Source organism: Symphalangus syndactylus, chromosome 9 (assembly GCF_028878055.3).
Source record: "Symphalangus syndactylus isolate Jambi chromosome 9, NHGRI_mSymSyn1-v2.1_pri, whole genome shotgun sequence".
Lineage (NCBI taxonomy): Eukaryota > Metazoa > Chordata > Mammalia > Primates > Hylobatidae > Symphalangus > Symphalangus syndactylus.
Genome location: NC_072431.2, coordinates 111,301,167 through 111,402,305, shown reverse-complemented (window position 1 = coordinate 111,402,305; position 101,139 = coordinate 111,301,167). Strand labels below are relative to the sequence as shown.

Genomic DNA, 101,139 nt, shown 5'->3' with positions numbered 1-101,139 from the left:
CAGGGCGCTGTGAAAGGCTGATGCTCTGAGGTTCCCTTGGGGTCAGCCTCAGGCCAGAATTTGGTCACCAGAACTAGGTCACCTGAGACTCTTGGGACAAGTTTCGTGTTTTACTTTTTAAGCTGAACTTTGTGTCTTTGCGGCTTTGGTCCAGGGGTAAAGGCCAGCTGAAGAAGGAAAAGCAGTAGAGCCTTCCAGCAAAACAGGCAGCCGAGGCCTAGCTCCCTTTGGCCTCTTGGCCATGCCCTGGGGGATCCCTCGGAACTACCGGGGGCTGCCCTTCCTCCATTCCTCCCTTCCCTAGTTTCCTGGATTGACAAAGTAGACCTTTGTTTCTGGCTTTGAGACCTTGAGGGAGGATGGGAGTCCTGTCTTTAGCACCCTAGCAGTAACTATAATCAGGCTGAAGAGTTTTCTTAGAAATACAAAATGGCAGCTTTGAAAGGCCCTCACAGCCTCCTGACCCCGTTTCCAGATGGGGACTAGAGAGATGATCTTATTACAGGAAAGGGATCCCAATCCAGACCCCAAGAAAGGGTTCTTGGATCTCTTGCAAGAAAGAATTTGGGGCAAGTCCATAGAGTAAAATGAAAGCAAGTTTATTAAGAAAGCAAAAGAATAAAAGAACGGCTACTCCACTGGCAGAACAGTGGTGTGGGCTGCTTGACTGAGCATACTTATAGTTATTTCTTGATTATATGCTAAACAAGAGGTGAATTATTCATGAGTTTTCTGGGAAAGGGGTGGGGATTTCCCCAGAAATGAGGGTTCCTCCCCTTTTTAGACCAGATAGGGTAACTTCCAGACATTGCCATGGCATTTTTAAACTGTCATGGCACTGATGGGAATGGGAATGTCTTTTAGCATGCTAATGCATTATAATTAGCTATAGTGAGTGGTGAGGACACCAGAGGTCACTTTCATTGCCATCTTGGTTTTGGTTGGTTTCTTTACGGTATCCTGTTTTATCAGTAAGGTCTTTGTGACCTATATCTTTTTTTTTTTTTTTTTAGATGGAGTTTCACTCTTGTTGCCCAGGCTGGAGTGCAATGGTGTGATCTCGGCTCACTGCAACCTCCGCCTCCCAGGTTCAAGTGATTCTCCTGTCTCAGCCTCCCGAGCAGCTGGGATTACAGGTGCCCACCACCATGCCTGGCTAATTTTTGTATTTTTAGTAAAGATGGCATTTCGCCATGTTGGCCAGACCAGTCTCAAACTCCTAACCTCCGGTGATCTGCCCGCCTCACCCTCCCAAAGTGCTGCGATTACAGGTGTGAGCCACCACGCCAGGTCTGTGACCTGTATCCTATGCCAACCTTCAGTCTCATCCTGTGACTAAGAATGCCTAACCTTCTGGGAATGCAGCCCAGTAGGTTTCAGCCTTATTTCACCCAGCCCCAATTCAAGATGGAGTCGCTGTGGTTCAAACGCCTTTGACATTCTGGCCTTGGTCACCCAGGAGTCAACCCTAGGCTCCCAGTACAGCACTTCCTCAGTTCCCTCAACTAATTGCACTCCCCCAAATTGAGGCATTCCCAGCAGTATGCTAGGATGTGTACTGACATCAGGGTTGGAGAGGGGCCAGGGAAAGGCCTGGCAGGCCTTGTCTCCCACAAAGAAAACCCTTGGAACAGTCTCCTGAATGTTGTGGGCAGTGAACCTGCATAATAGGGTAGACCCAAGACAGGAAGAGTGCCCATGGACCCTAGGAGCCAGCAGGGCCAAGATCTGCCAGCCAAACTCACAGAGGCCACCAAGCCCAGCACCCTGGAGACACACACAGCATCTGAGTCAGACACAGAGCATTCCAAGCTGGTGGGAATGGCCCAAGCTGACATATGAGATTTCTTGCCCGACAGACAAATTGTTCATGGGGGAGATTTCTCCTGTCCTCAGCATGCAATTCTTCTCTCCCCGTTCCATAGTCTCATTGTCACTAGGTCAGCGTCTATCCAGAGCAAACCGCAGGAAACACAAATCATTGAGGCTTGGAGTCGATGAAGTTAAACCCAACAGCCTGCTTTTTAGCAGTCTTGATTCAGCTTGTCATCAAAACAAACCACAGCCCCTGGCTTCGCTTAGGAAAATGCCTTTGGCTGAGAACTTACAGGGGGTCTTGGAATAGTGTGGCAATTGCCCTCCTTTGGGAAGAGGGTGTACAGTCGGGGAGGAAAGGTGCCCAGAAGAGAAAGGGAGAACTGAGCAGGCATCTAGGCCTTATTGGGGAATCCTAGGTCTCCACCTGGCCTTCTGGGTCCCCGCAGTCTTGAGACAGACACTGTGCTGAGCCCTCCTGAGCACCAGGTGTTGGCCCAGGCAGGGCAGGTCCAGGAGGATTAAGAAGCTGTGTTGTCCATGAAGCAGGAACTGGTTGTTGCTGCCCAGAGTGATGCTTCAGAGGCAGAAAGCCCCACGTCTTCAGGTCCACTTGCATCCCCAGCCCTCAGGAGTCTCCCTTCCTCCCTCTTCCCCACGCCTCAGGCCTCCTTGCGTCCTCATGGATTGTTTCAGTGTTAACCATTCCTGTACATCCACCAGAAGGTGGTGACACCGATGCCCCTGGTATACGGAACTGTCGCTGTCAAGTTTACTAGGTTCCTAAGTCCTCTAAAACAGTAAAGGGAAAACAAAACAAAACGCAAACCATCTCATCCCAAAGGTGCTCTTGGCTCCAGCCCTGGATCCAGGCTGTACTTCTCTCGGCAGTGCTGCTGAGGCCACAACTTCCCTGGCTGGGGCAAGGCACCTCACAGCCTCCATCCCCCCGCTCCTACACTATGTGGATGAGGAGCTGGGTCATGGTCCAGTGGCCAGAGCCCTAGCCTGGGACTCAGGAGATCTGTGTCAGACCCAAACTCTGTGTGACCTTGTGCAAGTCATGTGAGCTCCCTGAGCCTAAGTTTCCCATGCTGGGATTATTGTAAGGAGCAACACGCGGTACGTGGGAAAGCGCCCAGTGTGCTCATGGAGGGTGAACACGGGTGAGGGGTTCACGAGTCCACCTGCACCCTCCCTGCCCCACAGGCCCGCCTTGGAGGAAGGTGGGAACTAAGAGCTGGGCCATGGAGCTGGCCTTTCTCCTGTGCTTCTGTCATCGGGGGATACCAAAGTCACTGTGGCCACCGCAACAGGACACAGGGAGCACTCCAAAGGCCCCGGCGACGTTTGATTGTCCAGCATTCCACATCTGTCCCAGAAATGAGTTTCCAACAGCTCCAGGCTCAGGTCTGTGTCAAAATCCAGATGTCAGGGCCTCCCTCTGCAACGGGGCTCCTAGATTCTGGAGTCAAAGATCTACTAGAAAAGGGGTCCCCCTTGTCAAGCTCTGATCAGGCACAAGAGGCGAATCTCGCCCCTCCAAGCCAAGACAGTGTTCCTCTCCTACCGCATTCTTTCCATTCTTTAGTGTCTTGGGCTTGACAGTTCAATTGCACTCACAAAAGAGTGGCAAGAAATGTCGTAACGATTTTTCTAAACCTGAGAGAATTGCCAGAAGCCCCCCCAGCCTGTGTTGAGCTCCTGTTCTGCCTTCTCAGACCTTCCTACAGCCATGCCATATCCCACCACCTGTGAAGAGGGTTCAGGCCTCCACCATTCCCCCAGGGCAGGAACCCTGCATCGCCTTCCAAGACTGGGGGATTTGTGGGGAATGCAACTCCTCCCAGAGGACAAGCCAGCATGTCCTCTCAACAGGGCCAACATTCTGAACAAAGGCCTCAGCCCAGGGTGGGGCAGGGATGCTCAGAACAGGGGCCTGGCCCCAGGCTATGTAGAGGAGGAAAATCATCTTCAATTTTTTGCCTGTGCATCTGCTCCCACAAACAATTACAGAGTAATTTCTGCACTAAATTATTCACACATTTCCCTGCCTCATATGGAAAGACCACTCTGTAGTTTCCTTTGTTTCCTTAGGCCTCTTTCCAATCGATAAATACAGATCCACTTCATCATTCTCAATGGTTGCATAGTACTTGATTGTTTGGATGTACTTCATTTTACTTAGCACAGTCCCCTGTTGATGGTGGCTTCTCATTTTCCAGAGCTACAAACAGCACTAGGGCGAACACTGATGCACATACATCTTGGGGTGTGACTTTGTTTTCTTAGGATGAATTCCTAGAAGTTGACTTGTGAGGTCAAAAGATAGGTCCACTTTTAAGATTTATTTTTCTATAGTCCACTCCCAGAATGGGTGTGGTAGTACCCTCGCCAGTACCAAGTCCTGTCTCTTCCAAATGTCCTGCCCACTCTCCAATCCAGGGTCTAACACGGAGTTCAGGCTCTCCTTCCTGACACCAGGGGACCCTCCTCTCCCTCAAGACATAACCTATCTAGCTGACTCCATTTTCACCCCCAGGGATAATCCAGCCCCCAGCTTGTCATTTCTTCCACTAAAAAGCCTCCAGCTCAGCCCCTAGTTTCCACCAACAGTCAGTGGGAACCAAGTCGGCACCCTGGGAGTAAGGGGCTCCTTGCTCTCAGCCCTGAGATCTTGACTGAGTCCAGGCTTCAACTTCTCCACCTAAGCCCCACCTGGCAAAAGGACGGTTGTACCTATGTCATAGCTTTGCCACACAGCCTAGACTCCTTAGGGGAGGACAGCATTTGTCTTGAGAATAGGTAGCCGCTGAAAAGCCAGTCACTGGGGGCAAGGTCCCCAGCTGGATTCAGCAACCAGGCTGAGTCCCTGTGACTGGCCAATCCTCCTCAGGTGGCACAGCCCGCGTGGCCAGCACGTCTCACGCTCAAATCTCCAGGAGGATGCTGGGGCTAACCACCATGCTCTGCCACCTCCAGAGCAGAACAGTCCGGGCGAAGCCTTCACCACAGGGAGCCTTCTTATTTTTTCATACTGTGGTAAAATACACATAACATAAAATGCATCATTTTACCTTTTTTTTTTTTTTTTTTGAGACAGTCTCACTCTGTTGCCCAGGCTGGAGTGCAGTGAGGTGCTAAGTAAATGAAATGCAACTTCCACCTCTTGGGTTCAAGCAATTCTCCTGCCTCAGCCTCCTGCGTGCCTGGGATTAAAGGCATGTGCCGCCACGCCTAGCTAATTTTTGTATTTTTAGTAGAGATGGGGTTTCACCGTGTTGGCCAGGCTGGTCTCAAACTCCTGACCTCAAGTGATCCGCCCACCTTGGCCTCCCAAAGTGCTGGGATTACTGGCGTGAGCCACTCACTGCGCCCAGCCTCTACATTTTAACCTTATTTATTTATTTATTTATTTATTTTTTTTGAGACAGAGTTTCACTCTTGTTGCCCAGGCTGGAATGCAATGGCCCAATCTCGGCTCACCACAACCTCCGCCTTCCAGGTTCAAGCGATTCTCCTGCCTCAGCCTCCCGAGTAGCTGGGATTACAGGCATGCACCACCATGCCTGGCTAATTTTGTATTTTTAGTAGAGACAGGGTTTCTCCGTGTTGGTCAGGCTGGTCTCGAACTCCCAACCTCAGGTGATCCTCCTGCCTCAGCCTCCCAAAGTGCTAGGATTACAGACATGAGCCACCATGCCGGCCCATTTTAACCATTTTTAAATGGGAACAGGTAGCAACTGAAAAGCCAGTCATCGGGGGCAGAGTGCCAATGTAAAGTTCTGTGGCATTAAGTACATTCATATTGTTGCACTACCACCATCCATTTCCAGAACTTTTTCATCTTCGCCAACTGAAACTCTGTACTCATTAAACAATAACTCCCCATTCCCCTTCCCTCCCCCTGCCCCTGACAACCACCATTCTGCCTTCTGTCTCTGTGAATTTGACTATTTTAGCTAACTCGTCTAAGTGCAATCATATGATATTTGTCCTTTTGTGACTGACTTATTTCGGTTAGCATCGTATCTTCAAGATTCATCCGAGTTGTAGTCTATGTCAGAATTTCCTCCCCTTTTAAGGCTGACCGATATTCCATTGTATGTATATACCGCCTTTTGTTTATCCATCAATGGACTCGTAGGTTTTTTTTTTTTTTTTTGGCTACTGTGAATAATAGTGCTAGAATTAGTATCTGCTCAGGCTCCTGTTTTTATTTCTTTTGGGTATATAGCTAAAAATGGACTTGTTGGATTCTATGGTAATTCCATGTTTAATTTTTAGAGGAATTTCCATACCATTTTCCATAGGGGTTCCACCATTTTACAATCCTACCAGCAAGGCACAAGTATTCCAATTTCTTCTTTTTTTCTTTTACCCTGAATCAACAATGGCTAACATTCCAATTTCTGCATATCTTTGCCAACACTTATTTTGTGTTTCTGGTTTTTAAAATAATAACCATCCAAATGAGCGTATCTCTTTGTGGTTTTTATTTGCATTTCCACTGGGAGCCTTCTTAAGGTCAGGAAATCCTAGATCCCTTTGTCAAAGGACAGATGGCCCAGCTGAAAGGAATCTGGGGAGGGAGTTGGCTTCTACACTCCTCTTAACCCCATCTCTTACTCCTGGGAGCTGAGCAGAGGCACAGCTGCCCTGTCCGCATCCCTGTGCTTCTCCCTCAGGCCCCTGTGTATTCTTGACCCTGCTGAGCTTGGTAGGGAATGATCAGGACGCCTGAGTTTTGCAAAGTTAAGGAGGAGCAGGTGAGAGGAAGGATGGAAACAAAGAAGCACTTTTGAGGGACAACAATGGAGCGTGGATGGCATTGGGCAGAAGAGGGAGATGTCTCCAACACCATACCAGCCCTCCCTCACCAGGTAGAACTTTAACAGCTTACCCCATGATGCTCCAGAAAGCCCTGGGAGGGAGGGAGGGAGGGAGGAGAGCAGGAAGGGGTGATCCTGCTGTTTTTACAAATGATGACCCAGAAATAAATGGACTTCCCTCAAGAAGACAGAGGTTAGTCACAGGGCAAGAGGAAAAGTCAACAGCAGGGCACTTCCTACTGGAGGAAGGGCAGACCTGTGGGGAGACCAAGCGTGGATTCTGAGAGCAAGTCATAAAACAAAAGAGCAGAGACACAGAGAGGGGAACCGACTTGCCCAGCATCGCACAGCAAGTGGGGAGTCAGAGACAGCCACAAGTAATGGTCATTGTATGGCTTCCTCCTGGTTTGTCTTTCCAGGCTCCCTGCCTGGTGACCTGGCACTCACTCTCCCCAAATACACCGTGACATCATTGTGCCCTGTCTCTACTCTTGGTGACCCTGGCACACATCTCGCTGCAGGGCAAATGTCCTTGGGGTGCCATGTTCCTCTGGTTTCCAGTCTATTGACCCTATCACTCATAACAACCTCCTCTGCACCTGGGGTTCCTCTGCCTCACACCCTGGGTACAGGTCCTGAAGCCCAGAAAAAGGCAGTAGCCACGTTCCCTGCCTGGGGACACTGCCAAAGACGGAAATGAGGCTTGCCTGCCATGACTGGCTCAGCCAGACAAACCTCATTTCCTTTCTGACATGGTAAGAAGTTCCAGTTCTAAGAAGAAACCAGCCCTTAGGAATGTCTGAAATCCCATCTCCTGGAAGAAACAACAGGGAAGGAGCCTGGATACGTGGCAGAAACTTGGTAACCCTCAGAATGTGGTCAATGTGATCATCCTCATTCCCTCCCCTCTCCCCCCACCACCCCCACACAGCTGGCCTCAGTCGAGAGCAGCAAACATGTCTCGCCCAGGGAGGCACCACTCATTCACCCCCAGGGGCAGCCGCCTCCTTGGGCCCCTTGTCTCTGCCTCCAAAGAACAGCCATAGGCCAGTGATTTGGCACCTGGGCCACATTCTGCCATGGAAAAGAGGTGGTATGTGGGGGATCTGGTGATTACTCTCATGATTATGGGGCTCTGCTTGGCTCAGACTTGGTTCTTCTGGGTCCTGTGTGAGACTAGAAACAGAGCATTTCTCGAGGAAATGGTTGAGCCTAGGATCCTGTCCTTGGCCCTCTTCCTCCTACCTCCCTCCCTGGTCCCTTGGAGCCCATGGGGAGGGGGTTCAGCCTCTCTCCCTCCCCAAGGCTGCCATCCTAAACACCTTCACTCAGGTGGGGCGTGGAAGGGGGAGGGAAACACTGTTGGTGAGGTCCTGGGTGTCTCCAGAATAGCAGCAGTCACTCGCCCTGAGGTTTACTCACCCAGCTGCCATATAGCAAAGTTTAAGATGTTGTGCCCTAGAAGAGGAAAAGGGAAGATCCCCAGCACCTGAGTGTGTGCTATGTATATCTGTGCAATATGTCTGTATATGTCAACACATATGCCCACGTGCATTTCAATTAAACAAGCATAACACTGGTCGTGCCTATTATGAGCCAGGCATGTTCTAAGTGCTTCATAAGTATGGTATTAACTCACTTAATCTTCATAACAGCCCTATGAAATAGGTTCTAACTCCCATTACACAGAACCAGAAACTGAGGCAGGATTGCTTAAGCCCAGGAGTTTGAATCCAGCCTGGGCAACATAGTGAGATCCCTGTCTCTAAAAAACAAACAAATAATAGAAAAACTAGGGGCCAGGTGCAGTGGCTCACACCTGCAATCCCAGCACTTTGGGAGACTGAGGCAAGAGGATTGCTTGAAGCCGAGAGTTTGAGACCAGCCTGGTCAACATATTGAAACTGTCTCTAAAAAAAAAAAAAAAAAAAAAAAATTCTGAAAGGCATTTTGTGAGAAACTGAGGCACAGAGAGGCCAAGTCATTTGCTCATGGTCACAGAATAAGAGGCAGTGGCAGGATTTGAATCCAGGTATTCTGACCTCTCATAGGCACGTCAGGTGTGTTATGCATGTTAGTGTGTAGGCATGTGTGGAGGTGTGTGGGTAGATGCATGTGTCTGGGTGGATGTGTGCGTCTCTGTGTGTCTGTGTAGATATGTGTCTCAGTGAAGTGGAGCACACCAGTGAAAGGGTGAACTTAACCTTTCACTGTGTGCTCCACTTCACTCAGACCTTACAGCTTGCAAAGTCCTGTGTGGCACTGTGATATAATAAAAATATATATTTGGCCTCTGCGCTGGGTTCCTGGTACAGAGCCCCTAAAACTCTTATAATTTCCTGAGCAATAGGGTGCTAGGACAATCTTTTGTTCTAATACTTGGTGCTTGACCCTGGTTCCTGACAGAGCTTCTAATCCCTTGGAATTTCCCGGGTGACAGGAACGTCTTTTGTTTTAATGAAATGATTCTCAGTGAACTCCTGGATGGGGACTGGTCACCAGAAAGACCAAGCCATGATGAGAAGGTTGGCACTTTCAGTCCCACTCCCATCCTTCAGGAAGGGGAGAGGGGCTGAAGGTTTAGCTGACTGGCAATGGCCGATGATATAATCTATCAGGCCTATGTGATGAAACTTCCATAAAAACCAGAAGGACAGGGTCAGATGAGCTTCCAGATAGCTGAACACGTGGAGGTGTCTGGAGGGTGGAGCCCCGGAGAGGGCATGGAAGCTTCTCTCCCCCTCCCCTATGCCTTGCCCTATGCATCTCTCCATCCAGTTCTTCATCGGTATCCTTTCTAATATCACTTATAATAAGACCAGTAAATGTTAAGTGTTACACTGAGTTCTGTAAGCTGTCCTAGCAAATTAAACCCAAGAAGAGGCTCATGGGAACCCCAATTTATAGCTGGTTGGTCAGAAGTATAGGTCACAACTATAGCTGGGTGAGTAGTATAAGCCTGCAGCTCAGCTACTTCTACTTGGTAAGTTGTGGTGGGAGGATTGCGTGAGCCCAGGAGTTTGAGGCCAGCCTGGGTGACACAGCAAGGCCCTGTATCCAAAAAACATTTTTTTAAAGCATAGGTCACAACCAACTACTTGTGACTGGCATCTGCAGTGGAGGCAGTCTTGTGAGACTGAGCCCTCAACCTGTGGGATCCGATGCTATCTCCAGGCAGACAGTGTCAGAATTGAGTTAAATTGTAGGACACCTAGCTAGTGTCCACTGGAAAACTGTTTGTTGGTGGGGAGAAATCCCCACATATCTGGGGCAGAACTGAAGTGTTGTGAGTGGTGGTGTGTGAGAAGGAAAGAAACAGGTTTTTGTTTTTTTTTTTTAATTTTGTCAGACCCTCTAAGGCAGCATTTTGTCCAAAGGACCAGAGTTGTCCTGTTTGAAGGCCAGATCTGAACCCCAGGCCACCTTTGCACAGGCCTGAGATCACCAGAGATCCCTCCAGCAGTGACATGGATAGATGGAGACAGCCAGATGGCCCTGGAGTGGCTACAAGAGGCTGCCCTTTCTGCTCCTGTTTCCTAGCTGATGCCCCACATTCACAGCTTTGTCCTGGCAGGGCCTGCAGCTCCCTGCCAGGGGTGGCTCTCCTGCTCACTGGTTTCCTGCGGCCCTTCTTCAGGAGTGCCAATTCAATCCAACCAGCCTGACCCAGGGCCACCAAGGAGGAGGCACCTGGGTAACAACTAAGACCCTTTAGAGCTTATGGTTACATTTCCTGAGACTGACAAGAAACCTCATTTTGGATAATTCCCTTCAAGTTACACTGTGAGCACCTGGTGCAAATGGCCCTGAGATCTACATCTGAACGATCCTGGTATCTGTTGAAAATAGCAGGATGTGGCCCAAGAACTGCTAGGGGAAAAAATTCTACTTTGAAATGGCACTAGCTACTATGTAGTGAGTACTTGTGAGGCATTAGTCATTGTTTTAGATATATCGCCACTTTTAAGCCTCAAAAAAGTCCCTGTGTGTTATTATTCCCATTTTACAGATAAGAGAATGAAGTTCAGATGGGGAAATGTCTGATTCCAGTGAGGCATGTGTATTTGTGTGGGTCACAGACCAGGGAATGACCCTGTCCCCACCCCATCCCACAGCCATGACACCCCTTACACCTGGCAAACAGAAACCACCTGCAGTTACAAAGATAGGGTCATTTATTCACGTTATATTATTGAATTTTAAAGGCAAAAATACAGTTCTGTTTTGAACACCAAGGTCAGACACAGCCCCCTACACAATGGTAAATACACACACTTGCATACACAGGAAATCAAAATACACAGCACAACGGTTTCTGGGACATGACAGCCGTCATCCTAGCTATGCAGAGCCCCCGCCCCTGGCAGTCAGCGGAGACCCTGTCTGGGCTGAAGGCCAGCACAGCATCTCCTCTACCCTCCTGTGCCACCTCTGCCCTCTCCGATCTTTCCTGAAGGCCGGTTCACACAGGGTCACCAGCAATAGGATACACAGAAACAGAGAAGGGCATGGCACATGACAATTTCACGGTCATAACTCTCAGGAGAAGGAAATGCTCCCTGAACCCCCAGCCCTGGAATCCCCAGTAAGGAAACAGGACCCGCGGCATCTCACGGACCAGGCAAACATCCAAGCCTAACTGTGCCCTGGCTGTGCCTTGGGCCCAGGTGAGCCCATGAGAGCACTACGTCAGCAAATGGGGGAAACAGTATTTCCCTTGGTTCTAAGAATGAACCATATACTTGACATGAATGAGAAGGTAACAAAAAAAAAAGAAAAGGTAGAGTTTGGTTTTAAGAGTAAAATAACACAGAAGTTACCACTCAGAGCATTTGTCTGATTTCTTTAAAGGCACTTTGGAAAAGTCAGGATCTGCGGACAGAAAGAGAGGCCTTCATTCTTTTTATTTCCCAAAACTCCCTCTCAATGCAGTCATTTCTAGTTTTAATAATATCCTTGGTATAGAGTGGGGAACTGACAGAGAAATACTTTTTGCATAGTCCAGCTGCTTCTGCAATGGAAAATAATTTTTAACCAATACAAAGGCTTCTGGAAAAAGAACCAAGTTAGCATCTGAGATGCGCAAAGCAGTAAAGGCACAGCTAAGACTGGGCCCAGGCACCAGCTCGGCCTCCACACTGAGGGCTGGTACCCAGGAGGGCAGTGGTTTGGGGCCCGCCATGAGCACAAGGCTAAACCCTGGGATTAGGCAGCTGAGTCCCGGAACCTGAGCCCAGGCTGGACCTGCCAAAGGCGCTCAGTGGTAGGAAGTGCGTTGTGCCATCTCATCCCAGGCGGCTCAATAGCTCCCAACAGAGGTGGGTTTGTGACAGACAGCCCTGTGGGTGGGAGCCTCAACTGGGGTGGGAGCACCTGTGAAAACCTGAGGTGGAACAGGAGGCTTTAGGCACCGAAGTTCTTGGGAGGGTGTCGGGGTGTGGGTTCGGCTGAACTTCTTTCTAGATCACTAATTAAAAGGCACATTCATGCTGGGGAATGGATAGTCTGTTTGACCCTGAGTGCCACAGTCAAGTTTTAGGGGACAGGCAAGAGGCAAAGGAACAAAAAGGGAGAGGAAGGAAGGAATGAGAAAGGCAGGGGAAAAGAGGAAGGAGGAAGAAGGAGAACTGGTAACATAGGGTGGGCCAGGGAGTATGGCTAGCAGACCCTCTGAGGGAGGCGGCCCGCACCAGAACAGAGGCTCCCTCTGCCTGGGGAGGTGCAAAGGGCTGGTGAACAACCTGACTGCTGTTATTTACAACCCCCTAGCCTAGGGGCCTGAGGGGTCAGTCTAAGGAGGCTGAGGCTCCCTCCGCCCTGCCCACCTGGGGAGGGTTGGGGAAGTGGGGAGTTCTGCACAGTAGGTGCAGAGGCTTCTGTCTCCCAGGTATCCTCCCCGAGGTCTGGCAGGATAATGCTGACAGGGAGGCCTTACCTGCCAAGGGGCCAGAGGGTGATTTTGCTCTTGAGAAAACCTGGCCTGCCAGCTAAATCATAGGCCTATTTGTGGCCACTACAGCATGTATTTATTTTTTTCCCTAAAAAATGCTCAATACCCCTCCCCATATTTAAAACACCACAATAAAAATACATAGGAAATTCAAGTTTACACAGCATGCCAAGAAAAATAAATTGTCATGACTTAACATTAAACAGCTATGCAAATTTGGATCAACATAAAATCAAGCTAGAGCATAATTAGAACTCGATCTGTTCTTTAAAAAACTACAAACTACTATTTAAAAAAAAAAAACAACAACCTTACATTCAGAAATCAGACAATCTGGAGATAGGCCACTGAATGTGAGAACACCCAAGGCTTTTGCTCTGATGCTAGAGTTGCCCTGGAATCCACACATTAGTAGGACAAAAGGTCCAGGGCTCAAGTTTTAAAATGCTTTTGCTAAGAAAAGACATATGCACAGTGATTGTAGTAGTTGCATACCACTGAAAGAAGGGGGTGGGGGGAGGACGTAACATTAAGAATGGTTGAAATTTTGTGTTTTTCTGTTAAATTACAACTACCAAAAAGATCACACCAATCCAATTTTAGCAGCACTCTCCAAATTTTCACGAATAAGAAAACCATAATTTAAAGAAAAATTCTAACCTATTTCACAACAATTTAGCAATTCTATCACCAGGAATGTGTTCCACGGCCACCAAATTTTGGGATGTGTACAGTTCTGACTCTGGGGTGACACTGCGAACACATCAAGAAACCCGCAAAGGCATAAACACCTTGCAGAGCTAAGAAGTCACATGCCGAGCCAAGTTGGGGGCAAGATATCCCACTCGTCCTAGTCATCTGGAAAGCCATCTGAATGATGAGCGAAGGGGACCTGTCACTCAGACTGGTAAAAATGAGAGGGACCAGCCCAGCAGATTGACAGAGACACACAGCAGAGGTCCCTGGCTAATTTCAGGTCTTTTATCCGTGTACCAAAACGCTAGCTCGGTGTCCCGATGTCCACTGTGATTTGGGTATACAATGGGTATCTCTGTATGTCCAGCACCTGGTAGGTGAGTGAGTTCAAACCATCAGAGAGCATTGTCTCCTTTGTGTGCGCAATTCGGTCAAACCTACAAGGAAAAGAGCACAAGGAGATTGTCTTAAAACAAAAATCTTAACAAGAAATCATTACACGTACTTCCTCCTCCCTCTCCACTGTAACCTGACCACCTCAATTTCCCTCTAGGCCCAGAGCCCTCTGCAGAGCCTCGGACCTGCAGCCTACCTCATCCTAAAGGGGGAAGGAGTATGAATAAACAAAGAATGCACCTCTGAGGATTGGGTTCATTTTTCTTGTCTCTTGAGTGGCGGATCATGCGACACCTCCCGACCACAGCATTTGGGCGAGATATAGACATGCCTCTGAAAACTAATCTGCAAAGAGTAAAGGGAAACTCATTATCACAGAGCTGCCATACACTTGGCCTGAGAGCCCCGGCTGCAAGACTGTTGCTCCATCCACCATCATCCTTGCTGTTCTCACTCAGCCCACAACCCAGCATCATGCCAGAACTCAGCCCAGCATGACCCTGGTTAAAACTCACATTCCTACTCCATGTCCTTTTACAACTGGTACTGCAGTTTGTGGTGCTGACTATCATGTGCCAGACACTGGGGGCGTCTGCCCCACAGAATATACAGTGTGAATGCTTCAAACGTAGGGCCTTCAGGGGCAGGATGGAGGTGAGAAGAGGAAGATGAGGTTGGAGACACAGAGGAAGAAGCACAGAGTTTGTAACCTCTGCTGGAGCAAGCCTAGGCAGAGCCTAGTTGAGGATGAACAGGTATCTGCCAGAGCATTTTGGGCAGCCAGGATGGCACAGGCAAAGGTATGGAAGTGAGAGCAAGCCTAGTGCCCTCAGGGAGCAACATAAGCTCCTGGGGACTGGTGACAAGGGTCTGGGATAGGACGTGGCAGGTGATGGGCTGAAAACGGCAAGGCTAAGTCACAGAGGCCTTCTCAGAGCATCCCACAAACGGTTGCCAGTATCTGAAAGGGGCCTAATATACAGTATTTCCAAAATGCTTTTAGCTTTTATACTGTCTGGAAAGTAGTATAAGAATGGAGGGCTTCAGAACATGTGGGAAAAGGCAGAAAAAAACAAATGGAGGGCTGAGAACAAGACTAGAGGCAGCCAGAACAGGGTGGAGGATTCTGTGTTGGTCCAAGGAAAAAGAATGAGGACCAAAATGAAAGCCTGGAGAGCAGGATAGAGCAAAGTTAGTTAAGAGGCAGAACTGGCTGATCCCAGACCACTTAAACATTCCTGGCCTTGCCTGGCACACGGTAAGTGGTGCATAGTAAGTGTTAGGTCCTTTATCTTTCAAGAAAGTTGCTCCACACACCACCCATCCCTCTAGTGCCACCGCCTTAGCATGGGACTAGATGCCTGCGGATGCTCCCTCTCTCCGCAGCTGTTCTGACCATTCAGACCTGTGGTGTCCTGTCAGCCCTGCACACTGTCGTATTGGCCCAGAGTGTCTGCCCAGGAGTGCCTCTATGGAAGCAGGCTTGCTTCTGTCTGGACCCTATGTCCAGGTTTCCAGTGTCCTGGGCCTGCCTGGCACAGTGCTCTGCATGCAGCAGATGTTCAATATGCACACACTTGATAGCCCACCTACATACTAAAACTGGAGTTTTCTTCAAGGCTTATATTGAAGACTCGGGTCTCTGTTAAATTTGCACACAATGGTAACTTGAATGACTTGGGTGTTGCTCTGACAGACACCTTCTGTTAACTGGTACTGCAATTCAGAAAGGCTGCACCAGGTTGTATTCCGATATTAAACTCAGTAATCAGTTCAGACTGGCTCCTGGAGGGAGAAGGTGCTCATCAGTGGCTGGTGGGGTTGAAGCCTCTACGGCCAGAAGACTGAGCAGAATGTTCTTTCAAATGCTACTGATAGATGTTTTTTTACCACTGTAAATGACAAGCCACATCATAAAGATTTACCAGCTTAAAAAGAGCCCCAGGATGTGGATGGGACAGAACTGACCATGCCATAATGGTTGCTGGGGCCGGATAGGTCCTCAAAGGTTTATTATACTACAGTATCTCTTTTGTATATGTGAAAAATACTCCAAAATAAAAATGTAACACAAAGCTTCTGTGAAGACAGTTAGGATTCTGCTCAAGGAAACTTGTTTCACAGTGAAAGGGACCATAATGAAATGAGGGATTTTTACAAAGGACATTGGTTTACTCCTTGAGTACAAAACGGCATGTGGCAAGTCAAAGTAAACTTGCCCTGTCACTTGGTTCCCATTTGACATTTTTCCAGGCCGATACAAAAATCTCAGAAACTCATTTTCCTACAGATCCCTTTTAGCACCTACAGGACCTGTAGGAAGCCACACCTAAGAATGTGGGCTGACTAGGGGTGCATCCCATCTGAGGGTCAGTCCTTGGGGAACAGCCAAGCATTGGTTAAAAAACTGGAAGTGAAGGTTGACAGAGGAGAAAGATATCTAAGTTATGACCATTACCTGTTAAAAATGTCATCATCTTCTCCTCCCCAGCCCCAATAATTATTAGGAAATCCATTGATGGTTAGAAACTGTTGTTTACTTAGAGCAGAGACACCTCCAAAATACTGAACATAAGGTAGGCTGGAGGAAAAACATACACACAGAAGGAGCAGTGGTTAGTTAAGTTCTGACATCCCCAAAATAAAGCTTGCTGAGAACATAAACACTTTTAAAGTTATTCTTTTTGCTTCTCTAGAGTTTTTATTTTATTTTATTTTTGAGACGGAGTCTTGCTCTGTTGCCAGGCTGGAGTGCAGGGGCGCGATCTAGGCTCACTGCAACTTCCACCTCCCGGGTTCAAGCGATTCTCCTGCCTCAGCCTCCTGAGGAGCTGGGACTACAGGTGCCTGCCACCACGCCCAGCTAATTTTTAGTAGAGACAGAGTTTCACCATGTTGGTCAGGATGGTCTTGATCTCTTAACCTCGTGATCCACCTGCCTTGGCCTCCCAAAGTGCTGGGATTACAGTTGTGAGACACCAAGCCGGGTCTTTTTTTTTTTTTTGAAAGGGAGTCTCGCTCTGTAGCCGAGGCTGGAGTACAATGGCGTGATCTCGGCTCACTGCAACTTCCACCTCCCAGGTTTTCAAGCAATTCTCCTGTCTCAGCCTCCCAACTAGCTGGGACTACAGGTGTGCACCACCACGCCTGGCTAATTTTTGTATTTTTAGTACAGATGGGGTTTCACCGTATTGGTCAGGCTGGTCTCGAACTCCTGACCTCAGGTGATCCACCCACCTTAGCCTCCCAAAGTGCTGGGATCACAGGCAAGAGCCACCATGTCTAGCCTCTCTAGAGCTTTTTTGATGGTGGGTGGGGTGGGAGGGAGCAGTTACGAGAGTTTTGTCTGTTTTGCTTTTGTATCAGGGCTCAGATGACCTTAGACACAGATACCAAAAGTATGATCTTCCTCTTTCCACAACACAGCGCTGTTTCTGTGGTTATGTAGAAAGCCAGTCAGTGACAAGAGAAGGCCTAAGTCCAGTTCTTCTTGAGTGGCTCAGGAATCTGCTTCCTCTGTGCTCTGTTCCTGCACATGAAGTCCTTATCCAGGAGCTCCTGGAATCTGAGATTGTTTTAGAGCCTCTCTGTACCCACCCAGTCATGACCCCCCTTCCACACCCATCCTATCGACCAATCTAGCTTTCATGCTTCCAAAGGCATACTGACTAGAATAGTGACCCTAACAGTTGAGGCAGAGTTTCTGGAAGTTTGCTAAAATAAAACTTCTTTGAAACTTCAGACTTTATCCTGGTTTAGCAAAATGTATAATGATGAACTTATGTTTTAACATATTTTCAAGTAGTAGAGCATCTGGGCTCTCATCCTTCCAAAACTTTTTGTATTTTAATATTTCAGTGGTTATGAATTGTGAACTCCTAAGGGATACAAAGTCAGCACTGATGAGAAATGTCAAGAATCAGGACATGCCCCAAAGCCTTCCTGTGGGTTCTCTAAAGGCTGTGGTTTTGTGTGACTCTGAGTGCAGCTCCAAACCACACCCAGCTCTTTCTGGAATCCAAAAAGACCAAACCCATCACATAAATTAAGGAAAACTCTAACTCAGACTTTGAGGGGGAAGTCAGCCAAACCATACATAACATATGAAAATAAAGATGCAATTATTATTTTCAAATATATTCAGGAATTCTGACTGCAAGGATCCTCAAGCAAAGGTCCCCAGGGGGTCTGCTTTAATGAACCTATTCGTAATGAGGTGTCATCACTTAGGTGCCGAGTCATCCACCTTTGGCACACCTCATACTACTGTCCACATTATTAATGTGAGGGTTTGAACCAAAGGTGGCCAGGCCAATAAGATTTTTTGATAATCAGTGCTTTTACAGAAATGGATTCTTAGCTATTTCAGGGGGAAGTACATGCCAAGCTGACATGATTTGGTTTTGCTGTCTCTGCTGCTTTCTCTTCCCTATGTGCCCCAAGCCCAAACCTGCCAGGCTCCTTGTGAAACAAACACGGTGCTGTGGCAAAGAATTAGGGCATCACGGGCCCCTTCCTTGTTCACCACTGTGCTTCAAGGGAGGAATCAAGAGGGGTCAGGGTATAAACCTGTGTGTTTCAAGAGAAGAAGATACACACACGGAGAGGGAGGAAGGGTGAAAGCGGGGATGGAAGGGTATAGAAGGATTTCTGGAGAATCTAAAAGTAAGGTTACATTCAAATTTTCCTCCCTTTAAGACAAGAAGTTAGGATCTTTGATCTGGGAGAAGGACTTCATACATTCCTATATTCCCATCACAGCTCTCATGCTCCCAGCAAAGGAGGACAGGAAGAAATGATGAGAATAAAATGAGTCTGACAGAAAGCTGTTGCATCTCAGCAGGTGCAGTAGTTCATGCCTGTCATCCCAGCACTTTGGGAGGTCAAAGCAGGAGGATTGCTTGAGCCCCCAGGAGTGCAAGACCAGCCTGGGTAACATAGTGAGACATCTCTAAAAAAAATTTTTTTTTTTTAATCAGCCAGGGGTGCTGGCCCACACCTGTGGTCCCAGCTACTAGGAAAGCTGAAGTGAGAGGATCACTTGAGCCAGGGAGTTTAAGGCTATAGTGAGCCATGATCACGCCACTGCACTCCAGCCTGGGTGACAAGCAAGACTCTGTCTCAAAAAAAAAAATAAAAGAAAAAGAAAAAAAGTTGTATCTAAAATAAAGGGTCTGCTGTCTACATGAGCCAACCACATTGTACTAGTCAGCGTAAACCAGGGGTACCCAACATAGAGGGTACCTGCAGCACAGCTCCTGGATCTTCAAATTCACTTAAAGCAAGGAAGGAAAGGGTTTTGTTATTCAACTGATAGGTTTTTTTTTTTTCTTCTCTGAGACAGAGTCTTGCTCCGTTGCCCAGGTTGGAGTTCAATGGCACGATCTCAACTCACTGCAACCTCTGCCTCCCGGGTTCAAGCAATTCTCCTGCCTCAGCTTCCCAAGTAGCTGGGATTACAGGCACCTGCCACCACACCTGGCTAATTTTTGTATTTTTAGTAAAGACAGGGTTTCACCATGCTGGCCAGGCTGGTCTCGAACTCCTGACCTCAGGTGATCTGCCTGCCTCAGCCTCCCAAAGTGCTGGGATTACAGGTGTGAGCCACTGCGCCTGGCCACTGACAGGTAATTTAAAACACTTTTATGTTAATATAAACACGGAATTAGGAAACAATATACAAGTTTATTTATATATTTATTTTTAAGACAAAACAATGGACTATAAGGCCATTTTCCACCAATGACAATATGCTTTGGATAATACCCTAGTCAGGCATCTGAGCTGGCCTCTTCACTAGGGGCATTTTGGTGGAAACATTTGGGCTTTGTATTTAAGCAGAAGTTTGTGCCCTGCTGGAAAACAGAATCACGTTCCTTCTTATAGGGCCAAGGGCGGGAGCAGTGGTTCACACCTGTAATCCCAACGCTTTGGAAGGCTGAGGTGGGAGGATCACTTGAGTCCAAGAGTTCAAGCCCAGCTTGGGCAACATAGCCAGACCTCATCTCCACTAAAAATAAAAAATTAGCGGAACATGCTGGCTCATGCCTGTAGTCCCAACTACTCAGGAGGCTGAGGCTGCAGGATGGATTGAGCCCAGGCAGTCAAGGCTGCAGTGAGCCATGATTGTGTCACTGCACTCCAGCCTGGGTGACAGAGCAAGACCCTGTCTCAAAAACAAAACAAAACAGGCCAAGGCACATCTGCTGAGGTATACAAGCTAAATAATTCAGTGGGGAAAAACTATTCCAATTTACTTTCCAAAACTTGTGGGGCAAGAGAAAGAAAAAAGCAAGAAAATACAGTATTGTTTGGAGCTTAAAGATGAGAGCCCCTCCCAAATGCTAAAAACTGTTCTTAGGCCAGGCATGGTGCCACATGCCTATAATCCAGCACTTCGAGAGGCCAAGGCAGATGGATTGCTTGAGCTCAGGAGTTCGAGACCAGACTGGGCAATATAGCAAAACCCCATCTCTACAAAATATACAAAAATTAGCTGGGCATGGTGGCAAGTGTTTGTAGTCCCAGCTACTCGGGAGGCTGAGGTGACAGGATGGCTTGAACCCGGGAGGCAGAGGTTGCAGTGAGCCAAGATCATGCCACTGCATTCCAGCCTGGGGTGACAGAGCCAGACCCTGTCTCAAAAAAAAAAAGAGAGACAGAAAATTTGTTCTTGTCTGGATGTGCAAAGACTACAGGCATTTCTGGTCTCTTCTTTCCATCTCAACTAATACAAAGCACCCATTTCTCAGAGGAGGCATTCTGCTCCAGAGCTTAAAGAGGCACTCCTGGGCTGCCAGGACTGCATTTCCTAGTCAACACGTGAGAGAGAAACATGTTTACCACAGACTCCGACTGAGTATCTCTTACCTGAATCCAAACTTATCCATTGCAACGGAAATGTGCCGTGGCTGTGAAAAGCACCTGTACGCATTATGGTCATTCATTGGAATGAGGTCCACATCACTAAACACAAAGCAGGTGTAGTCATAGTCCTTCAAGGCTTCTTGAAAGCCAACATTGAGGAGCTTAGCACGATTGAACATAGTGTCTCCCGCCTGGTGCAGAAACAAAAACAGTGATATCAAATGCCTTAAAGCCTTTGGGCCAAACACTCACAGGGACTGGTGACTTGTCCACTATACATGGTCACTAGGAAACTCTTGGGCCTCACTTTTCTGCCCTCACTCTACAATCAACACAGAGTACCAAAACCTCTGAGTCAGCAACTCCCCTCTAGGAATATATTCTGCAGAAGGACTTGCATGTGTGTGAATGACTATGAACAGCATTGTCACTGTGGAATGCTCATCATAACAAAAGACTGCAAAAAAACAGAATCAGTAGGGAACTCGTTCAATAAATCATAGTACATCCATACAATGGAGTGGAACTGTTAAAAAGAGGCAGCTCTAAAAGGAAAGGTGAAAAAGGCATTTAAACACATACATCATTTATTTATACACACTATAAATAAACTCCAGGAAAGGTATCCAGGAAACTGGTGACATTAGTTGGGTACCTATGGGACTTTTCACTTCTACCTTCCTTATATGGTTGACAGAGGTTTGATGACCACATTGTGTGCCTTCCATCTACCTGTCAAGCACAAACCTAGGCACCCGAGAAATACAGCAAACCCAACTCAACCTCTGCCCTCACAGTGCTCACCATGGAGGGTAGGAGGCCATGCCATACACACCAGGATAGAAGCAAGGTGCGCAGGACAGAAGGACACCTGCTTCAGGGTGCCAACCACGAGGTCCCCAGGCACCAAGTGTGCTGGTGCAAAGGGACTGCATATTTTTATTTTTATTTTTTATTTTTGAGATGGAGTCTTGCTTTGTCACTGAGGCTGGAATATAATGGTATGATCTTGGGTCACTGCAACCTCCGCCCCCAGGATTCAAGCAATTCTCCTGCCTTAGCCTCCTGAGTAGCTGGGATTACAGGCACGTGCCACCATGCCCGGCTTTTTTTTTTTTTTTTTTTTTTTTTTGAGACGGAGTCTCGCTCTGTCGCCCAGGCTGGAGTGCAGTGGCGCGATCTCGGCTCACTGCAAGCTCCGCCTCCCGGGTTCACGCCATTCTCCTGCCTCAGCCTCTCCGAGTAGCTGGGACTACAGGCGCCCGCCACCGCGCCCGGCTAATTTTTTGTATTTTTAGTAGAGACGGGGTTTCACCGTGGTCTCGATCTCCTGACCTCGTGATCCGCCCGCCTCGGCCTCCCAAAGTGCTGGGATTACAAGCGTGAGCCACCGCGCCCGGCCTTTTTTTTTTTTAAATTTTCAGTAGAGATGGGGTTTCACGTTGGCCAGGCTGGTTTCAAATTCCTGACCGCAAGTGATCCGCCTGCCTCAGCCTCCCAAAGTGCTGGGATTACATGTATGTTTTATTTGTTTTCTTTCAGTAAGAATGTAAGCTCAATGAAGGTTAGGATGTTTTGTTTTTTTATTCACCCAGTTCCTTGAATACTGCTTCTCACACAATAAGAGCTCAATAAATAGTTGCTGGTTGGCTGAATGAATGAATGAATGAATGGGGTTCAACATACAATGGCAGATGGTAATCCCTTCTGGGAAGCTCAACCAAAGAACCCTGTGAGGGGTCACCACAGGGATCACATTGTGGGGTAGAGTTGGGAATCTGGTCTTATCAATTCCCATGGCCCCACGTTAGTAAGGACAGACCTAGCACTGATATTACCACTCCTCACTCTCAGCAGTTCACAAAGCCGCCTGCACACATGCTGTCATCCTAACTGGAATCCTCACAACACCAACATGAGGAAACGAACTAAGGCCCAATACTTTGGAATCCTCATTCAATGCTCTTTCCCATCTCTCTTGGGATCAACACAATCAGAGCCCTCTACTTTGGGGAAAAAGTGTGTCATAGGGGCTTGCGATTGGTACACAATCTCAAAAGCGGGATGCTCAAAGTCTTCTCTCCATGCCCTCAAAAGATGACCTGGGCTGGGCATGGTGGCTCACACCTGTAATCCTAACACTTGGGAGGCCAAGGTGGGCAGATCACTTGAGTCTAGGAGCTCGAGACCAGCCTGAGCAACATGGTGAGACTCTGCCTCTACAAAAAATTACAAAAATTAGCCAGGCATGCTGGTGCACACCCGTAGTCCCTAGTACTCTGGAGGCTGAGGTAGGAGGCTCACCTGATCCCAGGGAGGTTGAGGTTGCAGGGAGCCATGACGGCACCACTGCACTCCAGCCTGGGCGGCAGAGTGAGACCCCCATCTCAAAAACAACAACAACAACAACAACAAAAAACAAAATAAAACCAAGACCTGGAAACTGGCACTCCAAAAGGCTGCCTGTGTGGGTACAGAATGCACAGATGTGCCACAGCCACCCAGCCTCAGGTGGGGAACTCGGGGAAGCAAACCACTTAGAGAAAGAGAGGCACCAGGAAGAGAATCAAGGGAACATTTTACACACAAGAGCTCCTTTTTTAAAGCCCCTGACAAAGTTTTCTAACCCCACGTGGTGAGTGAAGGAGCCCAAAGGCACACTGTGTTTTTTGGCTGTCCCACAGGCTGAGGTGATTTGGAATTCTTCGTTCAGCTAATTCTGTGTAAGTCATGGGTTCAAAGAGATTCAAAGTTTAGGCTGGGCGTGGTGGCTCACGCCTGTAATCCCAGCACTTAGGGAGGCCGAGGCGGGCAGATCACTTGAGGTCAGGAGTTCGAGACCAGCCTGGCCAACATGGTGAAACACCATCTCTACTAAAAATAAAAAAAAAACTGCCAGGCACAGTGGCTCACGTATGTAATCCCAGCACTTTGGAAGACCAAGGTGGTGGATCACCTCAGGTCAGGAGTTTGAGACCAGCCTGGCCAACATGGCGAAATCCCGTCTCTACTAAAAATACAAAAATTAGCTGGGCGTGGTGGCGGGTGCCTGGAATCCCAGCTACTCAGGAGGCTGAGGCAGGAGAATCACTTGAAGCCGGGAGGTGGAGGTTGCGGTGAGCCGAGATTGCGCCACTGCACTCCAGACTGGGCAACAGAGCAAGACACTGTCTCAAAAACAAAAAAAAAAGTTCAAAGTTTAAAAATTGCATATGAAAATTATGACGTCGTTGGATTATAATATAGTGTGAATATTCACTGGTGGGGATACTGTACACAAGGCATGGATAAGTGTTTCAAATGGCATTTCATTTAATCATCTTGACAATCTTGTAACAACCCTCACCCCAACCCAGACTTACACTGTCAAACACAATTCAGCCCCATGGAGCACTTTCCAACAAGCAAAGGGAGGTATACCAACAGAGCCTTTCTACATCTGTGCACTAGACCCCCAGGGCTGCCCAGCCCAGGACAATGCTCCCTTCTCTTGGTACACTCCCCAACAACTGGGGCAGAGGGCTCTTTGAGGCCATGTCTCTACCATAGGACTGGGCCTACTGGCCTTGGCTGTTTGATCTAAGCAGAGGCCTGAGACTGAACTAAGCATTTTTCCTCTCCCAGGAATTGGAATTTTGGAACCATGAATGAGCACCTCTAGAGCCAAGGCCCATGAACAATGGCACCCTGGAGGAGAAGCCCAAGAAGCAGAGCTGGTTCCAGCCCCTTTCACTGCAGGGGGTGCCACGGCCCTTTCAACGCAGTGAGATGCCCCAGTGTCCGGCCCAGACTTAAAACTGGTCAGGCAGTTTTCCAAAATAACCTGAACTATATATCCCTCCCTTTCTCCCTCATCCCAGCCTGGCCTCATCTGTGGGATGCAGTGAGACGGAAGGGCATGGTGCACTTTAGCAGGTGCTATCACCTATCAGGGCCGTGGGAACACCAGGCCAGCAGAATGGTGGAGGAGAAAAGTGTCCTCCCCCAGAATGACAAAAAAGTCAAGCATTTTCTAGGCTTCTTTGGGTGAAATGCTGTAACACCGGGGCACACACCTTCTTTGATAAGAAAGACAGGCCCTGGCAAGCTCACCAAGCCCCACCACTCACAAGAGGTGGGAAGATGCCCAGCTTCACTCCTGCCCTCCTCACTGAGCACACTCATCCGATGCTTCTGCCACTCCATTTGCTCAAGTAAACATCGATCAAGCACCAAATACACCACGGTGACAGACACATGCATTTTTAATCCCAGGAATGCTGGCTTCTTTACTTATTAGCTATGTGACTTGGGGCACATCACACCTCCATGCCTCAGTTTCCTCTTTTGTGTTATGGGGAGAGCATGTGCATTGTATTGAACGGGACAACATTGTCTACCAACATAAGATTAGGTCCACTCTTTAAAAGCTGGGTTTTTCAGAATTAAGAAGACCGAGCCCGGGGAGGCTGAGGTTGCAGTGAGCCATGACAGGACCACCGCACTCCAGCCTGGGTGACAGAGACCCCACCTCAAAAATGGGGCCCCACTGCCTGACAGCAAATGTTGGCTACTATCATTACAGAAAGAGGCTTTCCCATCCATCTTGAACAGCCAGACCATTCCAAATGTCTCTTAGATATGTTACCTGGAGACTCTGCCTTCTGTAGTGTTTGCTTCAAAATTCCTCCCAAATCCTGCTTCTCTGATGAAGGGGAAATTACTAAAAACATTTAAGGCTCAAGGGAATTAGCCTGTGGCTTACATGATTAGAGTTTCTCACAGCAGAAGAGAGTCAGGGGGACCTCTGGAAGCCTGTGAAATGCGTAGGAAGTCACGCTTGGTGAAGAGAAGCCAGCATGCTGGGTGCAGGTGTCCCTTTCAAAGACCCAGCTTTTAAAGGGTGGGCCTAATCTTATGTTGGTAGACAAGAGTTACAGTTATCCCTTCCTTCTAGGTCAACTGCCTGCTTTTAGAGGGAGAAGACAGGCCCCCTAAAGAAAGGCCAGAAAACATATAAAATCCCCAAATGATTGGGCAGAGACTGCTACAGGACGGGGACTGGAGACAGCAGACAGAATCGACCAGACATAGACTCTGGAGGTGGTGCTGAGAGAGAAGGCATCTGTAGGAGCAGAGGAAAGCATGCATGGTGAGAGCATTTGTAAAGGCGGTAAGCAAAAGAGACCAGTCAAGGAACTACAAGAAATTCCGAATGAGTGAAGCCAGAATGAAACATGAAGGCAGAGATGAGCCAAATCACAGAGGCTGGGGAGAAGGGTTAGGTGCTTGTTAAGATATTTAAGCTTTATCTTTATTTAGGCCACAGGGAGCCTTAAACCATGGTTTGTATGTCAAGGAGGGATTTGTGCCCCAGTCCAACTGAAGGCAAGGAGACCAGTTAGGAAGCTGTTGTATGATTCCTATGAGGCAACAACTGTGGGTAAGCAGACAGTGCCTCCCCCAAGGGCTAAAGGCAGGGGCTCCACTTCCACTTCCACGCCTCACCTGCTTCCTGTGTATGTGCACTACACTTGCAGGCAGCCTTTGTAGGGGCGGGGCGAGAGGTTCAGGACAGGTGCTAGAATCTGGTCTAATCCCCAAGAAAATCCTAACTGTGGTTAAGGAAGGCAAGCGTGGCCTTCCCCTGATTGCAACAGGGGACAGATGACCAACTACAGAAAGCCACGGGCCACTCTTGTCCAAGTCCCAACAGTTTCTGGAAGAACTGTTCTGTCCAATCACCCTGGCTTCCTTGGATGTCAGGTCCATGTGTGTATATCAGCAGACACATCCCTTATCCATAATGGCTTAAGGAACAACTGTGCCCAGCCTCTCCTGCACCAAAAGACACAGCAGCAACATGGCTGGAACCATCAACCCAAAGCCAAGACCCGCAATGAGTCAGAATTTCTACGTGATAAGAGAGACACTGTTGCTCCCATACACATGCCCTGGCTCATCACAGAGCCACACCCCTCCCCACCACGCAAGAACGCAGCACTAAGCTCTCAACACGACAGATCCGGGGGCAGGTCTGCAGCCAGTGGCAATGTTTGCTGAAACACCCTCTGTATGCTTTTCTGTGCCCACTGAGACAGTAAGAGGAAGGAACTAGGCCGAGTCGGTTGCATGAAACAGTAACAGATCAGCGGCAGCAGCAGCTCTGACTGGGCATTCCTATAGGCCTAAGTGTGGATCCTGGAACACAGTGGACAGGCTGGGAGGTGATCCCCAGAGAATTACTGGAAAGAGCCTGGGATTATACAAATGCTGAGTTTGTGGAGGGCTAATAATATCTACTCAGCCATGAGTTCACAGCAGTCGGGCTCTAGTTTTGCTTTTGTTGTTGTTGTTTTTTTGCAGGGGAGACAGGGTCTCGCCACGTTGCCTAGCCTGGCCTTGAGCTCCTGGGCTCCAGCAATCTTCTCACCTCAGCCTCTTGAGAAGCTGGGACTGTCAGCACACGCCACCACGCCCAGGTGGGCTCTAGTTGTTAACCATAACAATATGGTAGCTCAGAGCTCTCAACAAAACTTGGATCTGAGATTTAAACTCTTCACCCCAGTGAGTGAGAGAGATGGACCTTCAAGGGTTAGGGACCAGGCTATGGGAGTGGTTCTTGGTCAACCAAAGTCACCACTCTCAAGAGTGAGCATACCCTTGACCCCTGCCACACAGGAACACAGACTGGACTGAGGCTATAAAGTTGCTTTCAGAGAGAACTAAGCTCCTTGAAGAGCCCAACAGGGATTCTGGGTGAAGTGAGCACAGAAGAGACAGTTTTGTTTTTTCTGTTTTTTTGTTTTGTTTTGTTTTGTTTTTAAAATGGAGTCTCGCTCTGTCACCCAGGCTGGAGTGCAGTGGCGCGATCTCAGCTCACTGCAAGCTCCGCCTCCCGGGTTCATGCCATTCTCCTGCCTCAGCCTCCCAAGTAGCTGGGACTTTTCAAGTGCCCGCCACCACACCCAGCTAATTTTTTGTATTTTTAGTAGAGACGGGGTTTCACTGTGTTAGCCAGGATGGTCTCGATCTGCTGACCTAGTGATCCGCCCACCTCAGCCTCCCAAAGTACTGGGATTACAGGTGTGAGCCACCACGCCCAGCCAGAGGAGACAATTTTAAATCCAGCTCCAAGGAGCCAGCATAGGATGCCTGCCTCTCCCAGGGCCCGACACACTGAAAAGTGGAGACGTGGCTTTCTACAGATACATCAAGACAGTGGTGCTAAGCACGTTCAGGATGTTTAAGATACAAGTTGGAGAAAAATACTTAAGAAAAGCTTGTCTTTCAGAAAGCAATTTGGCCATCTGTATTAAGAACTATAAAAATGTGTAAACCATATCTGAACCCATAATCCCACATCTGAAAATCTAGCCTGGGAAAATGATCCTAAATGTGGAACAAACCAACATAGAATAAACTTCAGACTCCAAGATGTTCATTATGGTATTATTTACACTCACGGAAAATTGGACATTATCTAAAGGACGTCTAAGAGAGAAAAGACAAGTTAATCATGATGGAATTCTACGATCAACTACTATGAAGGTATGGAAAGTGATGATGATGCAGACTATGAAATAACATGGTTAGATGCTGATGATAAAGAATTTAAGGAAAAAGCAGGATACAAAAGTTTATACACACACAGCATGAGCTCAACTGTGGTTTAATTTAAAAGAAGTTAAACTCTCAGACCCTGTACGACGGGCTGGCTTCCAGCAACCTCAGCATTTCCGAGAGCTCACAGAGGCCCTGGTCTTGCCTAGGAGACCCCAGGGCCTGAGGACGGCACACTCATGGGATTATTTACATAGCCTCCCCCTGACCAGCAGGGCCCTGGCTCTGGGTTGATTTGAGGACATGTGAACATTACCAGGGAGGTGGTGGCAGCGGTGGTGGCAGCAGCAGTGGCAGCAGTAGTTAGGTCGGCATTCCTCTCTCTCTCTCTAGGAGGCGGAGAGTATAGAAGAGAAGGTAGGTGGAGAATAGGAAGCAGATCAGAGAGGAACTCCTCCTTCCACTTGCTCTGCTACAAACAGGATTAACAAGTAAAGGCAAAAGGCCCCTGCTAGAAGGAAAACAAAAAAGAAGAAAAAGAGAAAAGGGTGGATGCAAGGGAGAGAGGTAAGGAAAAGAGAGGCAAATGTCAAAGCTGCAAGGGAAAAGGGGCCCATTCTGATGACCACTGTTCCAATGCAAAAACAAATTCCTAATAAGCTGTCATTCCTTGTCACAGAGTCATGAGTGAGCAGAAAAAATGGCGTTTCCCAGAACAATGTCCATGGAAGCAATTCACCAGCAAATCGAGTCCCCAGGAGAACAGAGAGACACACAGACTAGGTGGGGCACACAGCAAAGGGGCAACACTCAAACAGTGATGGCGCAGAGACCCTCCCTGGCCTTCCCACTCCCACTCCCCATCCCGGCAGGCTCCAAAGGGTCCAAGTGCCCGAAGGAAGGGGAGGCTACAGGACAGGACCAGCCCTACCCCAGTCCTCCCGAGCTCCGTTCTCACACACATCAATCTGCGCACTGACAGCTGAGGTAGAAAATGGAAGGCAGGGATGGGGGGATGGTAGAGATGATCAAGACAGAAACCAAACCAATGGGGCCATAAGCCCAGGCAGCTGTCCTCACTAATGGGATAGACCCAGGAGTCTGCTTCTCCCCAGTTGATCTTGACCTTGTGTAGGAACCAGCTGCTTGGACCAGTGACAGAGACAACTGCTGAGGTAGGGTGACAGATGCTCTTGCTCACTGAGGGTACAAAGGACCGTCTCCAAATCCATCCTCAACCAGCCTGGAACTATCACCCCATCATCCTAAAACAGTGCACAGAAGAAAAGGAAACAGGAGAAAACTTCAAAGCCAGACAGAGTCCTCAGGGCAGCCCTCCCTCCATTTCTCCACAGCCTTTCAGGCAGGCTCCAGCTCTGCTTCCCGGCCATCATGTGCTTACCTTTGGAGGCTTCCCTCCGCAGGAACAATCAGAAGACCATTTGCCTCACTCTGGGGGGTGGGGGGGAGGTGGGAGGGTCAAAATTCAAAGTGAGATCATAAAGGTGCTGAGTCCAAAGGACCCTAAAAGAGTTTTGTGACCATGAACAACCACAAGGCTAAGGTATTAATAGGTTTTCTGCATTTTTACCTGATAAGGGAGATCACCCCAAGGACTGTCACAGGCAGCCTGTGCTCTGGTCAGCATTGAGCTGGAAGCTTCGGGGAGAGGCCTAAGGGAGGGGTCCTGTAAGTTCCCAAGGGTCATGACCTGGCCCCACTGAGAACGGAGGCTTCACTTCCAAGAGGCACAGATCTAGGCAGAAGACCAGGAGTAGGGAGTCCTGAGACTAGGGATAAACAAAGGGGCAGGAATCCCAGGGAGAAGCCCCGTGCTCCACTCACTGACTGCATCTGTACTGACTATGCACCAGCTGTGTCGTCAGAGAGAAAGAAGGGAGGCAGACATGAGGGACTGGGAGTCCGGGGGCTGGGGTGAGGCTGGAACTCAGATAATCATCCCTTTCCAGAAAGTTCTGAGCAGCCTGAGAGCTGCAGGGAGGGAGAAGTCAGCTCTATTCCAGGGGCTCCACAGAACTAATGAGGTTGGGGAGGGAAGCTTAAAAGATAGCCAGAGACACACTAGGAACAGAGGGGACAGCATAAGCAAAGGCACACAGAGGGGAGAACAGAGGTGTCTGGGTGGAGATGGGGAGTCCAGTGAAGTAGAGAGGAGGAGGAAGTGGCTGGAGGTAGGTCAGGGTCTCAGATGCTAAGCTTGGGCCTTCCGACCATTTAGACCCTTGCCTGTGGGCAGTCGTGAAATGTTAACAGGTTTTAAAGAGGAAGTAACATGGTCAGAACCAGAAAAATCCTGGGCAGCTGAGGGAGAGGAACAGAGGTGCCAGAAGATATGCAATCGGAATTGGAGAGACCAGTTCTGTGTATTGGCTGTGGGGCAAAGGGCTGCCATGGTTGTGACAAACCCACCTGGCCAGCTGTGCCTGTATTCCTTACTCATTTCGTAATTTTTATGACGGGCAATCCCACAAACATTCTGCATTCCTTAATTTAGGGCTAGTGCTACCAGGTGGTGACCTGCCCTCCCTTCACCTTGAGTGAAGTCTCGTTTCCGGGTTCGAGTATTAGGAAATACAGCATGCATCCCTGTTTGCTATGATATCTGCTCCTTCTGCTGCTTCTTTTCTTGCTGCCGTTGAAGTGGGAATGCTACATCTTGGCATCCACGTCTCAGAGTACAAGGAGCCAAATAGTATTCTCCCATGCTGGTGAGCTAAGGTCAGGGGTGGGAGGAGAGACCTTAAGGAAAAAGAGCAACTCTTGTTCTTCTATATCTCAACCAGGAAAGCCTCTCCCGGCTCATTCCTTCAATATCCTTATTTTAAGATATAAGTTAGTACAGTAATCACAGAGGCATAAGCCAAATGGGAGTGGTTAACAGCTTACTATAGACAGAGTATGAGTCATAACAACTTGTGAAAGTTCACTCCTGTGTGTGCAGCTTGATACGTGGCCCTACTCTGAAGAGGCTTACAGGCCCGGGATGGCCTCTGAGATTCTGCCACCTAGCTCACTCCACTATCCATTACCCTCTGACTCCAAGGAGTCCAAACCAATAAGAGGAAGGGTCCTGATGCGGGCCCTGAGTGGGGGTGCAGCGGGAGGCGGTGGGAGCCATGAAGAATTCACCACCACAGAAGCAGGCAGAGAAAGCAGGCAGAGGAAACAGGCAGGATGAATGGAGAGTGCAGAGGCAGGAGTGGACCATCCCAGTAACGGCTGGTATTTACTGAAGGTTTACCATGAGAAGGACGCCTCACAGCCCTCCCCACCAAGGAGGAAACTGAGGCCTGCAGAGCTTAAGTAACCTGCCTGAGGTCACTGACTGGAAAGTGGCAGTGCCAGGACTGAACCCAGGCAGTCTGAGCACACAGCACACTCTCAGCCCTGGGTACGAGACTGTGAGCAACACTGGGGGCACCCTGGCCGTGAGGAGCATCACTGATGCCCTGAAAAGGCACTAAACCTGGAGTCAGACGCTGGGGTTTGAGCCGCAGCCCTGCTGTTGTCTATGTGACTTTCGGAGCGTGTCCCTCTCTGAGACTGTTTCCTCACCTGTGACATGGAGCAGAAGTTTCTACATTGTCTGGCCTCAGGGGTCTAGGCAAATCCTAGCAGAGACTGAATGGGAAGCTAAGGAAATGGAAATGGGACACGGCCCCTACTTCAAGTAGAATGAAACCCTTGTGACCTGCTATAAGCAGAAGGTTGTGTAGCATTTCAATGGGGCAGAAAGAAATCTGATACTGAAAAGCCTGTTTGGGAACCCTTGGACTAAATGTCTCAGAAGCCACTCCTATTTTGAGCATTATTTCTGTCTAATCTTAAATGGTATATGTGTGTGTGTGCATGTGTATGTGTGTGTGTGAATGAAGAGTCAAAATGACAGCAGGGTGTCTGGGCCAGGGAGAAGCTGAGAGGCTATAAAGAGGGCTAACAGCCCATAAGGTTTATTTGCTCAACAAACAGTGCAGAAAGGTCAAAACCAGGTGCTACAAAATCCCTTTCTTCTTCTTCTAGAATATAACCATAAAACAGATAACGCAGGCAGTTCCTAATTTGTAGACAGGATGTGCTCCAAATGCTTCTCCTTTTGCCTCTTTTTTTTCAGGATTCAGGTTTCCCATTACCATTTTATTATTTATTAGGTAATATTCTTTACTGGAAAGATATGGCAGAGTTTAAGCATTTCTCAACTTAGTTATCTGGACTCTGACCATATTTTCCCAAAAAGATCAATTAGGGTGAGATTGGAGCAGATGATAAGAGAGTAGCTGGGGAAGTGGGAGAAAAAGAGGAAAAGATTCTCCTAAGGTGGAAAGTTAACCCTTGGAGGAGAAGGAAAGGAGGAAGAGAAAAAAAAGTATGAGGAAAAGCAAAGAAAAAAAAAGATGATGTTGACAAGATAAGAAAAAAGGAGGTATGTATGTTTGAAAAACCAAAACTAAAGTATTCCTGATGCTAAGTTGTGAAGTGGGAAGAGGAGGGAGGGAGGGAGGATGGGCAGTTCCTAGTGTTCCAGGGAAAGCACGGAGGCAGTTGGGAGGAGACGCTAACTTAGGCCCGCTTTCCCCAAAGTGTGACTTACAAAACACTTATCACTTGAGATGGTTCTTGGAAAAGTTCTCTCATCAGGCAAGCTCAGGAAACACTTCTGGGGTTACAGTGTACACCGGGGTACCAAAGGCTCTGCGGGAATGAGACCTGCTTTACGTGGTTCAACCCAGCATTCCTCAAGCGTATTTGGCTCCATCTGGGGAAGCACACTTTTAGAGGAGCACTCTCTTAGGTGGTGCCCAGTGTTAGCCAGCACAGCTGTGCCACCGGTCTGAGCTGGCTTGGTTAGTTGTTCTGTCTACTCGGATTCAGGTGGGCAGGAGCATGTAGCTGGCAGAGGACATTCAGAAATCTACTGTGTTGAGCCTGGGGAGTGTGTAAATTTTATCATAGGAATATAAGCTGGTGGCTAGATTTTACTGGTCCAATATTTGACTTCAAAACAGGGAAGTCTCACATTCACCTAAACTGCAACATATCTAGATGTAGCATCCCACCCTCCAGTCTTCCTTGAAAAGAGCCACCTCAGTTCAAAAATTCAGCATCATCACTAACTCTCTTTTACACTCTTTACCCAAGTATATATTTTATTTATTTATTTATTTTATTTTTTTGAGACGGAGTCTCACTCTGTTGCCCAGGCTGGAGTGCAGTGGCATGATCTCGGCTCACTGCAACCTCTGCCTCCTGGGTTCAAGAGATTCTCCTGCCTCAGCCTCCTGAGTAGATGGGATTACAGCCGCCCACCACTATGTCCAGCTAATTTTTGTATTTTTAGTAGAGACGGGGTTTCGCCATGTTGGCCAGGCTGGTATTGAACTCCTGACTTCAAGTGATCCGCCTGCCTTGGCCTCCCAAAGTGCTGGGATTACAGGCATGAGCCACTGTGCCTAGGCCCAAATATATATTTTAATCTACCTATATGGCACCCAGACCACAGCTGCCTGTCTTCTACTCAGGCAGATTTGTGGGATGCTGTCAGATGCCCTGCTGAATAAGATATGACAGCATTGTATCCACAGTACATCCCTCATCTACTGGCATAGCAACTGTCAAGACAGAAACGAGATGCAGCTGGCACGGCTTGTTATTAGTCATCCCTGCTGGCTCCTGGTGATGGTGGCCGCCTCTTCCAGGTGCTCGCTGCCACTGCTTTAATAACAGGCTCCTGAATCTTGCCATCATTGGTATGTGCTAACTGGCATCAGACAAATGTTTCTCAATCACAGAGCTTTTCTTAAACGAATACTTGTTGGGTTAAAGTAACCTGCACTTTGCAAGACATTTACCTGTTCTCTCTTGCATTCTCCAATATTCTTCCAAGGTGACCCACAACTGCGTGGCTGTCTTGCCTGCAGGTGTTCATAGGGCCCTGGTCTGTACCTCACTTGGCCAAAGAATTCAAACAGCCTCAAGGGGTTTGCCCATCACCTGCTCTCCTGCTTCAGTTTCCTTGTAACAGGGCATGTTCTGCTCTCTCCTGCATCACAGGCTTAGCTCTGACACCTGGCCCCAGGGCTTCTGGTGCTTTCCTACCCCAGTGGGTATCTCAATTTCCAGGAACATGCAAGGCTCCTTTCTGCCTTGAGGTCCCTGCTCACTGGCCCCAGCTGAGAAGCCCATCTCCCTGCAGACTTTAGAACCTAGTTTATATCCTGTTTCTTCCAAGCCATTGCTCTCTCTCCTTCCTCTGAGCTTCCAAAGCATTTGGCAGCCACCATCCAATCACCGGATATTTGGGTCTGTTAACAAATTGTTCCCTGGGAGGGTCCCACTTGCCAGAAGTGGGTTGGAAGCTTCGGGACAGGGCAGGACTGAGACCTTACACTTCTTCAGAATCTCCCTGCAGCAAGTGATGCAGCACAATGCCACAGCAGTCCTCAAGTGCTTCCCCTGGGGTCCCAGGGAAGGTGCACAGAGTCCCTTGACTTTGATGGAAGCCGCAAACTGCCAACAATCCTCCTACCTAAAGCAGAGTTTATCTCGAAATGAAATGGACATTGGGCCTTGTAGAAATGGGCGTACTCAGACTCTTCAAATGAATTTCAATGAAATTGGGTGCCTAGATAAGTTAGATGTGTCATTGCACCTAGGAGGTTACAGTCTAAAGACATGAATTTAAGTGTTAGGGGTAACCTTGAAATATCAAAGTTATACTCTTGGGAAAATAATGCTCCTCAAATAAACTGAAAAATTTATTTCAATAAAGATGCCTCTTAGATCAATCTGATTCTCCATGCCATGGTGATGAAAGTTGACCTATCCTTAGCATTACTTTCCTAAGCAGGGCTAAAGCCCAACACATATGGATCAGATGAGCAGTGAGAAACTTTTTCTCAGACTCGGCCCAGTCCACATAACTCTCAGATGGCCCACGAATCAGACTTCTCCAGGTATTTCACCAGGGGCTGGCATGCAGGCATGCGACCTGAACTAAGGGCACTGTCTCCAGGTGCCCCAGGAGACACACTCTGACTGGATAAACTTTGAAGTTACCTAAAAGTCTGACATCTAAATGGTGGTTTTATTTTTAAAAGGAAAATACACAGCTACACAAAGCCAGGGAATAATCAGTGTGTCCTTTGGAATAATTAGGGTTGTCTTTTTTCCCAATTTTGCTGGAAGGCTACTTCCAGAAAACAAAAACAGAACAACGAAAACACTCCAGCATTTCCCTTGGCTATAGAGTTGACAGCAATAGGCAAGCACACTGTTTGGCGTTTAGCTCATCTGCACTGGTGGTGGCTGGGGGGCTGGCTCCTCGCTGTAAGTGCCAGATGTCTGTGAAATCACTCCCTTTCCCCTGCCCTCATTTCACACACATCTGATACACATCTGCACGCACGCACACCCTCTCTCATTCCACCTTCCCAGGCCTCACCTGGTTGATAACATAGATGCCATAGTCCAGCTGCTGGCGCTGCAGGACTGGGTGCAAATAATATAGCCAGTACTTGAGGTGCTCCTGCCGGTTGCGGAATGGAATGATGATGGCCACCTTGTGAGGAGAGACGCAGTCCCTGGGGGCGTAGCGGCCGCCCATCTTCACATTTGGGTTCTGCTTCGCCACGAGCTCCAGGTCCACAGGCATGTTAAACTCAATCAGCATGGGGCCCACTAGAGAGGTGGAGGGAGGGAGAAGTTAGCAGGCCACAGGACTCGCACTCCACAGGCTGCATCAGATGGCCAGGCTGCAGCTGCAGAGGAAATGTCTCCACCCGGTAGGCAACGTGGCCACAGAGAGGGCCCTCCTGCCCAGCATCAGGCACCACATCCAGCATTAGGGCAACCAGCCAACCCCAGAAACCCCCTTCAGTGTGGGACAAACCTAGATGGTTGGTCACTCTGTGAAGCACTCGCCTGCCCAGGACCCTCCCCGCTCAGACTCCACTGTAAAATGGAAATAATTTCTACCCAGACTTCCTGATAGGCTGTTGTAGAAATCAGTGATCATGGATGAGAAGGCAATTTCTCGAAACCCCTGAGGTTGAGACTTAGCTCTGCCACCTCCCAGCTGCGTGGCCTTGGACAAATGGCTGACATTATCTCTCTGATTCTAGCCTAACTGGGGAAGGATGTGTGTGTGTGCGCGCACGCACGCATGTGTGCACATGCACGTTGGGGACGTCAGTGTGGAGGGAGTTAGCTTCAAAGTGGAAGGTAGCAGGAGTGGCATGAGTGACCACGTCCCAGGAAGGGACTCAATGGAAGGTGAACCAAGGTCTGGGAGGGATGGAGGCAAAGAAACCCCAAAAGAGACTGAGGGAAAATAAAAGAAATAGCTGGAAACACAGAAGAATGCTTAGTAACAGAGGGGATAAAGTAACAAAGAGGAAGAAGAAGTAACAGAGGGAGGGATGACTCCCAAGTTTCTGGCCTAGAAGAACATGGATGCAGATGAGAGAAGTAAGTTGGTAAGAGAGTGCTTGCCTCAGAAGAAAAATGGATGAGCTGGATTGTGGATTGTGAGGTAACAGCAGGTGGGAAGAGGGATGAGGAAAAGGTCACATACTGGGTATGTGGTATACGTGGTGCAGTCCAGGCAACACAGGGAATCAAGGCTCTGCTGAGAGTCAAGAGCCAAGACTTGAACCCAGGCTCCCCATACTCTCTGCAGACCAGACCGCCTCAAAACGGGTTCCAGAAAACATCAGACCCAGCAAGATGCTTAATGGAAAAACATGTCTCGTGGTCAAATAAGAACGGGAATGCTGCATATTAAATCCTGCTTCTGCAAAGTCACGACACACACCAAAGGCTCTGAGAAGTTGTGCAGTCGAAAAACCCCCGTCGTTATATTTAACCCACCATTTCCCAAGCTTATTTGGCTACAGAACCATTTTTCCAGGGAACACACTTTGGGAACTGTTACTCTAGTGTAACCAGCTTCACCTGTGAAGCAAATGTGACACAAGAACAAAGGAAGGAACCTAGAGAACAGGTAGGAACACCAACCATAAGCACAGATCAAAATCTGAAACATGCTGGTGAGAACCCACCCAGGGCCAGTGAGCAGGCTTCAGCCTACCCTGTTTATCAATAATGGGTGGCTCTCCAAGCACCCCCTACTCCCGGAATTACTCGCCCTTCTGAATTGAACAGCCTGAGAAAAAAAGCTGTGGGCCTGGTTCCTCTCACCAGATAGCTGCCTCTTCCATCTCCTTCCCCAGGACACATCTCACACCTTCCCTCCCTCCGTAGCTGACCCAGGTCCACCATCACAGGACCTGTTCCCATTAGTTCGTTTTCTTCTGAGATACAACCCCGACCATATTACTTTCTCACTAAAACCTCCAGTGGCTCTAAGGCTGTATGGCCCTGCACAAGGGAAGGCCAAGGCCCACAGCTAAGCAATAGGCCCTTCAATCTCAGCTCTGTCTGTCTCCCTCCCCATCCCTTAAGCCATGCCTGTCCACACTTTTCTCTTTGCCAGAAATGCTCTTCCCACTCTCCTCTAACCAGCAAACTTTTACACTGAGAGATAGGCCTCAGTCAAACTTGGTCCTTTTACTCTCTGTGCTATCACAGAGCTCAGACAGCAGACCCTCTGGGGCAGGGAAGAAGATCCCTCAGGGCTGCCTCTCTGAAGCCCTGCTCCCTCTCTGGTCATGCACCTCCCTCCTGGAGGGACAAAGGCCTTGAAGCTCAGTCCCTTGTAAGACTGCCTGCTGAGCCAGCTCCCACCTCCCAGGGTGCCCTAAAGTGAGCAGGCACTGTGCTCTTCGGAGAAGACCAGGACTCAGTCAGTGGTCACCCCGGACAAGTTTTTCCCAAACCTATCACCAGAATTGCTTGAGGAAGTTAGTACAAATACAGAATCTCTGGCCCTTCCCTTAAGAGAGTCTGCGGATTTTGGGAAGGACCTAAATGGCTACCTAACAAGGAGCCCAGATGATTCTCACTGGGCAAGCTGGGTAGCAGGGCTCCGATGGGCCATCTGATGGGCATCTGATGTCAAGCCTTAGGGCTTTCGGGCAAAGAGGGCCCTCGGGGATTCCCACCATTCACACCCTTCCCCACAAGGTCGGCCAGGCCTGGGATGCCCAACACCCAACCCTGGGCAAAGCCCCCTGGGGGGCCCTGCTGCACAGTGAACTTGTGAAAAACATGAAGAAAAGATCTGTCACAGGGCTCTTTTCACTTCAGAGGGCCCCCACAACATCTGCAGCCCCCACCCCACCTTTGGTTCTGAGGATGCTGCTAAACATAACCCCATTTTGGGGAACCCAAGAAGCACCTGGGCTGTCACCCTGCCAACTTGCTGGTATCTTCTGAAACCCACCCAGAAAACAGGAATTCACACGTGGCCTGGCTCGCTTCCGCGGGACAGACACCTGCAGGCTGGAAAGTGTCCTGATGTTGCCCCATCATGGGTTTCAGAAAGGTGGTCCTGAAGTCAAGAGCCCTGGACAGGAGAAGAGATGCCTGGGCCCTGGTCTAGCTCCACCAGTGACTTTCCAGATGATCTCTGGTATCCTGAGAGTGGAGAGTACAGCCACTCTCAGGGTACTGGTTTCCTCATTTGTAAACCGCAGGGACTGGACTGGATGATCTCTAAGGTCTCAGAACGCGCTGACGTGTCCAGTGACACTTGGTAAACCAGGAGGAGTGCAGGGATCCAAAGCAAGATCTTTAGACAAATCCTTGCTCCCACCTTCCCTGCCCTCAGCATAAATTTCCAAGCAGACAGGAGACGTGAGTGTCCTGCTTAGGAGAGGTGGAAAGAAGCCTTGATCACCAAGCGTCACATTTACCTACGTCTCCTCTTACCTCAATTCCTAGGCTTTCTCAGCTTCTTTCTTGGATGTCCATCTTTGCCCCCTTCTCTTCTCACTCTCCCTATACCCAGGTCTTTGGTTTAAGCACATGACAGTTCCCAAACCTCTGTTTCCATCTCATGTCTCTCTCCTGACCTCATAGCCAATAGAACATGGCTAGCCATATGTCATGGGCACCTCAAACTCAACCTGCCCCAAATGGACTCTCATGCAACCCCACCACCATCACCACCTACAGCCAGACCTGCTTTTCCTCAGGATTCCCTCAGCAACTGACACCACCGTCTCCCCAGGACAGAAGCTGATACCCGGGTGGTCCATCTTCTATTCTCCCTCCTCTCTCCCCAACCCCAACACACACACTAATGCTCTCTCACCCTCACATACACACACACACGCCCACTCGCTCCCATGCCGGGGCTGTCCACAGCATGCTGACAACCCACAGAAGCCGATCGAGCACCAAGCCAGAGAGTCTTTACTCTGAAATGTCTGTTAACTGCAAACTTGCCCTGTGATATGTATCAAGACCACTTTCAATTTGTCTCAATTGATACTTTCTGGGTACCTACTGTGTGCCAGCCCAAGGAGGAGTGGGTTGAGGTAGGGAGGGAGGATGGACAAGACAAATCCTGCCTTCCAGGAGCTCCCTGCTGAGCATGTGGCAGAACCTAAATGAAAATTACCCTGGTTTAAGGATGGCCAAGGAGCTTGCTCCTCCAATGGCTCTGTGCAGAGCTTTATCACTGAACAGCCTCTTCTCACTCTCCTGCTCCCTTCTGAACTCGCTGTGCCCCTTGCACAACCCCCATCATGCTTCCAACACACTGAGACACCTTGACCCCCAATCCTGCCCTTCTTGCCAATCTGGCAATTTTTTCTCCACAACTCTAAGGATCTTGCAGCTCACACCTTTGAGACAACAGACAGCAGCCCCAGACCTGGAGGTGAATGACTAACTGGGTCGAGTGCCAGCCAGGAGGCCTCCTGAGTGCCCTGCACACCTCCTGCCATACTGCAGGGGCCATGCTCTGCTACACACCTGGCTCTGTCCCAGTGAGAAACTCCAGAGAGCTCAGACTCCAGGAAGGCAACAACTACCTCTGTTCAGAATCATGCAGACCTGCGACCAGGTTTCAGAGCCACTGCCTGGGGTCGCGGGGAGAGGCTCTGGGAGGAGGCAGAGGGCTGAGGGCTTCATGACAGGCCTCAAGCCGAGCCAAGGTGCCCTTGCTGTGCGGCGCATGGCGTGTGCTACCACAGGCTCTCGGCCCCGCTGGGCTGGCTTGTGTGTTTTCTTGGCTCTGGAAGCTGGGAGGCAGGGTTACGTAAGCAGATGAGCAGATGTAAGCTGTCCTCGGCTCCCCCAGCTCAAGCCCCGCCACGTGGGCCTCTCGGCTGGGAGTCCAGGTCATGGCCTTGCATGTAAGTCGCTCAATAACTTCAATGTGTGAGCTCAATTCAGACAAATTCCACTGCTCCCCTGCCTGGCACAGCAAACCTAAACACATACATGCCCCTCCATCAAAGGCCCTGCTAATCTCAGCCAACACCAGCACGGACTCCTGACTGGTTTTCATGCTGGCTGAAGCACTAGTTCAATCCTTTAGCCTCAGCAAAACAGGCTGAAACATCTAGTCACTGTTTGTCAACTGATTGGCCAGTGGGTCGAAGAAGCGTTGGCCTGATGCTTTATTGTGACAATGTTTCACTAGCCCAGGAATGAAATCATAGAAGTAAAGACCATGTAGGTGTTTTTTCATTAAACTAAAGGTAATCAATTTATAGGAATGCCCTTTCTTCCAAGATTAAGTGCTTCTTACTCTTTGAATATTAAAATGTCCTTTCTCTTATGAAATCATCATAGATTTTCATGCTGGACTGATTTTTAAAATTCAATTAAAAAAAAAATCCTTCCTTGGCAGCCATGGGTCAGGGCTCTAAGTTTCTTTTGAAAATTTCCTGGACAGGAAATTCAAGTATTCAGGAAACATTTGGGAACACGTGGAACTAGGCAGTGCCTAGAACTCTGTGGCTCTGAGAGTTGGGATATTGGAATTTCTTCCTGGGTCTCAGACCTGATAGTACACTGCACAGCCCCTCTTCACAAACCAGCTCCCCAACCGGTGCTGTTCCACAGGCTCATGTGGGTGGGCTGCTTCTCTCTGTACCAATCTTCCAAAGGCCAGGCGCGCACCGCAAGCTGAGCCAGGCATTACCACCAAATTCCCCAGCTTGAGAAAAGATTTGCTTGCAGCATTCTCGTGAAATCACGGTACCCCTTGAGGCCCCTTGGGCTAGAAATGAGAAGCACCATTTACTGTACGTGGCTCACCCGTCATTCTGGGAAGAGCACAAGCTCTCTAAGTCTGCAAGGGCTTCAATCTAACAAATCTAACAGCTGCCTGGCCTTAGCTCAAACACCATCCCCCCAGGAAGCCTTCCCAGACCACTCAAGGTTGGTTCTTAAGCATTTCACCCACATCCCCTAAGCATTCACAGCACCACATCCATTCACATTCAAACACGTACCCAGTTAGTATGTATCATGTGCCAGGTGGTATAGGGCATGCGGGGGTTGGCGGGGGAGTGGGCGGCAGGGTGAGCAAGTAAAGAAGAGGTCTTTGAGGCCGGGCGTGGTGGCTCAAGTCTGTAATTCCAGCACTTTGGGAGGCCGAGACAAGCAGGTCACCTTGAGGTCAGGGGTTTGAGACCAGCCTGGCCAACATGGTGAAACCCCATCTCTACTAAACCTCATCTCTACTAAAAATACAAAAATTAACCGGGTGTGGTGTAGCTGTAATCCCAGCTACTTAGGAGGCTGAGGCAGGAGAATCTCTTGAACCTGGGAGGTGAAGGTTGCAGTGAGCCGAAATCACGCCATTGCACTCCAGCCTGGGTGACAGAGCAAGACTCTGTCTCAACAACAACAAAAAAAGTCTTTGCCCCCAGGGGTCAAGGAGACCGGCAAAGCCAACAGTACTGGTGAGTGTGACAGGTAACAAACAACAAGCTAAAACTAGCACAGAAGAAGGGGAATCAACTAGGGGTCAGGAAGAGAGTCAAGGAAAGCTTTGCAAAGAAGCAGCTCCTCCATCAGGGCTCCTCAGTCCTCTTGGGAGGATTCATCACAGAGTTGTGTCCACTTGGCTGCCATGCACATGGGAGTACGCCAACAAATCCTAGCTGTGTGGGTGGCGCGCAGCTATCCTCTCCGCTTCTCTGCCACCTGCACAAGTAACAAAGGTTTCCATAAACCTACAAGAAAACCTGACAGAAGAGCAGGGGATGGAGAGCCACCAGAAGGGGCTCTCGATTCTCACGTGAAGCATTTTGCACTGAGTTTCAAAATCTAACTCATGAAGGCTTTGAAGGTGTAGGAAATGATTTATTTCTTTTTTTTTCTTTTTGAGACGGAGTCTCGCTCTGTCACCAGGCTAGAATGCAGTGGCACAATCTTGGCTCACTGCAACCTCCGCTTCCCAGGTTCAAGCGATTCTCCTGCCACAGCCTCCCGAGTAGCTGGGACTACAGGCGCACACCACCCACGCCCAGTTAATTTTTGTATTTTCAGTAGAGATGGGGTTTCACCATGTTGGCCAGGATGGTCTCGATCTCTTGACCTCATGATCTGCCTGCCTCGGCCTCCCACAGTGCTGGGATTATAGGCATGAGCCACTGCGCTCGGCTGGTTTGTTTCTTAAATCAGATGTTTGTGGTATTTTTCTTTATACCTTTGGTTATATCTTTAAACTTGAACAATAAATATTTTAAAATATGACCCACAGATGGGAAAGGTGACCCCCCTCCCTAGTCCCATTCCTAGTAAGGAAGTATCTTCCAAAATAAGGATGTCAAAACATACAACTCAGTGACCAGAAAACAGGAATAGTCTATTCTTAATGCTGACATGATGTCTTGGGGACACCACACACAAACACAAGTTCAACACCCCCAACACCCACTGTTCTTTCCACCAACTCACCATCCAAGCCACTATTTGTTTCTTTCCCTAAGACCTCTTTTTTTTTTTTTTTTTTTAAGAGACAGTTTCTCGCTGTCACCCAGACCAGAGTGCAATGGCATGATTATCGAACTCCTGGGCTCAAGCAATCCTCTCGCCTCAGCCTCCCATGGGACTACAGCACATGCCACCACACCCGGCTAAGTGAGAAACACTTTTTCAACAGGAAACAGAATACATCTGTGGTCTCAGTACCCTGCATTTGGGAACAGAGAGAAAAGCAAAGAATTTGCTGAAAAAAATAGGCCAGGTGTGGTGGCTCACACCTGTAATTCCAGCATTTTGGGAGGCTGAGGTGGGTGCATCACCTGAGGTCAGGAGTTCAAGACCAGCCTGGCCAACATGGTGAAACCATGTCTCTATTAAAAATACAAAAATTAGCCGGGTGTGGTGGCACTTGCCTGTGATCCCAGCTACCTGGGAGGCTGAGGCAGAAGAATCACTGGAACCTGGGAGGTGGAGGCTGCAGTGAGCCGAGATCATGCCACTGCACTCTAGCCTGGGCAACAAAGTAAGACTCCAACTCAAAAAGAAAAAAATAATAATAATAAAAATTAAAGGAGACTGCCAGACAAGGTCCACACAGCAGACCCTAGGTGGCCAAGTGGGAAGCTGGACCAACTGGGCACAGTGGGACCAGTTGCTCATCCATTCATCTGTGCTCAGAAACAGTCCTGCCACATGCCTGACCTGCTACACTTGGTAGTTCTTCTAAAACATGACTTAAAAGTGACTTCGTCAGCAATGAACCACTGACTGACCTCAGTGGAACTGCCATTTCTCATGCCTTGCTCTCTCCCTCATTAAAGTCCCACTCAACCTTCAGAGGCCAAGCACTCAAGCTTGCTTTCACAATGCTGGTAGGTTTCCATCTATCGCAGAGGCTTTCATGCTGTGGAGTGCAAGAAGAATCATATGCAGAAGCATGTGAATTTGCAGATTCTTGGGTCCTACTCACCAGATTGATTTGATAAGCCTGGGGCAGGGGCCCAGGAATCTGCATTTTAACAAGCACTCTAGGTAACTGTAATTTTATGCAATTCCCTGGACTACATTTTGAGAAACGCTGGTTTACAGGTTCACTTATTAACTACCACTTCCCTCCCACCCCCATGAAGCTATTTAAGAATGAGGTCAAGAAAAACAACTTACACTCAGGAACTACTGTGTATTTTCCTCTCTGACAACGTATAACACGTTTTGCTTTCAGCTTTTGCACATGGTCAAATATAACAACTATTTTGGGATCCATGGTTTGAATATCTTTTTTTTTTTGAAACTGGGTCTTGCTCTGTAGCCCAGGCTGGATTGCAGTGGTGCCAGCTCACTGCAGCCTCAAACTGCTGGGCCCAAGCGATCCTCCTGGGCTGTAGTCTCGGCCTCCTGAGTAGCTGGGATCATAGGCACGAGCCACACAGCTCAGCTAATTTTTAAATTTTTTGTAGATATAAGGTCTCACTTGAGATGTTGCCAGGCAAGTCTCAAGCTCCTGGTCTCAAGAGATTTTCCTGTCTTGGCCTCCCAAAGTGTTGGGATTACAGGCATGAACCACTATGCCTGACTGAATATCTACCTTTTCACTCTTCCTCTTAATTTTCTAAGTTCCATTTTCTCTTTATTTATTTATTTTTGAGGAGGAGTCTCACTCTGTCGCCCAGGCTGGAGTGCAGTGGTGCGATCTCAGCTCACTGCAACCTCCGCCTCCCAGGTTTCAAGCGATTCTCCTGCCTCAGCCTCCCAAGTAGGTGGGACTACAGGCACGTGCCACCACACCCGGCTAATTTTTTGTATTTTTAGTAGAGCCGGGGTTTCACCATGTTGGCCAGGATGGTCTCGATCTCCTGACCTCGTGATCCACCCATCTTGGCCTCCCAAAGTGCTGGGATTACAGGCATGAGCCACCATGCCCAGCCCATTTTTTCTGATTTTAAATTTATATTGGTCCTTTTTATGGTATGTGTTCTTATAAGCCACCTCAAAAACTTCAGGAAGGAGGTAAAGCAACAATTTTTTGAAGTTCAAACGAAATGTCATCCCCTCTTCAAACCTTTCCCCAGTCCCCTCTCAGGACCAATCAGTCCCCACTCCATATGCCTGCAAAATCCTTCACAAACCTTGGCTGGAGCCCTGCAGGGATGAGGCACCAGTCGACCTGCCTGCTTCCTCCCTTAGACATCTTGAGGGAAGGGGTTGTGTCCCATTCCTTTCTATGCTGGGACAGTTCCTGGCAGCAAGAGCAGCAATCATGTGTTGACCCACACTGCACTTGTTCAACTAAGAGGTGAGAAGCTGAGCTCACAGAGCTGGGAGCCATCTTGCCTTTGATGTTTTAGAATCTAAGATTTTAGTCTTAAATTACAGTTAAGATCAAGGTGGGGCAAAAACACTGTCATTTCTGCCAGATGAGGTCTTCACAGCAAGCCTAGGTGGCCAAGTGGGAAGCTGGACCAACTGGGCAAAGTTGGGCCAGTTGCTCATCCATTCATCTGTGCTCAGAAACAGTCTGCCACATGAGGCCTTTTGTTTCTAGGTTTAGCACCTGATTCATGAGCTACAGCCACCACCCCCCAACCCCTCCAGCACCCCATCAATTTTAAAATAAGTTTTCTCCAGGCTCTAGGCCTAGCATCTGACACTTTGTGGCAATGGATGGCCTAACCTCCTAATAAAAATGGTGCATTTTCTTGGCTAAGCCTCACGTAGCCACACCAAACAGGCTCTTCACCAAATGTCACTATTTCCTTGAGAGAATAACCCCAAAGCTCAAAGTTTTACATGGGTCACAAAATCACCAGAAAAACCTCAGGTGGTCACTCAGCCCAGGATGCTGTCGCCAAGGGTATCAAGGCCTAAATCTAAGGAAACAGCGCCATGATCAGATTCTGCCACCTCGAAGGGCCAGGATCCACCTCGAACCAGACCCTAGAGAATCCTGGCAGACCAGGGCCAATAGAGCCGTGGGAATTATGTGTTGGCTCCACGGTTACACAGGAAAGAAACTGAAGGCCAGAGAGGAAGACAGACTTCCTCAAGAACATTCTTGATTGGCAAAAAAGCTGTCCTAACTTCCCCTTAAATAATCTTCCAGAGTTCTGATATTCCTGGATGCATCCACACAGTGGATAACAAATCACAGAACACGTGCCTTTACTGTCCCTGCGCTGTACCTGTGGGGATTCTGTCTCAGAATCTTTTCCAGTTTAGGGGCCCGGGGGGCCTTCAACTGATGGAGGTGGCATAAAATTGAATCTTATTTGACATCACTGATCTAAACCATTCTCAAGCATTACTTCTATACCGTATGTGGTCACAGATCCCCAAGTCTGTGGGGCAGCAGAAGCAAGGAGAGGACATGGGGAAACCTCTGGGAGACCCCAGAACAGGCAGCATGACAGTTCCACTTCTGTCCAGTGGGGAAGCCACAGAAATGCAAAGCCTTGGGGTCAAGAAAGAGTGACTGGGGGTCACAAGCTTTTAAAGCCCAGTAAACAGGGTCCCAAGTGTTTGGTCTCTGGAGGAAAAAGTCCCAAGAGGAATTTCTGCTTTCTTTGGTCCTCACCCAAGGGCAGATTCCTCCTTCTCACTCCTTCCGCTGGAATTTCTGGAAACTGTGGAAACTGTGCCTGCCCACAGATATCACTACCAGGAAAAGGCTCTGAGGCCTACTTGCCTGTAAACCCCATATTAGCCCCAGGAAGATCTTACTGTATATCTGTCCTCTTAGAACTAGAGCGCTTCCAGAAGGGATGATTTCAGCTTCTCAGAAAAGATTAGAATGGTATAGGCATCTGGCATTTTATTTTAAGACTTTCACCTCTGGGCTGGGGCAGCCACCTGCCTCCTCTGGGCTCTCCTCTCAACCTGGAGCCAGTCACTGACAAGTAGCCCAGGAAGAACTCCAGAGTCACACTTACCACTACTCCCTCCAGGGTCCCATGCCTCACTGCCAAGTCAGGATGCTGGTGAGGATGCTTTGCTTTGCACCTCCTTAGGCCATTTGTTAGAAGAGATTTATACATTTGACACACAGTCTACAGGAACTAAATGCAATTTTCTTTTTTTTCTTTTTCTTTTTTTTTTTTTTTTTTTTTGAGACAGAGTCTCGCTCTGTCACTCAGGCTGGAGTGCAGTGGAGCAATCTCAGCTCACTGCAGCCTCTACCTCCTGGGTTCAAGTGATTCTCTTGCCTCAGCCTACTGAGTACCTGGGAATATAGGTGCATGTCACCACACACCACATCCAGCTAATTTTGTATTTTTAGTAAAGACAGGGTTTTGCCATGTTGGCCAGGCTGGTCTTAAACTCCTGACCTCAGGTGATCCACCCGCCTCAGCCTCCCAAAGTGCTGGGATTACAGGCGAGAGCCACCGCACCTGGCCCCCAAATGCAGTTTTCAAGGGAAGACAACACAGTAGGAAGGAATCACAGGAGGAAGGAATCACAGGCTAGGTTTCAAATCACTCCTCCACCTCTAAAAAGCTACAGGCAAGTTTTATAACCTCTCTAAACTTTGTTGATGACAGCATAGTTCCTAATACACACTAGGCCTATGACATACATTTGCTGAATAAATACAAGAATAATATTTGTATGTAGACCTCACACTCTAAGAGGAAGACAAGTCATTCTTCTTTTTCTTTTTTTTTCCCTGAGATGGAGTCTCTCCGTCACCCAGTCTGGAGTGCAATGGTGCCATCCCAGCTTACTGCAACCTCCCCCTCAGGTTCAAGCGATTCTCCTGCCTCAGCCTCCCAAGTAGCTGGGATTACAGGCACCCACCACCAGGCCCAGCTAATTTTTGTATTTTCATGGAGACAGGGTTTCACCGAGTTGGCTAGGCTGGTCTTGAACTCCTGACCTCAGGTGATCTGCCCACCTCGGCCTCCCAAAATGCTGGGATTACAGGCGTGAGCCCCCACGCCCGGCCAAGTCATTCTTAATAGAGAGAATTCAGTAGAGGATAAGGTGTCATAAAAAGAGACTGTTTGCTGAGAAGAGTCAGCAGAGTTCAACTATACCAGCATACCTAACATATGGAAGAACAAAGGGCATTAACATAGTTACGGAAAAAGAAGAGTGCTGGTGAGAGACTGCACAAAACAATGAGAAAAATAGTTTTATGTTCCAACAAAATACAGCATGAGCGAAGTGAACATATATATAATAGATGCAGGAGGCTGAGGTAGAAAGATTGCTTGAGGCCAGGAGTTCAAGATTGGCCTGAGCAACATATTAAGACTCCCATCTCTAAAAAATAAAATAAAATTAGCCAAGTCTGGTGGTGCACACCTGTAGTCCCAACTACTCAGGAGGCTGAGGTGGGAGGATCGCTTAAGCCCAGGATTGCGAGGCCACAATGAGTCATGATCATACCACTGCACTCCAGTCTGGGTGACAGAGCAAAACCCCAACTCTTAAAAAAATTGTAAATAAATAAGTAAATAACAGATTCAGAAGATACCTGCAATGTCTGAGACCAGGAAGGGATTAATATCCAGGATGTATAAGGAATTCCTGCATATCTTCAAGAAAAATATAAGAACTCCAGTGAAAAATAGGCAAAGGATTATAATCAATAAGCAATTTACCTAAGAGGAATCCTAAAGACCATCAGGCATATGAAGAAATGCTCCAGCTCATTAGTAATCAGAGAAAAGCAAGTTAAAACAAAGAGTTATCCTAGCACATCTATTAGTTTGGCAAAAAATAGGAAGCTGGTTAATGCTGATTATTCACGGAGACACAGAGCCTGTCATGCTCTGCTCGTGGAAATGTAAACTGGGGCAGCCATTCTGGAGCTGTGTCTGGCACCCCTGAATCAACATAAACATACTCACACGTTGCCCATAAAGGAAATGTTTAAGGATTTTCCTCACAGCAATATTTGCGAAGGTAATGCTGGAGGCAGTCCAGGGGTCCCTCATTACAGAAGGGGAAAAGAAACACTGGGATGGATGACGATCATGAGGTATTACTCAGCAGTTCGAATCAACATGCTAGACATAATACATGGCAACGTGGATGGACCTTAAAAACAAAGGTGCACATTTGGCACCAATTCTTGTTTTCTAATTATGATTCTCTACTAAAAGGAACTAGAGCTCATTGGAGAAGTGACTGACTCTAGGGCTAAGTTGGGGAAAGAACAAGAGGACCATGGAACTTCTTGCTGTGCCTAAAAGTAAAAAAAAAAAAAAAAATGCTCAAAGAGTAATAGGATATGTCAAAAGAAAACAGGAACCAGGAACCTCTAAAGAGGAATCCCAAAGATCATCCCCCTGAAGGGGATCTTATTGGCTAAATCTGGGATAGTCTGAACATCAGAATACATAATGATAGTAAAGGATTGTGATTTAATGAAGTAAGAATGCACAGGTCTGCATTAATATATGAATTAATTAATAGGGAAAAAGGGTAAGCTCTTCCTTATAGAAGAATGCCAATTAACAAACATAGAAGGAATAATGGAATTAGAAAACCATCAACTACCATAATAACTGATTCAGGCAAGAATGATTTGTAGATGCTAAAACCCAGTGGATATCAAGAAAGCAATGAAAGGTAAGAAAAAAATAAAAAAAAAAGTGGATGAAAGTTTGAGGAGTAACAGGATATTTACATAATCTCAAAGTATATGCCCATAAGATACTTTAAAAATTTTTTTATTTATTTACTTTTTTTTTGAGACAAAGTCTCACTCTGTCACCCTGGCTAGAGTGCAGTGGTATGATCTCGGCTCACTGCAACCTCTGCCTCCCAGGCTCAAGCAAGCCTTGTGCCTCAGACTCCTGAGTAGCTGGAACTACAAGTGCGCCACCATGCCAGGCTAATTTTTTGTATTTTTTATAGAGATGGCGTTTCACCATGTTATGTTGGCCAGGATGGTTTCAAACTTCTGGCCTCAAGCAATTTGCCCGCCTCAGCCTCCTAAAGTGCTGGGATTACAGACATGAGCCACTACACCAGGCCAGATAGTTTTAATTTAAAATGGTAAAATAGTAACTATAATGGAGTAATGCCAAATGCCACTACAATGAAATCCTCAAGGTTCACACTGCCAATAAGGAACAAACCGACAGTGTGTGTCTCTAGATCTCGTTACACTGAGAAGAACTCTGCATCATTTCAGTGGTATTCCTGTCAAAAGTGAATAACCTGAATCTGATCAGGAGGAAACATCAGACAGACCTAAACTGAGAGACCTTCTACAAAATAACTGGCCTATACTCTTCAACAATGTCACTGTCATGAAATCCAAAGGGCTTGGGAACTATTCCAGATTATAAGACACTAAGAGACATGACAACTGAATACAACACATGATTTTCTTCTACCATCAAGGCTATTATTGGGGCACCTGACAAAGTCTTCCTAAGGCCTGTAGATGACATAGCAGAAATGTTTCAATGTTGATTTCCTGATTGTTAATTATACTATGTTTATATATATTTTTAAATCACCTTGTTGTTAGGAAATATACACTGAATATTAAGGGTAAAAGGAGATATATATATATATATATATATATATATATATATATACACACACACACACACACATACGCACACACATATATATATACACACACACACATATATATGAGAGAGAGATCTAGATACATCTATCTAAAATTATATTAATATCTATCTATCTACAGGTAGATACACACACACACACACACACACACACACACACACAGAGAGAGAGAAGGAAAAAGTAAATATAGTAAAATGTTAACATTTAGGGACTCCAGAGGATATCCAGGAATTCTTTGTATTAGTCTAACAACTTTTCTGTAAGTCTGAAGTTATGTCAAACTTTTTAAAAATAAAAAAAAAACAGAACTGGATGAAAAATATATAATCAAAATGAGCTATAAAATGCCATTTACATGTGTTTTAAAAATGTATATATACTGTGTGACTCCATTTATGTGACATCCTCAAAAAGACAAAACAATAGTAATGAAGGATAGATCAGTGGTTGCCTGGGATTAAGGATGGGAGGAGAATGTGACTACAAGAGGGATTTTTTTGGGGTGATGGAACTGTTCTGTATCCTGATTGTGGTGGTAGATACACAAAAATATGTGTTAAAATTTATAGACTATATGCCAAAAAGTCAATTTTATTGTAGGTTAATCTAAAAAAATTTTTTTTAAAGTTAAGAATACATCTATAGGCCGGGCGCGGTGGCTCACGCCTGTAATCCCAGCACTTTGGGAGGCCGAGGCGGGCGGATCACGAGGTCAGGAGATCGAGACCATCCTGGCTAACATGGTGAAACCCCGTCTCTACTAAAAAATACAAAAAAATTAGCCAGGCGAGGTGGCGGGCGCCTGTAGTCCCAGCTACGTGGGAGGCTGAGGCAGGAGAATGGCGTGAACCCCGGGGGACGGAGCCTGCAGTGAGCCGAGATCGCGCCACTGCACTCCAGCCTGGGTGAAAGAGCAAGACTCCTTCTCAAAAAAAAAAAAAAAAAAAAAAGAATACATCTATATATAAAGCAGTGGCTTCCATTTTGGCAAGGGCAAAAACAGATACACAAACTATAAATACATTAGAATAGTGGCCTATGATATACCTGGGAAATAGAAGTGGGAATGAGGACAAAATAAAACAAACACATAAGGCAAGAGAGTCCATGAGTAGACCCCAATGATGATTACTGGCCATGAAAGGAAGCTTGATGGCTGGATGGAAAGAAGGAAGGAAGGAAGGAAATAAGTAAGGGAGAGATGGCGGATGGAGCTGGATGTGTCCTTCCAGGGCTGTACAAAGGAGGGGGGACCCCAACCCCTAGTCCAGACAAAGGTCTCTAAGGCAGGTGTACAGTATTGTGGGGATGAATTCATCAGCCATGAGAGACTGACCCATCTAATGTTAAATTCACTTCCCTCCTCCGACTGCTGACTCACCAGCTGTTAGCTTATCCTGCGACTTCCCTTGCAGTGAATTCAGCCAGAGAATTCTAAGCTACTCAACAACAGTTCTAGTCTTCCCAGTAAAGCTGCCACTTTGCATTCCAGTATGTAAGTAAGTCTCCTGGGAGTTTTATTACTGAGTCAGCTGCCCCCTAATCGATTTTGGAGCCCTGACAGATTTTCTGGAGCTGCGGTGCTGATTACGAGCACATACTTTTTTTTTTTTTTTTGAGACGTTGTCTTGCTCTGTCACCCAGGTTGGAGTGCAGTGGCGCAATCTCGGCTCACTGCAAGCTCCACCTCCCGGGTTCACGCCATTCTCCTGCCTCAGCCTCTCCGAGTAGCTGGGCCTACAGGTGCCCGCCACCACGCCCAGCTAATTTTTTGTATTTTTTTAGTAGAGACGGGGTTTCACCGTGGTCTCGATCTCCTGACCTCGTGATCCGCCCGCCTGGGCCTCCCAAAGTGCTGGGATTACAAGCGTGAGCCACCACGCCCCGCCTACGAGCACATACTTCTCTCTCCACCTAGAACCAGACCTTGGACTGTGGAGGGCCTACTGCTCCTATGGGCCACCTGGGCACTCCGCCAGCCGTGTACTCCTGGCAATACCTCTCTGGTGTCAGGACTACTTTAAATGTAGCCAGCTCCAATTTCCTTCTCTAAGGTGGGGATAATTATGCCCTCCTTTCAGATGTAAGTGAAATAATACGTATACATACTTACTGCAGTGCTTGGCACTAAGAGATATTCAATAAATGTTACTTTCCCTTCTCCCCTGACTCCTTAGAACTTCAAAGCTTACAAATTACTACAGCTCTATCAGCACACATGGCTAAATTTTCACATTTCTACTCTTAGCCACTAGAATCAGTGATAGATTTGGAGGAAAAGTCTGGGACCTTAAAGGGTCCCTGGAGTATTACATAAAGCTTCTTGCAGCATGAGAGTTGAACAGAAATTCTGTTCATCTTTTGCTGTCAAAGCCAAGTTGGTGGCTTCTAAAGTACCAACTTAGAAGAAAACTCAGGAGAAAAATTTTATCATTTTGGGATGGTGAAGACCTGCTTAAGTATGAAAGCAACCTGAAGTCATAAAGGAAAACATGGATTTAAACACATAAAAATTCAAAACTTCTGGCCGAGTGCAGTGGCTCACGCATGTAACCCCAGCACTTTGGGAGGATCATTTGAGGTCAGGAGTTTGAGATCAGCTTGACCTACAGAGTAAAACCCCGTCTCTACTAAAATACAAAAATTAGCTGGGCTTGGTGGCGGGCGCCTGTAATCACAGCTTCTCGGGAAGCTGAGGCAGGAGAATCGCTTGAACCCAGCAGGCAGAGGTTGCAGTGAGCCGAGATTTCACCACTGCACTCCAGCCTGGGTGACAGAGCAAGACTCCCTCTCCAAAAAAATAACATAACATAACATAACATAACATAACATAACATAACAACTTCTATATAGCTAAAGATACCAGAGATAAAGAAGAGTGACAGATGGAGAGACCATATTTACAAATGATATGTAATAAACAAGTAAAATCCACAATATAAAAAGCTCCTGCAAACATATTTTTAAAGCTAGTAGAAAAATGGGTTAAAATGGTAAAAAAAAAAAAAAAATGGGCCAAAAAAAGGGTAAAAAAAAAAAAGGGTTAAAAAAAAGAAAAAAAAAAAAGTCAGCTGGGCACAGTGGCTCACACCTGTAATCCCAGCACTTTGGGAGGCCGAGGCAGGTGAATCACTTGAGGCCAGTTTGAAACCAGCCTGGCCAACATGGCGAAACCCCATCTCTGCTAAAAATACAAATATTAGCCAGGTGTGGTGGCACACACCTGTAGTCCCAGATACTTGGGAGGCTAAGGTGTGAGAATCACTTGAACCTGGGAGGCGGTGGTTGCAGTGAGCCAAGATTGGACAACTTTACTCCAGCCTGGGGGATAGAGTGAGACTCCATTTCAAAAAAAAAAAAAGAAAAAATATTCACATAAGAAATACAAATGGGCAAGCCAGCCATGGTGGCTCACGCCTGTAGTCCCAGCTACTCAGGAGGCTGAGGCGGGAAGATCATTTGAGCCCAGGAGTTTGACTCCAGCCTGGGTAACATGGCAAAGACTCCCATCTTGAAAGAAAGAATGAAAAAAGAAAGACAGATGGCCAATAAACACGTGAAAATTTGCTTAACTTCATCAGTAATCAGAGAAACATATTAAAACAAGATACTATGTCTGAATATGATACTGGCAAATATACAAAGTTTAGTAACATCCAGGGCTGGTATGAGTGTGAGGAATAAGCACTCTTACACGCTGTTAATGTGAAAAAGCCAGAGGGCAAACTGACAGTATCTATCAAAACGTTTAAAGTGCATGATCTTTAAATCTCAAATCAGTAACCTAACCTTCTACCTTAAGACACCAGAAAAAGCAAACTTAACCAAAAGCAAACTTAACCAAAAGCAAGCAGAATGAAAGAATAAATAAAGATTAGAGAAGTTAATGAAGCAGAAAAATGAGAACAAAGAGAACAAATAATGAACTCAAAGTTGGTCCTTTGAAAAGATCAATAAAAATGACAAGCTTTTGGCAAGACTAAGAAAAAAAGAAAATTCAAATTATTATAATCAGTAATGAAAGAGGGACTATCCCTACACCAACTTTAACGGAAATAAAAAGGATCATAAGGAATCACTATGAAATGTATGCCAACAAATTAGATGACTTAGATGAAGCAAACTCCTTGGAAGACACAAACTATCAAAACTGACGTAAGAAAAAATAGAAGGTCTGAATAGACCTATAACCAGAAACTGAATTAGGAAACAAAAAGTTTCCCACAAAGAAAATATCAGGCCCAGATGGCTTTACTGGTGAACTCTACCAGATATTTAAAGAAGAATTAATAAAAACCAACCACAAACTCTCTCAAAATACAGAAGAGGAAGGAACACTTCCCTACTCATTTTTTGAGGCAGTATTACCCTGATACCAAAACCAAAGATCTCACAACGAAAGAAAACGAACAGACCTTTTCTGACAGTGGTAAACAACTATGAAAGAGAAGAAAGGGAAGGGGAGGGGAGGGGAGGGGAGGGAGAGAGAGAGAGGGAGGGAGGGAGGGAGGGAAAGACTACAGACCACTATCTGTTATGAATACAAATCAACAAAATACTAGCAAACTCAATCCAGCAACAAATAAAAAGAATTATACATCATGACCAAGTGGGACTTATCCCAGGTATACAAGATTAATATCTGAAAAATCAATGTATAATATACCATATCAATAGAATAAATGACAAAAAACACACGATCATCTCAACAGACACAGAAAAGCATCTGACAAAACCCATCACCTTTTCATGATAAAAATACTCAACAAACCAGGAATAGAAAGGAACTTCCTCAACCTGATAAAGGGCACCTAGGAAAAACCCACTGCTAACATCATTCTTAATAGTCAAAGACTGGATATTTTCCCCCTAACAAGACAAGTATGTTGTCTCTTAGCGTATCTATTTAACATTGTACTGGAGGTTCTAACGGGGCATTTAGGCAAGAAAAAGAGCTGCTGTGAGAGTTCATGAAAACAATGCATCTGAAGTATTTTTCCCATGGTTGGCATGTAATAAGTGCTGAACAAGCATTATCTTTTGTTCGGTGATGTAGGTGGTTGTTGATGGAGCCTAGAACCCTGCCTCTACAGTAGCTCCCACCAATTACTTTTTCACACTGACCAACTTATCTATTCATCTTGACTTTTGATTTCCTGTCTAGAGACTAGAACTGCTGGAAGGTCTAAAGCAAGCATGTCTAACCGATGGCCCATGGGCCACATGCAGCCAGGATGGCTTTGAATGCAGCTCAACACAAATTCGTGAACTCTCTTAAAATGTTGAGTTTTTTTTTTTTAAGCTCATCGGCTATCATCAGTGTATTTTATATGCTGTCCAAGACAATTCTTCTTCCAGTGTGGCCTGAGGAAGCCAAAAGATTGGATACCCCTGAGTCTTAAGTTTAGGTGGATGTGGATTTCTCCAGTAAGACCAATCCTGGCTCTTAGGGCCCACTGACAGCCACACCAGCATTACATAGCTGGTCCTAATGGAGGCAGCACTCAGTGGTCCTACCACAAAGCCATTTAGTGATGCTGAGCAGGAGTACATGGCTACATCAGAACTCCAGGCAGGAAGAGACTCCGGAGAGCATCCAAGCCAATCCTTCATCTCATTTTATACATGGGCAAACCGAGGCCCAGAGAGAGAACGTGATTTCTCTCGGATTATTCAGTAGGTTGGAAAGAGAGCTGGACTTCAGGGTCTGGCATCCTGGATTCCAACGCCAGCCCCGAGGTAGAATAAAGCAGGTTATCTACAGGCTTGTGCTTTAGTTTCTCTACCAACACACCAGGCACACAAGACTGAGCCCGCCCACATCTATCTTTTTGTTTTAATGATATACTTTCTCACCTAAGACTCAATCAAACATCTAATGCTCCCTCTTCAGCTCCTCTTCCTAATCACTCAGCAGTCTGTGGTTTATGGTGGCCTCTTGCCCAGGATACTGATGAACAACGTCCACCTGAAGGAAAGAATGTGAGCAGCCATAAAATTCCAGTGTAACTGACACAGGAGAACACACACTCCAAGTTTCCAGTGCTGTGGATTCAACAAGATAGTGGCCTTCTCCTTGTGGCCTGGGGTACTCGCTTTGGGCTATATTCTGTCCCTAAGTTGTGGTCACAGCCTCACACCTCTTCCTCTTCTTTCTCTTGACTCTGCCCCAAAGCAGATGAAAACCTGCATTTGGAGGAATTTTATATGTGGCCTAAGGGTGCTGACTGTATGCCTTTTGTGCCCGAGAGGATGAGTTAGGCATTGATCAAAAGACATTCAGAGTACTGATATTACCATATAACTAATCTCATTCACTCCTCTTACCAACACCTTGAGGTAAGAAATTATCTCCCTCATTTTATGTAGTAAGAAAATCTTGCCCTAGGTCTCTAGGAACAATATACTACTAGCAGCTCTGACCTAATTCAGTGGGCCCAGAGTGCCATATTAAGTCACAACTGACTGCTGCAGAATGCAGTCAAAGGAGAAGAAGACATATGACATAGCTATAAGGTGAAGGGAGTGACTGTCACAAATTGAATATGCCCCATCTACTGGATCTGTAAACTTTTTTTTTTTCGGGGGGTGGGGGGTGGAGACAGGGTCTCACTCTGTCACCCAGGCTGGAGTGCAGTGGCCTGATGTCGGCTCACTGCAACCTCTACCTCCCAGGTTCAAGCCATTCTCCCACCTCAGCCTCCCGAGTAGCTGGGACAACAGGTGCATGCCACCACATCCGGCTAATTTTTGTATTTTTAGTAGAGACAAGGTTTCACCATGTTGGCCAGGCTGGTCTCAAACTCCTGACCTCAGGTGATCCACCTGCCTCGGCCTCCCAAAGTGCTGGGAATACGGGTGTGAGCCACTGTGCCCGGCCAGGATCTGTAAACTTTTAGTCACTGAAATCACTAAGTCTAAAAGCATTCCATCATTTATGTAATCCAGTGGGCTTCTGAATCTTTACAAGAGTCTACAAAAGATGCAGGCACATGGGGGATGACTACAAGGACAGAACTGGCAATTCATATTTGCAGACTTTGGGCTATTGTAACAACTTATTTTTATCCAACATAATTTAAAAGCCTTTCTTCATTAGGGCCCTGTTTCTGGATCCCATACACCAGGGCTATTACACAGAAGTTCATCCACATGAGTTAAATGATCAGGCGCCCAGGCTAGCCCAACAGAATATAACAGTTTCTGTGGATAGCTACATGCAGTGTTTCCAAAAACCGATCCACAAACTTTTTGATCAACACCATTATTTTTAAGTCAGGTTTTTAAAGCCAGAGCCTGCCCCATGCTATAGGTTTAGCGCCACATTATCAAGGAAGAAGGAAAGAATGTTCTTACTTTCTGTAAACCAACTTGGCAAAGGTAGGTGGGTGTTGAAAGAGCCACAGTAAGGCTCCTTTTGTGGACACCGAGTGAATTCAACAGGAACTGCTCCGAGGCAATCACTTACAGGAAAACTCTAATGTCCAGAAAGGCCACATGGTGTCCAGCATAGGGAACTACACACACACACACACACACACACACACACACACACAGAGGCTGGAAGTGTCCTAATGTCCAGAAAGGCCTCATGGTGTCCAGCATAGGGAACTACACACACACACACACACACACACACACAGGCTGGAAGTGTCCTAATGTCCAGAAAGGCCTCATGGTGTCCAGCATAGGGAACTACACACACACACACACACACACACACACACACACACAGGCTGGAAGTGTCAGTGTGAGGCTCCAGCTACATCCAACTTGTCCTTAGAATCTACATACTTCAAAAGCCAGGATTTTCCAATTTACAACCTGTGAATGATTCCAAACCTCTTGGAAAGCAATGTGGCAATGTGAATCAGTATTGTCAAGATGACCGTATCCTCTGGCCTAGAAATTCTTCCCCAGGAATTTATCCCAGGAAAGTAATTCAACTGAAGCAAAGAGCTACACACTACAAAAATGTTCATCTCTAGATTATCTACGATAGTGAAACCTGGAATAGTGTATGCTAATGGAATATCTATAAGGATACTAGACAGCAACAAAAGAATTAGGATAATCATAAACAACATAACATTTTATAAGATGATGTTGGATAAAAATGGCTGCATGCAAACAGTTTCACTCTACAACTGCAGTGGAATATATGCATTGGAATATGTACACATTTGAAAAGTAATAGCAAGCTCTGTTACAGGAGTGGGAGCATGTTCTGTTACAATGGTAAGTAGAATTTTTTTTAACATTTAACATGGTAACATTGTATTTTCAACTAAAAGAAAAAAAAGGTCCTATAAAGCAAAAGCCAAAATCTTCACAAATAAGTATTATACTACCAATAGTAAATAACATATATTCACAACTTATTCTGTGTTAGGCACTGTTTTAAGCCCTTTCGTGGCTACTACCTGTATTTCATAACATCTATGAGGTGGATACTGTTATTGCCATTTTACAAGTGAGAACACTGAGGCACAGAGAGGATAACAACTTTCTTAAATCAAATACCACAGTGTGACAGAGAGAAACATTCCTTGTGCCATTTCTACTATGGGTCATCCACCTGCTAAAATTTTTATGTCTGCTTAGACAGACATGATGAAATCCTTAGCAGAAGCCTCATGGGTAGTGAGCTTCAAAAGGAATTCCAGAGGCCTTTCATGCTGCAGATACAACCAGGTTTTCCCCCCAACTCGCCAAACTGGAATCTAGGAGGTAGAGAAAGACAGAGGCTAAAGACCAGCAGGCTCAGCCCACTCAAATTTCAGAAGGACAACAGAGACCAAAGGAGTTAGGACTTGCCTAAAATGATGTAATGAATTAGAAAAAGAATGAAGACCAGAGCTCGGAATCCTCACCCCAGCAGCCTTCAAGGCTTGCTCCTACCCTCTGCAGACCAAGAAATCCCTCTCTGCAGCTCTCTTCCCTTTCAACTGCCTCCCTTTGATCCCTCAGTCCAGCTACCCTCAGACTTCATCTGTCCAGAACAGTCCAGACTGCACCACCTTATCTTTCTTTTATCATCTTCAGCTCACTCTGCCTCCACTTCCTTTCCTCTCTTGCCCTGCTGGTAAAGGTGTGCAACTTTTGGAATTTCAGCTTTAGTATTCTTTCCACATGACAGCAAGTAGAGGAAATTGCAGGTTACTTTTAGCAGTAGACTCCTGCCCTTCCAATAAGGGACACTGTTCAAACATACTGAGAGACAGAGATGCTAAAATCAGCGTCTGGAAGACAGGTCCTTCATTCTGACTCTGGCCCTGGCCCAGACCACCCATTTGGCTCCCTGCACCTCCTCAGTACCCTCAAAGCACCCAGGCTTCCTCTCTCTGACCACATCATATTGCCAGAGTCTATCTACTACTACTAAGGGACTGCCCAAGAGTGGGGGCCTCTCTTGTTCATGTCTATCTCTCACACTTCATATAGTGTAGTTACCAATAAAAGTTTGCTGACTGAGGAAATGAGTCCCTATTCATTCTCTTCCTGAGGGGGTCTCTCCTGACTTTGGTGTGAAGACTCAATTCTACCTATTCTTGGGCAGGCAGGGACTCTGCCCAGAGTACTCCTCTAAATGTCAGGCGCTACCCAACACCTCAATACCACGTCCCCACAATCCCATAACACAAATACCAGCTTCCCTAGGCCACACCCTTAACTCCACATCCTTTCCTGTTTCTTTTTTTGTTGTTGATTTTTTTCAAGCTGGCAGTGTCCTGCAACACCAATGACAGCTCTGCGGTTTCAGGATGTCAAAGGCAAAAGGCCATTATGCAAAACAGGAAGAAACTTTGAAAGAAAAAAACTTAACGCATTTTTAGAATATACCCTGTCATGGGGCCAAGCAATGATTGAATCCCCCGCCAGGGACCCTCCCCATGACCTCTAGGCCCCCGTGGTGGGGCAGGAAGGAGCCTGACCTCACACTGTATCCGTCACACTGCTGACATAATCCTGCCCCTTCCCTCAGTGCAACCTCACCCTAGCACTCCAGGCTTTGTGCCAAATGACCCCGGCAGACAAAACTGCTCCTCAGAGAGAATTTATCTCCATTGAGGACATTCTAAAGGGAGTAACTTCAAAGTATACTCCTTGGGAATAGCCTGGCACACTGGCCTGAGGCTTTATTGATCTAACCCACCTGAACCAGCCCCAACTGAGAACCAGGTTCTGCCTCTCCCTAAGAGAGCTTCTCCCTAAGAGAATTCCTAGAAACCTAAAGTTTCTCACTATGGCCCCTCCCTAGATCTCAAGACCACCTGGAGGTGGGAGAGCTGTGCTATATGTTTCAGAATCTGATTTGCAAGCTTGCTCCCACCTTCCTGTGCGTCACATCTCAATGATGTCAACAGCACTGGTTTAGCTAGCTGTTGTTCACCCACCACCACAGCCCCAGAGCCACAGCAGTCCACAGAAGTCCAGCACAGGGACTTAGCTGCTAAAGAAACAAATGGAGAAGTTACTAAGAAAGCATCACGCCCACCGATTCTGTCCACAGCAGATTTCTGCTCAGCCAGATCCTAAGAGCCTATCCTGCAGCCTGGACCTTTGCCCCTGCCCCCAGGCACTTCCTGGACCTAGTTTCTTTTTTAATCAGAATTCTAGACACATCGTTCAGCAATAAGTGATACTCATCTGCCAGCACTAGGCAAATCTGGAATTTCCAATGAGTCTATCCTTTTGTAAGACTGGCTTGAAAACCTAGCCCTTCTCAAAAAACATTCAACACTTTTTTCCTTTTTTAGAAAGCTCTCCCACAGAAACCATCCAAAAAGTACATAAAGCTTTCTGCACAAGCATCACTACATCACTAAGAAAAAACAAAAACTATATATGTATATGTGTTCAGCAACCGTTGAATGATTTTTTTAAGTTATGGCATATTCAGCTGACAGAATATGATACTGCCTTTGTGATTTTTAAAGGTATAGGGTCAAGTCTGTGACAGAATCTTAAATGAAAAATGCTGAACACCAGGCTACCTACATGAATCTATGTCAATCTATCTGTCCATCTATAAAAACAACAGCTGTAACACTGGGTGTGGTGACTGACACCTATAATCCCAGCGCTTTGGGAGGCCAAGGCAGGTGAATCACTTGAGCTTAGGAGTTCGAGATCAGCCTAGACAACATGGCAAAACCCCATCTCTACAAAAAATACAAAAATTAGTCAGGCATGGTGGTGTGTACCTGTGGTCCCAGCAACTCAGGAGACTGAAGTGGGAGAATCGCTTAGCCTGAGAGGTCGAGGCTGCAGTGAGCCGTGATCACTGCACTCTAGCCTGGATGACAGAGCAAAAACCCTGTCTCAAAAAGAAAAAAAAAAAAAAGATATCAGCTATATTCTTAAACATGAAAAAGACTAGTAGGAAATATGCCGGTATGTTTCTTTTGGGTGATAGGAATTTGGATGTGCTTTTATATCTCTTTCAACTTTTCAGATTATTTTCAACGAGCCTGCATTACTTTTTACTTTTAAAATGAAGGAAGAGATTATCCCCTCTCAAAAGGCAAAAGCAAAGACCCATACCCCTATCCCCAACATCCCTGTGAGGCAAGTCGTTCTCTCTCTCTCTCTCTCTGCCTGGGCTTTGTGAGGGGCTCTGGAGAAGCAGCGGGTGTGGGGAGTGGATAGAGAAGCAGCTACATAACACACACAGACCAGACTTTAAAATCAGTGCCAAAGAATTCAGCAACAGCCAATTATATAGTCCCTGGCCTTCATTTGTGTAGGGAAGGGGTGGGCTGAGGCCGAGCTGCAAAGTGGAACCTGAAACACTGAGTGTGTGACTCACCCCTCTGTCTTCTAAGGACAAATCCCTTTAGGCCACATTCACCCAGAACCAGCTCCCCACTAAACCCTGTCCCCCACCCCCAAGCCCCACTCTCCAACCTGGAGGTCTCTGACTTACAGAACAATATCCTGAGATCACTCCTTGAGCTAGTGACCGCCTCAGCTCACCCTGCAACGGCCGAGATCAACACAGAGGCCCCTACAACTCAGGTCTCAGGTCTCTACAATCTCAATCGCAGTCTGGCTCCCAGGAACCCCTACCAAGTTTAGGGACAGGAGGGACCCTGTGAGTCTAATCCCATGCCTTGTTAATTCCCCTAGGAGCCAGGGTCTGGCTGGCTGGCCTTACAGTGACCTCACTGCCCAGGGACCACACCAGTCTATACCAAAGCCAAATGTAAAACTGTCACCGTGCCAGGCCCTCAAAGGATTTAAGCTTCAAGGGCAGACCATTTGTCCTAAGACAACTGGATTGCTGCTCCACTGGATAGAAAAACTGGAATTTCCAGGTAGATGTGGGTTCAAGCAGAATTCCAGTCTCTGCTTCTTCACAGTAAGAGCAGAGAACAAAGAGTAAGAAACAAGGTACAGGAGGCACTGGGTAAACAGATAGCAGGGAAATCAGCAGACTACTGAATAAAACCTCTTTCACAAACACACACTCATAGTCCAGCTGAGTGCAAAGGGGATGGGGCTGCTGGCCCTGTTCCTTAAGTCTGGATGGTCCCTAGGGTGGAATCTGTGGAAGGCTTGGACTGCCTTGCCATTAACTGCCCCATAATTCCCAGCCCATAAATTAGCTTAGTCCCAGCCTGGAAATCCCTACCCTGCTGCTACCCAAAGACCATAATACCCAGTGATATCTCATTATAATCATTATAAAGCAGCAAGTTAAAGATTACTCAGCAGAACTAATGCATAGCTTCAGAAATTAGAGGAAATTTTTCAAACAACCCAATAAAACCAGGGCTGGAGAATTTTGATATGAACTTGGAGTTTCTGAAAGAAGAAAGGAAGAAATGAAGGAGGGAGGGGAGTGATAGGGAAAGGGACAAATACACACTTTGGTTCCCTTAGATGACGTCAGCACTGTTTAATTATGACTCCCCTGCCTAAACTAAGAGTTCCTGAAGAGGAGGCATTTTGTTTTCTTCTTTGTAGCTCTAGTGCCCAGCACAATACAGGAACACTGCTGGAACTGAAGGAATGAAGTTATCAGATGCCTTAGCCATCACGGATATCCATACAAGACCCTTCAGATGGACCCAGAGACACACCTTGCAGGGATCTTCTTCTGAAATGCTAGGGCATATCAGGTCACCCCTGAACCTGTGCACTAGCCAACTATTGAATAGTAACCTCCAGGAAGAGCACTAGACAATCCCATCGTGGAATGCTACAGTTCTAAGAAGCTGCAGTTTAAGTCCAATCCCACATTTGGCTCTTGCTCCCCATTCCCCAAGGAGTTTCCATTTGGTTCATCAGAGGCTCCACTGCAGGTGGAGGAGGCGCCTTGTGTTTGCTCAAAGTCTGGAATGAATTACAGCAGCCAGGGATCACTCTTATCGCCATAGGCTGTGTCTAAGAAAGCGACCAAGTTGCACCATGAAAGCAAACCAAATAGTCACGGAGGGTATTTCTCAATCACAGACTGTTAGACAAAGAATGTCTGTGTATACGTCAATACATTATTTTCCACGAAAAAAACAACAGGACAAAACTGGCTTACAAGACTAGTTATCTGGAGCCTAAAGCTTCAACCCCCAGGATGAAGCTCCACCCCAAGCCGGAAGGTGATGAGGTTCCAAGACTCATCCCCAAAAGGGCAAGAGAGTCCCTTCCCAAGCATCAAAGTACACTCTGTCCTGGGCAGCCTGCTTGTGTCCACATGTGTGCACATGAGGGAGGGGGAAACGTGCTGGTAGAGAAACACTCGAGAGCTGAGAGCCCAGCAAAGACCAGCAAGTGCTAGGGCACAAACCCTGGCAGAGGTTCAGCGACAGCCCCCATAAAAACCAAGGAAACCGGCTCATGAGCAAGTGCTCCTCGGGTGCCCTGGCTACCTGTAGCTGCTGTTTGCTGGTCCAAGTCCCCATCTCTAGATCAGAGTCTTCCCTTTGAACAAATGAAGAGGATCTCCTCAAAGCATAGGTGGGCAAGAGCGGCCTCTGAGGCTTAAGCAGTCTAACACTCACTCCCCTACCCCCCTGAGGGGACTGTACCAACCATCCCAGGCCCCAGCTGAGCCCCCAGGCCAGCCTGCCTCTCTCACCAGTTCAGCTTCAGGTACTGCCCACCTCCCCCCATCACCCTACTCATCTCCAGACTGGCAGTGCCACAGCTGATCAAGTCCCATTGAGCTGCTGCCCAATCTGGGCAGAGATAAACATGACAGGGTGAAGAAGCCCAAGGCCACTGTTCCTCCCATCTCAGCAGGCAAACACCCAGGTGGCCAGAAAAGAGGGCCTCACTGCAGGGTTATAAGTGGATGCTGCATGGCCCCGCTGAGGACCTGAGACAGTGTTAGGAAAGAAGCATAGCATAGCACCTGCAGGCCTAAAACAACCTGGGAGGATTCCCTGGAGAAAGCTGTAGAATCCTCAGGAAAGGCCCACCTTCCCAGTGCATCACTCACTCCTGCAAGCCTCACATTAGCCCACAGCAGGGTGCCCGGTGTGGGGGCGGGGGGTACTATGGCTCCAAACCTGCAGCCTGCCCCAGGTCACACTAACCCAAGTCTATCTGAAGACTATACCAACGCCCTGACAGCTCCAGCAGCAACCCATCAGCAGTCAATCCGGTGCCTTATGTCCTCCAGGGAAGGGCTTGCCCATAACCCACACCTGTCAGCCGAGAGGAATCTCAGCATCTGGCCCAGATGCCTGGACACCAGAAAGTAAAGCCAAGTCGGGGAAAGGAACTGCAAGTAGTGAAAAGGCCACAACTCTAAACCCCACGGATGCTTTCTCCCACCAACCTCAAAACCACCCGCAAGGGCTTTGGCTGACACCTGCCCATGAACAGATGGGCTTGACTCCCCCTACCCACACACTCCCAAGGAGACTTTCAGCTTTCTCAAGGCCTCATAGCCAGGAATCTCCACTCTGAGAATTGTACCTAACCATCCAAACCTACAGGCCCTATTAAAATGAAGAAAAGACCTCTCGGCTCCCGTTTCTGGGGCTGCCTCAGCAGCAGCCTAAACGTCACGGTCCCTTGCATGTCACACGAAAGCAGCCAAACTAGAGAAGGCACTCTCTCCTCATCCTCCAAAATGCTCTTTCTCAGGAAGTCCTTTCAAGGAGCCAATTACAGTCCATTTAGAAACACCAGTAACCGGTGACAAACTGATCACTAGCAACACCATTACAAAACAAAACTAAGCAGAGATATGGTCACCACCTTGTCTCTTACGCTTCCGAGAGAAGATGTGATACTCAAATACCAATCTAATCAACTTTGCGGTACTTTTGTTTAACTTGCTAATTATTTTTTCTTTCTGTGCAATATCCAGGCAACAACTAAAAACAAAAGCAAAAAACCTGGCCTTTTTCTGGCCTGGAGATTCAGTCTCTCTCACCCATCACTCTGCTGTTCAGAGCCATTTCCGTGGGAGTCTGAAAAAATGAAACTTTTTAAAGGTCCTAAGCAAATATTATTACTATATTATTATTATGCGGTGTATTGAGTGCTCGTATTTTTTTTTTTTTTTTTTTTTTTTTTTTTTTGAGACAGTCTTGCTTTGTCGCCCAGGCTGGAGTGTACTGGCACAATCTTGACTCACTGCAACCTCTGCCTCCCAGGTTCAAGCAATTCTCCTGCCTCGGCTTCCTGAGTAGCTGGGATGCCACCACCCCTGGCTAACTTTTTTGTATTTTTGTAGAGATGGTGTTTTACCATATTGGCCAGGCTGGTCTCAAACTCCTAACCTCAAGTGATCCACTCCCCTCAGCCTCCCAAAGTGCTAGGATTACAGGCATGAGCCACCGTGCCTAGCCTGAGTGCCTGTATTTAATGTACACGATCTCATTTAGTCTTAAAAAAAAAAAAAAACCCTGTAAGGTAATCATCGACAACCACATTTTACACAAGGAAGAGATTTTGAGAAATTCGATAGCATGTCTCAAGTCAGACACTTAGCAGCAAGGCAGAGTACATTTCATTTTATGGGAATAGTCTGCTTCCCAGAATAATCATCAAATGCAAAGGAATTTAATTATCTGCTTAAAAAAACAAGCCCCCATTATTACCACAGTTCATGTCTGACCAATTCCAAGATGTTCTTCCCAAACTTGATATGAACACATTGACACAATTACTGGCGAAATTGAGCAAGAGTATGTAGTAGCCAGGGCTCTGTGGGAAAGTGACAGAAAACTCCTATTGGCAGGATGTCATCCTGCCTGCCAGGGCCCCTCACTCACAACAATTGTCTAAAACCTAGCATTAGAAATGAGAGACCACCTGTGTGGTAACCCTGGAAGCAACCTGTGGTTGCCTTGGGCCTGTGGGCCTGTAGGTTACAGGTCAAAGAGAAGTCCAGACTAGGCTCAGCCTCCTGCTATGAGGAATGCAAACTCACGTACTCAAGCTCTCCGTCTATGTTGAAACAGGCTAGAGGTCAGCGTTCAGATCATCTGGGCAAGATAATTGAGACTCAGGCTGCTACCGGAAGTACCAGAAATGGGCAACGTGGTGTTGACTGGTTATATTTTAGCCCTCTAGCCCCCAGAGTACACAAGCTCTCTGCCCCTGGGAGAGATCCCTGCTCACCTAGGTTTTGGGTACCCATACCGGGAGGAGGCTAAGGGGAAGGGCTCTCGGTCACGATCCACATAGAGGAAGAAATGAACACACAGTGACAATTTACTGAGGGCTTACCCTCATTAATTAAGCCCTTATTTACATTGTTCACATAATCTTCCAAAACAACCCCTTGAAAGGGTGACCATTTATTATTCCAGAAGAGAAACCTGAGGTTGAGAGAGAAGTCACTTGGCCCAAACGATCAGGAGAAAAACCCACTCTCAGGAGAGTGGCTCTATGGCAAGACACGTGAACCGAGAGGTCAGTCTCCTTCCCCACCGGGAGCCTCACGTCAGTACCCAAAAGGGAGTGGATTACTCGAGGTCTCTACCAGAGTTCTCAGTGCAAGGCTGCTCCAAGCCCTAAGCAGACCCAAACTCCAAAACTTCCTGAGCCTCGGGCCACAGCAGGGAAGTCTCCAAGGCCTTCTCTGGTTCTGGGGCTAGAAGGGCCTCGGGACTTCCCTGTGCGGTCCCGGCCCTAAGCCTCCAACAGGACTCCCCAGGGACCCACCTCCCAAACCTTCTCTCCCATCCAGTCCCGAGCCTCTGTCTCGGATTTAAAACTCTGATCCAGAAGAGGGAGGCTGGCTGTCGTCGAAGAGCCAGCCTGAGGGAATGTCGGGGGACCCTGTCGGGGAAATCCGGGAGGGGGTCCCAATCCTCGGACTGGCGCCGACCCGAGTCCTTACCGAGCAGCGGGGACTCCTCAGGGCAGGCGGGCAGCGGCAGTGCGGTGGTGTGGGGCACTGGGACCGAGGTCAAGTTGCTAGCGGGGCCAGGGCCAGAATCCGAGACTGGGCTGGAGTCGCCACCCGGGCGCGGCTGGGAGGAGGCGCCTAGAGGAGGCGGCTGCCGGGCCCCTCCGGTCCGGAGCTCCCCGGAGGACTGCCCGATGGCGGCGGCACCGTTCGAGCCGCCCTGCAGCGGTGTGGAGACTCCGACCAGCTGGGGCAGGCGGCTCAGGTCGCGGCCAGCCAGGTAGTAAACGAGGGTGACGCCAAGGTGCAGAGCGCAGACCGCCACGAGCAGGCGGCAGGCCCGCTGTAGGGACGCGCCGGGCATCGCGGCGCTGCCGCTCAGAAGCGGCTCCCGAAGCCTCATCTTCCCGCCGCCGCTTTAAGAAGGGTGTGGGTACAGGAGGGGAGGCGACCCGCCCGCGGGCCGCCGGCCAGGCGCTGCCCCACAGCGGCGGCTAGGGGAGGGCCCGGAGCGGGGGCGGGCAAGCGCGGCGCCAGGGGGCGAGCGGCTGAGAGCTGAGACTCCTGCGGCCGGCCAGACCTGGGAGCGGCGAGAAGGCGCCCGAGGCGCGGGCGGGGAGGGGCGGGGCCCCGGCGGAGGCGGGGGCGGGGCCGGGCGCGGGGTTTTCTGGACGAGGGCGGGAAGGCGGGGCAGCCTGTGCCGGGATGGGCGCGCTGGGCGGGGCCTCGGGAGGGTGGGCAGCGGGCGGGGCGGCCTCGTGGGGTTCCCGGAGTCTGACTTGAGCTCCGACGGTTGGCCGCGCACCGCCCTCTTCCTCCCGAGCCTTTGCGGCGGAGCTTCGGTCGCGTTGAGCCGCGCCTCCTCTTCTTCCTCCACGCTGCCTTCGACAGGCCGCGCCACTTCCTGGGGGTACGAAGGGACTCGGGTGCGAGCCTGGGCCTGCAGCGCGGCGGCGGAAAGAACGGAGAGGACAGCTGGCTGGTGGTTGTCTGGGGTGGTTTGGGGCCGCGGCGGCGTTCTGGCCAGTGGGCCTTGGTGGGCTAGGAAGAGAGGCAGAAAAAGGTTACCCAGGAAACGGGATTTGACGCCGGGCGATGGGTGGCATGTTCGAAACCCCCGTCCTAACTCAGCCCGGCTGGACCCCGCTGCTTAACGGGGAGTCCCGCGGCAAAGAAAGTGGACAGGTTGCCACTTCTGTGCCTCCCCATCAGGTAGCGTGGGCTATAAGGGGCTCTCAGACCAGCTTGGTTCCAGGTGTGTGTGTGGCAGGAGCCTTGTATACTTTGAGGAGGAGAGCAGCAAGAAGCCTCTAACTCCCAGGCCAGCGTGCAGGAGAGCAGCCGGCGTTACAGTCTACACTGGGCTACACACTGTCCCATGAAGTAGCAGTTCTCCCCATGTCATAGAGTGGGGCCCTAGCAGATTAAGAAACTTGCCTAAGAGCCCACAGATGGCAAGAGGCAGAATTCTGGCTCCGAAACCCGTATTTTTCACAGGTTTACCCTTTGTTGATTTGCAAGTAAGGGCTGAAGGCTGTGTGGGTGAGAGACTTAGGCACTGAAGCCACTTGACCTCGATTTGACCCAGAGGCCTCAGATCCTGAGTGAGCAGAGACATCTCACCCCAGAGAAAGACTCTTGGAGGTGCTGTCAGTAATGTGGATAGGGAAGCTGAGGGCTCTGGCAGCCAACCAGCAGGGAATAACAGTAGCTACCTTATTTTGAGAGTTTGCTGTGTGCCAGTACTATCTGCCATGAAGTAGGTAGTGTTACGGTTTCCATTTCACAGATGAGAAAATGAAGGCTTATGAGTTGACACTTTGGTTGTGATCATACAGAATCAACTTTCCTCACTTGACTTCCTGGACACCAGGTCCTTCTGATCTTCCTCACTTCACTGGCCATTTCTGTCTCCTCTCTGGACTTCTTCCCCAGTTGTTGAAGGCCCCGGCCATAGTCCATGATGTTCTTTTGTGTCTACGCTCACTCCCTCGGAATGACTTATAATATCCAAATGCTGATCACTGATTTTTCTCCAGCCCAGATCTCTTCCCTGACCTCCAGATTCAACTGCTTATTTTACTGGCATCTCAAACACAATACATCTTGCCCCCAGCAACCTACTCCTTACACACCGCTCCCGTTCTTACCTCCCTCAGAGAGTGATACTATTGTTCATTCAGTTCCCCAGAATCTAAAAGGTGTCCTTGATGTGTTTCTCTTGCTCTCAATGCCATTTGCAAGCCCTCAGCCAGCTTTGTCAGTGCTACCTTCAAAACATCAAAATTCACCACCGGCCAACTCTGATGTAACCATCCTCAATCAAGCCACCATATTCTTGCCCTGGGTTATATGGCAGCTACTAATTGGTCACCCTGCTTCCACCTCCTCCATTCCTCCTCCCTAGTCTGTTTTCCACAGAGCATCCAGGAAATCTTTGTAAGCATAAATCAGATCATGCCATTTTGTTCAGAACCAAATCCATAGAAGCCCTGTTCAATCTGGTTCCTATTTCCCTCCCCACCCACATCTGTCACTCTACCATGCTGGACCTGCCTTAGCCACACTAGCCTGATAGCTATTCCTTGAACTTGCCATATTTCTTCCTGCCTCAGGGCCTTTGTACTTGCTGTTCACTTAGCCTGAAACATTTGTCCCCAATATTTCATTCAATTCAGGCCTTTTAAATGTCACCTTATGACAGAGAGCTTCTCAGACTACCTTATGCAGAATGGCCTCCTGCCCAAATCTGCTTAAACTGCTTGTTTTTTTTTTTTTTTTGAGGTGAAGTCTTGCTTTTGTCCCCCAGGCTGGAGTGCAATGGTGCAATCTCGGCTCACTGCAACCTCCACCTCCCGGGTTCAAGCGATTCTCCTGCCTCAGCCTCCTGAGTAGCTGGAATTACAGGTGCCTGCCATCACGCCGGGCTAATTTTTTATATTTTTAGTAGAGACGGGGTTTCGCCATGTTGGCCAGGCTGGTTTCAAACTCCTGACCTCAGGTGATCCGCCCGCCTCGGCCTCCAAAAGTGCTGGGATTATAGGTGTGAGCCACTGCGCCCGGCCTTAACCTGCTTGATTTTTTTCAGAGTGGATATCAACTACCCAACATTATGCACTTATTTTCTGTTGTCTTGCCTCCCTCATTAGAAGATCAGCTTCATGAGAACAGGAAATTCCTCTCTTGTTCACTACTGTATCTTCAGCCCCTAGAACCGAGCCTGGCACATAGTTGGCACTGAATCGATACTTTTTTTTTTGAGACGGAGTCTCACTCTGTCACCCAGGCTGGAGTGCAGTGGTGTGATCTCGGCTCACTGCAAGCTCCGCCTCCTGGGTTTATGCCGTTCTCCTGCCTCAGCCTCCCAAGTAGCTGGGACTACAGGCGCCTGCCACCACGCCCGGCTAATTTTTTTGTATTTTTAGTAGAGATGGGGTTTCACTGTGTTAGCCAGGATGGTCTCAATCTTCTGACCTCGTGATCTGCCCGCCTCGGCCTCCCAAAGTGCTGGGATTACGGTTGTGAGCCACCGCGCCTGGCTGATATTTGTTAAAATACTTTTTAAATACTGTGATTATCTTGATGATGTGGGAAGGAGAGAAGGGAAAAATTATTGCTAACTTAGTTTAGAACATAAAGTGGAGTTCTCCAAGGAGTTGATAAAGGTGAAGCTGACCCCAGCATCCTGTGTCTAGGGGTAAAGTCGGCCTGGCCAATGAGTGAGGGTGGGTCAGATTAGTCCCACAACTGAAAATTAAGTGGAGGGGGAAATGGGGATGTGTCTTCCATTGGTATAAATGATGACCAGGAGACAGGACTGCGGGGGGTATTAAGAATCACAGACCTGTCCCAGGACACACTGTGGCCAGAAATCGAGGAAAAGGAACAACACTTGCTGATTGCCTATCCCTCAGGAACTTGCAGAGTCCACTGAGGGCTGAGCACTAGTCTCAGCTGCCCGATCCACAGGCACCTAGAATCAATCAATTACAAATAATACAGATGGCCCAGAAACCTTTGGGACAACATTGTCCAGCAGTCCAGACATGAACTGGGGCTAGTGAGACAGACCCAGGCAACCTTCCTCCCCACTGTCTCCAGCTGTTTTCCACTCTCTACTTCGTCAGGTGAAAAATTAATCTCATCCGGCGAGACAAATGGAGGAGGAAGTTGCAGTGCTGATTGGCCAAAAGCTGGCATGGGGGCTTGGCCGTTGGCCCATCCATGTGCTCATCTGCCCAGAATCACCAGCTCCCTGCTTCTCCCTGCAGCTGGGCTTCCTCTGCCCTCCTATGGCGCCCTCTTCTGCACCTGTCAGGTTACTTTTCTGTTTTTACCCTCAGGGATCAGAAGGGCATCAAATAGTGCCCGGCACATGGTAGACAGTTATTTCAGTCATCTATTGCAGCGTAACACCTACCCCAAAACATACTGTCTTGAAACAACAATTTCTCGCAGTTTTGCAGTTGGCTAGGCAGCTTTGCCTCACACGGTGTCAGCTGAGGCACTGGCACATTTGGAAGTTCCAAAATGGCTTCACTCATGTGAATAGCAGTTGATGCTGTCTAGGGGCTGGAAACTCAGAATGGGTTGGGTCATGGGGCCTTCATTCTCCACTTGGACCTCTCCACAAAGGACTCTCCCTGTGGCTGCTTGGATTTCCTCACAAACTAGAGGAAGCATTCCAAAAAGGAGCATTTCAAAAATACAGAAGATGCAGATCCCTTAAAGCCCAGCCTTAGCATCACTTCTAGGTCATTCTTTTGCTTAAAACAAGTTTATAGGGCAGTCCAGATTCAAGGGGAGTATAACTGGCTCTGCCTCTTGTGTTTCCTTTTTTTTTAGACAGGATCTTCCTTTGTCAACCAGCCTGTAGTGCAGTGGTGTGATCATAGCTCACTGTAACCTCAAACTCCTGGGCTCAAGTGATTCTCCTGCCTCAGCCTCCCGAGTAGCTGGGACTACCGGGATGCACCTCCATGTCCAGCTAATTTTAAAATTTTTGGTAGAGATGAGATGTTGCGATATTGCTCAGGCTAGTCTCGAACTCCTGAGCTCACACATTCCTCCTGCTTTGGCCTCCCAAAGTGCTGAGATTACTGGCATGAGCCATTTCACCTGGCTGACTCCACTTTTTGATGGGAGGAGGGGCAAAGAATTGTCAGGCACCTTTATTCCACAGTAGTTTGCCCAATGGCCACAAATTATTTAGATTCTTCTCACAGGTAAAATACATTAGTGTCTTCCTAAAATCCCCCAAAGGTTCAACTAATTAAGACTTCAGGTCTAAAGTATTGTCTAAATCAGACCAGGTGTTACCGACCAAAGCGCAAAAGCACTCGCTGCCCAATGTTCTAGAAACCAATACTGTGACACCAGGTTTTTGAGAAAAGAAAAGCTTTATACTGCAGGTAGGCCAACAAGGAGATAGAAGAGTTCAGCTAAAATCTCCCTGTGGTGACTTTAGGTCTCCCTGGGCTGGCTAAAGTCTCCCTGGGCTGGCTTTAAGGTAGTGTTTTTATCAGAAAAATTTTGGGGGGTGGATTCTGAGATTACTAAGTAACTGGTGGAAGGAAAGGGGAGGTCTGGAAAGTCCTCAGTCATGCACAATTACTTCTTCATGCCTCTTCATGGGTCACATGTGCAATTCAGGGGGATTTAGAGTGAAACGTGGTGGAAATTTGGGTTGTGACACCAGAAAGCTCTTTCTGTGCAAGAGCCCAGTTGCTCTATTTGTTCCAACTGATTTCAGCCAGTTCTTTTATCTCAAGCAAAGGGAGTTTTGGCATTTCAGCACATTGTTTCTTTTCTTATCTGCCATCCTGCAAACTCAGGAATTTCTGTTAGTCGTTGGTTTCTTTAACTGTTTGGGACACAGTTTCACAGGTATATTCCTCAGGTTCAGGGACGGGAGGTATGGATAGCCGGGTGCAGTGGCTCACGCCTGTAATCCCAGCGCTTTGGGAGGCTGAGGTGGGAGAACTGCTTGAGCCCAAGAGTTTGAGACCAGCCTAGGTAACATCTCTAAAAAATAAAGATAAAAGAGGGATCTGTGGATTATAAAGACAAATTACCTTGTTCCTTTTTTTTCCTCCCTTTTCCTGAGAAATTCAGTTAAAAAGTCACTAGGTAGGGTTGAGCAACATGAGTCCAAACAGCATAGACAGGGTGTCAAAGCCCAACCAGGATAGGGAGGGGTAAGGGTAGGGGTGGGGAGGATAGCAGCCCAGCAAAGAGGGTCAAAGCCCAGGAGAGCAAAAAGGGCCTCAGGACTTGAGCATGGTAGGAAGTCTCCTGTGAAGTAGGGCAACCGAGTACAGGGTGTTGAAGCCAAGATGTGATGAAGAGAGTGTTGAACACAAGAACACTGATTAAAAAGTAACTATATGGCCGGGCATGGTGGCTCACACCTGTAAACCCAGCACTTTGGGAGTCCAAGGCGGGCAGATCACCTGAGGTCAGGAGTTAGAGACCAGCTTGGCCAACGTGGTGAAACCCCATCTCTACCAAAAATACAAAAAGTAGCTGGGCTTGGTGGCACATGCCTGTAATCCACAGCTGCTCGGGAGGCTGAGGCAGGAGAATCACTTGAACCTGGGAGGCAGAGGTTGCAGTGAGCCGAGATTGGGCCATTGCACTCCAGCCTGGTCTACAGAACAAGACTCCATCTCAAAAAAAAACAAAAATAGCAACTATATATTGATGAGAGTTACCCAAGTTTCTGACAGTCAGAGGAGTTACAAATATAGACAGGGAGAAAACTAAAATGAATCCTTTGATACATTATTTAAATTTGAGAAATTGGTATGAATTCATGATTTTCAATATAGTGATAGATGAAATAAGAATGGGGTGTGTGTGTGTGTGTGTGTGTGTGTATTGTCTGGGAGCAGAAATTTCCCAAGGCCATGAGCACATCTAGCAGCGAAGTCTTGGCTTCTAAACACCATTCTCCAATAAAAGGACCTAGGTATTCTTGGAGAAAAGGCTGATTGCTGATTCCAGGGATTGGCTAGGAATATTACAAGATGAACCTGGAAAATGTTGTGTCAGAAAGTGAGGAAGAATGATAAGATTATGTCAAAAAGACACAGAAATCAGTTTGAAGGGGCTCCCATTGGCCAAATATGGAAAAATTTGAGAATGAAAATAAATATTGATAGAAACAATTTATTACCAGTTGAACAAAATAAACTATGAGTCCATAGTGATATAAATAAATGGAATTTGATGAGTAACAATATATTTACCTAATTTCAAATATTGCCTTAAGAAATGCTAATAATTTTAATGGGAAACATTAGAGAAATCCAAATTGTGAGACATTCTAGAAAACAACCATCCTGAAATCTTCCAGAATGTCAAGGTCATGATAGTCAAAGACTGAGAAAATGTTCTCATCACAATTGAAGGAAAATAAAGAGAAATAACAACTAACCATCCTTTTCTTGGGGTTGCACTACTGTCCAAAGAGCATGTAGTGAGGGCAATACTGCTAACGTCTACACAAAACACCTGCATCAACTAGAGCTTTGCTTTAGCTTGGTGTAATTTTTGGAAAAATGAAAAACTGAAGGAAAAAAACTAAATGCAACATGTGATTCTAAAGTGGATCCTTCTAATATAAAGAATATTCTCTGGGCATGGTGGCTCACATCTGTAATCCTAGCACTTTGGGAGGCTGAGGCAGGCAGATCACCTGAGGCTAGGGGTTCAAGACCAGCCTGGCCAACATGGTGAAACCCCATCTCTACTGAAAATACAAAAATTAGCCGGGCATGGTGGCACATACCTATAATCCCAGCTACTCAGGAGGCTGAGGCAGGAGAATTGCTTGAACCTGGGAGGTGGAGGTTGCAGTGAACCGAGATCATGCCACTGCCCTCCAGCCTGGGTGACAGAGTGAGACTCTGTCTCAAAATTATATATATATCTTATTGGGGGCCAGAAGCAGTGGCTCATGCCTATAATCCCAACACTTTGGGAGGCCAAGACAGGCAGATCACTTGAGGCCATGAGTTCAAGACCAGCCTGGACAATATGGTGAAACCCCATCTCTAGTAAAAATACAAAAATTAGCTGGGCGTGGTGGTGTGCACCTGTAATCCCAGCTACTTGGGAAGCTGAGGCAGGAGAATCACTTGAACCTGGGAGGTGGAGGTTGCAGTGAGCCAAGATCATGCCACTGCACTCTAGCCTGGGTGACAGAGCAAGACTCTGTCTAAAAAAAAAAAAAAAAAATATATATATATATATATATATATATATATATATATATATATATATATAAAATTGGAGGCCTAGTGTGGTGGCTCATGCCTATAATCCTAGCACTTTGGGAGGCCAAGGCAGGAAGGTCGCTTGAGGCCAGAAGTTTGATACTAGCCTGGGTAACATAGCAAGACCCCTGTCTCTATGAAAAATTTTAAAAATTATCTGGACATGGTGGTGCATACCTGTAGTCCTAGCTACTCGGAAGGCTGAGGCAGGGGGATCATTTGAGCCCAGGAGTTTGAAGTTATAGTAAGCTATGATCAAGCCACTGTACTCCAGCCTGGATGACAGTAAGACCCTGTCACTAAAAAAATAAAAATTAAATTTAAAAACAGAATACTATTGGGATGACCAGTGAAACTTGGATGGGGACTAAGGATAAAATGATAATAATGTAGCCATGTTAACTTTCTGTTTTGATGATTATATTGTGGTTACACTGGAAATATACACAAAAGGGTTTTGGAGTAATAGGGCATCATATCAGAAATTTACTCTCAAATACCATCATGTGCCACGTAACAACATTTCAGTCAACAATGGACGGCATGTAGGATGACAGGTCCATAAGACTATAATAAAGCTGCCCTGTACATGTATACTATTTTTTATATTTTACAGTGTATTGTTACTGTACCTTTTCTATGTTTAGATATGTTTAGTTACACTTACCATTGTGTTATAATTGCCTACAGTATTCAGTACAGTAACATGTTGTGCAGGTTTGTAGCCTAGGAGCAATAGGCCATACTATATAACCTAGATGTATAGTGGGCTGTACCATCTAGATTTAGACTCACTCTTTGATGTTTGCACAATAACAAAATTGACTAACGACACATTTCTCAGAAGGAATCCCCATGATTAAGCGATGTATGACTGTAGTCTAAAAAAATTATTTGTACTAAACTTGCAACTTCTCCTTAAGTGACTTTTCCGCCACACATCTAACGTATAATGGAAATACAAGGACAAGAAAACCACAGTAGACACTCCCATTTAGAATAGGAGATTAATAAAAGGCACATAACAGCCATTAGCAAATGTGAGAACTAACCATGCACTTGTCACCAATTTCCCCTGCTCCAGGGGCAGGGAATGTGATTCTCTGTGGCTCTTATCTCTACCCTTGGATGGAGCTCTTGGCTCCATCCTTTGAGTCATTCCTCCTTTTCCAAAAGAAATAGGCTGTGTTCACAGTCTGGTAACTTGTTCAAGATGCTTCACTGGGTACCTGGTGTGTTCTTTTCATGTTGAACTATCTTTGTCTGTTTTAACTCAAGCCACTACTGCTTACACTGGTACAATTCTTGTAGGGGAAAAAACTGTGGACTTTCCATTAATTTTATTTTTACTCAAACCATACCCCCAAATCTCAAGATAAGCCCTTCCCTCCTTTAGGCTGTGAATTACAGTGCTGTGGACCAGAACTTTAAGACTCTTAGAAGCACTTTAGTCTACATGAGAGGTTTAGGAGGCACTGTTTTAAGTCTTTCTGAGATCTCAACAGTCTTACAACCATAGAAAATAACAAAATTATGTCCTTTGCAACAACATAGATGCAGCTGGAGGCCAGTATCCTAAGCAAATTAATGCAGGAACAGAAAACCAAGTACCGCATGTTCTCACTGATAAGTGGGAGCTAAACATTGAGTACACATGGCACAAAGGTGGGAACAATAGATGCTGGGGACTCCAATAGAGGTGGAGGGACAAGAGTTGAAAAACTACCCATCAGGTACTACCTACTGGGTGATAGGATCATTAGAAGCCCAAACCTCAGCATCATGCAATATACTCATATAACAAACCTGTACATGTACCCCCAAATCTAAAATTTTTTTTAAATTGCTACCCATATATTACTATATGCCAATAATATACTAATAGAGTACAAAAAATAACTAATATAACATTTGAGAAACAACAACAAAAAAGTCTTACAGCCACATCCTTGACCTTAAGGCCCCATTTTACGGGGAAGATCTTAGAATTAATATTCCCTCTAGGTTTTAATTTACTTTGAGCAATTTTTTTTTCTGGCTGTAGATAATGCCCTGGGCCCTCTATAGTTTCTCAAAATTTTGCTTGAACAAAATAGTTTCTTCTCCCTGTACTTTCTCACAGGCAGCTAAAGGGAGTAAGTTGGTATTTTGAACGTTTTGCCTAGAAATCTCCATACCAAGGTGCAAGTTCAATTATTTTCTCTTATCCATGTTACTACATGTTACTAGTATGTCACTTAGGTCCTGAATAATTTCCCAACAACTTCCTCGCTGTGCTGTCATCCTCCTTCCTACCCTTCAGGACTCTGCAAGCTTCCTGATTCCAAAGTAAATGTTATATGTTTTAGATTTTTGTTATGGAAGCTCCCCACTTCTGGGTGTTAATTTGTTTTAATTATCTATTGCAGGGGTTGGGAAACTAGTTTCCATGGCCAAACCTAGCCCACCGTCTGTTTTGGTAAGTGAAAATGTATTAGAACTCAGTCGTGTTCTTTTTTTTTTTTCCATGTTCTTTTGTTTGTGTATTTTCTATGGTTGTTTTCATACTATGATGGCAAAGTTAAGTAGTAGCAACAGAGATCATCTGGCCTGCAAAACCTAAAATATTGACTCTCTGATCTTTTACGGAAAGTTTGCCAGTGCCTATGCAAAACAAAACAAAACAAAACTACCCAAAATGAATCTCTTAAAACAACAATTTATTATTTCTTACAGTTATGTGCATTAACCATTAACCCAGTGGTTTTCTGCTTCACAGAATGTTGGGTGGGGTGGTAGAATGTCTGGAGGTACAAATGACCTTACTCACATGGCTGGAAGTTGGTGCTAGTTGCCAGCTGGGAGCTCAGCTGGAACTATTAGCCAGGTGTCTCACTTCTCCTCCTCCCGGTGGGCCCCCACAGAGTTGCTTGGGCCTCTTCACAGCATTGCAGCTGGGTTCTCAGAAGGAGCATTCTGAATGCATAGGAGGGAACAGAAGACTTTCTTTTTTTTTTTTTTTGAGACAGGGTCTTGCTCTGTTACCCAGGCTGGAGTGTAGTGGTGTGTGATCTTGGCTCACTGCAACCTCCACCTCTTGGGCTCAGGTGATCCTCCCAACTCAGCCTCCCGAGTAGTTGCAACTACAGGTGTGCGCCGCCATGCCCAGCTAATTTTTGTATTTTTAGCAGATATGGGGTTTTGCCATGTTGCCCAGGCTGGTCTCAAACTCCTGGGGTCAAGCTTTCTACCCACCTCAGCCTCCCAAAGTGCTGGGATTACAGGCATGAGCCATTGTGCCTGGCCCAGAAGATCTCTTCAGGCCAAGGCTCAAAAGTTATACAGTGATACATAGCTACATTCTATTGGTCCACATAAGTCACAGGACCAACCTAGATTCAAGGGGAGAGGAAACAGACTCCACATATTGATAAGAGATGTAGGAAAGAATTTGTGGCCATCTTTAATCCATCACAACACAAATAAACTGCATGTCAGGATGCTATTACCATCTATATTTTGTTCTGAGTGCTCAACTATACTTGTTCTCATGACCTGAAGTGGGTCTGCTTCCTCCTCTCACCCCTTTATCCCAACCTGTACAAAGGTGCCATAGCACTGGGTCCAGGCCTTGCTCAGTGACTGTGGTCATCCATTTCCAGCAGCATCTATACCCAAGACAGGATATGTCTACAGTCTGTTAGGATGGGTTATTTGCCTCAAGTGCTGCTTTCTCATATCCTAGAAAGGCCAACAGAAGCCTGGCAACTGCCTTCAATTGCTATATCTTAAAATTGTTGGAATATCCCATAACTAATTGCTAATTAGTTATTGTCATAATAATGCTGCTTAGCAAATAACGACCAAATTGAAGTGCCATACAATAATAAAGCATGTATTTCTCTCTCAGGTGTCCATGGATTGGCTGGGACAGCTGTGCTTAAAGATGTAGTAGCTCTGTAGGTTGGCTAGGTTAGTCTATGCCATGTGTCTCTATTTCTTCTGTGATGCCCACCAAGGGCATGTTTTTCACATGGCACAAGATGGGTGAGCAAAAAGCCCCAATATCTCATAAGGCCTGTGGTTGGAGTGGTCACTTCCACCCACATTCTATCAGCCAAAACAAGTTGATTGGCCAACCCAACGTTATCATATTCTGCCTCTAGTGGGAGAAACTTCAAAGTCATATGGCAAAGGGACTGGATATAGGGACTGGTGAAGAATTGGGAATAATGCAACCCTCCATGACTTTTTCTTTTTCTGGAGCTAGAATGGTGGCTGGGAATTGTACTGCAGAACACTTCACAATTTGTAATATCTCTGGTCTCTTTTCCTCCAATTTCCTGCTCTTCCCAACCTGCGCTATGGACTTCATCAGATTTCAGCATTAGAGAGAATATGGAAGGACATCAACCCTAACTTCATCCAGCGAGGATTTCCACACACCATACACTCTTTGAGAGTTCTCTTGGCTTTGTGTGCACAGCTCCAGTGACAGGGAGCTCGCTATGTCATGAGGCAGCCTGCTCCCTTGTGGCTATCACTGACCCAACTATTAAGCCTTCTTATGCAGACAGTCCCTGACTTACTGTTAGACTTACGACTTTTTTATTTTACAGTGGTGCAAAAGCAATATGCATTCAATGGAAACTGTATTTCAAATTTTGAACTTTGATCTTTTCCCAGGCTAGCAACTTATGAAGACCAACCTTTTATTTTTAAAATAGGCTTTGTGTTAGATGCTTTTGCCCAACTATAGGTTAATGTAAATGTTCTGAGAATATTTAAGGAAGGCTAGGCTAAACTGTGATCTTTGGGAGCTTAGATAAGTGCATTTTCGACTTACAATGTTTTCAACTTACGATGAGTTTTTTGGGATGAAGTCCATTGTAAGTAAAGGGGCATCTGCATTAAGCTAAAATCCATGTCTATAACTTCCTCAGTAATATCAAGTTTGTTCCTTGGAGCCAGAGAATAATCCTTTTCCAATGAATACTTTTCCACATGATGGTCTTTCTGTTGTTTAAAGAGATCAGCCATGTACCTTCTCCCAACCTGAAGACAACTCCTCACCAGGCTACCTATCAATTCTACCACTTTTTTTAAGAGATGGGGTCTCACTAGGTTGCCCAGCCTGGTCTTGAACTCTGGGCTCAAGTGATCCTCCCACCCCAGCCTTCCAAGTAGCCGGGATTACAGGCACATACCACCATGCCCAGCTCCATTTCCATTGTTCTTCGTGCTTCCTTATTGAGTTCCTTCCCTGTCCCGATTATTCTTCTTTGATTGGGCTTTGACTACCTGGGCATTTAGTAGGGTCCGTAACTGAATGCAGCATTCCAGCCAGGGTCTAAGCAACAGAATAGAGCAGGACCATTATCTCCGCAATTTCCGATATCATACTTTCATCAGTGTCTTCTGAAACAACATTCACTCTTTTATGTTCATGTTAAACTAAAAGGCAGGGCTGAAGGCAGCATCCTGGAACAGTGGAAACATTCCTATAAGTTAACTTGAATCCTTTAAATAAAGTCAATGTACGAACCAGAGTTTTTGACTATGAAAACAGTCAATTATAACACTGCTCTGCTGTGGCCACCACTGCCCATGATTATTTAACACCACTGCTACAGGACCGTTCATGCTGCTGCTGCCTCCATGAATAATTTCTACACCACTCCTGCCTCTTAGCATCACTCCTAAGAATTCAGAGTCTTCAGTGGGAATGACTGAGCCAATTCACATGCTTGAGCCCTAGCTGCCAGGTAGGGGAGGAATGAATCTTCCCCTTTCTGCCTCAATGGTGGGAGCTAGGGCATTGCAGCCCTCCAGTACTATATAGACTGGAAAATTCTTCCAAAATAAGATGGGGGATTGCACGCTGAGTGTACAAGTATAATGGCAAAGGTTCGCTCCAGTCATTTTAAAAAGTTCAATTTCCCTTTAATTGTACTATCATCCAACCCATGTTTTCCTTTTTAGTCACAAGAATAACATGCCATAGATTGTTAAAGGCCAACCCAGTTTGCCAACAGACTATCAAATGCAGCTCTGTGATCTGGCAGTTTAGGGACCTGTTAAAAAAAGAAATGTGATAGTCTTTGCTCTGGCTTGTTCTGAGAAATCTCCACTTCCTTTACGTCTTTAAAAGTCTATCCTTGGCCGGGCACAATGGCTCACGCCTGTAATCTCAGCACTTCAAGAGGCCGAGGCAGGAGGATTGCTTGAGCCCAGGAGTTCAAGATCAGCCTGGGCAACATAGTGAGACCTTGTCTCTATTAAAAATAAAAAAAAATTAGCCAGGCATGGTGGTGGTATGTGTCTGTAGTCACAACTACTCATGAGGCTGAGGTGAGAGGATTGCCTAAGCCCAGAAGGTTGAGGTGGCAGTGAGATGTGATTGCACCACTGCATTCCAGCCTGGGCAACAGAACAAGACCCTGTCTTACACACACACACACACACACACACACACACAAACTGTTATTAGATAAGAGTGTAGTTTGCAGAATCAACGTCTTCCTGTAATGGACGGGTATTGATTTTTTGTTCCTCCTCCTCAACATTACTCCTTCTGTTAGAGACTCCCACCCTTCCCCATGTGGTTGCGACAGGCTAACTATGGGGTCGCTATGGCCCGGGTGACTTATATCTGGCCAATCAGAGCACTATACCCCTCTGGCCACAGTTGATTTGTTCAAGGATCAACATGTGGCCCAAGAAGGACTAATGAGCAATGTCCCTTCTCCCAGGACTTCTGCTGCAAATGTTGAGTAAAAGGCTTTTCCTTTCCCCTGGATTGGCCAGTCTGGAGTTAGCAAGGGTGCTTATTAGTTTCCAAGGACTCCTCTAACAAATTGTCACAGACTTGGTGGCTTAAAACAACAGAAATTGATTCTCTTACAGTTCTGGAGGCTAAAAGTCCAAAATATCAAGGTGTCAGCAGGGACATGCTTCTAGGGTCTCACTCTGTCACCCTTCCTAGTAGCTGGGACCACAGGCATATGCCACCATGCCCAGCTAATTTTAAAAAAAATTTTTTTGTGGAGACGAGGTCTCACTCTGTTGCCCAGGCTGGACATGCTCCTTCTGAAAGCTCTAAGAAATAATTCTTTCTTGCCTCTTCTAGCTTCTGGTGGCTCGCAGCCATCCTTGGCATTCCTTGGCTTGTAGCAACATCATTCTAATCTCTGCCTCCATCTTCACATGGCCTTCTCTCTGCCTATGATTTTCTCCTGTTGATGTGTCCTCTCCTCTTATAAGGAAACCAATCACTAGACTTGGGCTCACCCTAATCCAGTATGACTCCATCTTGACTTCACTAATTGCATCTTCAAAGACTATTTCCAAATAAGCTCAATTCTGAGGTTTCAGATAGAAATGAATTTTGGAGGTACGCTGTCCATCTTATTACAGCCATTATGTGGAAAGAGCTTATCTGAGAATTAAGCCAAAAAGGAAGCTAGAGGGTTGCGCCCTGGTATGTTGTATCAGACTCCCCCTGGACTGACCAGTTATGTGACCTGGTGAATTATTCCTCCCTTTTCCCCCGCATAAGCTGATTTGAAGTAACAGAAGGAAACTGATTACCACTTCTCCTTTTGCAAAATTAGAAAATCATTTACACAGGACTAATGTTCCAAACTTCTCCCCGCTATAGTCATCCTCCAAAAGTCTCTGACAAGGATTGAGCAATTTCATTTGGAAATTCTCTTAGTGCCTTGGATTTATTTCATTTGGCTAGGAAACTAACTTATTTTGAGAAGCGAGATGATCTCTTACAATGTCTTCAACCATTCCTTTCTTATAATTTTTATTGTGGAAAATTTTAAAAATATACAAAAATAGAGAAAATAGTGTAAGTCTCCAAGTTCCCATCACCCCACTTAAAAAAAATCAACATTTAGCCATGTTTATTTCATCTATACCCCCAACTTCCCTCTACCTCCTGCAGGATTAGTTTAAAGCAAAATTCAGATAACATGTACAGTAGTACCCACTTATCCATTGCTTTCTGATGTCTCAGTTACTGGAGGTTAACCGTGGCCTAAAAATATTAAATGGAAAATTTCAGAAATAAAAAATTCATAAGTTTTAAATTACACACTGCTCTGAGTAGCGTGATGAAATCTTGCCCTGTCCCTTGCCATCCCACCCAGGACATGAATCATCCCTTTTTCCAGCTTATCCATACTGTGTACATTTCCTGCTCATTAGATAGCTACCCATTAGTAGCTGTTTTGGTTATCAAATAAAAAAAACATAGGATGTAGGTAGAGTTCAATACAATCTGCAGTTTCCAGCATCCACTGGGGGTCTGAGAACACACACCCAAGGATAGGGGTGGACTACTGTAATTAATTTACCCTCTTCAACCACTATCCTGAGCTTAAAATTCGCTCATAACTGCATCTGATAAGCTCTGTCGCCTGCAAGACAAAGCAAGTTACTTTACACATAGGAAGTGGACAATTGGGGTTTGTAAATACAGGCCTGCCCTCAGAATTTTCAATCTAATAGGAGAGAAAAGACAAGAACCTCCTCCAGGTGCTCATCAAACTTTAATGTGAATCACCTGGGGAGCTGTTAAAATGCATACTCTGCTCAAGTAGGTAGGAACTGCATTCTGGAGTTCCAACAAGCCCTTGGGCAATACCAATGCTGCTGATCCACGGATCACACTTCGAGCTGCAATGCCCTAAACCATCATGCAAAGAAGATAATAATAGGGTGCTGTATAAGGTAGAGATAATGGGCCACACTGTTTAAGACCTGGCTTGTTAAATAGCTTACCACAATTATCCAAATTAATTTTTTAAATATTCCAGAGCGAGACTAACATCGAGCCAACCACCAGGGAGCCACAAAAGAAAGTTTATAAACTCTGGGAAGAGAAGGCACAGTTACCTACCAGTTCAGGAAACACATATGGTAGAGAGCGAACATGTCTAGCCAGCTCAGGGTGACTCCTTTCTCCACAAACTTGCCCCTCTTTAGGAAGGGTCCTGAATAGCCATGTTGATACTGCTTGCCCCCAGCCTCCAGCCACAGCTGTCTGGGCCAGGGGTGAGCATCTGACCCAAGTTGGGCTAATCAGATGATTTCTCCTGAGAATTTAGATTTGCGATTCCAGAAGGCTAGTCAGCCCCTGGGTGTGGCTGGAATTGAGATGATGTAAACATTCCACCTTCTGCCAATGCACAGAGAAGCAAAGAAAGCTGAGAGAATGAAACAGACCACAGACAAAGAAGTGGACATAGACATGAAAGAGAAATGCCCATATTCCTGAGGCTTCCTTGCCCCCATTCTGGTCTTTCCTGAAGCCTGTTAGCATTTCTGCCCATGGTTTCTGTGCCTTAGAACTCAATCCCCTTATATTAAAAATCTTCCAAGTGTTGTACCAGTGAGTTTCAGATCTGCAAAAGCAAAGAGACTGGCTGGGCGCATTGACTCACACCTGTAATCCCAGCACTTTGGGAAACTGAGATGGGCAGGTCACTTGAGGTCAGGAGTTCGACACCAGCCTGGCTAACATGGTGAAACCCCGTCTCTACTAAAATACAGAAATTGGCCTGGGGCAGTGGCGGGCGCCTGTAGTCCCAGCTACTCAGGAAGCTGAGGCACGAAGATCGCTTGAACCTGGGAGGTGGAGGTTGCAGTGAGCCGAGTTTGGGCCACTGCACTCTCCAGCCTGGCGACAGAGTGAGACTCTGTCTCAAACAAAAAAACAAAAAGGAAAGAGACTGATGAATAAACACAGTTCTACAATAAGCAGGACAAAGTCAGAGAGGGAGAGAAGGGTAAGAGCCTAGAAATGCAGGTCAGTGTGAGTCCCCCAGGTGGGTAGGTAGGAGAGAGGCTGTTCCTGATAGGAATGAAGTTTCAGGAACCAGAAAAGAAATTTCCTTCCCACAGGCAGAGTGGAAGCCACCTGGTTCATGCTCCCTGCCTGCCTGGAGAGCCTCACCTGGGAATTCCCCTCAGCCTTCCTGTTTGTGTAGGATCAGCCATGCCAGAATGCACCTTGTTCCCGTCAAGCTCTGCGGCCACAGTAGCCCTGCTTTACTGCTGCCTGTGGTCACAGCCTGGCCCTCCCAAGTGTCTGGAGGAGCTGTTCCCAGCTGGCTGCCACTCTGCCCATTTTCCTAATCAGCATGCCACTCCCCAGGTCCCCAGCCTGGGGATGTGTGGCTTGGCTGAGCTGCAGGTGGGTCCCCAAGTCCATGGCGATGATCTGTGCCTGGTCCTTTTGTTCCAGGTAGACGACCAACTTGTCCTGCCTTTCCCAGGACCATCCCAGTTTTAAAACGAAAAGTCCCAAATCTCAACCCTCTCAGTTCTGGGGAAACTGGTAGGGTTAGTCACCCTAATTATAGAGACCCCAGGTCCTCAGTGGAAACTGCCTGAGCATTGTGCCTTGAAGACAGCATCCCGACCCTGAGGACCCCAGACCTCCAAACCCTACCCTCTTAAGGATTCCCACACAACTGGATATTCCTGAAACCCCCATAACTCTCCATAGGCCTGTGAGCAGTATGAGTCAGATTAGATTCTGAAGCCTCCCAGTCTTGAACTGGGTGACCTGGACATGTTAACCTAACTTCACTGTGTCTTATCTAGAAAGTAATATCCAAAATAGCACGTGTCTCATGGGATCATGGGAGTATTGCCTGGGAATTCCCCTCGGCTTCCTGATTGTGTTAGGACCAGCCATATGCGAGAAAGCACCTTGTTGCCATCAAGCTCTGGGGCCACACAGTCCCTGCCAGCTGAGGCTATAGTTTGGCCCCATAGAAAGTTTTATTCTCTCAGCTTTAATTTTTAAAATATTCTGACTATATAAAAGTCAGCCGTTACTTTCATACCCTTACCCTAATCTAGTCATTGCCTCCTCATTCCCATGGCCCACCTCCCGCTCTGTTGGGTACACATCAGAGCGCCAGTGGTATGGCACAGTTTCTGCACAGGCAGTGGGAGGACCCAGGCTGCCTGCAGAGGCTTCACCTAGTCCTTCCTCTCTCTGGCCTTAGACCAGGGCCCGATTTCTGTAATCTCCAGGCTGAATCCCTGGAGGGGAAAGCTCATGGAGCTAGTTAGAAGGGCCTAGCAGGAAAGGGGCTGTCAAAGGACTTCAGTTGCTTGGCCAGCACTCTGATATGAGCAGAGGACCCTGTGTCTCTGGTCCCCATGTTCTTACACCTGTCAGCAAGAAGTTCCAGCTCAGGAGGGACTGTCCCCTGTGAACCCTGGAAATAGGGAAGAGGCATGAGCACATTTTGTGCATTGCACAGTGGGGGCAACTGATGAAGTCCTTGCAGCCAGCTCTCCCACCTGACAATTGTCACATGTGGGTGAGGGCTGTCTGCTCACAAAGGCAACCTGGCCCACATAGATTTCTTAATTGCTGTTCACCGCAGAGAAGTGTATACACTAATATGGGCATTGTATGTCCCAATGACAGCAAATCCCAAAGCCCCAGTGCTGGGTTTCAGGCCCTCTAAGGAGAAAACCCCTGGAGTGCATGGAAGTCTCACCACCTCCTCTGCGCCAGCCACACTGAGTCAGCTCTCAAAGGCCTCTTGTGACTGTCCTTTCTCTCATCTTTCCCCACTTTGATAAATGTCCTGGGATTAGCCCTTCTGTGTTTATTGGATGAGCAATTTGTGTCTGTCTGAAAAGCTACGTCTGAATACTATTTGGCATGAGCTGAAGAAATGTGATCTGCTGCGTTCCCCTCCAGCCAACTCTCTGGAGCTAGCCTGCCTCCTGCCAGCAGGGCCTACAGCTCTTCAGCGGGGTCTGGCAGCCTCACACGTTTGCTGAGGGGAGTGGTTGCACGCAGGAAGGTGGAGGGGGTGCCTAGGGTGGGAGCGGGAACCCAGAGAGACAGAAGCAAAGCACCTTAGCAAATTGGCCAGTAGATCTAGAGCCCCTATAATAATTTAGGGACATCACAGATGCCTGTGGTGGGCCCCAAGCCCTAGGAACATGAAAAGCAGGTCCCCCATACAGCTCAGGAGCCTGAGTGGTTACCTGAGCCCAGTGTCCTGGGTATGAACTGCAGCAGAGGTGATTCAAGAGAATCCAGGAGGTAGCATCCCAGATCCCAGGTCTGGGAGGGATTAGTGTTGAGCTCTTGAGATTTGTGTGTTTGTGTGGGATGAAATGGGAGAGAATGGGCAGTAGGGTTGGGGAGGGTGGTGGAATAAGCTGTACAGAGGCTATACAAATGTTTCCTGACTCCATCAGCACAGGTCCTGGAATGGGGAGGCCAGAGCTTGCAGCTGCGGCAATCAAGGGCCCAGTTAAAATATGCTGAGGAGTGTAGGGGAAGAGAGAATTTTAGTTGGTATGGATGTGGGTCTGTCAATGACTTTCCCCAGCCCATAGTCCCCAACCCAAGCCTTCTGCTGTGACTCCCTCAGCACTCTCCCTGCTATTCTCTTAGGGCCACATCACTTCTCCTTGTATCCCATCACTCATGTCTTTGTCTTCCCTCCACCTCTTCCCTACCCTTCCCAAGTCAGGGATCCCAGGGCAGGACACAATCCTTGTGTTCCTGATAGTGAGCATTGAACTGGCCACCAATGAGGCATCAATAATGGTTTCCTGAATAAAGGAATAAATAAGAGAGGCTGGGAATTCAAACTTCAGTGGCCACAGGTTCACAAGAAGATGACAAATGACAGATCAGACAGAAATAACAATACAGGAGATCAGCTCAGGAGTGAAAACACCATCCTCGGAGTGCAAAGGAGTAGGTAAAGCCAGCTCATGACAGGAACTCGAGCACTTCAGCAGCCAGAGTCCATCTGATGAATGGCAAATGGTGTTTCACATGGTTCCAAATAGTCAGCAAACAGCTTTTGAATCCCTGCTTTGTACCATACTCCATAGGACGCCATCTGTCCCCACAAACAGATAAAAATTATGTGCACTCCTAAAAAGGTAGGAGCAATCTGTGCTCTAACAGAGGTGTACAGAGAGGGTTATATAGATTCAGAAAAGGAAGAGGTTAATTTCACTTGGAGAAGCAAGGAAGGTTTCCTGGGGATGGGAGTGACGTTAGACCTGAATCTGGAACAAGGTCTGCAAATGCATCCCAAGTGTGCTGTTTCCCCTACACACACACCCAATCTGTGTGTCTGTGGTGGATTTTTGCAAACTGATCCTTTTACTTTTTACTCTTTAGACTTGTGGGTGAGGTTTGTGAATGGAGAACAGCGGATGGTGTGGCTGAAAAAATAGGTGGAAGCAATATCTGGATTAGGATTTTGTCAGGCTAAGGAATGTGGGCTCAGGCCTGCAGAGGAAGAGGGTCTTACATAGCTGTGTTCAGGAAGACATTCTGGCAGCAGCGCACAGGGAGGGCTGGGGTGGGAGGGGGGCAGACCAGCCAGACGTCTGTCCCAGGCAACAAGTGACGAGGCCTCCTCTGAGCTCCTGCCATACTTGGCTGAAACATCTGTTTGACACGCATCCCACTGTCTCTCTTGGAGCTGCCTTTTGACAGCATGACGGCCCCACAAGCCTGCGGGTTCCTTGACAGCAGGGACTGTTTGTTGCCCCAGGCCTGACATGGTTCTTGGCAGGTGCTCATTATATATTTGTGAAGTTACTGAATAGGGCAGTGAAAAAAGGACAAGAGGCATACAGAGAAGGGCACAGATTTCCGGGATAACATTCTGTTTAGCAAGTGCAGTTCCCAAGGCCTGGGCATTGACACAGCTGTCTTTTGGTGTGTGTGGAGAAGTAGAGGCATGTGCAGGCAGCTCAGGCAGAGAAGGAGCCACAGCTCCCTCCAGTTGGAGTGGGAACTGCTGTCATTCTATGTGTGTGTGCGTGCATGTGTATGTGTGTCTCAGAGACGGGCTTGGACAGAGTGTTTGGCTTTTCAGAGAGACCTGGACAGACAGATGGGAGACTTCATGATTTACTATCCTAAGATGTCTTAAGATGTATATTAAAACTCTTTTTTTTTTTTTTTTTTTCCATGAGACGGGGGTCTCACTATGTTGTCCGGGCTGGATTCGAACTTCTGGGCTAAAGCAATCCTCCCACTTCAGCCTCCCAAGTAGCTGAGGTTCAGGCACATGCCATTGCACCCAGCTAAAGCTCTTTCTTGGTTGCAAGTGAATAGAAACTCAACACAAGCAAGCTTAGGGAAAATTGGATATTTATTGGCTGGCTCATAGGATGCATTTGGGGGTAGCCGGAACCAGGGATTCCAACAATGCCAGACTCTAGCATCTGCTTCTCTCTCCACCCATTAGCCTCATTCTTGCAGCCTGGCTTCCTCAAGGCTGGAAACATGGCTGACAGTAGCCTGGGTCTCACATTTGAGACCTTCCACCCAAGAGGCACCGCTTTCTTTCTCAAGTCTCAGTGTCAAAGGTCCCAGGAAAGGACTCTGATTGAGTCTCCTTGTGTCAGGGACCTGTCCCTGGCCTATGACCAAGAACAGTAGATAAAGAAGCAGGGTCATGTAAGAAGGTTTTACACCAAAACCTCATTATTGGAGTGGGAAAAGGAGCAATTTCCAGAGGCCTTTGTCCTTTACGTATGTTAATTACTTTGCAAAACTCCAATAGGTATTACTGTTGTAATCTTTATTATCCTTGGGAATTATTACCTTAGAAAACTAAGGCACAGAGAGGGTTAAGCAACTGCCATAGATCACCCAATTAATAAATGACTAGAACTTTTTTTTTTTTTTTGAGATGGAGTCTTGCTCTGTTGCCCAGGCTAGAGTGCAATGGTGCGATCTCGGCTCACTGCAACCTCTGCCTCCCGGGTTCAAGCCATTCTCCTGCCTTAGCCTCCCAAGTAGCTGGGATTACAGGCATGCGCCACCACACCCAGCTAACTTTTGTATTTTTAGTAGCGATGGGGTTTCACCATGTTGGCTAGGCTGGTCTTGAACTCCTGACATCAGGTGATCCACCCGCCTTGGCCTCCCAAAGTGCTGGGATTATAGGCGATAGCCATCGCGCCTGGCCAAATGGCTAGATTTGATAAATAGCTAGCTAATAAATGGTTAGCAGAGATGGAGTTTGGATCTGAATTCATTCCATTGATCTTCCCCTGTATCTTCCTGTTATGTTATAGTGCCTATTCACCACGGGAGGGAAAAAAGCAAGGTGCAGGGATATGAGGAAGGGACAAAGATAATTCTCCTGGGAAAAGCCAAGGGCTGGGCTGAGGAGCCTGTGGGAAGTGTTTGATTCAGTGTCACCAGGGGAATCAGGAATAAGAAACCCCACCACCCATCAATCCCATTGGAGAGATCTGAAAAGGGACATTTCATGCTGACTTTTTCATCCTTCTTCCATCTTAACTTACTTAAAGTAAAATTTGATGAAGCCAAGAAAAGCAAATAAAAGAACGATGAGGTCCCATTTTCACCTATTAAAAATTTAAGCAGGAATATAATAGTCATGCTGGCAGGGGTGGGGAAATGGCTAGCTTCTAAATGGCTGGTGACAAGATAAAGTGGTCCAACCTGTGAAAAACAATTTATTTGGTCATGAGGGTTAAGAGCTACAAAAGCTTTCTTTACCTTTGACCCAGTAATCTTACTTTTTAGAAACAACTCCTGGAGTCACAAAATAAAATGCAATTAGTGTCATGTGCAAGAGATACATCTAAAACAGTGTTTCTCAGAAAGATCAAAAGTGAAAGGATAGGAAAAAATAGAAAGCAAAAATAAACGCCGTGCATGCAAATACATGCAACAAGAAACAGACGTTACTGCTGGGCGCGGTGGCTCACACCTGTAATCCCAGCACTTTGGGAGGCCGAGGCGGGCAGATCACCTGAGATTGGGAATTCAAGACCAGCCCGACCAACATGGAGAAACCCCGTCTCTACTAAAAATACAAAATTAGCCGAGCATGGTGGCGCACGCCTGTAATCCCAGCTACTTGGGAGACTGAGGCAGGAGAATTGCTTGAACCCAGGAGGTGGAGATTGCATTGAGCTGAGATCGCACCATTACACTCTAGCCTGGGCAACAAGAGCAAAACTGTCTTTTTTTTAATTCAAAAAAAAAAAATCAGAAAACAAGACAGAAGAACACCTTGTAATGATAAATGCTGAAAGCTACGATGAAGATGTCATGCATTTTTATGCATAAAATAATATAGCAACAGAATTCATAAAGCAAAAAATGGGAACTACATGGAGAAATAGAAATATAATAATAGAAGGAAATTTTAATGCATTTCTCTTAGCCCATGACTCATCAGTAAACCATACAGTAAGTAAGGATATAGATGACTTTATTTGTTAATTAATAAGGTAGATTGAATTAAAATATATTAAACTTCAAGGTCGGGCTTGGTGGCTCTGGCCTGTAACCCCAGCACTTTGGGAGGCTGAGGTGGGTGGAATGCTTGAGCCCAGGAGTTTGAGACCAGCCTGGGAAACATGGTGAAACCCTGCTCTACAAAAAAAGTACAAAAATTAGCTGGGCATGGTGGCACCACTGTGCCATGACCCCCTCAGGGGGTCTACAGGGGCATCAGCAACTCCATATCCTTTGGTGTGTTTTTCCTCCTGCACCTGGCAGATGGCACCTTTCATGCCTGATAACTTGATCAAGTAATTCATTAATCCATGACAGACATGTCAACAATTACAAAAGTAGCTCTAGAGAAACATGCAAAAATGCAGTGGGGACCCAGGAAGAGGAGTATCTAAGCCTCACTGGCATGGAGCGGGACTTTGAGTGAGTAGGAAAAGGACTTGGGGCTGAAGAAAGAAAATGCAGTTATAGAGTAGAGCTTGAGGCCCCTGCAGCTTCTTGTAAGGCTGAACCACTGTTTCCCCCAAGGCCATGCCCAGTGGCTGGAACACAGCAACTATGAAGCTCCTCTAGAGGGTTCTCTGCAAATCCTCCTCTCTGCCTCAGCCTTCCCAGCCTTAAATCATTGGTCAGAGCTTTTTCCCTAAGGAGCACTGAGATTTGCCAGAGTCCTAGAGTGAGCAGTAATGGAGCAGAAATTAGGAGCCGAATGAGTTATAGTCCTAGCGTTTCTATTCTTAACTCCTAGGCTTTTATGGAGCTCTTAGGGTTGAGCTGCATTTTAAAAGCCCACACATGGAATACATGGTGGGTACAAGTGACTCACCATTAGAAAAAATTAAGTTAGGGCCCCAAGTCATGGCTGACACTAGAATAAATTCCAGATGGCTTAAAGATTTGAATGTAAAACATGAAATTGTAAAAATAGTAAAATAAGAAAATAGGTGAATATTTATAATTTTGGAAAGGAGGGAGAGTGCAGAAGATCATTTTAACACCAAAGGCAGATAAGAAAGAAAAGATTGACAGTAGTGCAAAAAAAGTCCTGCACCAGAAGACTATTTCAAAAGTGCAAAAATAGAAATAGAGTTAAGAAAGAACTCTACCCTAATGTCAGAGTTATTCAATACAAAGAAAAGAGGGCCTTGGGCTACTCCTTGGGGTGGTTAATTGAGCAGCCGTATCTAGAGTATTTGTGCCAACTGTCCCCTTACTTCTGACACTTGCAATAATCAGCCAGCTGCAGTGGATATTTTCTCCACACCAAACCAGTGAATGCCCCAGGTAGCAACTATCCCCACTGGAGTAAGAAACTGGGTATGCTGAAAGACATGACAGATTCTCTTCTTCCTGACATACATGCCCCATGTATACATCCAATCAACACATTCTTCTTCCCACAAAATTACTTTCTTTTTTTTTTCCTTTTCCTTTTTCTATTTAGAGACAGTATCTCACTATGTTGTCCAGGTTGGTCTCAAACTCCTGAGCTCAAGTGATCCTCCTGTCTCAGCTTCCTTAGTAGCTGGGATTATGGGCACGCCACTGGCCCAGCACCTCCCACAAAATTACGACATTCAGGCTCAGGAAACAGAACAGACAAGAACAAGAATGCACTAGATTCATACAGTGACTCATACCTGTAATCCCAGCATTATTGTAATCCCTCCTACCTGTAATTCCAGCACTTTGGGAGGCTAAGATGGGAGGGTCACTTGAGCCTGGGACATCGAGGCTGCAGTGAGCCATGATTATGTCACTGCACTCCAGCCTGGGTGACAGAGTGAGACTCTGTCTCAAAAAAATAATAATAATAATAATGCACAATTTAAAAATGAACAAACAGATTGGGCACGGTGGCTCACGCCTGTAATCCCAGTACTTTGGGAGGCCAAGGTGGGCGGATCACGAGGTCAGCAGATTGAGACCATCCTGGCTAACACGGTGAAACCCGTCTCTACTAAAAAGAAAAAAATACAAAAAATTAGCCGGGGCCGGGCGTGGTGGCTTCCTGTAATCCCAGCACTTTGGGAGGCCGAGGCGGGCGGATCACGAGGTCAGGATATCAAGACCATCCTGGCTAACACGGTGAAACCCTGTCCCTATTAAAACTACAAAATATTAGCCAGGTGTGGTGGCGGGCGCCTGTAGTCCCAGCTACTCCGGAGGCTGAGGCAGGAGAATCGCTTGAACCCGGGAGGCAGAGCTTGCAGTGAGCCGAAATCACGCCACTGCACTCCAGCCTGGGCGACAGAGCGAGACTCCGTCTCAAAAAAAAAAAAAAAAAATTATCTGGGCTTGGTGGCATGTGCCTGTAATCCCAGCTACTTGGGAGACTGAGGCAGGAGAAATGCTTGAACCCAGGAGGCGGAGCTTGTGGTGAGCCAAGATCGCACCACTGCACTCCAGCCTGGCAACGAAGCGTTACTCCGTCTCAAAAACAAAAACAAAAACAAAAAAACACAAATACTACAGTTACTAAACAGTTGGGTAAAATTAACACTATGAAACAGAGCCATCAAAATCCATCTGTAGGCCAGGCACAGTGGCTCACACTTATAATCTCAGCACTTTGGGAGGCCAAGGTGGGAGCATCGCTTGAGCCCAGGAGTTTGCAACCAGCCTGGGCAACATAGCAAGATTCTATCTCTACAAAAAATTTAAAAATTATCTGGGTGTGGTGGTGTGTGCCTGTAGTTCCAGCTAGTCAGGAGGCTGAGGTGGAAGGATCACTTGAGCCCAGGAGTTCGAGGTTGCGTGAGCTCTGATCTTGCCACTGCACTTCAGCCTAGGCCACAGAGCGAGATCCTATCTCAAAACAAATTAAAAAATAGAATGAACTAAAGATCGATTTAGAATTCAGTTTCCCAAATAAAAATTCAATGGGCTTAATAACAAAATAGATACAGCTGAAGAGTGAATAATAGTGTTGAAAGATCAAGCAGTTAAGAAATTCAGGAGAATAAAAAACGGCCAGGTGTGGTGGCTCACACCTGTAATCCCTGCACTTTGGGAGTCTGAGGCGGGCAGATCACCTGAGGCCGGAAGTTCGAGACCGGCCTGGCCAACATGGCAAAACCGTCTCTACTAAAAATTAAAATTAGCCAGGCATGGTGGTACATGCCTGTAACCCCAGCTACTTGGGAGGCTGAGGCATGAGAATTGCTTGAACCCGGGAGGTGGAGGTTGCAGTGAGCCAAGATTGCACCACTACGCTCTAGCCTGTCTCAAAAAAAAAAAAAAATTCTCATAAAATGCAGTTAGAAAGAACAGAGGTGAGAAGTATAAAAGAAAAATTAGGAAGTATGGAGGATGACTCTAGAAGTTCTATCATACTATTTAACAGGAATTCCAGCATAAGGAAACAGAGGAAATGGAGGGGAAAAAATAAAGAAATAAATAATGGAATATTTTCTGGAGGTGAAAAAACACAAAAGCTTTCACATTGAAATGACCCACTGAAGACCAAGAAGAATAAACAAAACAAAACAAAAAAGACTTACACCCAGATTAACTATGATCAAATTTCAGAATACCAAACATAAAGGAAATACCAAGCAACTTTGTTTTATTCCCTCACATTTATAAGTGAATTTTTCTTTTTTTTTTTGAGACAGAGTCTCGCTCTGTCGCCCAGGCTGGAGTGCAGTGGCACAATCACGGCTCACTGCAAGCTCCGCCTCCCGGGTTCACGCCATTCTCCTGCCTCAGCCTCTCCGAGTAGCTGGGACTACAGGCACCCACCTTCTAGGAAGAGGGTTCACAACAATTATTCAATTCTCAAGTAAGTAACCAAAAGGAAAGTTTAAGAACCACTGGCCTCTATGAAGGCAGCTTCTCCAAGCAGGGAATCTGGAAAGAAGCTTAACCCCTAAGTGAGACCTTCCCCCAAAGGTTGCAAAGGTTGCTCCACACATGTAGTTCCATTTACTCTTTTTTTTTTTCACACCTGAAGAAGGAAAGTTTGGCCAAGCTCAAAACCATAATGTCCTTAGTTCAGACAACACATTATTACACTTTCTTCTTTCTGGGAAAAACATGTGCAAAGATTTTCCCTCGGAAATGTGCCTGTTTTTAAAAGTCTCTAAAACTCAAGAGTGCTAGCATTTGCTACTCTGAAGATCTAGCCAGGAAAATGGGGGCAAAGGGAGGGCCATGAAAGCCCACTGTGTCCTTTTAGTGTTGGGGATGTGAAGACACTGGCCTGATCAGTGTACAAGGCCAGGACTGGGAGGCTGGAAACTTGGGTTAGAGCCCTGGCTCCACTACTTCCAACTGTGTCATCCAGGCCAATCCCTTTTTACTGTTTCCTTGTCGGTGAAATAGGAACATACTTGTTCTGTCTCTCAGAATAGTTCTGGGGGTAAGATGGTAAAACAATGAAGACACTCTCTGAGACCTCAAGTTCTAAACCGAGGGTCACTTACGCAAGTGCCTTCCAGAGCCAGATCGGTAATGCAACTTTGTGAATTGGCCACATTAAAAAATGGTGGGGATCCAGGATTGATTTATGATAGGTTTGGCTGTGTCCCCACCCAAATCTCATCTTGAATTCTAATCCCCATAGTTCCTATATGTGGAGGGAGGGAGGTGATTGGATAATGGGAGCAGTTTCCCCCATGCTGTTCTCATGATAGTGAGTGAGTTGTCACGAGATCTAATGGTTTTCTAAGCATCTGGCATTTCCCCTGCTTGCACTTCTCTCTCCTGCGACCATGTAAAGAAGGTCCTTGCTTCCCCTTCACCTTCCGCCACGATTGTAAGTTTCCTGAGGCCTCCTCAGCCATGTGGAACTGTGAGTCAATTACACCTCTTTTCTTTATAAATTACTCAGTCTCAGGTATTTGTTTATAGCAGTGTGAGAATGGAATACTACAATTCATTGTTGGGCATGCTGAATCTAAGGTGCATACAGGGAAATATAGTTCTAAAGTACATTATAGGAACCTTAGTTCCAGGAAATATTAATATCCCAGGAAAAAAGGTGGGGGACTGTTGAGGGTTGTTCAGGTTTCCTAGAAAACAAAGCCTGGTGATTTTGATTATATGCTGATGATTATATGCTGATGTTTTTAATGAAGGCACAAATCCAGAGAGGGCTGGGAAATGATGCAAGATGCTTGGAGGAGCCAGAGGCTCCTGGCAGCAGCTGGCTGACCACAGAACTCCAGAGTTGGCTGCAGTGGCAACAGTTAAGGAAATGCAAAAGGCTAGGATCCAGGACTTAGGCAGGCTAAGAGAACCTATGAAAACACGTAGAATGTGTCCAACATAAATGTCAAACAAAATTAAGAAACGCTAGGTACTACATGCCCCCTCTTAGAAATCTGCAATGCATATTAGCACATTAACAGCTCTAGAAGTACCTCAGCAAGGAAACCAATTTCATTTTATTTAATCTAGCATTTCCCAAGCTTATTTGACCACAGAAACTTTCTTTCATGCATTGCTCATCTGTAGAACTCAGTTCTGGTCAGCTATGAATACTGGAATTTGGGGCTCAGGAAAGAGGATAGATTATAGATATGAATTTGAGATTAATAGTGATTAAAACCAGGAGAATAAAGGAGATCATCCTGGAAGAGTTTCTAGAATGATCCTAAGCTTGAGTCCTGGCATACATCAATATTTAAGGGACAAACATAGGAAGAAGATCCCTGAAGAAAGAAAAGGAAGAAACCATTGTAGAATTAGGAGAATCAGGACCATCACTAGGTAGTAATGACAGTTAATTTTAGGTGTCAACTTGACTGGATTAAAAAATTCCTAGAGGCCAGGCGCGGTGGCTCACGCCTGTAATCCCAGCACTTTGGGAGGCTGAGGCGAGTGGATCACGAGGTCAGGAGATTGAGATCATCCTGGCTAACACGGTGAAACCCCATCTCTACTAAAAATACAAAAAAATTAGCCAGGCACGGTGGCGGGAGCCTGTAGTCCCAGCTGCTCAGGAGGCTGAGGCAGGAGAATGGCGTGAAGCCGGGAGGCGGAGCTTGCAGCGAACCGACATCGCACCACTGCACTCCAGCCTGGGGGACAGACTGAGAATCCGTCTCAAAAAAAAAAAAATTTTCTAGAAATCTGGTAAAGCATTATTTTGGGATGTGTAAGCGTGTGAGTCTGAGTGAATTCAGTGGAGAAGGTCCACCCTTAATGTGGGCGGGCAGCATCCAATCTGCTGAGAATCCAGAGAGAACGAAAACAGAGAAAAAGTGAATGTGTTCCTCTATCTGCTGGAACTGGGGTACACTCTTCCTCTCCTCTCCTTGGACAACAACTCTGGGCTCCCCAGCCTTTTGATTCCAGGACTTAACACCAGAGGCCCCTGGGTTCTCAGGCCTTTGGCCTTAGACTGGGAATTATGCCTTCAGCTTGCCTGGTTCTGAGGCCTTTGGATTTGGACGGAGCCACACCACCAGCTTCCCTGGTTCTCCAGCTCGAAGACAGCTTGTGGCAGGACTTCTCAGCCTCCATAATCACATGAGACAATCCCCCGAATGACTGTCCTCTCATATGTCAATGTAAACTAAAAATACAACCCTAAACCCCCCAGCCCACTGAACAGATTCCCTCTTGTCCAAGGGGACCCCAGAAAAACCTTAAAAATGGAGTTCCTAGTCATGACAGGACAGGTCAGACAAGCCTCGTTATACCCCCTCTCTTTTGCAATGTAGACAGAACAACTGATCAGCATTAACATTAAAATTGAGACCATAAGGCTGACAGAATGGACTCTGTAGGAATAAGAGACCCTACAGGTCACCCTGACCCAGTGTATCGTGTCTTGCTCTTGCATCCCAATTCTGGCATAGCATCCCATGATGGTTAGCAGACTTCTTAACTAATGTATGTTAAAATTAAACCTAAACATTCCTTCATGCTGACTCCAAGATTTTAGACAAAGCCTTACTCCTTTACCCAATTGCAAATTAAAGAATCTCTCAATCTACTTATGACCTGCAAGCCCCCACTTCAAGATGTCCCACCCTTTTGGGCCAAACCAAAGTATAATCTCCATGTATTGATTTATGACTTTGCCTGTAACTTCTGCTTCCCCGAAATGTGTAAAACAGAGTTGCATTGTGACTGCCTTGGGAGCACTTACTCGAGGCTCTGGGTTTGTGTTTTCCCCAGGCTTCAGTCACTCATACTGGCTCAAAATAAACCTCTTTAAAACATAGTATATATTACAGAGTTTGTTTTTTTCCATTGACAGTTTCTCTCTATAGATACAGATATAGATACAGTAGACATTGATATATATTGATTCTGTCTCTCTGGAGAACACTGACTAATACAATAGTTAAAGTAGAAAGGAATTTATGACCAGGTATAGGTGAGCAGAGGACACCCCAGGCTTGATTTACTAAGAAATCCATCTTCCCAATCAGGCATTGCCCTAGAGCTTGTTAGAGATGTAAAATCTTATACGTCATGGCAGATCTACTGAATCAAAATCTGCGTTTTATCTAGATTTTTCAGGCCATTCATATGAACATTAAAGTTTGAAAAGTTCTGGCTTACAACATTACTGGCAGGGCTGGAGGAGTAGACTTAAAATGGAGCTTCCAGAAATAATTGCAAACCCTCAGAATCATCATGGTTCTGCCATCACTGATCATGAAAGAACCTGCCACCACTCCTGCCACAGGAAGCTACTGGGCCAGAAACCAGTACTGGTTGGGGACTACAAAATCAATCTGCCACAATCCACATCAGCAAAATTAATGCCCTACCTGCATCCTCTCTCTCCACTTAACTTAGCTTCAGGTTCAAGTTACATGCAAGTTTATAGAATGACAATTCCTAAAGCTCATTTGGAACGCCAGCTGCAATGGAGTCTAGGAAGTGTGGCATCCCAGCTCTAATGTACTGGAAGGAGATGGGAAGGGATGTTATGTGAACCAGTCCATAGAATCCACCATTGGTGGTGTCATGGAAGCTCTGACATGAGCTTCTTTATATCCCTCCATATCTGTTCTCCCCCTCATTCATGGTAATCCAATTTTTAGCTAAATAAGGACTATATTTCCCAGCCTCTCTGCAGATAGATATGACCATGTGACTGAGTTTGGGTCAATAATATAAAAGTGGAAATGTCCCAGCACTTTGGGAGGCCAAGGCGGGCAGATCATGAGGTCAGGAGGTCAAGACCATCCTGGCTAACACAGTGAAACCCCGTCTCTACCAAAAATACAAAAAATTAGCCAGGCGTGGAGGCACGTGTTTGTAATCCCAGCTACTCGGGAGGCTGAGGCAGGAGAATGGCGTGATCCTGAGAGGCAGAAGTTGCAGTGAGCTGAGATCATACCACTGCACTCCAGCCTGGGCAACAGAGTGAGACTATGACTCAGAAAAAAAAAAAAAAGTGGAAATGTTACATAGCAGCTTCTAGGAATCTTTGAGAGAAAGTAGGAGCATGTCCTTTACATTCGTCTTTTTTCCTCCCTCCATCGTGCTGTTTGTAGCAGGAGATGGTACCGGCTTGGACTAGGAGGTTGAGGGCTACACCCTAGGAGTTGGCAGAGCTTTGAGTTAGAAAGAACCTGAGGCCAGGTGCGATGGCTCACGCCTGTAATCCCAACACTTTGGGAGATGGAGGCGGGTGGATTGCTTGAGTCCAAGAGTTCGAGACCAGAGTAGGCAACATAGCAAAACTCCATCTCTACTAGAAATAAATAAAAAAAAAAATTAGCCAGGCATGCTGGCACATGCCTATAGTCCCCACTACTCAGGAGGCTGAGGCG

At 46.9% G+C, this 101,139-nt stretch overlaps 1 protein-coding gene and 1 non-coding gene across 7 annotated transcripts; one reads left to right on the top strand and one right to left on the bottom strand.

The window, feature by feature from the left end:
- Window positions 1-4,144: 4,144 nt before the first annotated feature.
- B4GALT1 (beta-1,4-galactosyltransferase 1) lies at window positions 4,145-68,500 on the bottom strand. 6 transcript variants are annotated; one of them, XM_055293986.2, is made up of 6 exons: window positions 67,823-68,500; window positions 35,558-35,793; window positions 20,560-20,747; window positions 16,148-16,270; window positions 13,930-14,034; window positions 10,805-13,730 (listed from the first exon to the last, which is right to left on the bottom strand). In XM_055293986.2, exons 1-6 carry the CDS (start codon window positions 68,232-68,234, stop codon window positions 13,598-13,600), a joined length of 1,197 nt encoding a protein of 398 aa, XP_055149961.1. In that variant the 5' UTR covers window positions 68,235-68,500; the 3' UTR covers window positions 10,805-13,597. The 6 variants fall into 6 exon arrangements, with proteins under 6 accessions (XP_063465125.1, XP_055149961.1, XP_055149962.1 ...); XM_055293987.2 differs by lacking the exon at window positions 16,148-16,270 and having other exon boundaries at window positions 67,823-68,472; XM_063609057.1 differs by lacking the exons at window positions 10,805-13,730; window positions 13,930-14,034; window positions 16,148-16,270 and adding an exon at window positions 28,415-28,487 and having other exon boundaries at window positions 20,579-20,747; window positions 67,823-68,450.
- Window positions 68,501-75,267: 6,767 nt separating this feature from the next.
- Window positions 75,268-75,393, top strand: LOC129490911 (U4atac minor spliceosomal RNA). The gene has a single exon (XR_008660381.1). It is a non-coding gene; the product is annotated as a U4atac minor spliceosomal RNA (small nuclear RNA).
- Window positions 75,394-101,139: the final 25,746 nt, after the last annotated feature.

Excerpts from the sequence above, each read along its gene's own strand:
- B4GALT1 (XM_055293986.2), bottom strand. The coding sequence starts at position 68,234 with ATGAGGCTTCGGGAGCCGCTTCTGAGCGGCAGCGCCGCGATGCCCGGC. Across the intron at positions 35,794-67,822 it reads TGAGGAGTCCCCGCTGCTCG|TGGGCCCCATGCTGATTGAG; the intron begins GTAAGGACTCGG and ends CCACCTCTCTAG. Across the intron at positions 16,271-20,559 it reads ATGGATAAGTTTGGATTCAG|CCTACCTTATGTTCAGTATT; the intron begins GTAAGAGATACT and ends TTTTTCCTCCAG.